This window comes from Mustela nivalis (genome assembly GCF_964662115.1).
Source record: "Mustela nivalis genome assembly, chromosome: 4".
NCBI lineage: Eukaryota > Metazoa > Chordata > Mammalia > Carnivora > Mustelidae > Mustela > Mustela nivalis.
The window spans coordinates 5,208,067-5,352,245 of record NC_139023.1 but is presented as its reverse complement, the minus strand read 5'-3'; the positions used below and the strand labels follow the sequence as shown (position 1 = coordinate 5,352,245).

The 144,179-nt window shown below is 39.0% G+C and overlaps 1 protein-coding gene and 2 long non-coding RNA genes across 4 annotated transcripts in view; 1 reads left to right on the top strand and 2 right to left on the bottom strand.

Annotated features, from left to right (window-relative positions):
- Positions 1-10,825, bottom strand: part of LOC309863012 — an 11,934-nt gene extending 1,109 nt beyond the window's left edge. The window contains exons 1-3 of one of the 2 annotated variants that reach the window (XR_014310848.1): positions 10,643-10,825; positions 7,380-7,454; positions 6,980-7,058 (exon numbers count right to left, since the gene is read on the bottom strand). This is a non-coding gene — a long non-coding RNA (uncharacterized lncRNA). Of the gene's footprint in view, positions 1-6,979; positions 7,059-7,379; positions 7,455-10,642 lie in introns of those variants that run through there. The other variant, XR_014310847.1, reaches the window with a different exon arrangement.
- Positions 10,826-35,219: 24,394 nt separating this feature from the next.
- CXCL13 (C-X-C motif chemokine ligand 13) lies at positions 35,220-42,457 on the top strand. The gene is made up of 4 exons (XM_082726563.1): positions 35,220-35,336; positions 36,917-37,049; positions 41,210-41,287; positions 41,577-42,457. The coding sequence occupies exons 1-4, from the start codon at positions 35,273-35,275 to the stop codon at positions 41,629-41,631; spliced, it is 330 nt and encodes a 109-aa protein (XP_082582689.1). The 5' UTR covers positions 35,220-35,272; the 3' UTR covers positions 41,632-42,457.
- LOC309862567 lies at positions 38,212-143,761 on the bottom strand. Its single transcript, XR_014310585.1, has 4 exons — positions 143,655-143,761; positions 130,485-130,509; positions 104,263-104,293; positions 38,212-38,348 (listed from the first exon to the last, which is right to left on the bottom strand). It is a non-coding gene; the product is annotated as an uncharacterized lncRNA (long non-coding RNA).
- Between the last annotated feature and the right edge of the window lie 418 nt (positions 143,762-144,179).

The window sequence follows — 144,179 nt, the reverse complement described above, 5'->3', positions numbered from 1 at the left end:
ATAGAAAGGAAGAACAAATTAGTGGTTATCAGGAGGTAAGGAAGGAGTGGCATAGAAGAAAGTGTGTGTGGCTACAAAAGGGCAATATATGGGATCCTTCTGGTAAGAAAATATTCTATATATTGACTGTATCTATGTCAATATCCTGGTTATAATATTGCACTATAGTTTGGCAAGACGTTACCATTGAGAGAAACTGAGAACAAGTCTCTATTACCCTTTTTTAAAAATTATGACTGCTTTCACATTTTTTATTGTGTTATGTTGGTCACCATAAAATTACTCTTACAGCTGCATGTAATTTTAAAAATTAATTTGAAATATATATCTCTGAGAATAAAGGGGAATTTGAGTTGGGATCTATTTCAAATTTTTCATAAATGACAAAGGTCCAAGGAGTGTAGACCTTAAATGTATCACTTCTCATTTCCTGCAAAAGTTTCCATACCTACAAAGTAATGGGGTTCAGGTATAAATAGGTTCAAAGGTCCTTTTTTATTTCTATAATTCCATAAGACAGTGAGGTATACCCATTTGTGGAACCTTGTTTTCAGTGTTACCATATTTATCAATGACCATGTGAAAATGTTTATGGGAACAGCACAGCTGCCTTTCTAGCATCACTCCAGAAGTAGACCCTGCCTTTCTACCCTACTAAAAACTGTTTTGCATACTACAGTAAGATTAATGGCGTTTTAGAGGGGGAAACACTGAGCAATGTTTCTGCTGCCTAAAGAGATCTCCCATGCATATTATCTAATGATATCCTCTTTCATAGAAAGAGTGAGGAGCAGGGAGTAAAGGAGTTCTTTGAGACGACACACACACTCTGGTGAAGAAAATACATTTACACAAGAGGAACTGGGGACATTTTAGGAACTCTGTTCTGGATCTAATTATTTATTTTTTTAAGGCCTGGGGGTACTCTGAATATCAGTTGTATGACATAAACTTTTTTCCCACATTTTCATAAATTCTATAATATATTTCTTTCTGTTTTAGGCAAGCCTTTCCAATTGAGCCACACCTCTATAAACTTAGTTCTCAAGCCTCAATCTTGTAACTCACTGTATTTTCCAAAGATGATTCTCCCATCTACATGCTTTTCTTAGTATGATCTTGACATTTCTCCCATCATGTGTTGGCATCTATATTATATCACTTCTCCTTTATCTGGGCAGAGCTTTGTGGCTGTCTTGACCAATAGAGTATGATGAGAGTGGCACTATACAAATCCCAATGCTAAAACTATTTTTTAAAAAGCTATGCATTTCCATCTGTTTTTGGGGGGAGACAATCACTATTGGAACCCAACTATTATACTGTGAAGAAGCCCAGACTCACCCAGGTGTAAAGGTTATATGGAGATGTTTTGGCCAAATGTTCAATTGAGGTCCCAGCCAATAACTAACATCAGTTGCTAGACATGTGAATGAACAGGTTTTTAGGTAATAAACTCCAGGCTGTGATGCCAGCTTTAGCCTTTGGGTCCAAGATAAGACACTAAACATAGGGGGGCAAAAACAAGCCATCCAACCACACTTTGTTTGAATTCCTGACCCACAAAATATGTGAGCCTAATAAAGTGGCTATTTAATACCACTAAATTTGGGGTAGTTTGTTAAGCAGGTATAAATAACTATATAGCTTGTTAGAATACATACCCTGGTTCACCTTCTCCCTAGCCTTCTGTTGGTGCTCCCACTGTTCCAAACCAACTGGAATACAGAGAGTAAGGAGTCCATTGATGCAACCCATGGAAGGAAGCAGGTGGAGTGTAAAATCTGGAGAAATTGGCAGATACCCAGTAGAGCTGGGAATCTCATTTATATTCTGCTTTATTTCAGTGATAATATAAAGTGAACAGGATGAAAGCTAAAATGCCTAAATTTGGTACAAGATAGGACAAATAGTAAACAGGAATAGTTTAACCATTTTTTTTAAATCCATAAAACGAGGGATTTGAAGAGGTTTCTAATTCCCTTTTGGCTCTGGCATTTATCATGAAGAAGTACTAGAGCTTAATCACTAAAAGCATAGATTCTGGTTACATACTATCCAAAACCATCCACAGATTAAGTACAATCCCTACCAAAATTCCAATGACATTTTTTTCATAGAAAAAAAATCCTAAAATTCATATGAAACTACAAAAGACGATTAATAGCAAAAGTAATTCTGAGAAGGAACATAAAGTTGGATGCATCATACTATATTCAACTTATAATAAAAAGCTTTGATAAGCAAAATAGTATTGGCATAAAAATAGACATATAGGCCATTGAAACAGAATTAAGAAGCCAGAAATAAACCCTCACAAAACAATCAACTAACATTTGACAGGGAAGCCAAGAATACTCAGTGGGGAAATACAGTCTCTTCAATAGATAGTGTTGGTAAGCAAGAAAAACACATGCAGAAGGAAGAAAATGTATCCCTGTCTTAACCTAATCACAAAAACTAACTCAAAGTAATTAAAGATGTAATCACAAAACTCCTAGAAACCTCAAAAACTCCTGAAACCACAAAACTCCTAGAAGAAGATGTAGGGGAAAAGTTCAATACCCTAGGTCTTGACAATAATTTTTTTATATGATCAAAAGCATAAGCAACAAAAGCAAATATTAATAAGTAGGACTAGTAGGGCAATTTCTGGGTTGTAGGATAGCTCCATTTTTAAATTCTTGAGATTTACCCCAAGGATACAAATGTAGTGATCTGACGGGGCACCTGTATCTCAATGTTTATAGCAGCAATGTCCACAATAGCCAAACTGTGGAAAGAACCCAGAAGTCAATCTACAGAGATGAATGGATATCTATAAATGAATGAAATTATACACACACACACACACACACACACACCACACAGCTTCTTTATCCATATATATAATGGAATATTACTCACCAATCAAAAAGGATGAAGTCTTACCCTTTACATTAACATGGATGGAACTGGAGGGTATTATGCTGAGTGAAACAAGTCATACAGAAAAGACAATTATCAGATGGTTTCACTTACAAATGGGATATAAGAAGCAGTGCAGAGATTTTGAACAGCTGTGTTTTCATTTTCACTTGTTCCCATGGATTTTTAAAATTCTTCTTTAATTTCCTGACTAACCTATTCATTCTTTAGTAGGATGCTCTTTAGCCTCCATATATTTGAGTTCTTTCCAACTTTCTTCTTGTGACTGAATTCCACTTTCAAAGCACTGTGGTCTGAAAATATGGAGAGAATGATCCCAATCTTTTGATACTGGTTGAGACCTGATTTGTGACCCAGGATTTGGTCTATTCCAGAGAATGTTCCATGTGCCCTAGAGAAGAATGTGTGTTCTATTGCTTTGGGATGGAATGTTCTTCAACAAATAGTATTGGGAAAATTAGACAGCCACATGCAGAAGAATGAAACTGGACCATTTCCTTACACTATGCACAAAAATAGACTCAAAATAGATGAAAGACCTCAATGTGAGAGAGGAATCCATCAAAAATCCTTAAGGAGAACACAGGCAGCAACCTCTTCGACCTCAGCTGCAGCAACTTCTTCCTAGAGACATCACCAAAGGCAAGGGAAGCAAGGGCAAAAATAAACTATTGGGTTTTCATCAAGAACAAAAGCTTTCACACAGCAGAGGAAACAGTCAACAAAACCAAAAGACAACTGACAGACTGAGTGAAGATATTTGCAAACAACATATCAGATAAAGGGCTAGTATCCAAACCTATAAAGAGCTTAGCAAACTCAACAACCAAAGAACAAATAATCCAATCAAGAAATGGGCAGAAGACATGAACAGATATTTCTGCAAAGAAGACATCCAGATGGACACATCCAGTAGACACATGAAAAAGTGCTCCACATCACTTGGCATCAGGGAAATACAAATCAAAACCACAATGAGATACCACCTCACACCACTGAGAGTGGCTAAAATTAATCAGATGTTGGCAAGGATGCAAAGAAAGGGGAACCCTCCTCCCCTGTTGGTGGGAATACAAGCTGATGCAGCCACTCTGGAAAACAACATTGAGATTCCTCAAAAAGTCGAAAATAGAGCTACCCTTCAACCCAGCAATTGCACTCCTGGGTATCTACCCTAAAGATACAAATGTAGTGATCTGAAGGGGCACGTGCACCTGAATGTTTATAGCAGCAATGTCCACAATAGCCAAACTATAGAAAGAACCTAGATGTCCATCAACAGATGAATGGATAAAGAAGATGTGGTACATATATAGTGGAATACTATGCAGCCATCAAAAGAAATGAAATCTTATCATTTGCAACAATGTGGATGGAACTAGAGGGTATTATGCTGAGCGAAGTAAGTCAATCTGTGAAAGACAATTATCATATGATCTCTCTGATATGAGGAATTTGAGAGGCAGAGTGGGGGGTTTGAGGGTAGGGAAGGAAAAAATGAAACAAGATGGGACCAGGATGGAGACGAACCATAAGAGACTCTTAATCTTACAAAACAAACTGAGGATTGTTGGAGGTGGGGGCAGTAAGGATAGGGTGGTTGGGTTTTGGACATTGGGGAAGGTATCTGCTATGAATGCTGTGAAATGTGTAGGTCTCATGATTCACAGACCTGTACCCCTGGGGCAAATAATACATGGTATGTTAATAAAAATAATTTTAAAAAAATTAAAAACAGAGCTACTCTATGACCCTGCAATTGAACTACTGGGTATTTACTCCATAGATACAGATGTAGTGAAAAGAAGGGCCATCTGTACCCCAATGTTCATAGAAGCAATGGCCACAACTGCCAAACCATGGAAAGAGGCAAGATGCCCTTCAACAGACGAATGGATAAGGAAGATGTGGTCCATATACACTATGGAGTATTATGCCTCCATCAGAAAGAATGAATACCCAACTTTTGCATCAACATGGACGGGACTGGAAGAGATTATGCTGAGTGAAGTAAGTCAAGCAGAGAAAGTCACTTATCATGGTTTCACTTACTTGTGGAGCATAAGGAATAACACGGAGGATATTAGGAGAAGGAAAGGAAATGTGAATTGGGGGAAATTGGAGGGGGAGACAAAACATGAGAGACTGTGGACTCTGCAAAACAAACTGAATGTTTTAGAAGGGAGGGTGGGGTATGGGTGAGCCTTTATTTAGGAGGGCACATATTGCATGGAGTACTGGGTGCAGTGCATAAACAATGAATCTTGGAACACTGAAAAATATATAATTAAATTTTAAAAATAAAGGATATATAGATTTGTTCATTTATTTTAGAGGGACAGAGCAAGTGAGAGAACAGGATTGGGAGGAAGAGGGTATGGACAGGGGGAAAGGGAGAATCTTAATCAGACTCCCCACTGAGCACAGAGCTCAACATGGGGCTTGGTCCCTGGGATCATGATCTGAGCTGAAATCAAGAGTCTGGTGCTTAATGAGCTGAGCCACCCAGGTGTCCCTCCTTTCATGAATTTTCTAATCATCACTTCAATTCTTTTTAGATATCCTGAAATCATCATTTTATGTATAAGAAACTAGAGATTTAAGGTGAATAAGGTGAATGGTGTTTCTGAGTCCCACAGCTAGCACTGGTTGAAATATGTATGTGAACCCGGATCTGACTCCACATTTCATAATTTTAATGATTATACTATTAGCCACCTGCTCTTTTACCTCCATTACCCTCAGCTGAGAGTCAGTAAGTACATTGTGTGCCACTGTTACTAACCAAGCCCTATTAATGACAACACATACTCCTAAAAGGTGCCTTTTTTTGTAAAGATTATTTATTTTTCAGAGGGGAGAGGAAAAAAAAAAAAAAAGCACAAGCAGGCAGAGTGGCAGGCAGAGTAGGCAGAGGGAGAAGCAGGCTCCTGCTGAGCAAGGAACCTGATGTGGGACTGTATCCCAGGACCCTGGGATCATGGCTTGAGCTGAAAACAGACGCTTAACCAATTGAGCCACCCAGGCATCCCAGCAGTGCCCTTACTGAGGCATATTTTATAAAACCATTTCTCTAAAGTTATGACTACTTCCCTATGCCCTCCCACAATAGTCAAAGGAAGACTTAACCTTTCTCCTAAAAGCTCACCTGAAATCCTCCCCTTCCAACAGTATTTTCCCCAGATATTCCAGACCAAAATAAACTCCCTGTGCCTGACAAATCTCTCCCACTAAGGAGGATTATTCACATCTTTACTGCTCAGTATCTTCATTTCTGGGTCTATCTGTTCCCCTTGACAAACTAACAGCACATAACTTGCTTTTACGTTTCTGTCCTTCCTAATATATTGCACATAGGAGACATATCAAAGCACATCACATTAATTTTGTATTAGTGCCATGTGTCATGAATTACTTAGAAATGGGTTTTGGGATCTCTTCTTTTTCCTCATTCTCTAGTAATGATGCAATTTTTGCTTTTTCTTAGGTTTCCCACAGTGCCAAAATCCTTATCTATTCTATATAATTTTCATTCTGCCCTTTGTCTCTTGTGTAACTCTGCTCTGGGAACCCCAGGCAGTTAAGTTTATTAGCAGTGATTAACACAGCTGGTTATTTTCCAAATAAAGCTAACGTACAACACTCCTGTGAATGTGTTCAAACTTTTTTTTTTTTAACTATGATTAAACTCAACAGATCCAGAGAAAACGTTTTATGACTTATTGTATATAGTTGTGAAAGAGAAATTTTAGAATGGTTTAAAATCTTGCTGTGTGAAGAATGGTCCATGGGCCAGCAGCATCAATATCACCTGGGAGCTTGTTAGAAATGCAGAACCTCCTTCCATAAGTTATGTGGAGTCAGAGTCTCTTCTTCTAGCAAGATTTTCAAGTGATTGCAATGAATATTTAGTTTTGAGAAATACCGATTAAAAAAAAAAACAATTAAATGGCACTGTATATATAAATGGCAATGTCTGTTGCCTTACAAAATTCTAATAATCCCAACAACACTTAAGGTAGGTAAATGGTGATATTTCTATGTTAACTTACCACAAACCATTCTTCTAATAAGTTGTGCTGATCTCAAGACCTAAACTTGTTTGCTCTGAAGACTCTCTTTCCAACGTTCTATTGCAGATACAACAGACAATATGAGCATCTTCCATCCCTGAGACCATACCATCCCAGAATGCACTGGCTGGATTTAGCCCTGCCCCCTCTCAGCCATTCTCAATCAGTGATTGATGGCTGTTGGTGTCTAAGTTCCCCACCTCCCTGAGCCCCCAGGTGAGATAATTCTGTGGTGTGTGTTTTAATATCTCAGAGTTTCTTTGCAGGATTAATTTCCAATTGACCACTGTGATAGATGGCTTAATAATTCATCATTTGAGGCCAACTTTCCTACTTTCCCTGAACTTCCCAACAAACCACCAATCATTAAATCCTTACTTCAGGTTCCATCTCTGGAAGGAATCAGCACAAAGATAGCAGAAAAGTCAGCTTGGTTTTCCGGAAAGATTCCTCCTACAACAAAAGCAACACTGAGAAGTGAATAACCTCCTTTCATATAGTGAATATAACACCATGAGTTACAGTGAAATTTTTTATAAGACTGGTGACAACTGAAAGATGAGACCCTGTGATCTCTATTAAAATAAAAATATCATTGGGGAATCCAAGAAAAAAAATTAACTCCTTCCCCGGTAGAGAGAGAGAGAGATGTGATTTCCTTCTAAAGGAATCTGTTACGTGAATCTTTAGACAGACTCTCTTGTCTTTTGTTTACAACTATTATCTGTGGGAAGATTAAACAAATGTCTTTGGAACATACTTACTTTCTGTCCCTATAACCTTCACACATAAAAGTAAGGGAAATTTTAACTGAACAAACGTGAGTTCACCCCTTGGTGAGTCAGACACTATGATTAAACGCAACAGATCCAGAGAAAATGTTTTATGACTTATTGTATATAGTTGTGAAAGAGAAATTTTGTGCACCAAGTTGTCACACAAAGAAAACTTTAGATGCAACGAATAAGATCCCAGGAATGCTTTCCAAAGCCATGACTCCTGAGAGAGGGTGAGTGGATGACTTTTGTTTATGATGAGGATGAATATTTTTAAAATTTAAATTCAAGTAGCCAACATATGGTATATCATGAGTTTTTGGTATAATAGTCAATGATTCTGTAGTTGTGTATAACGCTCAGTGCTCATCACATCATGTGCTCTCTTTAATGCCCATCTCCCAGCGACCCCATCCCCCCACACACCTCCCTTTCCACAACCCTCAGTTTTTATTCCCCTAGAGTGAAGGGTCTCTCCTGGTTTGGCTCCTTCTCTGATTTCTTCCCATTCAGTTTCCTCTCCCTTCCCCTCTGATCCTCTCTGCTATTTCTTAGAATGTCTGTGCTTCCCAGAGCAATCTAAACATTCAATGCAATTCCTATCAAAATACCATTGACATGTTTCACAGAGCTAGAACAAATAATCCTAAAATTTGTATGGAACTAGAAAAGACTCCAAATAGCCAGAAGAATGTTGAAAAAGAAAACTGAAGCTGGTGGCATCACAATTCTGGACTCCAAACTATATAACAAAGCTGTGATCATCAAGACAGCATGGTACTGGCACAAAAACATACACAAAAATCAATGGAACAGAAGAGAGAACCCAGAAGTAGACCCTCAACTCTATGGTCAACTAATCTTTGATAAATCAGGAAAGAATATCCAATGGAAAAAGGTCTCTACAATAAATGGTGTTGGGAATATTGGACAGTCACATGCAGAAGAATGAAATTGGACCATTGCCTTATACCATACACAAAAATAGACTCAAAATGGATGAAAGACCTCATTGTGAGAAAGGAATCCATCAAAATCCTAGAGGAGATCATAGACTGTAACCTCTTTAACCTCAGCCACAGCAACTTCTTTTTTTTTTTTTTTAATTTAATTTTATTTTTTTCAGTGTTCCAAAATTCATTGTTTATGCACCACACCCATTGCTCCATGCAATACGTGCCCTCCTTAATACCCGCCACCACGCCAACCTAACCCCCCACTCCTCTCCCCTAACCAAAGAGCCACAGAAGCTTCTTGCTAGACATGTCCCCAAAGGCAAGGGAAACAAAAGCAAAAATGAACTATTGGGACTTCATCAAGATAAAAAGCTTCTGCACATCAAGGGAAACAGTCAACAAAATTAAAAGGCAACCAATGGAATGGGAGAAGATATTTGCAAATGACATAACAGATAAAGGACTGGTATCCAAGATCTATAGGATGAATATTTTAGATAGGGAAGCCTTGTCATCCTATGTAGAGGCAGACATAAGACTGAACATGCACCTTAAGGAAACATGCCTATACATACATAGTATATCATGTAGGAGGCTGAGACGCCTCCTTGGATGGAAATTTAACTATTATAATGAGGTAAAGGCAATGGCCAGTCATGGGGGGTGGGGTCACTCCACAGTCCCTTTGTGCAGGTCTTTGAGAAGAGATGGGGGGTTAGCGCAAAGGATGTGGGCTGTTGCCATGATCCGAGGGATAGCTTCAGGTTTCATTTGCCTGAGTTAAGAGGTAAGCCAGAAAGAAGAGCTTAAGGAAAATATAAGACAAATATTAGTGAGTACAAGCAGCTAAATAGAAAAGTTAGGTCTTGGGGTATAGCAGGTGACAAATATCTCACTGTGTAAATGGAATATCCAATCTTGATTGTGACATAAATAAAGCAAAGGTTTTAAATATGTTTGTGCTCAGGGCCAGTTTCATGATTCTGCACTTATTTTAATGCTTTTCTGTCCCTGCCTTGAAATTCTTAATAATTGTGAACAAGGCACCTACATCTTCATTTTGCAATGGGTCCTGAAAATTATGTAGCCAGTCCTGTTTGTACTCATTTGAAATCATTTGAAATACAGATTTTCAAGTTACAAGAAGGAGAAATCAAACTAAAAGAACTATAGGAGTTGAAAAAAATTGTCTTTGGGAAAACTAAAACCAACACAGTTGAAGTTTCTAGAAACTTCTTGGTGTGGCCCTTATGGTTTTGCTGCACAGAGAAGGAAAGCAATGGCACCCGGAAATGACGTGGTACTTCTCAAACTGACATATGCATATGTGTGATTGCAGAGGACAGATGTTAGATTTGGAGTCAGCAAGGAAAATTCAGATGACCCAGAAAATTACGAGCAAAAGGAGAAAGCTGTTTGAGCTAGCTGTTCTGCATCAGACAAGGGAACGGACTGTTCCTAATGACATCTTGTATTTACCAAACATTACCGTATCTGTCACAGTTTTAAGGGACTTACAGTCATTATCTTGCTTAATCCTTACAGGACCCCTGTGAGGCAGGTGCTATTATTGTCCCTCTGTCACCGGTGAGGAAATTTGGGACAAAATGAGAGTAAGTGAGTGCCTAGGCTCTTGCACCTAGCAAGTCCTGGAGCCTGGCTTTGAACTCTGGCAAACTCTAGAGCCCAAATTCTTAATTACAGACCGCAGAGAGCCCCCATGCCCAGTGAAATGTCTTCGTACTTGCAGAGGTGAATGAAGCAGATACAGTGCTGAAGGGCCCCCAGTGGAGAAGTGAAAGGGGAAAGGCCAAGTCCCAAGTGGTGCAATCCTTAGTGCTGCAAAGTTCCCCATTCCCCCAGGGGTGGGGGATGGGGTGGGGGCCACAGAACATAAACAGCCGCAGACCTTGAGGAGCCTAAGCGGGGTTTTCCTAGATCCATTTTGCTTCACAAGCACATTTTCCATGGATTTTCACCAGGCTTAGTCGGGTTGTCAGTGGTCTTCAAACTGTTCCGCTGAGTTCAGCTGGCAGAATCAAAGGTTTTCTGGGGAGAGAGAGGAGGGGCTTGGGTTCCTGCTGATTAAGACTTGGACAGCTATACTTCCACCTAGTTTAGTCTAAATCACAGGAATGATGAGTAAGAATCTGCAAAACAAAACAAGTTTCTGCAGGTAGAAATTAAAGTTTAAAAACCATTGCTCTGGCTGTTACTTCAAAAGAACTGGGGAGAAAATGGATTAGCTGTAGGTTGACCGCATGTCCCTCCTCCTCCCCAAACACAACTCATGTTCAACCTGGGTCAGCAGACAAAAGATGATATTGGTATTTGGTGTTTGTGGAACCCTGGGCAGAACATATTTGGATCTTCTCTGTACCAAAAGCTCACTGTGTGTTTGTTCCTGGCTTAAGAAAGTTTACTTGAGGGGTACCTGTGTGCCTCAGTCAGTTAAGTGTCTGCCTTCAGCCCAGGTCATGATCTTAGGGTCCTGGGACCAAGCTGGAGTCAGGCTCTCTGCTCAGCAGGGAGTCTACTTCTCCCTCTGCCCCCTCCCCAAGCCATCTCTGTCTCTCTCTCAAATAAATAAAATCTTAAAAAAAAAAAATAGTTTCTCTTAATTGTTTGCACAAGGTCCTTAAAAATATATGTATATATATATTGGGGCGCCTGGGTGGCTCAGTGGGTTAAGCCGCTGCCTTCGGCTCAGGTCATGATCTCAGAGTCCTGGGATCGAGTCCCGCATCGGGCTCTCTGCTCGGCAGAGAGCCTGCTTCCTCCTCTCTCTCTCTGGCTGCCTCTCCGTCTACTTGTGATTTCTCTCTGTCAAATTAATAAATAAAATCTTTAAAAAAATATATATATGTATATATATAAAATAGTCAAATAATTGTTGGATATTGTAGGAAAGGAGAGGAAGGAAGAGTTAGTTCCAGGTGTGGAATGAAAGGAATGTCATTCTAAGTGCTTCTGAGAGGGCCTTATATGGAGATTGATCTCTCTCTCTCTCTCAATCCTCACCTCCACCCTGCCTTCTAAAACAAAACAAAAGAAATGAAATCCACTGAGTGAATATGTCATTAGTTTCCCAAGAGAAGATGAAAATAACTGCTTCATAGAAACAGGAACAAACCCCATGATGTACCTTGAAAAGCCTTCTTTGAGGGCAGGAACTTGGTTTTTAAATATTTTCCGGGAGGTCTCTCATATCCCACACTCTTCAACATCTGGGCCTGTGTCAAACTCTATAGACTTTTGTTTATGATCCCGACAGACTTCTGTGTGATTCAGCTCATGTTTGAGGAGGACCGTGCACCATCCGTACTGATATAATTCTGAAAGAATGTTCTCAATAAGCAGTGTTTGTGGACAGCCCAATGTGTATAGGCCTCGGGATAATCCAAGTACTTACCATAAAATAAATATATTTATAGTCAATAATAGTGTAATAACACGATGACAGATGGTGAGTACACTTATGGTGAGCACGGAGTAATATACACAATTGTTGAATCCCTGTGTCTACCTCTGAAACTAATATAACATTGTATAGTAATTATGCTTCAATAAAAGAGATATACCTGTTACAAAAACAAACCATTGCAGAAAACTTTGACTTTCTATTTGGCATTGTTCCTTCAAATAACAGGGATTAGAGAAGAGACCGAGTGTAGTTTAAGACAGTTAAACTAGTAGTTAAAACTATTGCTACGTTTTTATTCACTGAACCATACCTTTCTTTTCCCCTTTTTAAGAAAATTATTGTTATGATAAAATATAAATACTGGGAAATTTACCATACACCTTGTTTTAAATTACAAAAATAAATTTTTAGAATGTGAAATGTGAAAATCGAGATCTTTGAAGGGTCTTTTTCAATTTATAACTTCTGTTTTTCCTACAAGCACATAAACTACTGAAATATTTCAGAACATCCTGTCCCTCCCTCTCCTAATTTTAGAGCATGTTCCCTTGTCTCCTTTTATACTAAATCAGCATCTTAAATAGCAACGAGTAAAATTTATCAACCAGTCATCTGCGAACTCAAAAACACAACTGTAAGCATGGTTTTAGGTGTTTGACAAGTTGTTACCTCTTGAGTTAGGTTGCAAATTATGATATTAAAGAAAATTCAGGATTCCAGGATAATGTCCCAAATTTTCATATTAAGAATAGTAACCACTCTCCCACAAATACTTCTCGGCATGGTTTATAATCCATTCAGAGCTTTTCACAAGATGGAGGGAAGCTCTTTTCTCCTCTGTATCAGGAACTATCTAACCTCTAAAGCAGCATATAGTTAAGGTGGGCTGCCCCATAAAACACAAGCAGAAGTGTTAGATGGCTGTCTCTGGGCATTCCTTAAAGGACAGTGAGAGGCAGCTTTTGAACTTATTTCATCATCTTTTCTTCCATCTGCTGCCTCCACCGAGAATGTGAGGCCAGAGCGGCAGCACTGCAGGGTCCACACTCTGGGAGACAGTGGGGCAGGAAGGGAATGCACTGAGTGGCAGACCCTGAAGAACGTCTTCACGCGGCATAGGAAGGCCTTCCTCCAAACCCATGCCTAGCAGAAGATGCACATCAGCACTCTTAATCTTGGCTTTCAGATGCCCATCGGATCCTACGTGTACCCTCTCAAAATACTTTTTGTTTGGAAGGCTCTTCATGAATCTCTGCCTGGGTGGGATTTTGGAAAGCTAGAGTGGGGCCGCCTCTGTGATGAGGCTGGTGTTACTGGTGTCACCCCATCACAGATGAGCGTCCTCTGCCCATCCAAGGTCATCGCCGGGTCCAAGTGCATGCTCAAACTGGTGAAATGACCATCTTCAGACCTAATTATATTCTCACTGGAAAGTCATGGTGTGCTGTGCTGCTGGAAGCCCCCAGGAGTCTTGCCATCTTTGTTAGCTGTGTGTCCAACTCGTGCCCCATACTTTAAACGGGCTTCTTTGCTCTTGTGGTTTTCTTGGAAATTCCATAGTCCTGTCCCCTGGTAGGCTGTTGATGATCTTCTTTTCCCCGTGAGTGCTAACCCCTTGAAATTCGACCTGCTAGCTCCCTCAGGAACGGTATACTCAGCTGCCCTGAAAATGCTCTGCTTCTTTGCAGAGAATGACGGTCTTCTTCTTTGAATGATTGTCTTTATTATAATCAGATAACCATAGAGGTCTTGGGTCCAAGCACCCAGGATCCTTGGATTACTCTCTCTCTCTTTCATGCCTATTCTGGCAATGCTAGTAACTAGAATTAAGGATTTACTCAAGGATCACACACCAAAGAACAGCTGTGTAACCCAGCATGACACTTTTATCTTTTAGCAATAGGCAGGCACAGGCACAATCTGGTCAGCCCTCAGCTGTGCAAACTACTGACACAGCCGAGCTTATGCATACCAGCGACCTCTCAGCCCTGGTGCAGACGATCAAAATCAAAGCTTTCCTACAGACTGATCCTTGAGGTGTCCACACATGCAGCTCAGAATACCTTCAGGACTTTGTTCTGGCTTTGTCTTTCCTTCATTTCCAGAGGATGGTTTTCAAATCTTACGTGCTCTTCCCTCCTCACCTTGGTATTGGACTTCCTTTCACTGAGATTAAAGGCCTTCCAAATTCTTCGTATTCCTAATTCTTCCCTTAAAAAATACCACTGCCTAGTGTCCCAACATAACATGCAATTCCGTTTAAATGAAATGTCCAGAATAGGCGAGTCTACAGAGACAGAAAGTAGATCATTGATTGCCTTGGGGTGAGGAAGGAGGCAGATAGAGAGTGATAACTAAAGGGTCCAAGATCTCTTTTTGATGATGAAAATGCGTTAGAGCTCTCTGTGGTAATGGTTGCATGTGTCTGTGAATTTGCTAAAAGCAACTAAAACTTTACTAACGTTTACTAATGTTTTCATTACTCTACTAAAACTCTTTTATTAAAGGTCATTCGTGAATCATGCACTTTAAATGGGCGAGCTGTATTTGTGAATTTTAGCTCAGTAAAACTGTTAAACGCCATGCCAGCAACTATGGTCTGGAGAAACAGGTACTAAAACGGGCTTTCGAATGGTTGCTGCTTGATTAAATATTGGTATTTTTATTTACTTCTGCTTAAGTCAGTCATCAAAACTTTAAAAATAAAGGGATCTCACATAAAAATCCAGCTTCTTGAGATCAGGATCTCCAGTATGAGCAGCTCCATATCCCCGTATGGGGACAAGTGCCTGGCTCTTAGCTGCTCAGGTCCCCTGGGAGGAGACTCCAGTCCTCGGAGGCACCTCATCCCACTGACTTGTTCATTACGTTTTTTACTGAGCACCTATTAGGCATCACGGACCTTTCCTCTCAGGACAGAAGCCTCACAAACCTCTATAATCTCTTTTTACCACCTTCTTTCCCTCCAGCCTAGAGACTTTTCCTGCCATCTATCAGCATAAACGACTTCACGCAGCTGAACAGTCTTCGGTTGATCGTGCGACTTTCTCAAGTCAGCTGTTTTATCTTCCCCTTTATTTTTACCTACAAACTTGTCAGGTCTAAATTATATTCGCTGCCATTTCTTTACCTCCTACACCTTTGCTGACGATTTTGGTTTTCGTTACTCTAACCGAAACTCAGTTATTAAAGGTCATTAGAAAAGAGCAGTAAATCATGGAATCTAATGCTCTTTTCTTAATTCTCACTTTCTTCAATGCTTTGCCATTCTTCTGCCCAGAAAATATAGAAAAATAGAAAAGGAAAGAAATCATCATCTACTCCCCTAACACAGCAATTTTAAAACTCCACGAAAATGAGTTTTCTTTTATTTTCCCCAGGGAGAACTCTTCTGACGTTTCATGGATCTTCCTCAAGGACTACCCCCCTCCCTGTATGTATCGAGCTGCCCCCCTCATTCAACAAACAATTAACTCAAGCAGGCTGTTATGTTCAGAGGAAATTATACTTAGATGCTGAAATTGTCTTTACCAATACTTTATTTAACCCAGGTTCACTGTAGGAATTATAATTTATAATAATAATATTTCATGAACCAATAAGACACAGGATCATGTTTCTTCATAAGCTAAAAAGAAATGAAATGCTCCAAACCAATGATAGACTAAGTACACTGTTCTTCCAGATAAGGGGGAGATAAAAGAAACAAAGTCCAAATTTAGGTGAGGTGTACCTTTCTACAAGCTGGTTCTTGGAAGAGTCACCTTAGCCAACCAAGAGGTGATGTCCTGCAGTCAGCACAAAGCAAAAGTCCCTTATTGCTAGAGCACATTGCTAAGGGAATGAAGTGTCTGGTGTTGGCAGACAAGATGATCTCCTTCATCATGCTGCCTCATGGTTTTCACCACTGACGGCAAAGAGCTTCTTTGCCACAGTAGGAGCTATTGCCTTAAGGTCTCCAGAGAGCTACTGAGATACCCAAACGGGAGCCTGGCCCAGACCAGTCACTCTTGGTAAGTCCCCACAAATTCTCAGTATTTAAAGTTTAAATAATTATTACATCATAGCCACTCTTCCACATGTTCTTACTGATAAGTCACCAGAGGCACTGACAACAGCTACTGAGCGCTCATCAAGAACAGATGACCACAACACCCCGACACAGCTTGTTCAATGTAGACACGTTCACCTCTAGATCAAAACAATTTCACTTAAGTCACAAACAAGTGGATTTGGAATCATAACAACCCAATATATAACATGAGCCCTGGGGCAAAAAAGACACTCTCCTCATAGAATTTATAGTCTGGTGGAGTATTACATGAATGTCTAATTTTCAACTGGGCAGAACTCCAAAAGAAATCACATGGTTCTTAGAAACCACAAAGACAAAGGAAGGTGACATAGGTGGAACGGGTGGTGGGATCAGGGAAGGTGTCCATGGGTAAGTCATGTTTGTCCCGTTAACTTCTATGAATCCTTTGCTTCTCCCCTCATAGCAAATGAGTGGGCGGGGGAGAGGGATGGAGAGAGGGAAGAGGCATTCCAGACAGAAAAACAACCACCACCAGCATATAGGCAGGACAAAGAGAATACAGGGTGAGGCTAGAGAGATTGGACAGGATCTTCTAAGTCATCGTAAGAGTTCTGTTATTTATCCTAAAAGTAATAGTAAGGCATTGAAAGTTACATACAAGGGAGAGGACATAATCACATCAATTTTTCTAAATGGTTCTGTTGCACTTTGTGGAGGATTAGTACAAGAGCCGTAGAAGAGAGAAGTCACAGTTAGTAGACTATTGACAAGGGTAGGTGAGAATTAATGGTCGCCAGAATCCACAGAGAGTTCAATAAACAGAAGAAGAAGGCATGTGGACTTTTGAGATACCTCCAACTTTCAGAAAAATCTCGAGACTTTGTCACCATGCCCTCCAGACTCAAGACAAAAGTATTCATATCTAGGTCATGCTGAGGATACTGTTGCTCATGGTGTTGTCAGGGTTGGAGTTTTTCTTACGTAAGGAACAAAGGCTTAAAACACTTTCTTTCAGTTAAACAGAATAATCTGACTGTGACAGGCTCCCTCCACACTCCTTCCTGAGGTCAGAAGACCATGAAAGACTACAGATAGACTGGGGAGCTTGTTAGAAAAGCTACCTGAAGCCTTGAGCTAGAAGAACAAAAGTTTCTCTTGTGGTTCACTCTTGGTCCATCTGGACCACCTGGCTAGGTTTAGGCCCAAACCTCAGTCCTTTGAGAATTGGAAAGAGCTCAACGCAAATGCAAAATCCCACAGAGACACCTCCATTCTTTACCTGCAGACACATTCTTCTCCTTGCTCCCTTGTTCCTGCCAGCTTTACGGTTTGGCAAATATTATCTCAGTGTGACCACGGCTGAGCCCATTACTACAGACAGCGATGAAAAGATAGGAGAGTAAAGGATGCGGAAATAGTTTTCCCCCATGAACCCCTCAAGCTTTTCAGAATAAACTACTCCTTCCCCTTCGCTTCATTTGCATTTCAATTAGGACTTTCTCTACAGCACTTCTTGTGGGGTACTGAGGGGTCCTTTCCCTGGATCCCAGATGCGCTTGCAGTGAGGATATAAAAAGCTGTAAGGCTTTGTTGTTACTTCACCAGATTAAATTATGATGTTGCACTGACTAGGCCTCTGACTGGCAGAGAAAGCGCTAGATGCTCATCCCCATCAAGGCTCTTCTCAGGCCGTATGGGAAGAACCTGGTGGAAGTAAGGAAGGCCCTGAGGATAACTGTCTGTCTGAAATGTACTCTTCAAAGATGAGGTGGGTTTATTTGGTGTTTGCTGTGACTGTTTATCTGCTCTGTTTTGTTGATTAGTGCAGGTTTTTGTTGCTGTTGTCTTAGATTTCAATAGGCCCACCTGAAGGAGTTTGTGGTTCACCCTCTCCCTTCATTCCCACTTTCCTCCTTTAAAATTAAGTAAGTGGCAGCCATGGTAGGCACTAGAAAAATGAGCCAACGTTGCCACTGAAATTATTCTAGCTAAGGTCCAAAAATGAAGGGGCAAGGGGGTTTCATGACGGAGGTGCATCCCATGTCACTGATTGAAGACACTACATTTGAGCTTAGAGCCAACACACAGGTGAATGGCATTGTTTCAAGGCCTACGGTAGCATTTAAACATCATTCCTCAGAGTAAATGGTGACCAAAATAAATGGGTACCCAGGATTTGTATCCCAGCCACTGGCTAATACTTACCTATCCAGCTCTTTTGACCATTCAATACTTTTCAAATCACCTTGGTCTACTTGTCATTCCACCAACATGCCCTGTCTCGGTAGATGGTGGATGAAACCAGTGTGGGTTCAGAATAAGAAAGAAGGCCATTCCAGACCTTTTGTTATTTTATGTTAACATTGTTCCAACAGGTAGCGAAAAGAGAAAATATTCTTTCTTTGGTTGCTACCTGAAATCAAAATAATCTCAGAATTTGACAGAAAGAAAAGAAGATCTTTCCAGAGCCTTCTAAAAACCTGAATTATCTTTAGAAGATAAAATTTTAACAGTGTTGGAAAATTCCCGGAAGAGAAGTGATGGTTCAGTTGGACTTTCTGAGGCACAAGAATGCCAAGGAATCACCTGAGAGAGAAGGAGAATTATACCAGCCCACAATAACCAGCTCATTGACTAACTGAAGAATTTGTGGAGAGGGTATAATTGCCTGAAAGGAGAAGGACTTCCACCCCTTAGGCAAGTGAGGAGACAAGTAGGATATTCTGATCTACTGGCTTTACTCTAGGTTTTGCTTAATGGCAAGAGTAAAGAGATAGAGCAGACATTGCAATCCGAGCATTTAAAATTCAATTAGATCCCAAAGTTGCTTTAATGACAGCTATAACTTATACCTTTCCAGAACCTACTATATGCTCTAGAGACTCTTCCTTCTCCAAAGACTGCAAAGTGAAGACACAGAGCTGGCTGAGCACACTGTGTCGCAGTATGCCCCAGTCTCCCTGCACGCCCTTCTAGAGGAGTGCTCGGAATCCCTCCTACAAAGTGGCTCACCAGAGCTGCATGTTCGGGACAGGATCTCTGACGGTGGGGCAATCGCTTTTCACTCTTTGCTTAGCAGCCAGATTTTTCTGGTTTCAGGGAAATAATTCTTTTTTCCAAGTATAAATAGAGGACTGAGGCGTTAGCTGCATGGGAGCTTACTGCTGGTCAGGGACACTGTAAGGGATAATGTTAGGGCACAGGGGAAGGTCCTGGGGGGGAGAAAAAGGAGAATCTAGACACCAATTAAAGATGGAAAGAGAATGAAGGATGGTGGTTAGACACCACAGCTCCCACGTACGAACTGCAGACCCCAGGGCAGCAAGTGGGGCTGATATGTGAAGGGGCGGGGGGACTCTGCGTCTCCAACAGGTGACAGATAATGGGAAACCGCACTGGTTCCTAGCAGCTTGAGGTTTCTTCTTCTGAGTCACTGCAATCAGCAGCCTAGTATTGAAAGTCTGAGCAGGCTTCCCTGCCTGGCTCTTTAAAAGTAAATGCAGCCTAGACTTCCTTGATTCTCAAGCTAGTCAACAGTGCACAGAACAAATCCGGTAAATCTGCTGCCTTAACTTGCCGAACCCGTCAAAACAAGAAAAGGATGCTGTGTTGGAACATTCCCCTTTATTAACAAAAATTTCTAGTTTCATTTCCCACTACTTCCATCCCCTGCCCCATTCATTCACTTATGCATTCAGTCCGCAGAGGAACCAGGAGGTCCCATGAGCTTTCATTGAACAGCTTCAAGTCACAGTGTGAGGAATACAAAACCGGAAGGTTTGACCTCCTCCTGCAGGAATTCACAGTCTAGCTAAGAATAATGTATAAAAATTATGTGTAAAAACACATGGTTGCATTCCTTAGGGTTGAATGCAATAATGCAGGGGCACTTCATACGACAGTGGCTCAAAGGAGGGAGAGAGGAATCTGCTTCGTTGGAATCTTCACAAAGGCTGTTATCTGTGCCGGGCACTGGGTTAAATACTTTAACTCCTTCAGCTCATCTATTCTCCAATGACCACCACTTCTTTTTAATTGACATATAATATGTTATTTGCTTCAGGGGTTCAGGTCTGCGAATCACCAGTCTTACAGAATTCACAGCACTCCCCATAGCACCTACACTCCCCCAAGTCCACAACCCAGCCACCCTATCACTAGCCCCAGCCCCCAGCAACTCTCAGTTTGTTTCCTGAGATTGAGAATCTCTTACGGTTTGTCTCCCTCCGCAGTCCCGTCTTGTTTTCCAATGACCATCACTTCAAAGATTAGAAAACTAGAAAAAAAAAAACGTGTTCTAATCTTTAACTTGTTTACAAGAAAACAAGTAGCACACCCAAGGCTACGAATGGAAAAAGGAGCAGAACCAGGATTCCAGTGTCAGGTCTCTCATACTCCTCGGCCAGCTACTGAGTGCAAGGACAGTGAGCACGAAAGGGAGCCAGGAGAGGGCGGGCAGCAGGGCAGACAGGCTGAAGTCAGGGACAGCTTCTGCTCCTGACTGGAGAGGGCACTAGATAGAGGAGCCGGCCCTCCTGACTTGCACAAACTCTTAACAGCATTCGTTACCTCTTTCTTACATCTGTTTCTGCTGCTTTCAAGGATGCTTGTGCCCACCTTCTCAGCCTCCTTACCGTTCCTAGAAGCCTTTGGAACAATTCGGGGCCCTAGCATCCGTGGCCAAGGGGATTTCTGTCGTGCTTCCTTTGTATGATGTTTATTTCCTCTTTTCACCCTCAGTAGATTCAGGAAAGAGAAAAAGTCTCGTTGGTTAAATGTTGCTACTCCTACATTAATTTTCCAAGAGGGCTGCTCCCCTCTATTTCCACCACTGTAGTCTTCATAGAAAAAGCTCCAGTGAACAGGCATATGTTACCATGCATTTGGGTACATACGTCCTTCTGCTGTGTCTTAAACCCACTCCCATCCTCTAAGGGGGGTCTAAGAAAACAATTCAGAATACCGGATCACTACCATTGGGGTGGCTGAAGAAGATTGGTCCCAAACCTCAGGGATTCTGGCCTCAAACCCGCTGCCCACCTCTGAGAATCCCTGTCCCAGCAACTAAGCTTCATGCTCCAGTCAGCTTGGTTCAGCCCGAGAGCCGGTTCAGCTGTATTCATTACCGACACCACGGATGTCTCCTGAGAGAGCGCACCAGGAGGATTATCTAAGATCAGTGATCTCTTATTGTCCTTGGCATGTGTAGACCTCACAAATGGAATTTCTCCCCAAAACTACCTACCTGGATATTCTGTCCTTTAAGTTGTGAGTTCACTCTGGCCCCAAAAGGGATCTAGGTCTCACCTCCGTTCTCTTCCTCTGCCCCCACTGACTCTCTTTCTCCAGGTCTTTTCCTAGGCTCTACTCACCGCCAACCTACCTGTCTCAAACAGAGAGAAGTGAGAGCCAAAATGAGCAGTCCCATAGAAATCACTGCTCACTACCCTTAAAACCACTAAATGAAGTAATGTATGCAAGCTAAACCCAAGGAGATGAGGTTAGAAAGTTCCCTTTTACGACTACCAGAAATGAAACTTATCCCCCATGGTTGAAGCAATTTCCTCTGAGCCACTTCTATTTTCAGTCTGTCTAAGTTTCTATTTAAGGCTCCCGTGGCTGGAAAGGCTACAGATTCTTATGGACCATATACATTTTGTACTTTACAGAAGTGCCCGCAGGGGCCTTGCTTTGATGGCAGGAGGGGTGGAGGAAATTGTCGAAAGTTCTATCAAAGTTCTTCTTCCTGACCCCAGGGCAGAACAGCAAGCCCTTGGCATGGAGGTGACATTGGGCAAATGTTTGAGGAAGATTGTTTGCTTTACTAGAGTCACTGAGAGACTTTGAAAGATGTTCATGTTTTCAGCTGAAACTGTGGAAAGGCTCAGATTCTCTAATTGTTTCCTTTCCATCAATTCAACCTTGGAAGTTTGGAGGAGGTTCATTCAGTACAATAGACAATGCATAACACACTGCGTGTGCCTGTGTCAGAAGGCTGATGCCACTCTGCTTCACCCTTCCGTCCCCCTCAACACCTGCACAGACAGTCCCCACACTCACATCTCCCGTCCACCAAAAGTTCACAGCCCGTGTAAATTTTCTCCATGACCGAAGTACATAGAAGATGGTTTTTACGAACGTGTGATCACAGCTCCTTGGGGGTTGCAGGGAACTTCCAAGTCAGAGACCTTTGCATTGAGTGGCTCCAGGAGATGGTAAGACATATTTTGAATTCAGAAGAAAATAACCTTCAAATTTATATATAGATTGCTATCCCCGTACTATGCATGTCTGAAATGTCCTTTTGAGGATGTGTCTTCTTTGTCTTTAGAATCCAGTTTCCACAGAAGAGAGGAACAGTCAAAGGTAAAACAGAGCCTTTGCCTTCCAGCAGAGCAGTGTGTGGGCCAAGGTCAAAAGTGCTTATTCAAGCCGCCATCCCACTTCAAAGAAGCTGATGGTTGTGGGGGAATCACAGAGGCAATTTACGGGAAGTTTGAACTCTTTACTCATTTCAGCCAATACGAGTGTTATTCCTTTTTCTTAAAAAGATAAAATAGAATAAATGGCTTTAAATAGAATTGTATTTGGCATAATAATTTAATAAGTTAAGCACAGTACCAAAATGTTAATCATGAGCTTACCTCCAAAAGACCTAAAGAATGCACTGTCCATGGTTACAAGTCACATTGTAATTCCTGCCTTTTCTGCTCCTGGATTTAAAACCAAACAGCTAAGATCAGATCTGTTGGCACGGCAGTAGCCCACGAATTATCCCCTCTCCTACAAAGATGTCCCACACTAATTCTGTGGGACAGGATCAGGGGCATTCTAAATTCAGGGGGTTTAGAATGAGTGCAATTCTCTTCTCCAAACTCAAGTGTAGGGCTGGTGCTTTTGTTTTGTGACTATAAAGATCTTGTTGTTTTGTTTTGTTTTTTTAAAGATTTTATTCCTTTGTCAGAGAGAGAGAGCACAAGCAGGGGGAACGGAAGGCAGAGGGAGAAGCAGGCTCCCCGCTGAGCAAGGAGCCTGGTGGGGGATGTGGCCGACTGAGCCACCCAGGCAACCTGAAAAAGCTTGTTAAAAACTTTACATGCCACGTGAATTTTTTCTGTAAGAAAGCCTACACTATTTATGGCTGGTATCACCATACTAGAATGGCTCTCAAACTTTACCAAGACTCAGAAGTCCCTGAGGAGGTTTTTTTTTCAACTGAGATATAATTGACATATAACATTGTATAAGCTTAGAGCATACAATGTGGGGCACCTGGGTGGCTCAGTTAAGTGTCCGCCTTCAGCTCAGCTGGTGATCTTGGCGTCCTGGGATGGAGCCTGCGTGGGGCTGCTTGTTCAGTGGGAAGCCTGCTTCCTCTCTCCTTCTGCCTTTCCCCTTGTCCGTGCTCTCTCTCAAATAAGTAGATAGAATCTTTTTAAAATTTTTTATTATTATTTTTAAAGATTTTTGTTTATTTATTTGACAGAGATCACAAGTAGGCAGAGAGGCAGGCAGAGAGAGAGGAGGAAGCAGGGTCCCTGCTGAGCAGAGAGCCTGATGCGGGGCTTGATCCCAGGACCCCGGGATCATGACCTGAGCTGAAGGCAGAGGCCTTAACCCACTGAGCCATCCAGGTGCCCCCAATAAAATCTTTAAAAAAAAAAATAAAGTGTACAATGTGTTGATTTGATCCACTTATATATTGCAAAATGATTACCATAGCTTTAGGTATACCTCCAACACATCACGTAATAATCGTTTCTTTTTTTTTTTTAGTAATGCGAACATTTTTTTTTTTAAGATCTAGTCTCTTAGCAGCTTTCAAGTATAAACACAATACTGTTAACTATTATTAATATGTTATGCATTATTAGGTCTCCAGAACCGGGGGAGCTTATTAACCATGCAGCTTTTCTAGTCTGATCCCCGTAAATTTGGGTCCAGTAAGTTGGACTCTGGAATCCACAGGGGTATAGGTCCCCCAAATGGTCCTGACTCCCAGAGAACCCAGGCCATACTTCACACAGCCCTGCACCGGCTTTCTACCCATGTCATTTGTCACTCTGTCCTTCATGCCGGCAAAGTGCCTGACAACTTGTGTCCCCCAAGACACACAATAGGATATTTCCCCAAAACAAAAAATTTGTAATGCTGGGCAGCTAAATGTGTATTATGGTATGGTTGGCTCCACTTTAAGTAACCCAGAAAGGTTAATAACTTACAAACAAGTGGGCAAAGTTGTCATTTTAACTCAGGTCTTTCTTCTCTCTAGACCCTCTTTTAGGCACTATTCTTTCATCATTTGCTTGGGTTCGGGTGGTCTCAGGCACTCTTTGTCAAGCCAACAAGATACATTTTTGACCAGAGATTAGCAGAAACTGAAAGCTTGCACCATTTCCCTGATCGTGTTTTGAATCACTTGCTAATAAAACAAAACTAAGTACATCTTAAGCATTTTAAGAGCCAATTAAGCTTGAAAGGGTAGAGAGAATCACCTCCAATTTACAGTAAGAAGGAACAATAACCATTGCCTCACGTCATCTTGTCATGTCCCGTAAGTACCCCCATTGGGAGTCATACCAGAGGTGGAGATCTGTCACTGTGTTGTCATGAGGATAAATGAACATTCCCTTGAGACCTATGTTTCCAAAGCCAAGCTGATAAATTCATGTGGCTTTGAGGAAGTCAATCTCGGGAACTAAAATCAGACGAGATCGGGCGCGTTCAGGGTGGTATGGCCGTAGACTCGGGAACTAAAATCAATGGAAATACATCAATGAAGTGATGAAGTTAGTAAAATACCTTCAATTTCAAAATCATGTTGTAGTCTGTGAAACACTTTCACATACATACATTTCTCTTATCACCCTCATGTAGACAGACTTTATTCCCTTTCTGCAACTGAGAAAATTTGGAACTCAGAGTTTAAGTAGTCAACTCCAGAAAACAATGAGCTTCCAAATCTAGATCTCCTGATCCCAGTGAAAACATTGATTTCCAGTGAAACCATTTGAAGGCAAACGTTGTTCTTGTACAAAGGAACACACGCCACAGTGGTATGGCAGCCAAAAAGCTCTGATTTCACCTAGTAGAGGGGAAAGAACACCAGGGCTGCCCCAGACACGGCAGCAGACATAGGAGCTTACTACCATGAGCCAAAGAAGGAAAGAGAGGTGGACTCTTAGACAACGGGCTTCAGGTCCACGGAGGCCCAGACTCTCCTTCTGCCTAGAAACCCTGATATGCAGAGCTACTCCAATGCCTTAAGCTCAGGGAAAAGGACCTGGTAGTACTACTTCTATGGAGGACAAGATTGTGAAAGCCAGTTTGTCTCCTCCATAAACGGGGTAACAGGCAAAATGTTGAGACAGGGGCCAGCTCAAGGATTCCACCGAGACTTGCACTGATGAGCAAAATCATCCATTTTGTCATTAGAGTAGCGAGCAGTGGCAGAGCTCAGAAACTTCTTTCTGGACATCCACCCATGGAGAGCAGCATAGCTCACCCACGCTTCTGCTCAGATGAGTGTCAAGGCACAAAAGAAACACTCCACGTCATGGATCCCAGGGACAGGGCTTTGGCTCTGTTGACGGGCAGCTGGGCAGGGCCCATGGCGTGCTAAGGCCGGTGAGCTCTGACTGTTCATGAATCGCCAACTCCACATTCTCTGACCTTATATGGGTAGCAAATGCCACAAGTCAGAAATGACTATTTCCCGAAAGCTGGTTTTAAAACATTTACCAGCACATTTTTTTAACCAATAAAACGAAGCCTTTTTGCATATCCCTGGGGCAGATTGGTCTATGGACATGACTCTCAAATTTCTGTTCACCTAATTCAGTCTGGGCAACTGTTCCTTTTGAGTTTTCTACTGAGATCTCTTCCACTTCATAATTAAGATGAAAAATTGTACTAGAACTTTTCAATCACCTTGAGTAAAAGTAATGCTAGTTTGGGGGCACCTTGGTGGCTCAGTTGGTTAAGAACCTGCCTTTAGCTCAGGTCATGATCTCAGAATCCAGGGTTTGAGCCTTGTGTTGTTCTCCCTGCTCAGTGGGGAGTCTGTTTCTCCCTCTCCCTCTGCCTCCTCCCCCATGCCCTGCTTGTATAATCTCTCTCAAATAAATAAATAAAAGCCTTAAAAAAAAATAATGCTAGTTTGTGTTTTTAAACTGTAGGCCAGTACAGGTTGCCCTTAGAAACTCAAGTGCATGCAGTGAAGGTGTTATATTTTGGGGTGACTTTCACACAGCATGGGCCATACCTTTTTTTATTGCACATTGCATAATGCCTGACATATAGTAGACACTCCATCGTTTGTTCATTTGAAGGCATGAACAGAGCAAAGATAGTGATTTAGTTCACACATGGATCCTAAATAAAACTGAACCATAGAAGGAGGTCTAATAAGCTTTCCTTTGTTCATGACTCACAGGAATGCTGCATAAAAGTGTGAAAGCCACAGCTTTTGACTATAAATGTAGCCATGTATGTACTGATATTACACTTCTAAAACTTTGACCTGAAGTCTATGTGCCTTCCACCCACCACCCCCAAGAAGTACCCTAGTGGTTTCTGGGAGATGTATAACAATACTGTCCGTGATTTTTTGTTCTGGCTTTCCTGTCAGGACCCGTCACAGCTGTCCTGCAGAGCCTTCTGAGGATGCTGCTCTGCCAGCCTGAACCTTCAGAGACTCAGAGCTTTACTGCTATCCTCAGCACAGTGAGCAGAAATGGCCTCTACCCAGTTCTATGCCCCACTTCCTAAGACAAAGTCTTCTGGACTCCAAATAAGCATGTTTCTGTCCAGAGATGTTATCACACAGTGTGTGCTCGATTTGGCATTCCAACAATCTATTCATGGTCCCAAATAGTCTTTTAGCTTGGGTGGGGATGGGGAATTGACTATCCCATGCTACTTCTTTATGGATTTTGTCATACTAAAAAAATAAATAAATAAAAAGCCTTCACTGAACTAGAACAGATAATCTTAAAATTTGTATGGAACCACAAAAGATTCTGAAGAGCCAAAGCAATATTGAAAAAAAGAACAAAAATATTCCACTGGGTAGAGAGGTTAGAAATAAACCCATGCTGGGGCGCCTGGGTGGCTCAGTGGGTTAAGCCTCTGCCTTCGGCTCAGGTCATGTTCTCAGGGTCCTGGGATCGAGCCCCACATCGGGCTCTCTGCTCAGCAGGGAGCCTGCTTCCTCCTCTCTCTCTGCCTGCCTCTCTGCCTACATGTAATGTCTATCTTCAAATAAATAAACAAAATCTTTTTAAAAAAAAGAAAGAAAGAAACCCATGCTTATGTGGTCAACTAAGCTACATAAAGGAAGCAAGAATTTACAATGAAGAAAAGAAGTCTCTTCATTAAATAGTCCCGGGGAAACTGAACAGCTACATGCAAAAGAATGAAACTGAACCACTTTCTCTCACCATACACAAAAATAAACTCAAAACAGATTAAAGATCTAATAAGAGGCCTAAAACTATAAAACTCCTAAAAGAAAACCTGGGCTGTAATCTCTTTGACACCAGCCTTAGCAGCGTTTTTCTAGTTCTGTCTCCTGTGGCAAGGGAAACAAAAGCAAAAATAAACTACTGGGATTACACCAAAACAGAAAGCTTTTGCTCAGTGAAGAAAACCATCAGCAAAATGAAAAGGCAACGCACTAAATGGGAGAAGATATTCCAAATGATATATCTGATAAGAGACTAATATCCAAAATATGTAAAGAACTTATAAAACTCAATACCAAGAAACAAATAATCTTATTAAAAATGGAGAGGAGACCTGAATAGACATTTTTCCATACAGATGGGCCACAGACACTTGAAAAGACGCTAAATATCATTAATCATTAGGGAACTGCAAATCAAAACCACAGTGAGATATCATGTCACACCTGTCGGAATGGCTGGGTACCCAAAGGACAAGAAAGGAAGCATCGACAGGGGTGTAGAGAAAAGGGAAAGCGCGAGCTCTGTTGGTGGGAATGCAAACCAGAGCAGCCGCTGTGGAGAACAGTGGGACATTCCTCAAAAAATTAAAAATGTAAATAATATATGATCCAGTAATTCAACTACTAGGAATTTACCCAAAGAAAATGAAACTATGAATCCCCAAAGCTAGACATACCCCTATGTTTCTTGCAGTGTTATTTAAATAGCCAATACACAGAAGCAATCCAAGTGTCCATCCATAGATCGATAAAGAAGGTACACATGCACACACACACACACACACACACACAATGGAATATTACACAGCCATTAAAAAAATGAGATTTTTGCAATTTGCAACAACATGGATGGACCTAGAGGGTATTACGCTAAGTGAAAGATGTCCTAAACGGCAGGAAAACAATCATCAATATAGTAGAGTCAAGGGTATTGGGGAAATTTTTCTTCATTATATACCAAAAGTTGGGAGTCCACAAAAACATGTTCTACTTAGAAGTAGAATTCTAAGTGCCCAATTCTAAGCTTCAAAAATGTCCATGTTCCATTTCTAGTCCATCTGTTTCGATTTATTGAGAATAAATAGAAATAAAGCTATTGGAGTAGAACTAGAGGAAAACATTTAAAACATTCAGATGCTGCCAGTGAGGAAGGGAATATTAATTTAGAACACAAAATTGGAGTCTCTACCGAAGATGTTAAACCTGTGGACTTCAGACCCCTATGGAAGGCAGGGTGATCGCACAGCATCCTCAAATCAACCTGAAAAGTTGAGTGGGGAGCAAGGGAGTAAGAAAAGATAAAACTGAAGTGAAGGCCTTAGCCACATAAGGACGATGAGAAGCTTTGGGAGCAGACCAATGAGATGCTCGGGTTTATGCTCTGAGAAGATGACTGACCGGCTGCAGCGTGAGAACAGATGGAAGCAGCGACGGGAAGCGAGCGGCGGGCAGCTCCCCCTGCCATGGTCCGACCACCGGCGATGGTGGCGTAGCACAGGAGGGAGCCGTGAGAGTGAAGAACAGTGGACAAAGCCAAGGCACTTTAACATACACAAGTGGCAGCTCCTGGAGAACACGATTAAGGGAAATAAAGGAAGGATGACTTACTGGCTTCTGAGCAATGGGGCGGGTGATGAGCTCTTTCACTGAGACTGGGGATGCTGCAGGGGGAGCAGATTTTGGAGAAACTAAGTTCGGTTTTGAATATGATGGGTTGAAGAGACCTAAGAGGCCTCAATGAAGAAATGACCAGTAGGCTGTTGGATAGACACCGATGTGAGTGGACGTCCCTCTAAATCTGAAGCAGGGAAAAGACGTGCTTGCGGAGGGAGAGGGCATCCAATGAGAAGAGGAGCTTAAGGAAGGTCTGGTTGGACAAAGGGAAGACGTCGGCAATGTGAGGCCAAGAGGACTGCGTGGGGGCACCTAAGGTCTGAGGGTCAGAGGTTAAAAAAGAATGGAGTGATATGCCAAAAACTGTCAAAGGTAAACAGGGGTGCTCTTGCTGGAAAATTCGAGCGCTGACTTTTATTGCTAATATGCAGGGCTCCAAGCAGGGATATAACATAAAGATCTGCTCAGTGACAAAAGCAAGTGATGAAATAATATGTATATTACGGAATTCGAGTGGAAGAAACAAGGCGACTGTTTGTTAATGTTCACAGTGCTGTGCTTCGAAAGGCTGGAAAATCGGACTACGCTTCGGCATGGGTATGTGGTAGTCTCACTGCTTTCTGGAAACCTTCTGATGGTAGAAGGTTCACACCCAGCTCTGCGGAGGCCTGATGGGCTTGCCTGCCAGGGAACTGATGCATCTGATTTTGCAACCTTGGGGCCAGGAATTTGGATTTGGCCCAGAATTTGTTAGGTTATTTCAGATTTTTAGGGGTTTTTCTTCCCTCTGATTAACATGTAAGCCTAATCAAAAAATCTCAAAACTCCAAATATATCGTAAAAAACCAATAAACCAAATCAAGGAAATGACTTGAATGTTGAAATGATCATGCGACGCAGCCCTGCTCTGAGCACTGCAGTCTCCACCGGAGGCCAGGTCTCCCCCCGAGGCCAGGTCTCCCCCTTCCTGCAGGCCGTTTCCCTAAATCACGCGGCCACCTAGCAGTCTTCTGGCAAATCGCCGTCCTAATAGGTAGGAAAGGCGTTCTGGGTTGGGGGCGGGGGGCGCTGTTTTTTGTTTTCTTACCAAATAGGAAAGGAGTTTGGGGCACATTTTAGCTTCATCCAGGATTCACTATTTTTGAGTTGAACTTGAACAAAACTTGCAATGTAAATTTAACTACCTTGGAAAAATACTTTTTCTGCAGATATGGGTCTTAAAACCATGCGAACCACAGACTTTTTCAAGCAATTCAGTTGTGATTAAATTGATGGCAAAAGGTAAGACACCCTCTTTGTAACACTTCAGTAAATTTGTAACTAATACAAACCTCCATGGGTATCTCCTTAGGGAAGTTAGATCAACATTTTTGTTGAAAGTGGATAAAAATAAAGCGAGGGTGATCAGTCTCAAAGAGGAACAGCTTTTTGACCAGAGGACCTTTAAACTCAAGGAATCATAAATGTCCAGTGCAAGCCTAAATAACATTTTAACTCATGTCAAGAGCTTGACTTACAAACTAAGCCAAAGTTGCTTCTTTAAAAAGATGAGTAAGATCCAGAGACCCACTGTACAACACTATACTTAGAGTCAAAAATACTGTATAGGGACACGTAAAAATTTGTTAAGAGGGTAGATCTCATGTTGTATTCTTAGCACAATAAAATAAAATTAAATAAAAATTAAATAAAATAGAAAAAATGAAAAACTAATACATTTTTGTGTTTTCACAAAAGTTTAAAAAAAAATCTAATATTTATTGAGTGTTTGCCATTTGCCCAAACACTGGGAGTGCAGAGCACTTTCCTGACACTGGGTTCCCTATAGAACTCTCTAAGAAGGTATTATAGTAATTAATGCTACTAATACATGAGGAGCCGAGCTCTTGAGGACCATAACAGGGCAAATAATTGCTGAAGGGGGATATAATCCTAGATGGTCTGGTTTCAGAACCTGAGCTCTTACCTGCCAGCAATCTATTGGAAGCAAGTAGATACAGATTTTCAGCAGGTTGGAACATTTGTTAATGGAATGCAGTAAGTCTATTTTCTACTTGAGTTGCTTTTTAAATGGCATAACAGAAAATGTTCTCCATTTGGTCAAAGTGACCTTTGTCTTACCTTCTGTTTTATTATGAACTACTTAAAAATATAAGAATCTTATCCTTTGATCATGTTTAACTCTATGATAGGTCCTCCGTTCAATACCTATCGGCTAGCTGGATCGGTAGATACTTTGGCCAGTTGGGCCACCTCTCTGTTTGAGTGACATTTCACTTTTGATATCTTGAGAGAGAACATCTTTCCATTGATGTCCCTCTGCTTCGAGCTGCCAGTGGGCACGTTTCTCTTGTACACGCTAAGGGATCTGTGCATCATACACTATGCAGATGACTTGGGCAAACATTTCTCTGAAGACAATTTTGAATATGCATGTGGTTCATGTTCTGCTACCAGTGGTTCTCAGACTTTAAGGTGCATTTAAATCACCTAGGAATCTTCCTAAAATGACTTGAGATCCTGCGTTTTTCAACAACCTCTCAGATGAAGCTGATGGTGCTAGTCCGTGCACCATGAGTACTGAGGTGCTCAAAAATAGTTTTTCTTGGATGTGGGGAGAAAACCTGGTCTATTTCCAAAGTCACTGGGAAAAACCCTCCCCATAATTTTCTCATTTTTCCTGTTTTTATATATCTGATCCTAAAAATCAGGTTATAAATCAAGTTGTGTGTTTTTATATTTTTTAAAGATTTTATTTATTTATTTGAGAGAAAGAGAACACACATGGTGGGCAGAGGGAGATGGGGGCAGGGAGGGGGGGAGGCAGGCTCCCTGAAGGAGCCCCGCTGCTGGGGGCTCATCCCAGGACCTGGGATCATAACCTGAGCCAAAGGCACACACTAAACCAGCTAAGCCAGCCAGGCACCCCATGTGTTTTTATGTAAACAAAGTTATCTATAAGAGTTATTTTAAAAATAAAATCAGCTTGGGCCCTAAATCCATCCGTTCATTTTTTTTTTTTTCTTGAAATCAGACTCTTTGCAGTTTTTACCCCCGCTATAAAAGAGATCATGGGGAGTCATACTTGACACTTCTAGCTACCAGAGAGCTGCCCAACCTCCAATTCTACCTTGGGGATGGCAGGGTTAAGACTCCTTTCATCAGGATAAGCAAATCCAGAATTCAGGGCATTAAAAGGGCCAAAAGCAAACTTTAGAATTGCTCTGGAATTAGCTCCTTGACTCAGTGGTCCTATGTTTAGCAAGAGCCAATGGATGAATTTCCTATATTTACTCGGAGTCCTCTTTCGGGTACCTCTGCCACTATGCTCTTCCTGTTGTCATCAGCGTCACTCAGTTTTGCTCTAACAAGGAAATATACAGTACATATAGCAGAGGCAAATGTAAAACTGCTACACTTGGTTCCCAAGTTCAAATCGCACACGATGCAATGAATGAAACATAGAAATTGGCCATTTTCAAAAGAAACAAATTTCATTGCTTATGTACTAAATATAATTGACCAGAATAATGTTATCCAATCTAGGAATACATCAATAGAAAAATAGTCCCTAGGACAAAAGAGGTAATGGGCTTCCTCTAGTTGGCATTGGCAAAGCCTTACTTGGGGTACTACGGTGTTTAGATGTGTGTGTGCATGAGTTTGTGTGTATGTATGTGTGAGTCAGCAAAAGTATGGGAGGGCAAAAAGGGAGCAGTCATGACTTAGGAGAAACAATGAAAAAGACCCAACAGATTTCAAAAAGATAAACCATATAATGGTTTATCTTTTTGAAGATAAGTAATGGAAAGAAGTTGAGAGAACTTCAACGTGCATTATAAGTTAAAGGACTTAGAGATATTTACCTTTGAGATGTGTACATGTGGGTTTTAGAGTGGAAATTAATTAAGACCTTGTTGATGATGGATGGACAGATGGATGAGTGGACAAACAGGCAGGTTATCTCTTGAATATATTATATGTGTCAGGCACTCTACCAAGAACTCTACATGTATTGTATGATTTCATTCTCCAAACAATTCTCTAAAGTTAGTGTCATCCCCATGTGAAAACTGGTAAATATAAGGCACAGATAAATTAAGTGACCTGTCCAAAGTCAGTGACTGGGAGACTCCATAGTTCATGCTTTTAACCTCTAACGAGAGAACCACGGAGTTCCACTGCTCAGATCGCCCTTAAAGAAATAACATGCTGGCCAGCCTTGAGAAATATAGTTAGCTGACAGCCTCCAGCTGTTAACGTCCCCGGGATCTGTTTGCACATTCTACCAGACACCATTCTGTTCCAGAGAAGTCGCAATGACTGAGCAGGGCAGGGGTGGTAGGGTCTGGATATTTCTGCCCCATTTGGGGGCTCTTGTAATAGTCTTTTCTCAGGATATCCCCATTAGGTTGTCACAGACTTTGTGGGATCAGCACTGCAGGCTGAGGCTCTCCCTGCTCACCTGTGTTCCTCCCCTATTTTATCTATGACAGGAGTCACTCCGAAAAGAAGTTTCTTTTACTCTAACATCATTTCAGCATCTGCTTCCTGAGGGACCCAACTAGCACTCACTGTGTCTTCAAATATTTGGGGTGCTATCATATGAAAGAGCATTTAGAATTGTTTTCATATGGTGATAAGGGGTTAAAGTAGGAGAAACCGACTGAACTATTAAGGAAGTAGCTTTCACAAATGCATACGGAGAACTTTCTAACTAGATTGGTGTGGTGCAAACATTGGGATAGACTGCCTCAACACTGATGAGTTTTCAGTCACTACAGTCATTGAGGCCAAGAGAACTGCTTATTGTAAGGCTGTGTGACATCACCACAACCCCCACCCCATACACTACAGAGCATCTGAGACGCTAAACATCTACAATGCTAAGTGAGTAGCAAAAATCAAATTGTTTAGGAAGCCACACCAGGAAGCCCAAACTTCTGATTTTTCAGTGGTTCAGTGGGTCTGGTTTCCTAAATCCACACCTGTACACTCCTAGGACATCCCAGTGGTAGTCCAGGCCAGACCCCCATTACCCACGTCCCCTTCTCTCCTTCCTTCCTTCTTTCCTTCCTTCCTTTCCTCCTTCCTTCCTCTTCTTTCTTTCCAATCAGAGAGCTCCTAGCAAAGGAGCTAAGGCTATGGGCTCATTGTCCCCATGGTCTATTTTGCAGGATCAAAACCAAACTGCCCATATGCTTTGTTAAGCAAACTGTGATATTCTCTTTGGCGTCTGATGAAATTTCATGACACCCTCCACTAACACCTGGCTTTCAAGCTCAAGAACCTGTATCCCAGAGACGGAAAGACCCTCTTCCTCCAAGCTGTTGCCCCCTTTCTTCATCAAGACACAGGCACACCAGTGAGGGGACACACACTTGCTCCTTCCCAGATTTCCATAATGGCCGAATTACATACATAATTACAGATTTAAGATAATAAAATAAAAGGTGTGAAATTCTGATAGGAAAACAGTAACCTAGTCAGCATGGGAAGATACTTACTGAGCACCTGCCAAAGGCTAGATAGCCTCTCTTACAGGGCACAAGGGTGTGCTCGACAGGGTCCCTCATTTCCAGGAGCAGTATTCAATGTCATTGAGAAGCCTGCTGACCCTCCACTAAGAGAAGCAATCGAAGCCATGTTCCCAGATAGCGATCCTAAAGACAATGCTGTGGAACCACCAGTCTGATGTCTTTTCCCTTTCTCTCCACCCCAAATTTCTGCAGTATCCCTACCAGTTACAGTCTGCATTTTCAAGAAATATTTCATTATAGTTATAGTGCTCTGAAGCCGATTCGTAAAATTTGCAAGGGGAGTTCAAAAAAAGCAAGCTCAGCAGTATTTGGGGACTTTTAAAAATGATGACACAGCTGACCTATTGGAGACAAAGACAGTGGGAGGGCTCTCACTGGCATAAATAAATAGGAGTCTCTGTGCTCAGAACCCACAGTTCAGACCCAGAGCTGAAGTCTGAACTCCACCTTGAGGCAGAATGAGGTTCACCCTGGGATCTCTGCTGTTCATGCTACTGGTCTGCAGCCTCCCTCCTGTCCATGGTGAGAACTTTCACATAGTTTGTTACTGTGCTTTGTGCAGAAATAGTCTTCAGCTGTTTCTTTCTTTGCAATTAGAATATGGGGAGCGATAGGACTGGTCGGGGGTGGGGGGGACTACTCAACTGCTCCTAAATTTCTAAAAGTAAGGTGCTTATTAGAGATTTAACTCTTAGAGGCTAGAAGCAGGTATGTCGTTAAGATTCTTAACCACAGACGGAGATACTGAAGTCCTGCGTCCATGTGGCTTCTACTTGGTTTGTCTATTCCTGGTCCTTTTCAGACTCAGCTCTAGTAACTAACTCTTCCCATGTACATCTTCTTTGCTCCGCCTTTCAATTCTACCCCTTCTGACTAAACCTTTTATAGGTTTAAAGAGGTTTAAACAGGTTGGTCTCCTACAGGGAATGTTTGGTGTAATTTTATACGGCTAGCTCTGACATGAACAATTGGAAGCACAACACGCGGACTGAAGTACATGTTTTCTGCAAAGAAGCAGATTTCCAAGTCCAAATGGGAAGACTATGTTTGTATAAGTAGATAAATACCTAGTTGAAGTGATAAGTTTTTATACAGCTGAAGAAGGCCGAAGCATGTGCAGAATGATATGCTCTGCCCAGGTGTAAAAAACAAATTTTGTTTTTAAAGTGCAAGGAATTGTTTTCCAGTTGTTATTTTCTTCACGTGCTATTTTTATTCTTCAAGACCTTCACCTCTCTCTTCCTCCATAAAGCTTTCCCATCGCCCTGCCAAGGTCCTCTGTTCTCATCATGCAGTTTGGATCGTGGGTGTGAAATACAACATTCTGTGACATTTTAGTCTTCGTTCATGGGTTTCCTCCACCAAATTGTAAATGCCTTGATAGCCAGATCCCTTTTCTTTCAAATGCTTGTCAAACATGGTGGTAGACACTGGATTTAAAGAAGGTAGAATTCATTAAAATACATGAAATAGATTACTTATAAAAGTATTTAGTACAAATCACTGGTGTTGTTGAATAAAAATAGTCTTCAATTTTAATTATTGGCCTTTGGTGGGTAATGATTTGCAACTGATACAGAGGACCAACATATTACACAAAAACAAAAGCTCTCTTCCATCGTATTTCTTTGGAGAGACAAGGGAGGAGGTGATTTGAGCATGATAAGAACCATCCTGTTACAGCTTATTATTGCTCTGGGGACACTGTAAGGAATTCATATCTTTGGTTTTTATGTGTTTGGAGCGAAGATCAGTTGATTTAACACTGTATTAATTATAACAGAGTTGTAAGTCCCCAGAGTGGTGGTTCTCAAATTTTATTATACAGACAATCACCTGAGCACCAATATAACACTATCGCAAATTTCAATAGGTATTGTGTTTTTAGAAAGCTGATTTTATTTTATTTTTTGTTTAAAGTTTTGGTAGAAAATGTTTGAAAATAAGCCAAGACAAGCAGAAATACACAAACCAAAAGCATCTGGGTGAAAGCGTTGACTTGAAATTTTTAAATCTTCAAATGTACCATATGAAAGATTAGTAATTAAATTCAAGTTATGCATTATATGCCAAGGGATTAAGATAACTGCTTGTGTTTCCAGGTGTTCTGGAGGCCTACAATACAAATTTAAAGTGTAAATGCATCCAAGAGACTTCGGCCTTTGTCCCGGTCAACCACATTGACAAGCTTCAGGTCTTCCCTCCTGGGAATGGGTGCCCAAACAAAGAAGTCATGTAAGTTGCAGGAGAAAAAGTTACCTGATTCTTTTCTCCCCATGAAAATCAGAACAAATGTTGCCATAGAGTATATTTTTAGTATCACTGACGTACAATGTTGCATTACTTTCAGGTATACAGCATAGTATTCTTTTTTTTTTTTTTTTTTTTTACAGCATAGTATTCTTATTCAAGAATCTCAACGTGATTTACTTTAAGAGTTGCTTACAACTCTCAAACTAATAATGAGACTCAGTAATATTTATTAAATGTCTGTTTTGCCTCAGCCCTGAGCTAAGTGCCTTATGCACATTCACTCATCTTATTCGTTTAAGAGCCCTATTAAGTTATGACTACTGTTATCACTCCTCTACGGATGCAGAAACAGAGGCTTAGGAGGCTTAGGAAGGTTCACTGACTGCCCTGAGGCGTACCAGTGGAAAGAGAAAGAACCAGGACTCCACCCAGATGTTTCCCCACCAAACCTCTTTTCTTTTCCACCAAATTCGAAGTGACTGCAAAAGCAGGCACTTTGCTCCCCAGAACTTAAAGAGCAAGAAAATAAGTATTCACAACAGTCCTTGGCCCGAACGTCTGTTTTTATGGAACTGTCCTTTAGCTTTAAGATCAACATAAAGAGTTAGGCTAAGGGGACAGTAGTGGCTGCAAGAAATTCAATAGGTATTTTCTTTTACTGAAGTGTCTTTTCTGTGACCCTTCCTTTTCAGTACATTTAGAGAAATCTGCTCATGCTTCTATCCTAGCATTTTCCAGAGCACATCAAATGAGAATTTACACATTCATGTGAAGCTCATAGTACAGTGTCTGGCACAGTAATAAATACAGTAGATGTTCAGTAAAAGTTAGCTGGGATTCATATACATTGCTATGTTGAAATAATCAGGTTTGTGGTTCTCTCTCTCTCTTTCTTTCACTCCCACCAGAAAATAAGTTTTTTATAGACAGGGATCAGATTTGTTTCTCTACTCCCAAAGCTTTATCCCTTACCTGGCATAGAATAGAGGTACAACCGATGTTGGATTGCTACATTTAATATTTTAAATAGAGCTCATAGATCTTTTGTGTTTAACTACATGGAACTTTGGTTTCTCCTTCTTCCATCTGTCTTTATGAACCAAGCTCCCACAATACCTTGAAGTATTAGGTGCAGCGTCTTGCTCAGGGTATTCCTGACTTCATTTTCATTAGCAGCCCTTCCCTTGGACTTCTTTAGACTTTAGAAATGTTTGTGAGCAGCAACTTTTGTTTGTCGCACTTTGCTGTGTGCTTTGGGTCTCTCGCACTGGCTGGGTTCAACTTGTAAAAAGGAAATATGGGATATTAAAAATACGTATGAAAATCTTTCATTAAAAAGGCATTACACTTTCACTAATGTCTTCACCAATGAAGGTTCTAACTAAACCACAATTATTGTCCTCAAACTCAGAGAAGTCAGTGAGCACTGGGTGGTATATGCAACTGAGGAATTGTTGAACACCACATCCGAAGCTAATGACGTACTATATGTTGGCTTATTGAATTTAAGTAAAAAAACAAAAACAAAAAAACAAACAAAAAAAAAAACCCTTAGAGATGGCAAGTCTAGCCATGACCTACTGGGGAGCAGTTCCTCTGCCTGTGTAGAAAACTGAGACTCTCTCTCTCTCTTTTTAACTTTACTTTTTCAGTGCTCCAAGATTCATTGTTTATGCACCACACCCAGTGCTCCACGTATGCGTGTGCTCCTTAATACTCACCACCAGGCTCACCTAACCCTCCACCTCCCACCCCTCCAAAACCCTCAGTTTCTTTCTCAGAGTCCACAGTCTCTCATGCTTCATCTCCCCTCTGATTTCTCCCAACTCACTTCTCCTCTCCGTCTCCCCATGTCCTCAGTGTTATTCCTTATGCTCCACAAGTAGGTGAAACCATATGATAATGGACTCTCTCTGCTTGACTTATTCCACTCAGCATAATCTCCTCCAGCTTTGTTCATGTTGATATAAAAGTTGTGTATTCATCCCTTCTGATGGAGGCATAATATTCCATTGTATTTATGGACCATATCTTCTTTATCCATTCATCTGTTAAAGAGCAGCATCTTGGCTCTTTCCACAGTTTGGCGACTGTGGTCATTGCTGCTATGAACATTGGGGTACAGATGGCCTTTCTTTTCACTATATCTGTACTTTGGGGTAAATACCCAGTAGTGCAATTGCAGGGTCATAGGGTAGCTCTATTTTTAATGTTTAAAATTTTTATTTATTTTTTAATTTCTTTTCAGTGTTCCAGAATTCATTGTTTATGTACCGCATCCTTTAATTTCTTAAGGAATCTCCACACTGTTTTACAAAGTGGCTGCACCAACTTGCATTCCCACCGACAGTATAAAAGGGTTCCCTTTTCTCCACATCCTCTCCAACACTTCTTGTTTCTCATCTTTTTAATTTTGGCCATTCTAACTGGTGTAAGGTGGTATCTCAATGTGATTTTGATTTGAATCTCCCTGATGGCTGATGATGATGAACATTTTTTCATGTGTCTGTCAGCCATTTGTATGTCTTCTTTGGAGAATTGTCTGTTCATATCTTCTGCCCATTTTTTGACATGATTATCTGTTTTATGTTTGTTGAGTTTGAGCAGTTCTGTATAGATCTTGGATATCAGCCCTTTGTCTGTAGTGTCATTTGCGAATATCTTCTTGCGTTCTATGGGTTGCCTCTTTGTTTTGTTGACTGTTTCCTTTGCTGTGCAGAAGCTTTTGATCTTGATGAAGTCCCGAAAGTTTATTTTCGCTTTTATTTCCTCTGCCTTTGGAGACATGTCTTGAAAGAGGCTGCTGTGGCCAATGGCAAAGAGGTGACTGCCCATGTTCTCTCTTTTTTTAATTACATTTCCTCTACCACGAGTCATCTCTCACCTCTCAACCTGAGGAAGTCTTGCACCCTAATTTCTTCTTTGTCAACTTCAATCATTTTGAAGTGACAAGAATTTGATTTTATATCTTCTCCCCAAATTTCTGTGTTTCTGAATTTTAATCAGATATAGGAATAAAGCTGGAAATTATGAGAAATTCATAGCAATTGGGATAAAAATCCAGATGGTCAGAAATCTGTTTTCCGTCATGAACTCAAAAACCAAATCAGAAGGTTCTGCCCAAGAAGCCACAGTCCTATGACCTCGGACCTCTCTAAGATTCATTTACAAGAGTAGTTTCAAAGCTAGATGGCTGGATCCTTGCTATCTGTTATTTCCTAACTAAGGTAAATGTGAAGAAATTGCTTTGTTCAAAGTCCACCCCAAGAGAGAGCTGAGTGTCCCAGTTTGCTATCACCTGGGAACCTCATGTCTTCCAGCAAATGGAAAACATTTGACACTGCCCAGCATTTGATAACCATTCAGATCCTGCCCATGTAGAGTAGTGGCCATCTGATGGTGGGAAACATTCATTTGGATGCCGCTCTACCATTGCATTTGTTGTATAGTCTTAGAAAAGTTATTTAAACTCCCTAAGCCTCAGGTTCCTCATCTGAATATAAGAACTAATAGTTCTCTAGCACAGGATTTGTGTGAACTTGAGGTAATTCATGCTATCTGCTGAGTATAGTGATTGACACATTACAAGGGCTCAATTGATATTAGCTAGTAAGTTTTATTGCTGCTTTTGCTGTTGTTGAATCTCTTAAAGCAGTGACATCCTCACTAACTAGAGGTTCAACAAAATGCAGACATCACTCTCCCACATTAAATTTCATTGAATTTTTTTACAAATAAAATTTTCTAAGAGAGTGTTTTATGGCGTTTATTTCGTTCTCCCAAGCTCAGTGGACAAATACATTTCAAAGGCATTGTGATATAGATTTCGAAGTGAGCCAACCTTGGGGTCATTTATTTGGTCCACCTCCAACTCATGGAGAGACTGTCAACAGAGCATTAACCCCTGACACTTGAGATTCTATAAACCGTATCTATAGCTCCACTGGCTCATACACGACTTTTCTGCAGATGTTTCCCTCCTTCTTCAGACCTCACACTACAAATCACCTACTTCAGATCCTAAACTGCCCACCTCCAATTTCACTTCACCGAGGAATATTTTTATACCCAGTTCTCCTTAAGCACAGGATTGACTAAAATGTAACACTGCTTTACTTTCATTTTTGTTTCTTTTTCCCCAGAGTTTGGAAGAAGAATAAGTCGGTCGTATGCTTGAACCCTCATTCCAAATGGACACAGAAATTAATAAAAATATTACAGTAAGTGAGGCATAACAAGAGTTTCCAGATTCCAATTTGTACAGAAGGGTTTCCTTTTAATGGGTAGTCAAAATGGAGACCATTTTAAATTTATGAGAAATTCTTAAGACAAATATTCATTCTTCATTATTATTACTTTTCAAATGGGTGAGATTGACTTATTTCAGTAGCTCAATAAACTCAATTGGAAGCCAGTATGTACAATATTCCTTGTTTGACATCTTTAAGGGAAAGCCAATTTCTAGTAAGTCTCTAAACATGACTCTCTTGTTTTTGTTTTTAATTATAGAAGAAATGCTGCTTCAACTCGACCAGCTCCAGTGCTTAGAAAAAGGATGAAGTGATATCAATATCTGTACTAAGGACACCTGTATTCCTTCCTGAACCTGCTCTGGGTTTTAGTCTTGTATTTGGATGAATCTTTCCAAGAAAAAGAACATCCCCACATAAGCAAGCATGAGAGTATATGTAAAAATAACCCTAGAGCAGCTTATGGGGCCAAGTTGGGCTTTTTGAAAAATAAGGTACCCTGTATACTTGAGCTTTGCATTCTCATTCATCACAAAGGAAATTTCTTCGAGGATAGTTACTTAGTAATAAATCACATAGGTTTCTTTTAATAGTGTTATTAAAATAATAGCAATAGCAATAGTACTATTGCTTAGTGCTAAATTTTCCTAGAAAATAAGGTAATATGAGTTTAAATCTCAAGTCTAAACATGTGGCTTGAGTTAGGAAGGAAATGATGGAATTCACTTTAATCATTTTATACCATAAGAAAAGCAGACTTCCATAAAAGACTTGAAACCTGCCTGAGAAACCCACGGAACTTTATGAGACAGAGGGCTCTCATAGTTGATATCTTCCATGTAAAAGCTCTGTATTGACAGAAATGGGTTCCTACTTTTAATAGTTCTTTTATAAGATTTACTGTCATATGCAAAAACTAATAACATTCAATGATCCCCAGACTTAAATTCATAGAATACTCAGGAAAAGCATTTAAAAGCTGGTGTTCAGATGTTCTCTCTTTTATACATTTGCTTTGACAAATACTTTTTACTCACATCTTTTGCAGACTTTTATTTTCTTGCTCTCTGGTACCTGATTCTATAATGTTTCTTATTAATCTAATGCTTTTCAATAAACCTAAGTCAACATTTTACTTAATTATGAGCAACTCATTCTTAACAGAGCATTTGCTCAAATTTAGACATTCTCTGACTCATCACAATGAAAAGTAGGATTTCATCATACTGATTTTTATTTGTATGCTTGCCTTTTACAGATCTAAATTATGTGGCAGTGGGTGAGTGAAGCTGTTCCTAACATTAACACAGTGAGAAAATGCTTGACTATGAGAGTCTCTTTTCCTTGGTGTACTCATCATTATTTCTTCCAGAAATCTTCAAACTCAACAAAAACTATTTTCATAGTCCCATTATATTGATTCTTAAAATCTCCAATGCTTCCTTTGACAAAATTTTGCATGGGTTTGACAAACAGAAGAAGAAGATCCTTAAATCTCCATTCTTTCTTCCCTGGATGCAGCCTGACTCTCCTTGTAGGCTAAGCTCCACTCTCCCACTGTCCCTCAGTCCCCTTGACACATGAGGGGCCCCGTTCCAACACACCCAGGTTTGAAGCTGTATCTGGCTCCCGATTTCATTTTCTCTTTTTATTTTTTATTTATTTTTATTAAATAGATTTCTTGGATGGAAGTAAAGAGAACCTATTCATCCTATATTTTCTGTTGTCTACAATTCAGTGTTTATTTCTTTATTGCACACACAAGGGATTATAAAAAGCCATCAAAATCCTGGATTCCGGGGCGCCTGGGTGGCTCAGTGGGTTAAGCCACTGCCTTCGGCTCAGGTCATGATCTCAGGGTCCTGGGATCGAGTCCTGCACCAGGCTCTCTGCTCAGCAGGGAGCCTGCTTCCTCCTCTCTCTCTCTCTCTCTCTCTCTCTCTGCCTGCCTCACTGCCTACTTGTGATCTCTCTCTGTCAAATAAATAAATAAAATCTTAAAAAAAAAAAAATCCTGGATTCCAGCCTTTTTCAGATTTCTACTTCTAGAGGACAGGAATCATGTCACTCTTTAGTTTTATTTTGGTCTTCTTTGAGAATGCAGCTAGATAAATATTTAAGATCTTCAAATAGGAAATATTACCATTTCACTTAAGAAAGGTACTATTATCTTGATATCCATTAAGAATCCTCATTTTATAGAGGTAGAATTTGTTAGTTACACAGGGGTTAAGTAACTTGCTCAAGGCCATACAGCTACTGACAAGCCAAAATTCAAACCCAGGCAGAGTTCACACTATTTTTTTTTTCAGTGCTCCAAGATGCGTTGTTTATGTACCACAGCCCAGGCTCCATGCAATACCTGCCCTCCTTAATACCCACCACCAAGCTCACCCCTTCCCCAACCCCGTCCCCTCTAAAACCCTCAGTTTGTTTCTCAAAGTCCACAGTCTCTCATGGTTCGTGTCCCCCTCCAGTTTCCCCCAATTCATCTTTCCTTTCCTTCTCCAAAGTTCATAGCAGCAATGTCCACAATTGCCAAACTGTGGAAAGAGCCAAGAGGCCCTTCAACAGACGAAGAGTTCACGCTTCTAATCACCACACACGCTGACTCTATATGAAGTAGACATCACGAGCTGGATTTTACAAAAGCAGAAGCTGAGGCAGTAAGACATTTACATGCCCCAAATAACATAACTAGTGAGATACAAAATCAGAATTCAAACCCAGGGCCTCCTGACTCCTTAGAAAATGGTCTTAATCATGACACTGTATTGCATAAAGTTCACTTGGCCCTAAATGTATTCCTTACCTCAGCCCTTTTGTCTACCCTCCCTTTCAGGGCCAGTCAAAGCTTGAGATGGTTCAAGCTATTCCAGTGTTGAAAGGGCAACATGAAGACAGTCGGCAAATGCAGGATGAGAAGCAAAACAACAGGGCCGGGGGTTCTGAAACTTGGTTTTCTTGCTACACAGGTACCTGCTTCTCAAAGTTACATGGCTTTAGATGTAGTCAGCCTAATTTGGAGCAGGGAATCTTAATCCACGTTTAAATGCAGGATGACTTGTTGAGCCAGTTGATGGAGTGTCTGAGGAAAAGTGATGTTTAACTGATCTGAGTGGGTTTGGGTTCAGAAAGGGAGAAGAGTGGAACAGGAAGATAGACTTTAGGTAATTCATGGCTACATACATACAAATACACACATACAAATTAACTAAAATCCGAAGTAAAATAGAACTGAAGAGAAAACACAAGGTAATGCTGACCAAAGCAGGATGTTCAACTCTGGGAAATGGAATGCAGGACCTAGAAGGTCAAACTAGGTGGGGAGCTCTTAGCAATGGAATGCAGGGAGCCTCCAACAAAGTTGAGCTGAGCCTCAATTGCTCTGCTAACTCCTATCTGACCATAGAGGCCCAAGGAGGAAAGGATTGTTTCTCAAAGGTAATCCTATTCATGAGGGCCTCCCCTTAGAAACCCATCTGATGCTAATTATCCCTCAAAGTTCCCACCTCCTAATACACTGAAGGGCAAACTTTCAACACATGAATTTTGGGGGAGATACAAACATTCAGTTCCCAAGCTCTGTTCTGTTCCTATAATTTTGCCTTTTCTAGAACATCATATAAATGGAATTATACAGTATGCAGCCTTTTTGCCTGGCTACTTTAACTTTGCATAAGATTTTAATAACACAATTCATCGTGTTATTGAATGCATCAATGGTTTATTTTTCATTGTTGCTGACTCCTATTTCATTGTATGGATACACCACAGGTGATTCATTCGCCAGTTGACGGACATTCGAGTTGTTTCCAGTTTCCGACTATTGTGACTCTGTTTTCAACATTCACACACAAGTCTTTGTGGGAACATATGATTTTGTTTCTCTTGAGTAAATACCTAGTGAGATTGCTGGGTCATAAGGCAGATGCATATTTAACTTTATTGGAAGCTGCTAGACTGTTTTCCAAAGTGGCTCCACTACTTTGCTTTCCCACCAGCAATATATGAGAATTTCAGCTCACATCTTTGCCAGCACTTGTTATTATTAGTCTTTTAAACTTTAGATATTTCAGTAAATGTTTACTCTCTTGTGATCTTCATTTGTATGAAATGGCTAACTATAAGCAATTTTTAATGTGTGTATTCTAGATCCATACATTTAGATTAGGTACCTTACATGAAAGTCTTTCCCCATTGAGTTACACTGGCAAAATTATCAAAAAGAAACTGACTATGAATGTAGGTTTCTACTTCCAGACTTCTGTTTCATAATCTATATGTCTACCTTCATTCCAGTACCATATGGTCTTGATTAGTGGAGCTTAATAGTAAGTCTTAAAATTCAGTAGCAGGACTCTTCCTACTTTGTTCTTTTTCAAAATTATTTTGAACCCATATCCTTTGCTGTTCCATATGAATTTTAGAATCACTTTGTCGGGGTGCCTGGGTGCTTAGTTGGTTAAGCAACTGCCTTCTGCTGAAGTCATGATCCCGGAGTCGCTGGACTGAATCCTACATCAGGCTCCCAGCTCCGTGGAGAGTCTGCTTCTCCCTTTGACCTTCTACCCTCTCATGCTCTCTCTCTCTCAAATAAATAAATAAAACCTTAAAAAAAAAAAAAAGAAGAATCACCTTGTCACCTTTCTACCTCCCCCCTCCAAATGATTTTGACTGGGATCGTATTGAGTCTTATAGATCACATTGGAGAGAATTTGCATCTTAATGATACTAAGTCTTCTAGTCATGAACACATTTATATAAAACAAATTTTTCAGCAATGTACTGTAGATGTCCACATTCAGATCCTGTAGTCCCCACAAACCATACCGTGAGCTGTGACCAGTGAAGGACAGTCATATGAAGGAGTAAGACAAACAGATGGGTTCCTTATTTATCATCTGTATCATTTGGGAAGTGGTCAGATGTGACTTGTAGCCTAACTTTAATTGGACAGTATTTCTCCCTCCTTCACAGAAAAGTAGTAAATCACTTAAAGTGATAAGATGGGACACCTTCTGGGGCCCCTAGGTGCCTCAGTCACTAAGCATCTGCCTTTGTTTCAGGTCATGATCCCAGGGTCCTGGGGTCAAGCCCCACATCAGGCTCCCTGCTCAGTGGGAAGCCTGTTTCTCACTTTTCCACGTCCCCTGCTTGGGTTCCCACTCTCACTGTCTCTCTTTCTCTCTGTGTGTCAAGTAAATAAATAAAATCTTTTTTAAAATGCTTAAAAAAAAGATGGGACACCTTCTATATCCTCCACCAGATCCGCAAGTTTACCCAAATCTCCTCCCTTGTCAATTCCCTTCTGCTACATCAGAATAGGCACCACTCCTCCTCATTCCTCCATGGCCAATCCCTCTACTTGTGTTTTAAATCTCAGCCCCTCTTACCATCTCAGGAACACAACTATCCTTTTGTTCTCTATAATCAGCCACTTCCAATTTGTTCCATCCCCACGCCATTAAACATTTTTGTCTCAAAAACAAAAATAAACAAAAAACTCTTCCTAGTCCTCTTCTGACTAGTCCCCCTTTTCTTTACCTCCATCACAGCCAAACATCTTGAGTTGTCTATACTCAACATCTCCATTTTTCCAGGTCTCTGTGTTGTACTTTCCAGATGAGGCTTTCACTCCCTCACCATCCCTAAAACAATGAATCTTGGAACACTGAAAAAGTTAAATTAAATTAAAAGTAAATTTTAAAAATTTAAAAAATAAAATAAAATTTTTATAATGTTTTCAAAGTAAAAAAAAATTCTATTTCTGTAAATATTCCCCTAATCTGTCCACACCCTTCATTTTTACCAGTACCTTATGCCAAAATGCCATCAATTCTCACCTGAACCAATTAAATAACTTAAAGTTGTGTGCATCCTCCACCCCCTTTGATACTTCTCTATAATGTGCTAAGGTGATCCTTACAATATGCATATCAGATGATGTCACTCCTGTTTCATTTCTAAGTTCAAGGGTCACTTCCCAGGAAAGTTTTTCATGTCCCTGCAGCCTTGGTCAGATCTTTTGTGATATGCTCTCATAGCATATCTCTTTTCCTTAAGAACATTTACCTTAGTCACTAATAATACATTGTTAGTGATACATAAATATACATCTCCCCATTAAGCTACAAACTCTACATGATCAAGAACTATGTTTGGTTTGCTCAGATATATATCCTTAGCAACAATTATGGCCTGCAACATAGTAGGAGTTTAAGAAATATTTGTGAGGGGTGCCTGGGTGGCTCAGTGGGCGTCGCCTGGGTGGCTCAGTGGGTTAAAGCCTCTGCCTTCGGCTCAGGTCATGATCCCACGGTCCTGGGATCAATCCCTGAATCGGACTCTCTGCTCAGCAGAGAGCCTGTTTCCCTTCCTCTCTCTCTGCCTGCCTCTCTGCCCACTTGTGATCTCTGTCCGTCAAATAAATAAATAAAAATCTTTATAAAAAAATATTTGTTGAATGAATGAGTAAATGAATGAATACCTTGTAACTGTCTCATTTATTATTATTTATAATACTATAAGAATAACTTTTCACATGTTCATCCTATTTCTCTAACTGGATTATAAATTTCTTGGAGACAGTGAATCCAATTTTTATTTCTTTGCCTCTCAGATAGCATCCCAGATATTAAGTAAGCACCTTTTGTGCAAAACAAAGAGCATCTTTTATAGCACATAATTTGTTTGGAATGTTTAGGAAATAATTTTTTACCATATTACCTAGAACATGACTAGGAAAAAGGAGGATCTAACCACATTTGTAACCACCATTGTGCATCTGAACAGATTTAAAACAATTGGTAATTGTCATTGAAATTAAACATAATTGTGTAATATTAAGATCTTCCAGGAAATTCTTATTAAATTATTAAATTTTGAATAACAAAACTATATCATGATATTAGAGCACCAGTATATTTCTAGGATACCACTGGAAAAAGCAAAATTAATAATGAATACATTCTCACTATAAATTTAAGATGACATATTTATTAAATTCTTTTTTTAATTAAATTTATTTATTTTCAGCATAACAGTATTCATTATTTTTTCACCACACCCAGTGCTCCATGCAATCCGTGCCCTCTCTAATACCCACCACCTGGTTCCCCAACCTCCCAACCCCCCCCTGCCACTTCAAACCCCTCAGATTGTTTTTCAGAGTCCACAGCCTCTCATGGTTCATATTTATTAAATTCTTATTTGCTGTATCATTTAGGATCCCATTAGGAAACCAAAATGCTCAGCTGGAACCTGAAGAGAAGGCAATGAACTATTTCAGCGGTGTAGACAGGATTAAAGGAATCAATAAGGAATGTTGGGGCATCCAGGACCAGGAACCACCCTGTCTTTAACTCCACTCGAAACCAAGAGGTGGGAAGGAGAAGGCAGAAGAAAAGGAAGTGGTATTATAGAAGGCTTTTTGGAGAGCTGCAGCTTGGAAGCTAGATTGCCTGACAAAAACCACAAGCATGAAGGGATCAGTCGCAAGAACTGAGTATAAACAAGAAGTGGAAGAATAAGTTCTTCTACCTCTGATCCTCCCATCTTCCAATCTTCTCTTCATATCACATACCCTCATTGACCAAGCACATCCAGCAGTGGTCAAATGAGGAAACCAAGGTTCAGAGAGAATAAAACGTTAGCCCAGATTCACACAGCTACTAAATATCAGTACTGGTATTTGAATCCTAGCAGGTAGACTCTAAATACCATAATCTCATTTATTATTTTACATGTGAAATGGAGGACTGTCTCAATTACAATTCATTAAAAGAAAATTTACTGAAGCCTATACATATATACCTTCATCATATATTCTGTATTAGAAAATAATTGCTCATTCTTATGTTAGATACCAATTTGACTTACAACCATTCTTTCTTTAATCTGAATGATAGTCTCTTCTTCGAAATATGAAAAATAAATAAATAAATATCTTATATTTTTAAATATAGAGGGCTAGAAGACTTAGCACCCCCTATTAAGTAAGTAATGGACTAACATCCTTCTCCCTCAAAGGTAGGTGCTGAAGAGGGCCACCTCTCCATCATTGCCTCCTTGGCCTCACCCTTTCTGTTTATCTCTGGGCAAGGCTCCCAGCAGAGCCTCCACCTCCATCTCTGAAACAGCCTCTGGTCTGGAGGTCCTTCTGTTTCTTGTCCACTCCTGAACAATTCCCTCCCCACCAATCCAGAATCTAGCCGAGGACACTCTGAGAGTACTTGAGTAACTTTACAGTGTTCTGTAGCTCTTTCAAAGAGATTCTTCAGCATCCCCTGATGGTTATCCCCCAAAATACCATGACCAAATTGAATACAGTTCATGAGAGAGGAGACATTAACTCGGCACAAATTCCATGCTTCATTCTCCATTCAGATTGTGACCCTTAGGAGTATCTCCCAGAAACAACACAGATAGGCATCTGCCAGGGATCACAGACATGGTCCTCCAAAAAGCAACATCAGCATCATTTGAAAGCATGTTAGAAATGCAGAATCTGAATCAGAACCTTCATTTTAACAAGACTCCCAGATGATTTGCATGCAGCTAATGCTGAGAGGCTCTTTTGCATTTCTTCCTTTCTACTCACTGCAGAAAGACAATGTAATCAAATTTGAGGGCTGAACCATAACACCCCCAAGCTAGGTCTGCAACCAGGATAAGAAGAATGAAAAGAGGAAAAGGCAGATGATCTTGGATCAAAATTTGTCCTACTAGTGATTAACTGAAATTAAATTAAATTCTGAATCTCACTAGTCTAACTTTTCAGATAAAAATAATATCTACCCTTTGGGGAACTAAGAATAAAAACATTTTCAGATCAGCTACATGTAACCTGGGATCATTTCTGGGATTCACAAATTCCAAGAAGTTGGGATTATTCTCTCATTTAGAATGCTATCCCACTAGCCTCCTACAAATAATCATGTTCAATGATTTGAGTTTAAGTCTCTGCTGGCATCCAGTGGCAGATGGTGAAATGTGGCAACATCAAACTCCCCAAACATGGGAATTTAGTGTTCTCTAGAACTGATCCAGGAAGATAGGGCTTAATACTAGCATAGGACTCATCATATTACCTCCAAAATAGACACTAAAGGGAGAAATAGAAGGAATGTGCTTACAAGTCCAGTATCAGCAGTGAAATGGTGCATATTTGGACTTACTGATCTGAGCAAGATGATATATAACAGGTCATTAGTTTCCAGGTGCTAAGCTGAAAAATATGTACTCAGTGTTCTAATCTGCAAATTTCAAATTAGATGTAAAATAATTGCTGAGAGTTCAGTGAAGTTGAGACCCAGTAATAAGACTTCATCTAGATTAAAAGCTTCCTCATAGCAAAGGAAACAATCAACAAAACTAAAAGCCAACCTTTGGAGTGGGAGAAGATATTTGCAAATGACATATCTGATAAAGAGTTAGCATACAAAATATATAGAGAACTTATCAAACTCAACACCTAAAAAACAAACAATCCAGTTTAAAAGGGGGCAGAAAGGATGAATAGACATTTTTCTAAAGAAAACATACAGATGACAAACAGACACATGAAAAGATGCTCAACATCACTCATCATCAGGGAAATGCAAATCAAAACTACAATGAGATAGCACCTCACACCAGTCAGAATGGCTAAAATGAGTGACACTTGAAATGATGTTGGCAAGGATGTGGAGAAAGGGAAACCTTCTTATGCTGTTGGTGGGCATGCAAACTGGTACGGCTACTCTGGAAAACAGTACAGGGGTCCCTCAAAAAGTTAAAAATAGAACGACTCTGCAATCCAGCAATTGCACTACTGGGTACTTACCCAAAGGACACAAAAATACTAATTTGAGGGAGGAGAGGCAAGATGGCAGAGGAGTAGGTGACTGAAATGACAGCAGGTTGCAGGAGTTCAGCTAGATAGTTATCAAACCATTCTGACACCTACAAACTCAATAGGAGATCAAAGGGGAAAAGAACAGCAATTATAGGAACAAAAAATCAACCACTTTCTGAAAGGTGAACTTTCAGAGCAGAGAACTGAATCTCAAAGTGATGGGAAGATAGACCATGGGGGGAGAGAGGAGGAGACTGTCCCCAGCAAGTGGCGGAGCAGTGGAGCACAAAATCTGAAATCAGAAGTCTGCTCCATTGAGGGATATTGCTCCAGAGGCTAATCAGGGGTGGAGCCCTCTCAGGGTCAGTGTAGTCTCAGGACCCACAGGGTCACTGAAAGATCAAGGGTGTCTGAGTGTGGCAGAGATTCCAGGTAACAGAACAGGGAAGCCAACTCCAGAGACAGAGCCGAGGAGTGAGCTATTAGCTCGGGGTTATCTTAAACTGTGATCTGCGGCACAGTCAGACCACTACTCTTTGAGCAGGGACCCCATAAGCGGTAGATCCAGGGAGAATCACTGTCCTCCTCTGGAGGCAGGAATCTGCTGTGTTTGGAGACTCCAAATGGACTGTGCACCAGAGACAGAAACAGTCAGTCACAGGTTGGCTGAGCCCAGAGTGAGGCTGGAGACCAGGGAGATGGGAGTGATTGACCCCTTTTCTCTGAGGGTACACTGAGGAGTGGGGCCTTGAGCTCTCAGCTCCACCAGGCTGGAGATTGGGAGGCTGTCATTTTCATTCCTATTCTCCAGAGCACTACAGAAAGTGCCCAGGAAACAAAAACTCCCAAGAGTGAACTCGAGCAGAATTTTTAGCCTGGCCCCTGGCAAGGGTGGTGCAATTCCACCTCGGGCAAAGACATTTGAGAATCACTACAACAGGGCCCTCCCCCAGAAGATCAGCAAGAACATCCAGCCAAGACCAAGCTCACTGATCAAGAACAGTGAAACGCCAGAGCTAGGGGAAAGCAATGCATGGAATTCATGGCTTTCGCCCCATGATACTTCAGTATTGCAAAGTTAAATTAAATTTTTTAATTTTATTTTTTCTTATTGTATTTTTTAAATTTTTCCTCTTTCCTCTTTTAATGTTTAACTAGTTTATCTTAACAATACCTTTCTTTAAAAAAAATCTTTTTAAACCTTCATTATTATAGTCATGTTTTATCCTTCATTGATTTTAACCTTATTTTTGTATACATATAGGGTTTTCTTTTCCTAAAAAATTTTGGAATACAATTTCTTCTAATGGATAAAAACATCTCCTAAATCTAGACTACTATTACTATCTACTATATCTACTATTATTACTACTACTATCCCCTAAATCTTGGACGACTCTCCAGCATAAGCACATTCTCTCCCCCCTCCTTTTTTTGTTTCTTCCTTATTTTTCCAACCAACTTATCTTATCAATTCCTTTTTTAGAATTCTTTTTTAAATTTTCATCTTTACAGTCATATAACATCCCTCCATCATATTTACCATTACTGATCTATATATATGTTTTTCTTTCTTTAAAATTTTGGGAGGTAGTTTCTTCTAAGAGACCAAAGTACACCCAAAGTCAAGTGGGTGGCTCTGTTCTATTCACCAGTCTAATAATATACATATACACACATACATACATACATACATATATATATTTAATTTCTTCTTACGCCCTATATTCTACCCCCAATTTGAGGTCTCTTCTGATTTGGTTAGCATGCATTTTTGGAGGGTCTTTGATACCCTTTTAGTATTTTATTCTCTCATTCATATACTCTTATCTGGACAAAATTACAAGGCAGAAAAACTCACCACAAAAAAAAAAAAAAAAAAAAAAAGAAAAGAAAAGGGAGTAGCACTTACAGCTAGAGACCTAATCAATACAGACATTGGTAATGTGTCAAATCTAGAGTTCAGAATGATGATTCTCAAGGTGCAAGCTGGGCTCAAAAAACACATGGAGGATATTAGAGAAATCCTGTTTGGAGAAATAAAATCCCTTTCTGGAGTAATAAAAGAACTAAAATCTAACCAAGCTAAAATTTAAAAAGGTATTAATGAGGTGCAATCAAGAATGGAGGATCTTACTGCTAGGACAGATGAGGCAGAAGAGAGAATTAGTGATAAAGAAGACCAAATGATGGAGACTAAAGAAGCTGAGAAAAAGAGAGACAAACAACTACTGGATCAAGAGGGGAGAATTCAAGACATAAATGAAACCATAAGATGAAACAACATTAGAATAATTGGGATTCCAAAAGAAGAAGAAAGAGAGAGGGGCAGAAGGTATATTGAAGAAAATTATAATAGAGGATTTCTCTAATATGGCAAAGGGAACAAGCATCATAATCTAGAAGGCACAGAGAACATGCATCAAAGTCAATAAAAATAGGTCCACACCCCATCATCTAATTGTAAAACTTACAAGTCTTAGTAACAAAGAGAAAATCCTGTAAGCAGTTCAAGACAAGAAGTCTACAACATAAAATGGCAGAAGTGTTCGATTGGCAGCAGACTTAAACACAGAGACCTGGCAGGCCAGAAAGAACTAGCATGATATATTCAGAGCACTAAACAAGAAAAATAAGCAGCCAAGAATACTATATCCAGCTAGGCTATCATTGAAAATAGAAGGAGAGATAAAAAGCTTCCAGGACAAACAAAAATTAAAAGAATTTGCAAACACCAAACCAGCCCTACAGGAAATATTGAAAGGGGTCCTCTAAACAAAGGGAGAGCCTAAAAGTAGTAGACCAGAAAGGAACAGAGACAATATACAGTAACAATAATCTTACAGGAAATAAAATAGTACTAAATTCATATCTTTCAATAGTTACCCTGAATGTAAATGGGCTAAATGCCCCAATCAAAAGACACAGGGTAGCAGAATGGATTAAAAAAAATAGAGAGAGAGAGACCCATCGATATGCTGTCTGCACGAAACTTATTTTAGACCCAAAGTCTCCTCCAGATTTAAAGTGAGGGAGTGTTAAACCATTTACCATGCTAATGGACAGCAAAAGAAAGCTGGAGTGGCAATCCATATATCAGATCAATTAGATTTTAAGCCAAAGACTATAATAAGAGATGAGGAACAATATTATATCATACTTAAAGGGTCTGTCCAACAAGATCTAACAATTTTAAATATCTATGCCGCTAACATGGGAGCAAACAGCCAATTATATAAACCAATAAATAACAAAATCAAAGAAACACATTGACAATAATAGTCATAGACGAGGACTTTAACACCCCCCCTCACTGAAATGGACAGATAATCCAAGCAAAAGATCAACAAGGAAATAAAGGCCTTAAATGACACACTGGACCAGATGGACATCACAGATATATTCAGAACATTCCATCCCAAAGCAGCACAATACACATTCTTCCCCAGTGCACATGAAACATTCTCCAGAATGTTTCATCCTGGGTCACAAATCAGGTCTCAACTGGTACCAAAAGACTGGGATCATTCCCTGCATATTTTCAGACCATAATGCTCTGAAGCTAGAACTCAATCACAAGAGGAAAGTTGGTATGAACTCAAATACATGGAGGCTAATGATCATCCTACTAAAGAATGAATGGGACAACCAGGAAGTTAAAGAAGAATTGAAAAAAATTCATGGAAACAAATGATAATGAAAACACAACAGTTCAAAATCTGTGGTACAAAACAAAGATTGTCTTGAGAGGAAGGTGTATAGCCATATAAGCCTTTCTCAAGAAACAAGAAAGGTCTTGAGTACACAACCTAACCCTAGAACTAAAGGAGCTGGAGAAAGAACAGCAGAGAAAGCCTAAAGCCAGCAGAAGAAGAGAAATAATAAAGTTCAGAGAAAAAATCAATGAACTAGATACCAAAAGAACAGTAGAAGAAATCAACAAAACTAGGAGCTGGTTCTTTGAAAAACTTAATAAGATGGATAAAGTCCTGGCCAGCCCTATCAAAAAGAAAAGAGAAAGGACCCAAATAAATAAAATCATGAATGAAAGAGGAGTGATCACAACCAACAACAGAAATACAAGAAATATAAACAATTATAAGAACATATTATGAGCAACTCTACTCCAGCAAATTTGACAATCCAGAAGAAATGGATGCATTTCTAGAGACATAAAAACTACTAAAACTGAATCAGGAAGAAATAGAAAACCTGAATAGACTCATAACCAGTAAGGAGATTGAAGTAGTCATCAAAAATCTCCCAACAAACAAGAGCCCAAGGCAAGATGGCTTCCCAGAGTTTACAAATTCTACCAAACATTTAAAGAAGAAATAATTCCTATCCTCCTGAAACTGTTCCAATAAGTATAAATGGAAGGAAAACTTCCGAACTCATTTTATGAGGCCAGCATTACCTTGATCCCCAAACCAGACAAAGATCCCATCAAGAAAGAGAATTACAGACCAATATTCTTTATAAACACAGATGCGAAAATTCTCACCAAAATACTAGCTAATAGGATCCAACAGTACATTAAAAGGATTATTCACCATGACCTATTGGGATTTATTCCTTGGCTGCAAGGTTGGTTTATCATCTGCAAATCAATCAATGTGATACAATACGTTAATAAAAGAAGGAACAAGAACCATATTATACTCTCAGTAGATACTGAAAAAACATTTGACAAAGTACAGCCTCCTTTCTTGATTAAGACTCTTCACAGTGTAGGGATAGAGGGTACACACCTCAATATAATAAAAAGCCATCTATGAAAAACCCACAGTGAATATCATTCTCAATGGGTAAAAACAGAGCTTTTCCACTAAGGTCAGGAATGCAGCAGGGATGTCCAATATCACTGCTATTCAACATAGTACTAGAAATCCTAGCCTCAGCAATAAGACTACAAAAAGAAATTAAAGGCATCCAAATCAGTAAAGAAGAAGTCAAACTATCACTATTTGCAGATGATATGATACTTTCTATGGGAAACCCAAAAGATTCTACTCCAAATCTGCTAGAACTTGTACAGGAATTGAGTAAAGTGTCAGGATATAATATCAATGCACAGAAATCAGTTGCACTTCTATACACCAAAAACAAGACAGAACAAAGAGAGATTAAGGAGTCAATCCCATTTACAATTGTACCCAAAACCATAAGATACCTAGGAATAAATCTAACCAAAGAGGCAAAGAATCTGTACTCAGAAAGCTATAGAATACTCAAGAAAGAAATTGAGGAAGACACAAAGAAATGGAAAAATGTTCCATGCTCATGGATTAGAAGAACAAATATTGTGAAAATATTGTGCTACCTAAAGCAATCCACACATTTAATGCAATCCCTATCAAAATACCATCCATTTTTTTCAAAGAAATGGAACAAATAATTATAAAATTTATATGGAACCAGAAAAGACCCCCAATAGCCAGAGGGATGTTGAAAAAGAAAGCCAAAGTTGGTGGCATCACAATTCCAGACTTCAAGCTCTAGTACAAAGCTGTCATCATAAAGACAGTATGGTACTGGCACAAAAACAGACACATAGATCAATGGAACAGAATAAAGAGCCCAGAAATGGATCCTCAACTCTATGGCCAACTAATCTCCCACAAAGCAGGAAAGAATGTCCAATGGAAAAAAGACAGTCTCTTCAACAAATGGTGTTGGGAAAATTGGACAGCCACATACAGAAAAATGAAAGTCGACCCATTTCCTTATACCACACACAAAAATAGACTCAAAATGGATGAAAGACCTCACTGTCAAACAAGAATCCATCAAAATCCTTGAGAACACAGGCAGCAACCTCTTCAACCTCAGCCACAGAAACTTCTCCCTAGAAACACCGCCAAAGGCAAGGGAAGCATGAGCAAAAATAAACTATTGGCATTTCATCAAGATCAAAAACTTTTGCACAGCAAAGGAAACAGTCAACAAAACCAAAAGACAACTTACAGAATGGGAAAAGATATTTGCAAACGACATATCAGATAAAGAGCTAGTATCCAAAATCTATAAAGAACTTAGCAAACTCAAAACCCAAAGAACAAATAATCCAACCAAGAAATGGGCAGAGGACAAAAAGACATTTCTGCAAAGAAGACATCCAGAAGGCCAACAAACATGTGAAAAAGTGCTCCATATCACTCGGCATCAGGGAAATACAAATCAAAACCACAATGAGATACCACCTCACACCAGTCAGAATGGCTAAAATTAACAAGTCAGGAAATGACAGGTGTTGGAGAGGATGCAGAGAAAGGGGGACCCTCCTACACTGTTGGAGGGAATATAAGATGGTGCTGCCACTCTGAAAAACAGCATGGAGGTTCCTCAAAAAGTTGAAAATAGAGCTACCCTATGATCCAGAAATCACACTACTGGGTATTTACCCTAAAGATACACATGTAGTGATCCAAACGGGCATGTGCACCCAAATGTTTATAGCAGCAATGTCCACAATAGTCAAGCTATGGAAAGAACCTAAATGTCCATCAACAGATGAATGGATAAAGAATATGTGGTATATATATACAATGGAGTACTATGTAGCCATCAAAAGAAATGAAATCTTGCCATTTGCAATGACATGGATGGAACTAGAGGGTATTATGCTGAGCGAAGTGAGCCAATCAGAGAAAGACAATTATCAAATGATCTCCCTGATATGAGGAATTTGAGAGGTAAGTGGGGAGCTTGGGGGATAGGAAAGGAAAAATGAAACAAGACCAGATCCGGAAGGAGACAAAGCATAAGAGACTCTTAGTCTCACAAAAAAAAACTGAGGGTTGCTGGGGGGAAGGGGATATGGAGAGGGTTATGGACACTGAGGAAGGTACATTATATGGTGAGTGCTTTAAAGTGTGTAAGCCTGATGATTCAAAGACCTGTATCCCAGGGGCAAATAATAGATTATATGTTAATACAAATAATTAATAAAAATATTAAAAAGAAAAAAATACTGATTTGAAGAGATATATGTGCCCTGATGTTTACAGCAGCATTATCAACAATACTCAAATTATGGAAATAGCCCAAATGTCCATCAACTGATGAATGGATAAAGAAGGGGTGGTATATTATATTACTCAGGTATAAAAGGGAATGAAATATTGCCATTTGCAATGATGCAGATGGAGCTAGAGAGTATTATGCTGGGCAAAATAAGTCAATCAGAGAAAGACAAACACCATATGATTTCACTCATGTGTGGAATTTAAGAAACCTAACAGATGAACATGGGGTGAAAAAGGGAAACAAACCAAGAAAAAGTCTCTTAACCATAGAGAACACACTGAGGGTTACTAGAAGAGAACTGGGTTGTTGTGGGGATGGCTTAAATGGGTGATGGGTATTAAGGAGGGTGTATGTTGTAATGAACACTGGGTATTGTATGTAAGTAATGAATCACTAAATCCTACACCTGAAACAATATTACACATACTTTGTAAGAAACAGCAGGTTAGTTCACTCAATTGCCTTACCTAAATCATGCTTTATGTCTATTTGTTTTACTTACATGTTCTGCCCTTTCTGTCTCCAACCTCATGAAAGTAAAAAATGAGGAAAATAAAAAAAAAAAAAAGACACACTGATTCTTTCTTATGATAAAGGAGATATTACATTTATTAAATATCCAATATCTATGTATGGCCATAGATATTCCATTTGTATCATGGTGTCCCTGATATATTATCATGATGTCCACAAAGCCAGAAAACATTTTCTCAAAGTTTTTCCTGACATCTAGTTTTGAAGGTTGTAGTGTGCTTTATTGATAATTATAATGTATAGACTTCATGCCTAGGAGCAACTTCAAAGAATTCCTTTTTGGAAATAGCAGCATTTCATTTTTAAGAATCAAAGCATATTCCCATTTTCTTATGTAAGATAACATCATATGAAGATATACTTTTCATACTTTTCACTAAAGTCAATGAGAATCTGAAAATCTCAGTTGCAACGAGGGGCATATATAGGGGTTTGTTTAATAGGACTCACTATGCCACAATCATTCCAATTTGGATTCTAGTCTTTGGAGGAAATTTCCTATTTGTTAAAAGTAAAAAAAAAAAAAAAAAAAATTAAACCTTTTTTCATGCTCCCTTTTATTATCCAACTACCCTTAGATGATTAATGAAAGTGAGCTTTTTTCCCTAAGTACTTCTTAGAGAGACTCTTGACTGTCTGGCCTCAATAGGCCACTCTTGAAGAAGCCCACCTGGTGCCTGGGTGAAGAAAGTAGTTGTGTCCACCACCAACTGTGGTGCTGCTGTGCAAAAGACAGGTAGGGTGGTTCCACATTTCTGGAAATGTTGGCCAGTTCCAAACTCTACTGACTGGAAGGGGCCTTGAAGTTCCTTCTAGGTCTCCTGTCACAATGAGAAGAACCAGGAAGACTTTTTTCCTAACAAAAGCTAAAATTCCAAGGAAGATTAAAATTGAGGAAGTCTTCTCTTTTTTGGCCTCCTCAATTGTCCATGTGCTCAGGCTCTGAATTCTTGAGTCCTCAGAACAGAAAGGGAACCTCAGTGTTAGTCTCTGACTAATACGATCATCCAGCCAATTCAAAGTGAAAAATTTATGTAACTTTGGGAAAACCTTGGCCAAAATCCGAGATTGGTTTTTGACAATACTAAAGCCAACATACATAAACAGCACAAATGCTTCTTTGTGTTCTGCAACCTTGCGACAAGCCATAGATTTTGACATCTAGCATTTACCTTCATATCCAGCCTGTGGAGTTGGTGGCAGAGTGTGGTGTCTTACCAAAGGCAAAATGACAACTTGCTTGTACAAGTTGTTTTTTTTTTAAAGTTTTTTTTAAGTCCTTATTTTGTATCATCTCAAAATGTGAGTGAAATCTTTGAAGCAACTTTTCTACTATCTGCTTTATTTGTCCATAATCCAGTACTTAAAAGACAAAGAAAAATTTCTTCAGGATTGTACTTCATCTTGTCCATTTTTGAGACAGATATACTAAAATGAGAAACATATGTGTCACTCTCTAGCTGTGCATTGAAAAAGCTTTCTTTTTTGGAAAAGGTTTATTATTGAAAATGAAATCACTTGGGACTTCCAAGGAAGATGGCAGAATAGGAGGATCCTGGCTCACCTCATTCCACAGACACAACTAGATAACACACATGTCAGTGTAAATAACCCTGAAGACAACCTGAAGACTAGCAGAACATACTCTCCAGAGCTAAATGTAATGAAGCAGTCATATAAAGGAGGGTAAAGAGGGTGGGTATGTGCTCAGAAATGAAATGGACCCATGGGACTGCCCATGGGAGGGAGAGATGCTGTGCATGTGGAGAAGGGAGAGGAACAGACCCTCTACCAGCCATTCCAGTCATAGTGGACCTGAACTAGGAAGATGAATCTTTATAATATTTGACTTTGAAAACTAGAGGGGCCTGGCTTTTGTGTTCTCACACTCAGTGGGGTTTAGCACCTGGAGCTTAAAAAAAAAAAAAAAAGCAGACTTGGATCTGAGAGAAGCATGAGGGTGAGAGGAAACTGAGTCCGTGCCTTTAATAAAGAGATAGCACAACAAAGAGCCCTGTAGATATACAGCACAGAAGCAGCAGTTTGAAAAATTCCTGGGATATATAGGAAGGAGATTCACATACAATTTTCAGAGTGTGTGCTAGAGAGGCATGGATCTTTGGGAAACTTCTCCAAGTGCAAAGGAGCTGGTGGGAACCATTTCCCTCCCCAAGTCCCCAGCCTAGATACACAGACATCTGTGGGAATGAGCACAAACTCATTCTACTTAGTTTGCTAGCAATTCTCCCATCCCCATGTTTTCCTGTGGATCTGCCCCCTCCAATCCAGCCATCATCAGCAAGAGTTTTCCCAGGCAGCTGCATTTCCCTGCCCAAAGTGGACATGTGCAGAACTCACTGGCACCACATGCTCTGCCCCCACCCACCATTCAACTCAGCCTTGGCAGGAGTCCATCTAAAGTGGTGCCACAAGCCTGGCAGTGTACAAGCAACCCCAACAGGGGCCAGCACTGCTCCAAAGTGACTCCTGTACTGAGGAGAGAAGATAACCACTGAGACTGGTCTAATTTTGGCACCAGCAAAGGGCTGTGGGCAGACATCTGCTCTGACCACAAACACAACCCAAACTCCAGGTGGCCCTAGACAGGACATCTAAAGCACAGGACCCAAACCCTGCCTAAAAGAGGCAAAGAGAGCCATTAACTGGACTAAAGGCAAAAGTGGCTCACAGTGGGGCATATGCAATAGTGGGGCATATGCAACACACAAAGGAGACACCCCTGAAGTGCCAGTTTCTGGTGAACAGGGAAATTGCACTGCAGGGCACTACAGGACCCACTGCTCTCAAGAGAAGGAGATGTAGCAGATTTTTCTAACAGAAAAAGAAACATCCACAAAGAGTTAGACAAAATAATACAGAGGAATATGTCCCAAATAAAAGAACAAGACAAAATCACAGAAACTGACCTAAGTGAAACAAACATAAGTAATATGTCTGATAGAGAATTTAAAGTAATGGGACAGAATTTTCTCAGTGGACATGAGAAAAGTGTGGGACATTGCAGTGAGATCTTTTACAAAGATAGAGAAAACATAAAAAAATCCCATCAGGGATGAAGAGCTCAGTAACAAATTAAAAGTACACCAGATGGAATAAATAGTAGACTAGAGGAAGCAGAAGAATTGATCATTGACTTGAAGAACAGAGTAATGGAAGGCAGTAGAGCTGGAGAAGAGAGCAAAAAGCCAATAATAAAAGTGAAAGTAGATTAAGGGAACTCACTGACACCATCAGGCATAATAACATTTGGTTATGGGGATCCCAGAAGAGAAGGTAGAAAATTTATTTGAAGAAATAGTAGCTGAAAACTCCCCCTAATATAGGAAAGGAAACAGAAATCTAGATCCAGAAGTTACAGAGAGACCCCAAAAAATCAAATCAAGGAGGTCCAAACCAGGACATACAGTAATTAAAATGGCAAAAAAAAAGTACTTATAATGAGAGAACTTAAAGCAGCAAGAAATCAACTTTGTTTTTGTTTCTCTTGCCTTAAGAGACATATCTAGTAAGAAGATGCTATGGCCAATGTCAAAGAGGTTACTGCCTGTGTTCTCCTCAATGATTTGATGGTTTATTGTCTCAAATTTTGTTCTTTAATCTATTTTGAATTTATTTTTGTGTATGGTATTTAAAAAAGTGGTCTAGTTTCATTATTTTGCATATTGTTATTCAGTTTTCTATGGGGACGTCATCAAAATAGAAGGTTTCTTCACAGTGAAGGAAACAGTCAACAAAACTAAAAGGCAACCTTTGGAGTGGGAGAAGATATTTGCAAATGACATATCTGATAAAGAGTTAATATACAAAATATATAGAGAACTTATCAAACTCAACACCCAAAAAACCAAACAATCCAGTTTAAAAAGGGGCAGAAACACGAGTAGACATTTTTCTAAAGAAGACATACAGATGACAGACACATGAAAAGATGCTCAACATCACTCATCATCAGGGAAATGCAAATCAAAACTACAATGAGATAGCACCCCATACCAGTCGGAATGGCTAAAATGAGTGACACTTGAAATGATGTTGGCAAGGATGTGGAGAAAGGGGAACCTTCTTATGCTGTTGGTGGGCATGCAAACTGGTGCAGCTACTCTGGAAAACAGTACAGAGGTCCCTCAAAAAGTTAAAAATAGAACGACTCTGCAATCCAGCAATTGCACTACTGGGTACTTACTCAAAGGTTACAAAAATACTAATTTGAAGGGATGTATGTGCCTTCGTGTTTATAGCATCATTATCAACAATACCCAAATTATGGAAACAGCCCAAATGTCCATCAACTGATGAATGGATAAAGAAGAGGTGGTATATTATATTACTCAGGGATAAAAAGAAATGAAATCTTGCCTTTTACAATGATGCAGATAGAGCTAGAGTATTATGCTAGGCAAAATAAGTCAATCAGAGAAAGACAAACACCATATGATTTCACTAATATATAGAATTTAAGAAACAAAATAAATGAAAATACAGGGCTTGGGGGAAAGGAGGCAAAACAAGAAACAAATTCTTAACTATGGAGAAGAAATGGAGAGTTGTTGGAAGGGAGGTAGGTGAGAGATGGGTTAAGTAGGTGATGGGGATTAAGGACTGCATTTGTTATGATGAGCACCACGTGTTTTATGTAAGTGATGAATCACTAAATACTACACCTGAAACTTATATTGTACTGTATGCTAATTAGTTAAAATTTAAATAAAACTTGGGGAAAAAGTAAAAGCAGAAAAAGAAAAGAAAATAGCTCTATACAAGAGAAACCCCGAAAGGCTATCAGCCAATTTTTCCATCACCAGCAACTTGGCAGGCCAAAAGAAAGTTGCATGATATAGTTAAAATGCTAAAAGAAAAAAACCAGCAACCAAGAACATTCTATCCACCAAGGCTATCATTCAGAATAAAATAAAAGAGAAATAATTTTTAGACCAACAAATGTTAAAGGAATTCATCACCAGTAAAGCAGCCCTACAAGAAATATTAAAGGGAACTTTGTGAATGAAAAGAAAAGATCATAAGCAGGAGTAAGAAAAGTAGGAAGCACAAAAGCAGTAATGCTAAGTGTATGTATAAAACATAGTCAAGGAATTTACACAATAAAAGGATGTAAAGTATGACACTGTATACCTTAAACAGTTGCGGGGGGAGGAGGAAGTAAAAATTTTGTGTTTTCAGAATGGGCTGCACTTAAGTGACTATCAATTTAGACTGCTGTATGCATAAGATGTTATATATAAACCTAATGGTAGTGACAAACCAAAAACCAGTAATAGAGGGGCACCTGGGTGTCTCACTTGGTTAATCATGTGCCTTTGGTTCAGGTTATGATCTCAGAGTCCTGGGATTGAGCCTGAGTAGTGCTTCTTACTCAGGGGGGAATCTACTTCTCCTTCACCCTCTGCCCCATCCCCCACTTGTGTGCGCTCTCTCTCTCTCTCTCTCTCTTTCTCAAGTAAATAAATATTTTTTTAAAATAACTAGTAATAGAAATAAAGAAAAAGGGAGCAAGTAAGATGGTAGAGTAGTAAGGGGGACCCTGAGCTTGCCTCATACAGCTAGATTAACATCAAATCTTTTTTGAACAACTAGGAAATCAATTTGAGGATTGAGAAAACAATCTGCACAATTGGATAGAGAAAGAACATGGCAGATGAAGTTTCAGGACCAGGAACTGGGGGAGAGAAAAGCTGTGGTGCTGGAAAAGGGAGGGAGCTCTTTTGTGGAGTGAAATCAGAGAGAGGGAGACAGCCAAGAAAGAGTGCACATAGGGTTGTCACAACACACTATGGTGAGGGGATCCCCTGGGTCGCACTGGAAGAGATTATTCCCCTTCCTAGAGTACATTTGGGAGATAGCATTTTGCCTCATCCAGGACAAAGGGTTTGTAGGGAGCCACTGAATGACTGTTCAGCAGCAGAACACAGAGGTGTGTGCAAAGGTCAGATAACCTAGTTGCAGCTTGTTCTCATGCATCATGATAGACTCCAGCCACCAAGTGCTTTTCTGTGACTGCTTTTCTGGAACAAAATGGTGCTGGACACACCTTGAGTCTCTCCTCTGGGGGAGGGGAGCAGATCTGTGCATTCTCAGGTCCTTTAAGATTTGGAGTTTTGAATTTCAGGCACCAGCCAGAGATAAAACACAAGAGAACTGTAACCCTGGGTGTGCCAATGGCACAGACAGGGTGAGGGCAGTGACCTGATGAAAGTCTGGGACACAGGAGAGGAGATTTTTTGCTTTTCTGAGAGGACCTCCTGAACTGTGGCAGCCATGAATCACTCTTGCCAAGGAAGATAAGGTCCAGTGATGATGAGGTCATCTTCCATGCTCCCCACTCCCACCCCTCCACCAGCATGGTCAGACCTGGGTGAGACACACAGTGCCTCCAAAGCAACTTGGTGGTTTGGTGGTTTCTTACACAAAAACTTCCCCTGAGCCTGGCAAGGGCATCTTTGCAAGGGCAGGTCTGACTGTAGGCCAGTACAATGGGCCTCTCTCTCTCAGAAAACCAGCATAGGCTCCCCTCAACTCCACCAGATTCCTGTACCAGGACTTCTGATCACAAGAGTGCTCCAAAGCATCAGCTTCAGTTTTAGTGGAAATGGAATGAAACTTTATTTTATTTTTTCTTCTTTTTTTTTTTTGTTTTCCTTTTTTTATCCTTTTTTCCTTTTATTTTATCATTTTTTCCTCCCTTTTTTTTTTCCTTTGGTATCAGGCTTATAGTTTCTTGTTCATTTGTTGGTCTGTTTGTTTGTTTCCTTTCCTTGTTTTTTGGATCAGCCTTTTTTTTCCCCCTTTTCTTTTTTCTTTCTATATTTCTTATTCCTTGGAATCAGGCTAATATTATTTTGTCTGTTTGCTTCTCTGTTGCTTTTCCTTTTCTCTTTTCTTGGATAAAGCATTTTTAAAAAATCAGTTTTATCTTAACAAACAAATCAAGTGCATCTATTTAAAGATTCAAACACTCCCACTGCAAGCAAGGAGGAACTCTGTAGAGAACTGATCTGTGGGAAAGAGCAGCCAAAACACAACAGCAGAATGCACACAGCATACATCAGAAACACTTCTTGAAGAGCCAGGCCCTGGACAGTATAGGACCTCTTCTTAATATAGCCATTACACTTGGGAGCAGGAAGCATAACAAATGTCCATAATACACAAAAGATAGAAACCTAGACATAATGACAAGATGGAGAAATTCTCCCAGAAAGAATGATCAAGAAGAAATCACAGCCAGGGATTTGCTCAAAGCAGATATAAGCAATATATCTGAACAAGAATTTAAAACAGTCACAGGAATATTAGTTGGGCTTGACATAAACATAGAAGACACCAGAAAAACCCTGGCTACAGAGATAAAAGACCTAAAAACTAGTGAAGCTGAAATTTTAAAAATGTTATAGCTGAGATGCAAAACCAAGTGGACATAATCACAGCAAGGATAGAAGCAGCAGAGGATCGAATAGTTGATACAGAAGATAAAATAATGGAAATAATAAAACTGAAAAGAGGGAAAGAAAACTATTAGACAATGAATATAGACTTTGGGGATTCAGCAATTCCACAAAGTGCAATATATGTATCATAGGAGTCTCAGAAGAAGAATGGGCAAAAGCTGAGAACTTCCTAATCTGGGGAAGGAAACCAGCATTCAAGTCCAGAAGGGACAGAGAACTCCTCTCAGAATCAACAAAAACTGGTCAATACAAAGACATATCAGAGGCAAATGAGCAAAAAGAAAGATAAGAGGATTCTGAAAGGAGCTAAAAACAAAAAGTCCTTAACCTACAAGGGTAGACACATAAGGTTAGCAGTAGACCTGTCCACAGAAATTTGGCAGGCTAGAAAAAAGTGACATGATATAGTCAACATACTAAATTGGAAAAATATACAGCCAAGAATACTTTATCCAGCAAGGCTGTCATTCAGAATAGAATGAGAGATAAAGAGCTTCCAAGACAAGCAAAAACTAAAGGAATTTGTGAACACTAACCCAGTTTTGCAAGAAATATTAAAGGGGACCCTTTGAGGGGGAGAGAGATACCAAAAACAACAAAGACCATGAAGGAGGACAGACTATCTATAGGAACAGTGACTTTACATGTAATGCAATGGCACTGAATTCATAACTATCAATAATTACTCTGAATGTAAATGGACTCAATGCTTCAATAAAAAGATATAGGTTATCAGAATGGATTTTAAAAATCCATTGATATACTGCTTACAGTATATCATGTTAAAACCAAACACACCTATGCTGAGAAGCTTTTGATCTTGATGAAGTCCCCAAAGTTTATTTTTGCTTTTATTTCCTTTGCCTTGGAGACATATCTTGAAAGAAGTTGTGTGGCCAATCTTGAAGGGGTTACTGCCTATGTTCCCCTCTAGGCTTTTGATAGATTCCTGCCTTCTTTTATCCATTTTGATTTTAGATTTGTTTATGGTGTAAAAGAATGGTGGAGTTTCGTTCTTCTGTACATAGCTGTCTAATTTTCCCAGCACCATTTATTGAAGAGACTGGCTTTTTTCCACTGTATATTTTTTCCTGCTTTGTTGAAGATTATTTGACCATAGAGTTGAGGGTCAATATCTGGACTCTCTACTCTGTTCCACTGGTCTCTGTGTCTGTTTTTGTGCCAGCACCATGCTGTCTTGGTGATCACAGCTGTGTAGTAAAGCTTAAAACCAGGCAACGTGATGTCCCCAGGTTTGTTTTCCTTTTTCAACATTTCCATAGCAACTTGGGGGTCTCTTATGGTCCATACAAATTTTAGGATTGTTGGTTCCAGCTCTTTGAAAAATGCCAGTGGAATTTTGATCAGGATGGCATGGAAAGTATAGATTGCTCTAGGCAGTATAGACATTTTAACAATGTTTATTCTTCCAATCCATGAGCATGAAATGGTCTTCCATCTTTTTGTGTCTTTTTCAATTTCTTTCAAGGGTGTTCTGTAGTTCCTTGAGTATAGATCCTTTACCTCTTTGGTTGATTTATTCCCAGGTACCTTAAAGTTTTTGGTGCTATAGTAAATGGAATCAATTCTCTCATTTCCCTTTCTGTATTTGCATTGTTAATGCAACTGATTTCTGTGCATTGATTTTGTATCCTGCTACATTACTGAATTGCTGTATGAGTTCCAGTAGTTTGGGGGTGGAGTCTTTTGGATTTACCATATAAAGTATCATGTTGGGGAGGAGTCAAGATGGCGGAGAAGTAGCAGGCTAAGGCTACATCAGGTAGCAGGAGATCAGCTAGATAGCTTATCTAAACATCCCAAACACCTACAAATCCAACAGGAGATGGAAGAGAAGAAGAACAGCAATTCTAGAAACAGAAAATCAAACACTTTCTGAAAGATCGGACTGGTGGAGGAGTGAATCCAAAGCGACAGGAAGATAGACTGTGGGAAGAGGGGCCGGCTCCTGGCAAGCGGTGGAGCAAGGGAACACAAAATTGGGACTTTTAAAAGTCTGTTCCACTGAGGAACATCATTCCAGAGGCTAAAACAGGGTGAAGCCCACACGGGGTCAGCGTGGACCCAGGTCCCACAGGGTCAAAGAAGGAATGGGGGTGTCTGAGTGACACAGAGCTCACAGGTATTAGAACGGGGAAGCTGGCTACAGAGACAGAGCAGAGGAGTGAGCTCTCAGCTCGGGGTTATGTTGAACCAGTCACAAGCTGGGTGAACTCAGAGCGCAGGCAGAGGCCAGGGAGATGGGAGTAATTGGGTGCTATTCTCTGAGGGCACACTGAGGAGTGGGGCCCTGAGCTCTTGGCTCCCCTTGGCCGGAGACTGGGAGGCCGCCATTTTCATTCCCATCCTCTGGAACTCTACAGAAAGCGTTCAGGGAACAAAACCTCCCAAAAGTGAACCCGAGTGGATTACTCAGCCCGGCCCCTGGTAAGGGTGGTCCAATTCCACTTGGGGCAATGACACTTGAGAATCACTACAACAGGCCCCTCCCCAGAAGATCAACAAGAAATCCAGCCAGCACCAAGTACACCTACCAAGGAGTGCAGGTTCAATACCAAGAGAGCAGCAGAATTCCAGAGGAGGAGAAAGCAAAGCAGTGAACTCATGGATTTCTCCCCATGATTCATTAGTCTTGCAGTTAATTTAATTTGGGTTTTTTTTTCAATTATTTTCAATTATTTTTCTTCTGCTGCTAAATTTTTTAACTTTTACTCTTTTCTTTCTTAATGTTTTTAACTAGTTTATCTAATATATATATATATATATATATATATATATATATATATATATATCTTTTTTATATTTTTTCTTTATTCCTTTTCTTTTTTTAATTTTTTTTCCTGAACCTCTTTTTATCCCCTTTCTCCCCACCACGATTTGAGATCTCTTCTGATTTGATTAAAGTGTATTTTCCTGGGGTCATTGCCACCCTTTTAGTATTTTAATTGCTCCTTCATATACTCTTATCTGGACAAAATGACAAGGCGCAAAAATTCACAACAACAACAACAAAAAAAAAGAACAAGAGGCAGTACCGAAGGCTAGGGACCAAATCAATACAGACATTGGTAATATGTCAGATATAGAGTTCAGAATGGCGATTCTCAAGGTTCTAGCCAGGCTCGAAAGAGGCATGGAAGATATTAGAGAAACACTCTCAGGAGATATAAAAGCCCTTTCTGGAGAAATAAAAGAACTAAAAGCTAACCAAGTTGAAATAAAAAAATATATTAATGAGGTGCAATCAAAAATGGAGGCTCTCACTGCTAGGATAAATGAGGCAGAAGAAAGAATTAGTGATATAGAAGGCCAAATGACAGAGAATAAAGAAGCTGAGCAAAAGAGGGACAAACAGCTACTGGACCACGAGGGGAGAATTTGAGAGATAAGTGACACCATAAGATAAAAAAACAGAATAATTGGGATTCCAGAAGAAGAAGAAAGAGAGAGGGGAGAAGAAGGTATATTGAAGAGAGTTATTGAAGAGAATTTCCCTAATATGGCAAAGGGAACAAGCATCAAAATCCAGGATGTGCAGAGAACCCCCCTCAAAATCAACAAGAATAGGTCCACACCCCATCATCTAATAGTAAAATTCACAAGTCTTAGTGACAAAGAGAAAATCCTGAAAGCAGCCCGGAAAAGAAGTCTGTAACATACAAAATGGTAGAAATATTAGATTGGTAGCAGACTTATCCACAGAGACCTGGCAGGCCCGAAAGAACTGGCATGATATATTCAGAGCACTAAATGAGAAAAACATGCAGCCAAGAATACTATATCCAGCTAGGCTATCACTGAAAATAGAAGGAGAGATAAAAAGCTTCCAGGACAAACAAAAACTGAAAGAATTTGAAAACACCAAACCAGCTCTACAGGAAATATTGAAAGGGGTCCTCTAAGCAAAGAGAGAGCCTACAAGTGGTAGATCAGTAAGGAACAGAGACAATATACAGTAACAGTCACCTTACAGGCAATACAATGGCACTAAATTCATATCTCTCAAGAGTTACCCTGAATGTTAATGGGCTAAATGCCGCAATCAAAAGACACAGGGTATAAGAATGGATAAAAAAAACAAAACCCATCTATATGTTGCCTACAAGAAACTCATTTTAAACGCGAAGACACTCCCAGATTTAAAGTGTGGGGGTGGAAAACAATTTACCATGCTAATGGACATCAGAAGAAAGCGGGGGTGGCAATCCTTATATCAGATCAATTAGATTTTAAGCCAAAGACTATAATAAGAGATGAGGAAGGACACTCTATCATACTCAAAGGGTCTGTACAACAAGAAGTTCTGACAATTTTAAATATCTATGCTCCTAACATGGGAGCAGCCAACTATAAAAACCAAATAATAACAAAATCAAAGAAACACATCAGCAATAACACAATAATAGTAGGGGACTTTAACACTCCCCTCACTGAAATGGACATATCATCCAAGCAAAAGATCAACAAGGAAATAAAGGCCTTAAATGACACACTGGATCAATGGACATCATTGGTCCAATGGACATCCAATGGACATCAGAACATTTCATCCCAAAGCAACAGAATACACATTTTTTTTCCAGTGCACATGGAACATTCTTTAGAATAGATCTCATCCTGGGTCCTAAATCAGGTCTCAACTGGTATCAAAAGATTACGATCATTCCCTGCATATTTTCAGACCACAATCCTCTGAAGCTAGAACTCAATCACAAGAGGAAATTTGGAAAGAACACAAATACATGGAGACTAAACAGCATGCTTTTAAAGAAAGAATGGGTCAACCAAGAAATTAAAGAAAAATTGAAAAAATTCATGGAAACAAATGAAAACACAACGGTTCAAAATCTGTGGGACACAGCCAAGGCAGTCCTGAGAAGAAAATATATAGCGGTACAAGCCTTTCTCAAGAAACAAGAAAGGTCTCAAGTACACAACCTAACCCTACACCTAAAGGAGCTGGAGAAAGAACAACAAAAAAGCCTAAATCCAGCAGGCGAAGAGAAATAATAAAGATCAGAGCAGAAATCAATGAAATAGAAACCAAAAAAACAATAGAACAAATCAAGGAAACTAGGAGCTGGTTCTTTCAAAGAATTAATAAGATTGATAAACCCCTGGCCAGCCTTATCAAAAAGAAAAGAGAAAGGACCCAAATAAATAAAATCGTGAATGAAAGAGGAGAGATCACAACTAACACCAAAGAAATACAAACAATTATAGGAACATACTATGAGCAACTCTACACAAACAAATTTGACAATGTGGAAGAAATGGATGCATTTCTAGAGACATATAAACTACCACAACTGAGCCAGGAAGAAATAGAAAACATGAACAGACCCATAACCAGTAAGGAGATTGAAACAGTCATCAAAAACCTCCAAACAAACAAAAGCCCAGGGCCAGATGGCTTCCCAGGGAAATGCTACCACATGTTTAAAGAAGAACTAATTCCTATTCTCCTGAAACGGTTCCAAAAAATAAAAATGGAAATTTCCTTCCAAACTCATTTTATGAGGCCAGCATCACCTTAACTCCCAACCAGACAAGGATCCCATCAAAAAAGAGAACTACAGATCAATATCCTTGATGAATACATATGCGAAAATTCTCACCAAAATACTAGCCAATAGGATTCAACAGTACATTAAAAGGATTATTCACTACGACAAAGTGGGATTTATTCCTGGGCTGCAAGGTTGGTTCAACATCCTCAAATCAATCAATGTGATACAATACATTAATAAAAGAAAAAACAAGAACCATATGATATTCTCAATAGATGCTGAAAAAACATTTGACAAAGCACAGCATCCCTTCCTGATCAAAACTCTTCAAAGTGTAGGGATAGATGGGACATACCTCAATATCATCAAAGCCATCTATGAAAAAGCGACCGCAAATATCATTCTCAATGGAGAAAAACTGAAAGCTTTTCTGCTAAGGTCCGGAACACGGCAGGGATGTCCATTATCACCACTGCTATTCAACATAGTACTAGAGGTCCTAGCCTCAGCAATCAGACAACAAAAGGAAATTAAAGGCATCCAAATCGGCAAAGAAAAAGTCAAATTATCACTCTTTGCAGATGATATGATACTATATGTGGAAAACCCAAAAAACTCCACTCCAAAACTGCTAGAAATTGTACAGGAATTCAGTAAAGTGTCAGGATATAAAATCAATGCACAGAAATCAGTTGCATTTCTCTACACCCACAACAATGCTGAAGAAAGAGAAATTAAGGAGTCAATCCCATTTACAATTGCACCTCAAGCCATTAGATACCTAGGAATAAACACAACCAAAGAGGCTAAGAATCTATACTCATAAAACTATAAGGTACTCATGAAAGAAATTGAGGAAGACACAAAGAAATGGAAAAATGTTCCATGCTCCTGGATTGGAAGAATAAATATTATGAAAATGCCTATGCTACCTAATGCAATCCACACATTTAATGCAATTCCTATCAAAGTACGATCCATTTTTTTTTTCAAAGAAATGGAACAAGTAACCCTAACATTTATATGGAACCAGAAAAGACCTTGAATAGCCAAAGAAATATTGAAAAAGAAAGCCAAAGTTGGTGGCATCACAATTCCGGACTTCAAGCTCTATTACAAAGCTGTCATAATCAAGACAGCATGGTACTGGCACAAAAAGAGACAAATAGATCAATGGAACAGAATAGAGAGCCCAGAAATAGGCCCTCAACTCTATGGTCAACTAATCTTCATCAAAGCAGGAAAGAATGTCCAATAGAAAAAAGAAAGCCTCTTCAACAAATAGTGTTGGGAAAATTGGACAGCCACATGCAGAAAAATGAAAGTCGACCATTTCCTTACACCACACACAAAAATAGACTCAAAATGGATAAAGGACCTCAATATGAGAAAGGAATCCATCAAAATCCTTGAGGAGAACACAGGCAGCAACCTCTTCGACCTCAGCCGCAGCAACATCTTCCTACAATATCGACAAAGGCAAGGGAAGCAAGGACAAAAATGAACTATTGGGATTTCATCAAGATCAAAAGCTTTTGTACAGCAAAGGAAACAGTTAACAATACCAAAAGACAACTGACAGAATGGGAGAAGATATTTGCAAATGACATATCAGATAAAGGGCTAGTGTCCAAAATCTATAAAGAATTTTGCAAACTCAACACCCAAAGAACAAATAATCCAATCAAGAAATGGGCAGAGGACATAAACAGACATTTCTGCAAAGAAGACATCCAGATGGCCAACAGACACATGAAAAAGTGCTCCACATCACTCGGCATCAGGGAAATACAAATCAAAACCACAATGAGATATCACCTCACACAAGTCAGAATGGCTAAAATTAACAAGTCAGGAAATGACAGATGCTGGCGAGAATGTGGAGAAAGGGGAACCCTCCTACACTGTTGGTGGTAATGCAAGATGGTGCAACCACTCTGGAAAACAGCTTGGAGGTTCCTCAAAATGTTGAAAATAGAACTACCCCACGACCCAGCAATTGCACTACTGGGTATTTACCCTAACGATATAAACGTAGTGATCTGAAGGGGTATGTGCACCCCAATGTTTATAGCAGCAATGTCCACAATAGCCAAACTAAGGAAAGAACCTAGATGTCCATCAACAGATAAATGGATAAAGAAGATGTGGTATATATACACAATGGAATACTATGAAGCCTCAAAAGAAATGAAATCTTGCCATTTGCAATGACGTGGATGGAACTAGAGGGTATCATGTTTAGCGAAATAAGTCAATTGGAGAAAGATCACTATCATACGATCTCCCTAATATGAGGAAGTGGAGATGCAACATGGGGAGTTAAGGGGGTAGGAGAAGAATGAATGAAACAAAATGGGATTAGGAGGGAGACAAACCATAAGTGACTCTTAATCTCACCAAACAAACTGAGGGTTGCTGGGGGAAGGAGGTGTGGGAGATGGGGGTGGGGTTATGGACTTTGGGGAGGATATGTGCTATGGTGAGTGCTGTGAAGTGTGTAACCTGGCAATTCACAGACCTGTACCCCTGTAGATAAAAATACATTATATGTTTATAAAAAATAAAAATAAATTTAAATTTAAAAAATTAAAATTAAAAAAATTTAAAAATAAATAAAAAATAAAGTATCATGTCATCTGCAAAGAGAGAGAGTTTGACTTTTTCATTGCCAATTTGAATACCTTTTATTTCTCTTTGTTGTCTGATTGCTGTTACTAGGACTTCTAGTACTATGTTGAACAAGAGTGGTGAGAGTAGGCGTCCTTGTAGTGTTCCTGATCTCAAAGAGAAGGTGTCAGCTTTCCCGATTGAGGATGATATTTGTTATATGTTTTTCAAAGATAGCTTTCATGAACTTGAGGAATGCGCCCTCTATCACTATACATTGAATCATTCTGCATAGTGAAGGAAACAGTCAACAAAACAAAGAAGTAACCCACAGAATGGGAGAAGATATTTTCAAATGACAGTACAGACAAACGGCTGATATCCAAGATCAATAAAGTACTCCTCAAGCTCAACAAACACAAAACAGATAATCACATCCAAAAAAATGGGCAGAAGACATGAACAGACAATTCTCCAAAGAAGACATACAAATGACTAACAGACACATGAAAAAATGTTCATCATCATTAGCCATCAGGGTGATTCAAATCAAAACCACATTGAGATACCACCTTACACCAGTTAGAATGGCCAAAATTAACAAGACAGGAAACAACATGTGTTGGAGAGGATGTGGAGAAAGGGGAACCCTCTTACACTGTTGGTGGGAATACAAGTTGGTGCAGACCCTTTGGAAAACAGTGTAGACATTCCTTAAGAAATTAAAAATAGAGCTTCCCATGGGGCGCCTGGGTGGCTCAGTGGGTTAAAGCCTCTGCCTTCGGCTCAGGTCATGATCCCAGGGTCCTGGGATTGAGCCCCGCATCGGGCTCTCTGCTCAGCGGGGAGCCTGCTTCTTCCTCTCTCTCTCTCTGCCTGCCTCTCAGCCTACTTGTAATCTCTGTCTGTCAAATAAATAAATAAAATCTTCTAAAAAAAATAGAGCTTCCCTATGACCCCACATTTGCACTACTGGGTAATTTACCCCAAAGATACAGATGTAGTGAAAGTAAAAGTGAAGGGCCATCTGTACCCCAATGTTCATAGCAGCAATGGCCACAGTCACCAAACTGTAGAAAGAATCAAGATGCCCTTCAACAGATGAATGGATAAAGATATGGTCCATATATACTATGGAGTATTATGCCTCCATCAGAAAGGATGAATACCCAACTTTTGTATCAATGTGGATAGGACTGGAAGAGATTATGCTAAGTGAAATAAGTCAAGCAGAGAGTGTCAATTATCATATGGCTTTACTTACTTATGGAGCATAAGGAATAACATGGAGGACATTCAGAGAAGGAAAGGAAAAGTGAATTGGGGGAAATTGGAAGGGGAGACGAATCATGAGAGACTGTGGACTCTGAGATACAAACTGAGGGTTTGGGAGAGGAGAGGGGTGGGGATGAGGTGAGCCTGGTGGTAGGTATTATGAAGGGCATGTATTGCATGGAGCACTGGATGTGGTACATAAATAATGAATTCTGAAACACTGAAATTTTTTTAAAAAGGAAAAAAAAACCACCCACCACCAGATTGAAAGTGAAAAGGGAGAGAACCATCTATCATTCTAACGGACATCAAAAGAAGGCTGGAGTAGCCATTCTTATATCAGACAATCTAGAATTTAAAATAAGACTAATAAGAAATAAAGAAGGACATAATATCATAATAAAGGCATCTAGCCAACAAAAAGATCTAACAATTATAAACACTTATGCCCTGAACTTGGGAGCAGTCAAATATATAAATCAATTAATAACAAAATAAAGAAACTCATTGATAATAACATAATAGTCATAGAGGACTTTAAAACCTCACTGACAGCAATGGACAGATCATCTAAACAGAATATTAACAAAGAAACAATGGCTTTGAATGACATACTGGGCCAGATGGACTTAATAGACATAGTCAGAGCATTTTATCCTAAAACAAAGAATACACATTCTTTTTAAGCACACATAGATCTCCAGAATAGATCACACACTGGGCCACAAATCAGCCCTCAACATGTACAAAAATATCAAGATAATACTAGGCATATTTCAGACCCAATATTATGAAACTTGAAGTCAACTACAGAAAAAATTTGGAAAGACCACAAAAACATGGAAGAACGTCCTACTAAAGAATGAATGGGACAGAGAGGGACAATTATATAATCTTACCGATTTGAGGAATTTGAGAAACAAGACAGAGGATCATAGGAAAAGGGAGGGATAAATGAAACAAGATGAAACCAGAGAAGGAGATAGACCTTGAGAGACTCTTGGTCTCAGGAAAGAAACTGTGAGTTACTGGAGGGGAGGGGGGTGAGAGGGATGGGGTGGTAGGGTGATAGACACTGGGGAGGGTATGTGCTATGGTGAATGTTGTGAATTATGTAAAACTGATGAATCACAGACATGTACCCCTGAAATAAATAATACATTATATGTTAATTTTAAAAAGGGAAGAAAAAAATGAATGAGTCAACCAGGATATTAAAGGAGAATTTTTATTAAAAAGCACACACCCACACAAAAGCAAATGAAAACAAAAACCCAACCTTCCAAAACCTCTGGGATGCACCAAAGGCAGTCATAAGAGAGAAGTGTATAGAAATAACCCTTCCTCAAGAAGCAAGAAAAGCTTCCAATACAAAACACAACCTTACACCTAAAGGAGCAGAGAAAAAGAACAACAAATAAAGCCCAAAATCAGCAGAAGGGAAAAATTTAAGATTAAAGCAGAAATAAGTGATATAGAATTTAAAAAAAAATTAGAACAGATCAGTGAAACAAGGAGCTGGTTCTTTGAAAGAATTAACAAAATTGATAAATCCCTAGTCAGACTTACCAAAAAGAAAAGATGAAGGACCCAAATATATAAAATCACAAGGAGATATCATAACCAACACCACAAAAATACAAACAATTATTAGAGAATATTATGAGCAATTTTATGCCAACAAATTATGCAATCTTGAAAAAAATGGATAAATTCCTAGAAACATTTAAACTACCAAAATTGAAACAAGAAGACAGAAAACCTGAAAAGACCCATAACCAGCAAAGAAACTGAATCAGTAATCAAAAATCCCTCAACACACAAGAATCCAGGGCCAGATGGCTTCCCAGAGGGATTTTACCAGACATTTAAAGAATTAATACCTATTCTTCTGAAGCCACTCCTCAAAATAGATATGGAAGGAAAACTTCCAAACTCATTCTATGAGACCAGGATTACCTTGATTCCATAATCAAACAAAGGCCCCACTAAAAAGGAGAATTACAGAAAAATATCTTTGATGAACATGGATGCAAAATTCTCAACAAGATATTAGATCATCAAATCCAACAGTACATTTAAAGGATTATTCACCATGACCAAGTGGGATTTATTCCTGGGCTAAAGGGGTGGTTTAATATCCACAAATCAATCAATGTGATACACCACATTAATAAAAGAAAGGATAAGAACCATATGATCCTCTCAATAGACACAGGAAAGGTACTTGACAAAGTACAGCATCCTTTCTTGATAAAAACCCTCAAGAAAATAGGGAAAGAAGGAATGTACCTCAATATCACAAAGACCATATACAAAAGACCTACAGCTAATATCATCCTCAATGGGGAAAAATTGAGGGCTTTTCCCCTAAGGTCTGGAACATGACAGGGATGTCTGTCCTCACCACTGTTGTTCAACATAGTGCTGGAAATCCTAGCCTCAAACCTCAAAAAGCAATAAATGGCGTCCAAATCAGGAAGGAAGAGGTCAAAATGTCATTATTTGCAGACAACATAATACCTCGTGTAGAAAATGCAAAAGATTAAGCCAAAAATTGCTATAACTGATTAATGAATTCAGCAAAGTTGCAGGATATAAAAATATATGTATAGAAATAGGTTGCATTGCTATAAACCAATAATAAAACAGCAGAAAGAGAAATCAAGAAATTGATCTCATTTACAGTTGCACCAGAAACCATAAAATACCTAGAACCAAACCTAACCAAAGAGGTAAAGGATCTGTACTCTGAAAACAATAGAACACTTATGAAAGAAATTGAGGAAGACACAAAAAAATGGAAAAACTTTCTATGCTCATAGACTGGAAGAACAAATATTGTAAAAATGTCTATACTACGCAAAGTGATCTACACATTCAATGCAATCACTGTCAAAATACCGCCATCATTTTTCACAGAGCTAGAACAAACAATCCGAAAGTTTGTGTGGAACTAGAAAAGATTCCAAACAGCTAAAGCAATCCTGAAAAAGAAAAGCAAAGCAGGGGTTACCATAATTCCAGACTTCAAACTATATTTCAAAGCTGTATTCCTCAGGACAGTATGGTATTGGCACAAAAACAGACCCCTAGGTCAATGGAACAGAATAGAGAACCCAAAAAGGGACCCACAATGTGCAGTCCACCAATCTTCAAGAAAGCAAGAACTAATATCCAATGGAAAAAAGATAGCATCTTCCACAAATTGTGTTCTGATAATGGAGAGTCACATGCAGAAGAATGAAAGTGGACCACTTTCTTACATTAAAACAAAAATAAATACAAAATGGATAAAAGACCTAAATGTAAGAAAGGAAACCATCAAAATCTTAGAGGAGAAAGCATGTGGCAACCTCTTTGACCATAAGCACAGCAAATTCTTCCTAGACATATCTCCAGAGGTAAGGAAAACAAGAGCAAAAATGAACTATGAGATCTCACCAAGTTAAAAAGCTTCTGCCCAGTGGAAAAAACAATCAACAAAACCAAAAGGCAACCTTTGGAATGGGAGAAGACATTTGCAAAAGACATATCTAATAAAGGGTTAGTATCCAAAATCTATAAAGAACTTATCGAACTCAACATCCAAAACCAAAACAGTTAAGAAATGGGCAGAAGATTTGAATAAACACTTTTCCAAAGACATGCTGATGACTAACAGAATATGCAAAGATACTCAACATCACTCCTCATTAGGGAAATACAAATCAAAACCACAATGAGATACCATCTCACACCTGTCAGGGTGACTAAAATTAACAATTCAGGAAACAACAGGTGTTGGTGAGGATATGAAGAAAGGGGAACCCTTTTGTACTGTTGGGAATGCAAACTGGTGCAACCACTTTGGAAAACAGTATGGAGTTTCCTCAGAAAGTTAAAAATAGAACTACCCTACAACCCTGAGGCAGCTGAGTGGCTTAGTCAGTTAAGCATCAGACTCTTGTTGCTTTTGGTTCAGGTCATGATCTCAGGGTCATGAGATTGAGCCCCACATTGGGCTCCATGCCCAACAGGGAGTATGCTTGAGATTTTCTCTCTCTCTCTCTCTCTCTCTGTCCATCCACCCCTTCTCTCTCAAATTTATCTCAAATAAATCAATAAATTTTATTTAATTTTTAATTTAATTTAATTTTTAAAATTTAATTTCTTTTCAGTGTTCCAGAATTCATTGTTTATGCACCACACCCAGTGCTCCATGCAATATGTGCCCTCCATCATACCCATCACTGGGCTCACCCAACCTCCAACTGTCCTCCCCTCTAGAACCAAAAAAAAAAAAAAATTACCCTATAACCCAGCAATTGCACTACTAAGTATTTATCCAAAGGAGTAAAAAATGATGATTCAAAGGGGCACACCCCCCCAATGTTTATAGCAGCATTATCAACAATAGCCAAATTTTGGAAAGAGCCCAAATGCCCATTGACTGATAAATGGATAAAGAAGATGTGGTATATATAATACAATGCACTATTATTCCAAGATCAAAAAAAATAAAAAGAAATCTTGCCATTTGCAACAATGTAGATTGAATAAGAGTGTATTACACTGACCAAAGCCAGTCAAAGAAAGACAAATATCATGTGCTTTCATTCATATGTGAAATTTAAGACACAAAACAGATGAACATGGGGAAGGGAAAGAAAAATAAGATAAAAAGAGAGAGGGAGGCAAACTTTAAAAGACTCTTAAATATAGAGAACAAACTGAGGGTTGCTGGAGAGCAGGTGGGTGGGGGGAAAGGGCTAAATGGGGGCGGGCATTAAGGAGGGCACTTGAGATGAGCACTGAGTACTGAGTACTGTATGTGGGTTATGAATCACTGGATTCTGCTCCTGGAACTAGCGCTGCACTGTATGTTAACTAACTTGAATTTAAGTAAAAAAAAAAAAATAGCTATAATAAAGAGAAAGGAATACTGTTAAGAAAGCCAACAAACCATGAGGAAAGAAAACAATAGAAGAAAGGAACAGAGAACTACAAAAACAAGCATAAAACAAGTAATAAAATGGCAATAAGTACAATACCTATCAATAATTACTTTGAATGTAAATGGACCATACACTCCAATCAAAAGATGTAGGGTGATGGAATGGATAAAAAAAATGCAAGACCCGTCTATACACTTCCTACATGTAACTCATTTCAGACCTAAAGACACACACAGATTGAGAGTGAAGAGATAGAAAAACATTTATCATGGAAATGGAAGTGAAAAGAAAGCTGGAGTAGCAATATTTATATCAGACAAAATAGAATTTAAAACAGTCTGTACATATGGTTTCACTTACTTGTGGTGCCTAAGGAATAAAATGGAGGACATCAGGAGAAGGAAAGGAAAAGTGAATTGGGGGAAATCGGAGGGGGAGACAAACCATGAGAGACTGTGGACCCTGAGAAAGAAACTGAGGGTTTTGGAGAGGAGCGGGGAGGTGGGATAGGTGAGCCTGCTGGTAGGTATCAAGAAGGGTGTATATTGCATGGGGCACTGGGTGTGGCGCATAAACAATGAATCTTGGGACACTTAAAATAAAAGAGAAAATAAAATCTAAAAAAACAGTCTGTAAAAGAGACAAAGAAGGACACCACATAATCATAACGGGAATAACCCAACAAGAAGAAGTAACAGCTGCAAATAATTATGTACCCAACACAGAAGCATCCACATACATAAAGCACCTAGTAACAAACATAGAGGAATGAAACAATATCAATATAGTATTAGTAGGGGACATTAACACCCCACTTGGGTACATCATCCAAATAAAATCAACAACAAAACAGTGGCTATGAATGATACATTAGACCAGGTGGATTTATCAGACATATTCAAAATATTTCCATCCTAAACAGCTGAATACACATTCTTCTCAAGTGCACATGGAATATTCTCCAGAATAGAATATTCTCCATTTCAAGACCTGCAGAATCACAGGCTAGGACATAAAATAAAAGTCTCAAGAATTTCAAAAAGATTGAAGCCATACTATGTACCTTTTTTGACTATAACACTATGAAACTAGAACTCAACCACAAGAAAAAATCTGGACAAGGTCTCCCTACTCAGTGGGGAGCCCACTTCTCCCTTTACCCTTGCTCCTCCTCCCAGCTCATGCTCTCCCTCTCTTTCTGTCAAGTAAATAAAATATGTTTTAAAAACCTGAGCAGAACACAAATACAGGGGAGTTAAATAACATGCTACTAAACAAGGAAAGGGTCAACCAAGAAATAAAAGAGAAAATCAAACACAGGGAGCCAAATGAAAATGAAAACACAATGGGTCCAAAATCTTTAGGAGAAAGCTGTTTTAAGATGAAAGTTTGCAGCAGTACAGGCCTACCTCAAGAAGAAGAAGAAGAAAAAAAAAACTTAAATAAACAACATAACCCAAAAGGAGCTAGAAAAAGAGCAAACAAAATCAAAAAGCAATAGAAGGAAGGATTAGAGTATAAATAAATAAAATAGAAACTAAAAAACAATAGAATAGATCAATGAAACCAGGAAGTGGTTCTTTGAAGAATCATCAAAATTGATAAACCTTTAGCCAGACTGGTCAAAAAGAGACAGAGAGGGAACTCAAATAAATAAAATCAGAAAAGCAATAGGAGAAATCTCAATTGACACAACAGAAATGAAAAAAATATATAAGAATATTATGAAAAACTATATGCAACAATTGAACAACCTAGAAGAAATGGATAAATTCCTAGAAACATCATTCGACAAATCATCTGACAAAGTACAACATCCATTCATGATTAAAATCCTCAACAAAGTAGGTTTAGAAGGAACATACCTCAACATAATAAAAATTACATATATATATATATGTATATATATATATCAATATAGTATTAGTAGGGGACATTAACACCCCACTTGGGTACATCATCCAAATAAAATCAACAACAAAACAGTGGCTATGAATGATACATTAGACCAGGTGGATTTATCAGACATATTCAAAATATTTCCATCCTAAACAGCTGAATACACATTCTTCTCAAGTGCACATGGAATATTCTCCAGAATAGAATATTCTCCATTCCATTTTAGTAGTAAAAAACTACTAAAACTGATAACTGAATTCAGCAAGGTCGCAAGATACATAATCAATGTACATAAACCTGTTGTGTTTCTAGACACTAATAATGAAGAGAAAGTAAGAAAGCAATCTCATTTAGAATTGAACCAAAATAATAAAATACTTAGAAATAAACTTAACCAAGGAGATGAAAGACCTGTACTCTGAAAACTGTAAGACATTAATAAAAGAATTGAAGACAAGAACAAACAAATGGAAAAATATTCCATGCTCATAGATTGGGAGAATAAATATTAAAATGTCCATTCTACCCAAAGCAATCTACAGACTTAATGCAATCCTTATCAAAATACCAATAGCATTTTTCACAGCACTAGAACAAATAAAATTTTTATGGAACCACAAAAGATCTCAAATAGCTAAAACAATTTTGAAAAAGAAGAACAAAATGGGATATGATCCAGATTTCAAGATATACTACAAAGCCATAGTAATCACAAAAGTATGGTACTGGCATAAAAAGAGACACATAAATCAATGGAACAGAGCAGAAAACCCAGAAATAAACCCATAATTATCAATAATATTCAACAAATGAAGCAGGAACATGCAATGGGAAAATGACAGTCTCTTCAACAAATGGTCTTGGGAAAACTGGACAGCTATATGCAAAAAATTAAACCGGACCACTTTCTTACCCCATACACAAAAATAAACTCAAAATGGATTAAGGGTCTAAATGTGGCACCTAAAAGCATAAAAAATCTGAGAAGAGAGCACAGGCAGTAATTTCTCTGACATTAGCCATAGCAACATCTTTCTAGAAATGTCTCCTGAGGCAAGGGAAACAAAAGCAAAAATAAACTACTGGAACTATATGAAAATAAAAATCCTCTGCAGGCAAAGGAAACCATCAATAAAACTAAAAGACAACCTATAGAATGGGAAAAAGATATTTGCAAGTGACATGTCTGATAAAGGGTTATTATCCAAAATACATAAAGAACTTATACAACACAACACACACACACACACACACACACACACACACACACACACACACACACATACACACCTTAAAAAAATGGGCAGAGGACCTAAATAGACATTTTTCCAAAGACCTACAGATGGCCAACAGACACCTGAAAAAGATGCCCAACATCTCTTATCATGGGGAAAATGCAAATCAAAACCAAAATGGGGGGGGCCACAATGAGATATCACCTCACACCTGTGAGAATGGCTAACATCAAAAACACAAGAAACAAGTATTGGGGAGGATGTGAAGAAGAACGAAGCTCTGTGCACTGTTGGTGCATTGGTGCAGCCACTATAGAAAATAATATGGAGGGTCCTCAGAAATTTTAAAGTAGAAATACCATTTGATCTACTAATTCCACAATTATATTGAATATTTGAATATTAACCCAAATATATTTGAATATTTACCCAAAAATACAAAACACAGTGGTTCAAAAAGATATATGCACCCCTATATTTATAGGAGCATTATTCACCATAGCCAAATTATGGAAGCAACCTAAGTGTTCTTTGATAGATGAGTGGATAAAGATGTGGTACAGTCACATGCACACACAGACACACACACACACACACACGCGCGCTGAAATATTACTCAGCCATTAGAAAAAAAAAGAAATCTCGCAATTTGCAAAAAGGATAAAGCTGGAGAGCATAATGCTAATTGAAATATGTCAATCAGAGAAAGGCAAATCCTACATTTCATTCAAACATGCAATTTAAGAAACAAAGGGTGGGGAAGAGAGAGACAAACAAAAAAATAGACTCAACTATAGAGGACAAACTGATGGTTACAGAGGGGCGATGGGTCAGGGGATGGGAGAACACGTGGAGGGGGTTGAGAGTACACATGTAGTGGAAAGAAGGGCCATCTGTACCCCAATGTTCATAGCAGCAATGGCCACGGTCGCCAAACTGTGGAAAGAACCAAGATGCCCTTCAACGGACGAATGGATAAGGAAGATGTGGTCCATATACACTATGGAGTATGATGCCTCCATCAGAAAGGATGAATACCCAACTTTTGTAGCAACATGGACAGGACTGGAGGAGATTATGCTGAGTGAAATAAGTCAAGCAGAGAGAGTCAATTATCATATGGTTTCACTTATGTGGAGCATAACAAATAGCATGGAGGACATGGGGAGATAGAGAGGAGAAGGGAGTTGGGGGAAATTGGAAGGGGAGGTAAACCATGAGAGACTATGGACTCTGAAAATCAATCTGAGGGGTTTGAAGGGGTGGGGGTGTGGGAGGTTGGGGGAACCAGGTGGTGGGTATTATAGAGGGCATGGATTGCATGGAGCACTGGGTGTGGTGCAAAAACAATGAATACTGTTATTTTGAAAAGAAATTAAACAAACCTAAAAGAGTACACTTATGGGATGAGCAATGGATAATGTATAAAGTTGTTGAATCACTATATTGTACATCTAAAACTAATATAACACTGTATGTTAACTATATGGAATTAAATTTTTTTATATAGAAAATGAAACCTTGATTTCTGAATCTGTTTCCTCACCTGTAAATTAGAAAAGTGACTTGGAAAACTGCCAAAGCATCTGTCAGTCCTAAAATTCATACTGCTACCCCTCCCACTTCCTTTCCTCCTCTGATCCTTCCTATCTCAGTAAATTTTGGCACCACTATCCACTAAAATTAAACTTAAGTGTCAGCTTTGACCTCTCTCTCTCCTAACTTTCCTCTTTAAACCATTCATCAAGAGCTGATCGTCCCTACCTCCTTACCGTCACTGGGATCCATCCATTTTATTTCTACCACTGTATTTGGCTATGTGAATGAGTTCTCCCTATTTGCAGAAGTGATTTTACAAGCCAGGAAGGTTTAGTATTACATTTTTAAAGATGAGAGAATAAATCAAACTCACATATTTATAAAGTAAAAGAATCTGGCCTGTAAGGAAACATGACTTCAATTTTAACTGTATAACTAATTTAAGTCTGTGACTTTACACTGAAAAGTTTATTTAATACCAATTTTAATCATATTAGGGTACATTAAAAAATTCAATATGCAAAAATTTATAATTCTATTTATTTGATTAACAAGATATTCTTAAATAGTCAGGAAGACTTGTTAAGGTTGTGATTTTTGCCTTGCCAAGCATTTTAAATACCTGGGAAAAAAATAGAACATGTTGCATTATGATGTTTAATGTAAAATTTTTAAAGAAGTGTATTCAACTAAGTTTATAAATAAGACTGATTTAACATAAGTTTTTTTGTTGGACTGGAGTTAAGCTTTAATTAAACATTAATTAAAAGTGATTAGTATTTATGTAAATATTAGATTTATAGACAAACTTTATAAAAATATAAATTTGAAAACAACATTAATTTTAAATCTAAGCAACTACTAACAGTCCTTTCTGTATTCAAATTCTCCTCCAGACATTAACTTTACTGACTATGGTAAAATGAGTTCCCTTTTATCATGGAACTGTAACATGATATAGGGATTTCATCTGGAACACCTTATTTTTTGTCTCACCTCTTAATTAAATACTTGAGTGAAAAGTCAAACCAAGTTCTAGAGCATAGAGAAATTTAAATACTTTGATTCCAGTGTAACTTTTTGTAATTAGTGAAGAGAAAAGCCACACATTATCTGTTAGGGTCCTACTGAAATGCTGCATTCCAAATATATTTCAAAAACAGAGAAAATGTCTTAGCAACTTGAATTTCTCCAAACTATGGCACAGTCTTTACTAAAATTTTGTCATTTTTTTCTACGTAACTAGAGCAGCATCTTGCGTCTTCTTTCCCTGGCTTGGATTTGTTATTAGTTGGGTGATATTCTTTAAAAATAGCTATTATGTATTGATAAAATCTATAAATACAAACTAAGCTACCCTATAAGAAGGAAGTTCACCAAGTCTCTGGCATAATAAAGAGGCTTCTTTGTATCCACTTTGCTAAGATCCTCACCCTTGCCATCAATGTTTACTGTCCTTCCAATTAATATGCTATGTCAAACTCAAGCAGTAAGAACTGAATAAAGGGCTCTTCTACTTTACAGATCATCTTGTCATTTGCCTGAAGACATTTTGGAATAAATCCAACTTGCTGCCTTCTGACCCATAGCTGTGCATAACCTTACAGAGTGGGAAAAGTTTGTGGGGAGGTTTCTAGAGCCAAGTCTTCACAGTGTCCTCTAACTATACGCTGACCTGAATGTGAATAAACTAAGCATGAGTCTACATATGTAGAAATACATAAGGTGGACCATCATCATTGATACTTTCTTCTCCCGACCCCCATAACCTCCCTAACAGCTGATTATATGTACCTACAATGTTTTTCCTTTACAGGAGGTAGGAAGTGAAGACACACATGGATTATCCTCCCGTGAAGCACTGTTAGCACTTTTATTCCTGGCATGAGTCCCGGCTGCACATTAGGAGATGTTTCTCATCGCTAGCCCCAAGCCACAAAATACCACTAATCATTGGAAATTTGTGGAAGCATATTTGTCACCAACATCCCACCTGTTAGTCACCTCTAACTGTGCCCCCAAGAACTACTAGATATCAGTAGACCAAAGAAGACTTTCTACTACTGTTTCCAACCCCTTTAACTGTGGGGGGTGCTTTGCCATATCTCTGCTTTAACAGAATAAGTGGCCTCATAAACAAATGAAACCTCAAAGCCAGTCTTCACAGACTTTTTTTTTAAAGATTTTATTTATTGATTTGACTGAGAGAGAGAGAGAACCCACATGTGTGCACAAGCAGGGGGAGCAGCTGAGGGAGAGAGAGAAGCAGGCTCCCTGTTCAGCAGAGAACCCAATGTGGGGTTCAATCTTAGGACCTTGGATCATGACCTGAGCCAAAGGCAGATGCTTAACCAACTGAGCCACCCAGGTGCCCCTGCAGACATTTTCTACCCCATCTTTCTGCCATTTGGCACAGAGCCCCGGCAGCCATGACAAGCAGGAGTTTATGCTGTGATATCAGCTTGAGCAGAAAAGGAGATGGTAGAACATTCGAGTTGGAAGGTACCATGATAATCACCTGGCCAAACACCCTCACTTTAGAGATGAATAATGTGGGATTATGAATCATTACCTGTAAAATATATTTCAAATATTAGCTATTACTACAATAATTGATAATTTTTATATTTACTACTGTCATGTGTGTCTTAAAATTGCTTAGTCTCATAAGAGGCCACTTTAGCTCATGTGTTCACCAGAAACTGGCCCTGATCCAAAGATTTGGGTGAAAGTACTTTATCCTAGCAGGGACCCAGACAGTGTGGTGAGGACTGGGAAAGTGATATGGTGTGGAGGCTGCACTGAGCCACAAGATCTACCTTCAGAACTGAAGTATTTATTCCCCCAGCTGCTAGGCATGTAGTGGGCAATCTCTGGGGATCGCCTTTAGTTACAGTCATGCTGTCTTTGTGGGAGCAGTCTGTATCCAGGGACTGGATAATGCAAGGGAGTTTATGTGACACCCCCACATTCCTAACTCCCAACAAATTTAATACTTTATATCTTTGGTTAGGTTTATTCCAAGGTATCTTATGCTTTCTGGTGCTATTGTAAATGGAATCAATTCTCTAATTTCCCTTTCTATAGTTTAATTGTTAATGTATAGGAAAGCAACTGATTTCTGGGCATTGATTTTGTATCCTGCCACATTACTGAATTGCTGTATGAGTTCCAGTAATTTGGGGGTAGACACTTTTGGGTTCCACATAAAGTATCATGTCATCTGTGAAGAGAGAGTTTGACCTTTTTCTTCTTGAACTTGAATACCTTTTATTTCTTTTTGTTGTTTGATTGCTGTTGCTAGGACTTGTAGTACTATGTTGAACAAGAGTGGTGAGAGTAGGCGTCCTTGTAGTGTTCCTGATCTCAATTGGAAGGTTCTCAGCTTTTCCCCATTGAGAATATATTCACTGGGGGGTTTTCATAAATGGATTTTTTGAAGTTGAGGAATGTTCCCTCTATCCCTATACTCTGAAAAGTTTTAATCAGGAATGGATGCTATATTTTGTCAAATGCTTTTTCTGCTTCAATTGAGAGGACCATTTGGTTCTCTCTTCTCCTATTGATTTGTTATATCATGTTGATTGGTTTGCAAATGTTGAACCACCCTTACATCCCAAGGATAAATCTCACCCAATATTTATAGCAGCAAGATCCACAATAGCCAAACGTGGAAAGAGCTGAGATGCCCTTCAACAGATGAATGGAGAAAGAAGATGTGGTCCATATATACAATGAAATATTACTCAGCCATCAGAAAGGATGAATACCCAACTTTTGCATCAACATGGGTGGGACTGGAAGAGATTATGCTGAGTGAAATAAGCAGAAAAGTCAATTATCAAATGGTTTCACTTACTTGTGGAACATAAGGAATAACACAGAGAACATTAGGAGAACGAAAGGAAAAGTGAAGGGGGGAGAATTGGAGGGGAAATGAACTCCAAGAGACTGTGGACTCCAAGAAACAAACTGAGGGTTTTAGAGGGAAGGGGGGGAGGGATGGGTGAGCCTTGTAATTACATAGAGCACTGGGTGTTATACATAAACAATGAATCTTGGAACACTACATCAAAAACTAATAATGTATTGTATGGCAACTAACATAACACAATAAAAAATAAATTAAAAAAATAAAATCACACACACATAAAAGACTTTGTGAGAGCACACGTGAAAGTAAACTCTAAGAGCGCCAAGTCAAGGGGCTGGTGGAACATGAAGTGGGATAAGGCAGAGTTTACGAATATTTCTTGGGGTAAAAGATTTAATCCCAAGGCAGGCATATTCCTGGATAGTTCTTAGTCTGGGCTGTCACTTTCTCAAGCTCCTAAATGAAGTAGCACTGCTAAATTTGCTGCAGTAGACAGTGTGAGAAGGGATTAAATGTTTCAGAAAAGTGGGCATGCTGACGTGGAAACACTGTTTCATACAGGAAACCCCATCACACAATTGTGTCTGGTAGGAGGGCTGGAAGATACTCAGTTAACCAAAACAGTAAGGAATGGTGCTGAGAAGACCTCTAGCCTCCCTGAGATGCTCTGCTCTGTAGACAAGGGCACTTGTAGCAGAAGCCATGACAGAACTGGGCTCCTTGATCTAAAAGGGGGGGGGGGGAGGTGACATCTTCTGGAAATAAGAGAAGTGGCAGCACCTAAGCACCAGAAACAAGAAGGACACAGTTAAATGTGCAGCAAGGACAGTATTGGACCCTCAGGACTAATTATAGGAGATGGTTAATAGAACACGTCATTCATATGGGCAAGATAGATGGGCTGTGAACAAAGATATTGTTCAATCTATATTACAAAAAAGCAAAAATCAATATAGATGGGGTCAGATGTGACAATAAAGAGTTATGATCACTTGCCCAGGTTTTAGACGAGGCCATGCTTTGGTTCTATAAATAGTTGATGGCAGAAGACCAATTCCCCAGGAGAAAAGATTCGGCAACATCATAAGATATGCACATGGAAATGATCCCCCCAAGATGACTCCAAACAGACCACTTCCTAGGAAAACTATATACAGAAGGAAGAACAATACCCACATATTTGGAGAACTCTTAGACACCAGGAGTAAGCTGATACTGATACCATCATGGCCCAGATCCAGTTCACAGTGAGTTCACCGAGTTTACAGACCTACCCAGTAGTTATTTTCCCAATCACTAACTGTATAATTGAAATAGTCATACTTGGAAGTTGGCAAAATCCCTACGTTATTTCCCTGGCCTGTGGTATAGGAGCTAGTACAGCATGAAAGATCAAGTGGAAACTCCCACCATCACCCCCACCTGATACAATCCAGCAATACAGTAAATCAAAAAATACAGCATCATGGGGAAAATGGCAGATTAGTACCACTCTTAAAGACCTAAAGGATGCAGGAGTGATAATCTCCATCATATCTTCATTTCATTCACTGGTCTAATCTATACAAAAACCAGTTGTATCCTAAAAATAGCCTTCTCCAAACTTACTCAAATATTTACACTAATTGTACACTGGGCCAGGTGCGGTATCTCTGACAGTAGGCTAACAAGTCCTCAACCACATGGTATACAGACATTAATCTGGTGAACATTTCTTTTCCATTCCCATCAGAAAGGAGATTCAGAAAGTTTTCATTCACTTGGAACAAATTACAATATACTATAAATACTATATAGTTTAGCCTCGGGACTAGGTTTACTTTCCCATCCTCTATCATAATATAATATAATAATATTCCCCTAGAATTTCACCCTGGCCCACTATATAATGACATCATGCTGATCAGGCTAGATGAGCAAGTGGCAAGTAGGTTTAAAAAAACCTTGCTAAGACACATGTGCTCCAGAGAGGGTAAGACAAAACATGGAGGCTTAGGAGTTTAAACTTACCAATGAAATGTTTAGGGATCCAGTGGTTTTGTAATGCAAGTACCTGATTTAACTTTTGATTGTCAGGCATCCACTTTAGAGAGGTATCTTCTAAAAGCATGGTTATCTCCAATAAACACACTGCCACATGATTAGATAAAGACAAGTCTGCCTCTCCTTTGTTTTAGAAATCCTGGTTGATTACCATAACTGACTATTCAAGGCACTTGCTTTTTGTCTTCCCAGGCTTTAAATTCCTACTCTAATGTTTAAAATTCACCATAGGAATGAGCCCAAGAAACCCTAGGTCCTCTATCCTCAACCCAATAAAAGCAGAACCCCAATCCCCTGCAACACTCACACATACAAGCCCACTCTGTCTTCTCTCTACCCACAACCTCACGTTGTAGCCCCAAGTGTGCTGTGTAATTTCCAGCTGCTGTAATAAATCTTTATTTTTTCAATTTATTAAAGATTATTGCTGAAGATTATCTTGCAATCCTAACAATAACTACAAGGATTGGCACAACCACAATATTGGTTATCAATAGGCTGAGACTGGCACACAATATCATGAGGGTGGGGACGTCTTGATGGATGAATGCCCTTATAAAAAGAGGAAGAAACACAAGATCTTCCTCTATACATGCATGCATCAAGAAAGACCATGTTACAAGAAGACAGACATCTGCAAACCAGGCAGAGGGCCTTCATACACCAAATCTGCTGGCATCTTGATCTTGAACTTCCCGAGCTCCAGAACTATGAGAAATAAATGTTTGTTGTTTAAGCCACCCAGTGTAAGGTATTTTGTTATAGCAGCCTGAACTATGGCATGGACTCATGATGACAGGTTTAGCAGTTGGTCAGAGTCCCGAAAGGAGAAAAGTAGAAAAAAGGAAACATGAAGCTCTGGATTTGGAGCATATGGATCCATAGGAGTGGGCACAGAGTGAAGACCTTTGAACTACATGTTAATATTCATCAAAGCATATCCACTACAGAAAAGGCACTAAACAACCAAGTGTATAAAATGATTTACTCAGATGACCTCATCAGTCTTCTGTCAATGGCGACCTGAGTGTTGGCACAGTGAGTACATGAAGAAACTGGCATAATCTCCATGGGATCTATGGCATGGCCTCCCATTCAACAATGCTGATCGAGATACTGTTGCTACCAAATGACCATCCCAACAGCATCAAAAACCAATCCTGAACTCCTGATTCAACACCTTGTGGTGTGGAGGAGTACACAGTGCCAAAGTAACTACCTTTGACTCATTTTATTCAAGAAGGGGCAGAAACTCATTTTGACTGGAAAAAACACATATTTTTGGTGAAGTTTTTCCTTTCTTGCCCATGGGGCCTTAGCCAGTACCACTAACAAGGAATTACAAAGTGTTTGATCCACATTACACTGCATCAGAACAAAGAACCCTCTTTACAGAAAAGAATACGTGGCATCTAATGCATAACCTCTGGATCTACTGGTATTATCCTTACATCATGCAACCTAGATGCTGCTAGTCTAATACACTGATAGAAAGCCTTTAGGGGCACAACTGAAGTGCCACTTAGAGACAAACTGAGAATGAGGCATACTCAAGGATTCAGTAGACAGTCCAAATTAATGATCACTATATAGTGCTGTGTCTACAACATGAAGAATATACGGTTCTAGAAACAAAAGTGTAGGAATAGTTGGGAAGCTATTTATCATTATTCCCAGTGACCTTCTTTGGGATTTTCGGTTCCCATCCTTGCATCTCTATTTCTCATGACTTAGGTATACAAGTTCCCCAAAAGAAAAATGTTTCTGCTTGGGGATAAAGCAGGAATGCATTAGATTTAAGCTATAGCAACCTCTGGCAACTTTGGACTACTCATTTCCAAAGGACAAACAATCAAGAAGAGTCATTATCCTAGGGAGGTGGGGGTGAGGGGAGTCAGGGAAGTCAGTCTCCTTTATTAATGTAAAGAGGCATATTCGGAATATATCTGACATCCAAGCAATTCACTTAGGCATCTCTGGATATTCCTTGCCCAGTTTGGCCTACAAATTAATAACTTAAATATCCACAGCTTGAGAAGGGAATGGCAACCAGGTTAAGAGTCCTCAAGAATGAGATAAACTGGGGCACTTGGGTGGCTTAGTCATTAAGCATCTGCCTACAGCTCAGGTAATGATCTGGGAATACTGGGATCAAGCCCCATGTCAGGCTCCCTGCTCAGCAGGGATTCTGCTTCTCCCTCTCTGCACCTCCCCCCCCCCATTTCTCTGCTCCTTTCTCTCTTTCTTGCTCTCAAGGGAAAAAAAGAAAAAGAAAGAAAGAAGAAAGAAAGAAAGAAAGGAGAGTAAAAGAGGGAGATAATGTGTATCATTCATAGCCTTGATGTCAGCACTATAGAGGCACTATAGAGTTCATCCCTCCAACTTTCATCTTATAGGTTTACCCCAGGAAAAGAGACCCATCACAATTCTAGAAGAGCTGCTCTAAAACCTAGATGAAGTGAATCTTAGTGGAACAAACCATTATCCTATAAGGGGACTGTCATCCCTAGGGTAGCTTTAGTGAATGATGTGATGCACACTGCTCAGGTACCTCTTCATGGCTGAAAGAACTGCTAGAAGTGAATTGTCTGTTTCTGTCTTCTGCTCATTTTTTGATGTAATTAACTGTTTTGAGGGTGTTGAGTTTGAGGAGTTCTTTATAGATTTTGGCTATCAGTCATCTGAGAATATCTTCTCCCATTCTGTGGCTTCCCTCTTAGTTTTGTTGACTGTTTCTTTTGTTGTGCATAAGCTTTTGATCTTGATGAAGTCCCAAAAGTTCATTTTTGCTTTTGTTTCCTTTGCCTTGGAGACATGTCTTAAAAGAAGTTGCTGTGGCTGATGTCGAAGAGGTTACTGCCTATGTTCCCCTCTACGATTTTGATAGATTCCTGTCTCACAGTGAGGTCTTTTATCCATTTTGAGTTTATCTTTGTGTACGGTATAAGAGAATGGTCGAGTTTCATTCTTCTATACATAGCTGTCCAATTTTCCCAGCACCATTTATTGAAGAGACTATCTTTTTTCCACTACATATTTTCTCCTGATTTTCCTTACGTACAAAGGAAAGACCATCAGAATAATGTTAGACCTGTCCACAGAAACCCGGAAAGCAAGAAAGGGCTGGCAAGACATATTAAGGGCAATAAATGAGAACAATATGCAGCCGAAAATACTTTATCCATCAAGGCTGACATTCAAAATGGAGGGAGACATAAAGAGCTTCCAAGACCAGCAAGGTTTAAAGAGTATGTGACCACCAAGTCAGCACTACAAGAAATATTAAGGGGAGTTCTTATAAAAGAAGACAAAGGGTGGAAGAGTCAAGATGGCAGAGGATTAGTAGACTGAGATCACACCAGATAGCAGGAGATCAGCTAGATAGTTTATCAAACCATTCCAAGCACCTACAAATCCAACAGGGGATCAAAGAAAAGAAGAGAAGCAATTCTAGAAACAGAAAATCAACCACTTTCTGAAAGGTAGGATCTGCAGAGAAGTGAATCCAAAGTGACAGGAAGATAGACCATGGGGAGGGAGGGCTGACTCCTGGCAAGCAGTGGAGCAACAGAGCACAAAATCTGAACTTTTAAAAGTCTGCTCCACTGAGGGACATCACTCCAGAGGCTAAGTGGGGGTGGGGCCCTCTTGGGGACTACATGGTCTCAGGTACTGCTGGGTCACAGAAGGATTGGAGGTGTCTGAGTTTTACAGAATTTTCAGATATTAAAGTGGAAAGCCAGCTACAGAGACAGAGCTGGGGAGTGAGCTCTCAGCTTCGGGTTACCTTAAACTGTAATCCCATAGCACAGGCCACTGCTCTTTGAGCATGGACCCCAGAAGTGGCAGATCTGGGGAGACCTCCCTGGAAGAGTGGCAGTGATCTGCTTGGTTTGGAGACTCCAAGTGGGGCTGTGTGCCAGAGACAGAGAGGCTCAGTCATAGGCTGGGTGAGCTCAGCATGCAGCCAGAGGCCAGGGATACAGGAGTGATTGAACGCTTTTCTCTGAGAGAGCACTGAGGAGTGGGGCCCAGAGCTCTCTGCTCCTCCAGGCTGGAGATTGGGAGACCAGTATTTTTATTCCCATCCTCCAGAATTCTACGGAAAGCAGTCAAAAACAAAAGCTCCCAAGAGCAAACCAGAGCAGATTACTTAGCCTGGCTCCTGGCAAGGCCAGTGCAATTCCATCTTGGGCAGACACTTGATAATCACTACAACAGGCCCCTCCCCCAGAAGATCAGAAGAAATCCAGCCAAAACCAAGTTCACTTATCAAGAAAAGTGGAAATCCAGAGGAGAAAACAGCAAAGCACGGAATTCATGGCTTTCTCCCCATGATTCTTCAGTCTTGCAAAGTTCATTAATTTTTTAATTTTATTTTTTCTTATTCTAATTTTTAAACTGTACTCTTTCATCCTTTAGCATTTTTTAACTAGTTTATCTTAACAATACCTTTCTCTTTTTTTCTAATTTTTTTTATTTTCAGCATAACAGTATTCCTTGTTTTTGCACCACACCCAGTGCTCCATGCAATCCATGCCCTCTTTAATACCCACCACTTGGTTCTCCCAACCTCCCACCCCCTGCCACTTCAAACCCCTCAGATTGTTTTTCAGAGTCCATAGTCTCTCATGGTTCACCTCTCCTTCCAATTTCCCCCAACTCCCTTCTCCTCTCCATCTCGCCTTGTCCTCCATGCTATTTGTTATGCTCCACATAAGTGAAACCATATGATAATTGACTCTCTCTGTTTGACTTATTTCACTCAGCATAATCTCCTCCAGTCCCATCTATGTTGCTACAAAAGTTGGGTATTCATCCTTTCTGATGGAGGCATAATACTCCATAGTGTGTATATGGACCACATCTTCCTTATCCATTCGTCCGTTGAAGGGCATCTTGGTTCTTTCCACAGTTTGGTGACCGTGGCCATTGCTGCTATAAACATTGGGGTACAGATGGCCCTTCTTTTCACTACATCTGTATCTTTGGGGTAAATACCCAGGAGTGCAATTGCAGGGTCATAGGGAAGTTCTATTTTTAATTTCTTGAGGAATCTCCACACTCTTCTCCAAAGTGACTGTACCAACTTGCATTCCCACCAACAGTGCAAGAGGGTTCCCCTTTCTCCACATCCCCTCCAACACATGTTGTTTCCTGTTTTGCTAATTTTGGCCATTCTAATTGGTGTAAGTTGATATCTCAATGTGGTTTTAATAATACCTTTCATTTAAAAAAAACTTTTTGAAACTTCATTATTATAGTCATAGTTTAGTGTGTAAACCTGGTGATTCACAGACCTGTACCCCTGGGGATAAAAATATATGTTTATAAAAAATAAAAAATTAAATAGTCATACTTTATCCTTCATCGTATCTACCTTTATTTTTTGTATATACATAGGGTTTTTTTCTTCTAAAAAATTTTGGGATACAACTTCTTCTAATAGATCAAAATACACCCTAAATCTAGCACAGGGTTTTGTTCTAGTCTCCAGCTTAAGCAAATTCTCTCCACTTTCTTTTTCTCTCTTTTCCCAACCAACTTATCTTATCAACTCTTTTTTTAGAATTTTTTTAAAAATGTTCATCTTTTCTTTGTCTTCTCATTGTCCTTGTGGCATATGTTCTTTCTCAGACTTTCATTCCCAGTATGCTATTTATTCTGGAGGGGAGGAGCAAAGTTGTGAAAAACAAAATGGAAAAAAAAAAGACTCCCCTAAAATTTTTCACCTTTACAATCATATTCCATCCCTCATCATGTTTACCCTTATTTGTGTGTGTGTGTGTGTGTGTGTGTGTGTGTGTGTGTGTATTATTTTCTTTCTTCAAAATTTTGGGAGGTAGTTTCTTCTAAGAGACCAAAGTACTCCCAATATAAAGTGCATGGATCTGTTCTATTCACCAGCTTAATATCTATATTTTCTTTTTCTTTTACTTTTTTAAACTTCTTTTTACACCCTTTCTTCCCCCCATGATTTGGGGTCTCTTCTGATTTGGTTAACACACATTTCTCTGGGGTCTTTGTCACCTTTTTAGTATTTTATTCTCTCCTTCATATATTCTTATCTGGATAAAATGACAAGGTGGAAAGATCACCACACAAAAAAAGAACAAGAGGCAGTACTGAAGGCTAGGGACATAATCAATACAAACATTGGTAATATGTTAGATCTAGAGTTCAGAATGATGATTCTCAAGGTGCAAGCTGGGCTTGAAAAATGCATGGAGAATATTAGAGAAACCCTGTCTGGAGAAATAAAATCCCTTTCTGCAGAAATAAAAGAACTAAAATCTAGTGAAGCTGAAATCAAAAAAGCTGTTAATGAAGTGCAATAAAAAATGGAGGCTCTTGCTGCTGGATAAATGAGGCAGAAGAGAGAATGAGTGATATAAAAGACCAAATGACAGAGAATAAAGAAGCTGAGAAGAAGAGAGACAAACTACTACTGGACCAGAAGGGGAGAATTTGAGAAATAAGCGATACCATAAGACAAAACAACATTAGAATAATTGAGACTCCAGAAGAAGAAGAAAGAGAGAGGTAAGCAGAAGGTATATTGGAGATAATTACTGTGGAGGATGTCCCTAATATGGCAAAGGGAACAAGCATCAAAATCCAGGATGTGCAGAGAATCCCCCTCAAAATCAATAAGAATAGGTCCACACCCCGTCATCTAATAATAACACTTACAAGTCTTAGTGACAAAGAGAAAATCCTAAAGCAGCCTGGAAAAGAAGTCTGTAACATACAATGGTAGAAATATTAGATTGGCAGCGGACTTATCTATAGAGACCTGGCAGGCCAGAAAGAACTGGCATGATATATTCAGAGCACTAAATGAGAAAAACATGCAGCCAAGAATACTATGTCCAGCTAGGTTATCACTGAAAATAGAAGGAAAGATAAAGAGCTTCCAGGATAAACAAAAACTGAAAGAATTTGAAAACACCAAACCAGCTCTACAGGAAATATTGAAAGGGGTCCTCTAAGCAAAGAGAAAGCCTAAAAGTAGTAGATCAGAAAGGAACAGAGACAATATACAGTAACAGTCACCTTACAGGCAATACAATGGCACTAAGTTCATTCTCTCAAGAGTTACCCTGAATGCAAATGTGCTAAATGCCCCCAATCAAAAGACACAGGGTATCAGAATGGAAAAAACAAAAAACAAAAAACAAAAACCATTAATATGCTGTCTACAAGAAACTCATTTCAGACCCAAAGACACCGGATTGAAAGTGAGGAGGTATAAAGCCATTTGCCATACTAATGGACATCCAAAGAAATCTGGGGTGGCCATCCTTATATCAGATCAATCAGACTTTAAGCCAAAGACTATAATAAGAGATGAGGAAGGACACTATATCATATTCAAAGGGTCTGTCCAATAGGAAGATCTAACAATTTTAAATATCTATGCCCCTAACATGGGAGCAGCCAACTATATAAACCAATTAATAACAAAATCAAAGAAACACACTAACAATAACACAATAATAGTAGGGGATTTTAACACTCCCCTCACTGAAATGGACAGATCATCCAAGCAAAAGATCAACAAGGAAATAAAGGCCTTAAATGACACACTGCACCAGATGGACATCACAGATATATTCAGAACATTCCATCCCAAAGCAACAGAACACACATTCTTCTCTAGTGCACATGGAACATTCTCCAGAATAGATCACATCCTGGGTCACAAATCAGGTCTCAACCACTATCAGAAGACTGGGATCCTTCCCTACATATTTTCAGACCACAATACTCTGAATACTCTGAAGCTAGAACTCAATCACAAGAGGAAATTTGGAAAGAACTCAAATACATGGAGGCTAAAGAGCATCTTACTAAAGAATGAATGGGTCAACCAGGAAATTAAAGAATTAAAAAAAATTCATGGAAGCAAATGTAATGAAAACACAACTTTTCAAAATTTGTGGAACACAGCAAAGGTATGCCTTAGAGGAAAATACATAGTGATACAAGCCTTTCTCAAGAAACAAGAAAGGGGGGCACCTGGGTGGCTCAGTGGGTTAAATCCTCTGCCCTCCTCTCAAGTCATGATCCCAGGGTCCTGGGATCGAGCCCTGCATTGAGCTCTCTGCTCAGTGGGGAGCCTGCTTCCTCCTCTCTCTGCCTGCTGCTCTGTCTACTTGTGATCTGTCTGTCAAATAAATAAATAAAAATCTTTTAAAAAAAGGAAAAGAAAAATAATAAAGATCAGAGCAGAAATAAATGAAATGGAAACCAAAAAAACAATAGAACAAATCAATGAAACTAGGAGCTAGGTCTTTGAATGAATTAATAAGAAGGATAAAGTCCTGGCCAGCCTTATCAAAAAGAAAAGAGAAAGGACTCAAATAAATAAAATCATGAATTAAAGAGGAGAGGTCACAACCAACACCAAAGAAATACAAACAATTATAAGAACATATCATGAGCAACTCTACCCCAGCAAATTTGACAATCTGGAAGAAATGAATGCATTCCTAGAGACATATAAACTACCAAACTGAACCAGGAAGAAATAGAAAACCTGAACAGACCCATAACCAGTAAGGAGATTGAAACAGCCATCAATAATCTCCAAACAAACAAGAGCCCAGGGCCAGAAGGCTTCCCAAGGGAATTCTACCAAACATTTAAAGAAGAATTAATTCCTATTCTCCTGAAACTATTCCAAAAAATAAAAATGGAAGGAAAACTTTCAAGCTCATTTTATGAGGTCAGTATCACCTTGATCCCAAAACCAGACAAGGATCCCATCAAAAAAGAGAATCACAGGGACACCTGGGTGGCTCAGTGGGTTGGGTCTCTTCCTTCAGCTCAGGTCATGATCTCTGGGTACTGGGATCAAGCCCCACATTGGACTCTCTGCTCAGAGGGGATCCTGCTTCCCCCACCTCTGTCTGCCTCTCTGCCTACTTGTGATCTCTGTCTGTCAAATGAATAAAATTTTTTATAAAAGAATTACAGACCAATATCCTTGATGAACACAGATGCGAAAATCCTCACCAAAATAATAGCCAATAGGATCCAACAGTACATTAAAATGATTATTCACCATGAACAAGTGGGATTTATTCCAGAGCTGCAAGGTTGGTTCAACATCCACAAATCAATCAATGTGATACAATACATCAATAAAAGAAAGAACAAGAACCATACAATATTCTCAATAGATGCTAAAAAAGCATTTGACAAAGCACAACATCTTTTCTTGATTAAAACTCTTCAAAGTGTAGGGATAGAGGGTACATACCTCAATATCGTCAAAGCCATCTATGAAAAACCCACAGTGAGGGACGCCTGGGTGGCTCAGTTGGTTAAGCAGCTGCCTTCGGCTCAGGTCATGATCCCAGCATCCTTGGATCGAGTCCCACATCCGGCTCCTTGCTCGGCAGGGAGTCTGCTTCTCCCTCTGCCTCTGCCTGCCATTCTGTCTGCCTGTGTTCACGCTCTCTCTCTCTCTGACAAATAAATTTAAATAAATAAATAAATAAAAAGCCTTTAAAAAAAAAAAAAGAAAGAAAAACCCACAGTGAATATCATTCTCAATGGAGAAAAACTGAGAGCTTTTCCGCTAAGTTCAGGAACATGGAAGGGATGTCCATTATCACCACTGCTATTCAACATAGTACTAGAAGTCCTAGCCTTAGCAACCAGACAACAAAAAGAAATTAAAGGCTTCCAAATCAGGTAAGAAGAAGTCAAACTATCACCCTTTGCAGATGATATGATACTTTATGTGGGAAACCCAAAAGACTCTACTCCAAATCTGCTAGAACTTGTACAGGAATTCAGTAAAGTGTCAGGATATAAAATCAATGCACAGAAATCAGCTGCATTCCTATAAACCAACAAGAAGACAGAAGAAAGAGAAATTAAGGAGTCAATCCCATTTACAGTTGCATCCCAAACCATAAGATACCTAGGAATAAACCTAACCAAAGAGGCAAAGAATCTGTACTCAGAACACTATAAAGTACTCATGAAAGAAATTGAGGAAGACACAAAGAAATGGAAAAAAGTTCCATGCTCAAGGATTGGAAGAACAAATATTGTGAAAATGTCTATGCTACCCAAAACAATCTAGACATTTAATAAAATTCCTATCAAAATATGTCCCATTTTTTTTTCAAAGAAATGGAACAAAGAACCCTAAAATTTATGTGAAACCAGGAAAGACCTGGAATGGCCAGAGGAATGTTTAAAAAGAAAGCCAATGTTGGTGGCATCACAATTCCAGACTTCAAGCTCTATTACAAAGCTGTCATCATGAAGACAGTATGGCACAAAAACAGACACATAGATCAATGGAACAGAATAGAAAGCCCAGAAATAGATCCTCAACTCTATGGTCAACTAATCTTCAACAAAGCAGGAAAGAATGTCCAATTGAAAAGACAGTCTCTTCAACAAATGGTGGTGGGAAAATTAGACAGCCACATGCAGAAAAATGAACTGGACCATTTCCTTATACCACACACAAATAGACTCAAAATGTATTAAAGATCTCATTGTGAGATAGAAATCCATCAAAATCCTTGAGGAGAACACAAGCAGCAACCTCTTCAACTTGAGCTGCAGCAACTTCTCTCTAGGAACGTCGCCAAAGGCAAGAAAAGGGCAAAGGCAAAAATGAACTACTGGAACTTGAAGGGCAAAAATAAACTATTGGGACTTCATCAAGATCAAAAGCTTTTGTACAGCAAAGGAAACAGTTAACAAAAACCAAAAGACAACTAGCAGGATGGGAGAAGATATTTGCAAATGACATATCAGATAAAGGACTAGTATCCAAAATCTATAAAAGGCTCAGCAAACTCAACACCCAAAGTACAAATAATCCAATCAAGGAATGGGCAGAGGACATAAACAGACATTTCTGCAAAGAAGACATCCAGATAGCCAACGGACACATGAAAAAGTGCTCAACATCACTCAGCATCAGGGAAATACAAATCAGAACCACAGTGAGATATCACCTCATGCCAGTCAGAATGATAAAATTAACAAGTCAGGGAACACTAGATGCTGGCGAGGATATGGAGAAAGGGGAACCCTCCTACACTGTTGGTGGGAATGCAAGCTGGTGCAACCACTCTGAAAAACAGCATGGGGGTTCCTCAAAAAGTTGAAAATAGAGTTACCCTACAACCCAGCAATTGTACTACTGGGTATTTACCCTAAAGGTACAAATGCAGTGATCTGAAGGAGCACGTGCACCTGAATGTTTATAACAGCAATGTCCACAATAGCCACAATACGGAAAGAACCTAGAACCTGTCCATCAACAGATGAATGGATAAAGAAGATGTGGTATACACACACACACACACACACAATGGAATACTATGCAGCCATCAAACGAAATGAAATCTTGCCATTTGCGATGATGTGGATGGAACTAGAGGGTATTATGCTTAGCGAAATGAGTCAATCAGAGAATAACAATTATCATATGATCTCTCTGATATGAGGAAGCTGAGAGGCAACGTGGGGGGTTTGGGGGTGGAAAAGAATAAGTGGGTCAAGATGGGATCAGGAGGGAGAAAAACCATAAAAGACTCTTAATCTCACAAAACAAACTGAGAGTTGCTGGGGGGAGAGGGGTAGGGAAAAGTCTCTTTACACCAGAGCTGTTTTTTTTTTTTTTAAACAATTTTTTTTAAATGTGTTATATCCTGAGTGGGAAAGTAAAAAAAATAGTACTTAATCCCACTAATTCTTCCTCTTCTGAGTATAATTCATCTTCCCAATCATTCCTCATTCATTTTACTGACTCCCTGAAATGCGAATTTGCAAAGAATAAAATAGTTTACTCAAGGCTACTGGGGGGGGGGGAGAGTTTCAGGATAAGTTTTGGGGACTTTCATTCATCTTGCTGAAACTTCAGATCCTTGCAGTTGTCAACTATAACCCAAATTCCTGAATCTGCCATCATCAGATTTTTTAGAGAAATTGTAGAATGGCCTTATGCTTTATTGGATTGAAAAAAGGTCTCAGCTGAAGGAAACCTTGAGAAAGTTACACACACACCAAAGGAAACAGAAATAGTCAGTTCATGCAAGGCTGCTGAAAGCAGAGGAGGACAAAGCAAGTAAAGGTTATTTACGTTGAGTAATACAGGGGCTGGGAATAGGGCTTTGTAATATGCTAATCACTATTTCAAATTAATTCTCAGTCTGCAGTGGCTCAAAACGATCTCAATTTATTTGTAGTTGGCAACCAGTAGTAATTAATTAATAATACTCAGTATTAATACTTCATACTCAGTGTTAATACTTCATAATACTCAGTATTAATTTACATTAACACCCAGCATCAATATTTAGTATTAATACTTCATAATATTAATGCATTTGTATTAGTACTCAGTATTAATACTTCATAATATTAATATATTTATATTAGTGCTCAGTAAAGCACTTTGTATTAAGTGTATACTTACTGCATATTAGGTAAAATGTTATGTGTCTATCCATGTATTAAGTAATTTATAAGTATTATTTCTACTAACCCTCACTCCTGCCCAGTGAATGGGATCTTTTATTATATCCATATTACAATGGATGAGAAAAGTGAGGCTTAAAAGGGTTTACATAAATCAAAGTTTGGGGAGGAAAAAAAATAATCTCCTTCAAGCATTTGTATAAAGTGTTTAATGAAAAATCCCTTTGGCCTCCTTTAGATTATTGTGAGTGGAGCTAAAAGGAACAATAGGGAATCAGCAAAAGCTGGAGTTGTGGAAGGTCCACTGTCAAAGTCATGACCCTGCAGTAAAGGCCTGGGGACTAACTCCCTGACCTCAGATCTCCTGCCAGTTTCTCCCACTGGGTAAACTATTCAGATATCAAAGGGAAAGGTAACCTAGTTTCTGTATTTGGTGAAGGCAAGCAGTGCAGGGAAAGATGGAGAATGGATCTGGAATGGAAAAAGTGAATGATCTCTGTTACAAGTCTGCATGGCTTGCTCATGGTCACTCAGTAAGAATGACTTGAAAGCTCATATTATGTAAGATATGATAGGCACAAGGGACCTTCTTTATTATTGCGCCTGAGATGGGTCCTAGAAATGAAATAGAATATCTTACCAATCGAAAGCCTACCTTTGGCAAGTTCAGCCTTCAACCTGTGAGCCTGAAAAGAAGAAACCAGAGATGAGTAGAACTAGCTGACTCCCAGAGCTCTCTTAGATTAATAGTGGTAAGTGAGCAGGGCTGGCCTTATTCAGGGATTATGATCTTAGGGGCTGAAGAAAATTACACAAAGCAAAAGTGCTTGCCTCCCTGCTTTCTCCCAAGGCAGTGATATACCTCAGTTTCAATAGAAAAGACAAAGTCATTATATTAGTTTCACCACCATCCTCATTTAAACTTTGATCCCCCCCTTGCACCCAGAGATCCAATATAATATGGTAGCAGATCCTTTATACTTGGAAAGTATATTTTTATAATAATAATAATAATAATAATAATAATACAGTACAACCAAGCAAAGCATCATATAGCTTTTTAGTATATTAATTTATATTTAAATGATTTAACTCATTGTTTCTTGTCCTTTTGGCTAAGATCAAGTGTAAATTATTTAACTCAAGGAAGTTTTCAAGAAGTCCAGTGAAGTAAGCAAGATAGATATTGTGAGCCCCATATATAGATGGCCCTTAAGTGACAGAGATGGGATAAAACCTATAAAAAAAATTGAGTGTAGTTAACACACAATGTTTCATTAGTTTTAGGTTTTCAACTTAGCGATTTGGTAAGTTTATACATTATACTATGTTCATGACAAGTATAGTTACCATCATCCCATTACAATGCTATTACAATATCATTGACTGTATTACTTGTGCTCTGCATTTTATTCCCATGGCTTATTCATACCATACCTGAAAGCCTGTATCTCCCTCTCTCCTTCACCTATTTTGCTCAACCTCCTACCACCCTGTCCTCTGTCAAACATTAGTTTGTTTTCTGTATTTGTATTTCTGATTCTGCTTTTTGTTTATTCATTTTTTTACATTCCATTTATGAGTGGAATCCTATGGTATTTGTCTTTCTCAGTCTGACTTATTTCACTTAGCATAATACCCTCTAGGTCCATCCATGTTGTCTCAAATGGCATGATGTCATCCTTTCTCATGGCAGTGTAATATTTTCAGTGTCTATGTTCCTGTGTGTGCGCACACACACACATGCGTTATCTTTATCCATTCATCTATTGATGGGCACCTAGGTTGCTTCCATGGTTTGGCTATTGTAAATAATGCTGAAGTAAACATAAAAGTTCATATATCTTTTTAAGTTAGTGGTTTTGAGAGGGAAAAAGATAACAGAGGAGAAGGGGACCCTGTTTCAATCAGTCCCCTGAATTGAGCTGGATATCTACCAGACCATTCTGAAGACCCACAAAATCAACCTGAGATGTAAGAAAATATATCTGGATCACTACAAGCAGAATATCTCCAGTGGCTGGTCTCAAGTTATAAGCAGGGATCCATGATTTTACAGGCTGATATCAGAAGTTAAATAGAATGGGAGGGAGCCTTCAGGATCCTGTGCTCCTGGAATGCAAAAGCCTCCCCATGCTGGGGACCCAGCAGAGATTCACAGACCTGTAACAGTGGGGAAAGGATTTTAGGGCAGCCCCCAGGACTGAAACCTATAGCTTCAGGGGCATGTGTGTGAACTGAGGGCAGCTTGCAGTTTTAGAAGTACAAATTGGAGAGATGTGCCCAGCCCTGGAAGCAACAGCTGGGTATGCTGCTGTGGGGCACACAACCCAGGATGCTGCAGATTTTAGTAGCATAGACAGAAATGGAGACAGTGTGGCCTGGAGAGCACAGTGAAGAGCAGACTGTGATCTCTGTGTTCTGAGACAGAGGTTTTGATATGGTCACTTCTGCTCTGACTCTCTGAAAAGATGCATAAAGCCACCAGAAAACATAGGCCCCAAAAAACTGGTTTTCACTAAGCCCATTCCCTCAAAACTGGGGGCAGGGCAAAGCTGCCCAAACATGTTTGCCTGAGTAACAGTGCAGTGCCCCACCCCCCTGCCAAGATATATTGGAAGAACAAGAGGCCAACATCCCTAAGGTCCCTATTAAACAGGTGCATCTTGCTTGGGTTGTGGTCAATATTTCAGTCTCTGTACATTCCATCAACCATCCCTCAACAGAATGACAAAGAGGAGGAACCCCCAACAAAGAAAAGAATCAGTGACTGGGTTCTGCCACAGAAATTATAGATATGAATATAACCAAGATGTCAGAAATAGACTTCAGAGTAACAATTATGAAGGTGATATCTAGGCTTAAGATATAGAATCTTAATTAATGACAATTTAGAATTTCTAAGGGCAGAAATGAGATCTAATTGGGCCAAACTTAAAAATGCTATAAATAAAATGCAGTCTGAACTGGATACTGTGACTGCCAGGGTAAACGAGGCAGAAGAATTAATTAGGGAGTTGGAGGATAAGATGACAGAAAAGAAGAAACTGAGATGGCATGGGAAAAACAAATTAAAACCCAAGCAATCAAACTGAGAAAGATTAGTAACTCAATGAAATGTTCCAATATCAGAATTGGAAACCCTGATGGGGTAGAGAGAGAGAAGTCTAGAAGATATAATTGGGAAAATCGTAGCTGAGAACTTCCCTAATCTGGGGAAGGAAACAAGCATTCATGTCCAGGAGGCAAAGAGGAGCCCTCCCAAGATCAGTAAGAACAGACTGATATCACGACATATAATAGTACAACTTGCAAATCTTAGAACCAAGGAAACAATCTTGAAAGTGGTGAGGGAGAAGAGACTTCTTATGTGCAGAGGGAGGAACGTCAGAATAATGTCAGACCTGTCAGAGACAGGTATAGCAATCCAGAAAGGGCTGGCAAGACATATTCAGGGTACTAAATGAGGAGAACATGCAGCTAAGGGCACTTTATTCAGCAAGGCTCTAATTCAGAATGGATGGAAAAATAAGGAGCTTCCAAGACTGGCAAGAATTGAAGAATATGTGACCACCAAGCTGGCCCCACAAGAAATAGTAAGGAGAAAGACCCCAAGAGTGATATAGAACAAAAATATACAGAGACAATCTATAGAAACAAAGACTTCATAGGCAACCTGGTGACAATAAAATTATTATCTTTCAGTAATCATTCTCAACATGAACAGCCTAAAGCCTCCCATGAAATGGCACAGGGTTGCAGATTGGATAAAAAGACTGGTTCCACCATATGCTGTCCAGAAGAGACTCATTTTGTACCTAGAGACAGATTCAGACTGAAAGTGAAGGAATGGAGAACAATTTTTTCATGCCAACAGACACCAAAAGAAAGCTGGGGTAGCAATTCTCATATCAGACAAATTGGACTTTAAGCTAAAGACTGAAGTCAGAGATACAGAAGAACACTACATCATTCATAATGAGACTATCAAATAAGATAGACAATATTTAAATCTAACAATTATAAATAGCTATGACCCCAACATGGGAGCAGAAAATATTCATAAGCCAAATGTTAACCAAAATAAAGAGACATATTGATAAAAATACGATAATTGTAGGGGACCTTAACACTCCATTCTCAGGAACAGACAAATCATCTAAGCAGAAAATCAACAAAGAAACAAGAGCTCTGAATGATACACTGGACCAGATAGACCTCATAGATATATCTAGAACATTCCACCTTAAAATACCAAAATAGTTATTCTTCTCAAGTGCACATGGAACTTTCCCCAGAATAGACCACATATTGGGTCACAAATCAGGTCTCAACTGATACCAAAATATTGAGATTATTCCCTGCATATTCTTAAACCACAATGCTTTGAAACTGGAACTCAATCACAAGAAAACATTTGAAAGAAATTCAAACACTTGGAAGCTTAATGACCATCCTGCTTAAGAATGTTTAGGTCAACCATGAAATCAAAGAAGAACTTAAGGAATTCAAAGAAACCAATGAGAACGAAAACACGTTTGTCCAAAAACTATGGGACACTGCAAAGGCAGACTTAATGGGGAAATATCTAGCCACCCAAACCTCACTCAAAAAAAAAGAAAAAATAATAAAGAAAGAAAGAAAGAAAAGAAAAGAAAAAGAAGAAAAAAATCCCTAATATACAAATTAACTCTACACCTTAAAGAACTGAAGAAAGAACAAATAAGCCTAAACCACACAAGAAGTGAAACAATTAAGATTAGAGCAGATATCAATATTTATAAACCAGAAATATAGTAGAGCAGATCAATGAAACTAGAAGCTGGTTCTTTGAATGACTTAATAAGATTGATAATTTGGGGTGCCTGGGTGGTTCAGTGGGTTAAGCCTCTGCCTTCAGCTCAGGTCATGATCCCAGGGTCCTGGGATCAAGCCCCACATCTGGCTCTCTGCTTAGCAGGAAGCCTGCTTCCTCCTCTCTCTCTCTACCTTCCTCTCTGCCTACTTATGATCTCTATCTGTCAAATAAATAAATAAAATCTTTAAAAAAAATAAAATAAGATTGATAAACCACTGGCCAGATTTACCCAAAAGAATAGAGAAAGGACCCAAATTAATAAAAAATATGAATGAAAGCGGAGAGATCATGACTAACAGCAATAGAATATTGGTTTCTAAAGAAAAACAATATTTGTTTCTAACACAATATTGTTTCTAATAGAAACAAAAATTAGAAATTACTATCAACAACTATTTGCCCATAAATTGAGCAACTTGGAAGAAATGGATGCCTTCCTGGAAATGTATAAACTACCAAGACTGAAACAGGAAGAATTTGAAAACCTGAATAACCAATAACCAGTAACAAAACTGAAAAAAATGATCAAAAACCTCCCAAAAAACAAGAGTCCAGGGCTTGATGAATTCCCTGGGGAATTCTACCAAACATTCAAAGAAGAAATAAAAATGCTGGTGTAATTTTTTTTAAAGATTTTATTTATTCGATAGACAGATCACAAGTAGGCAGAGAGGCAGGCAGAGAGAGAGGGGGAAGCAGGCTCCCTGCTGAGCAGAGAACCCGATGTGGGGCTCGATCCCAGGACCCTGAGATCATGACCTGAGCCGAAGGCAGTGGCTTAACCCATTGAGCCACCCAGGCGCCCCATGCTGGTGTAATTTTGATCAGGATGGCATTGAAAGTGTAGATTGCTCTAGGCAGTATAGACATTTTAACAATGTTTATTCTTCCAGTACATGAGCATGGAATGTTCTTCCATCTTTTTCTGTCTTTCAATTTCTTTCATGAGTGTTCTGTAGTTCCTTGAGTACAGATCCTTTACCTCTTCAGTTAGGTTTATTCCCAGGCATCTTATAGTTTTTTTTGTGCTATAGTAAATGGAATCAATTCCCTCATTTCCCTATTTTTTCATTGTTAGCATATAAGAAAGCAACTGATTTTGGTACATTGATTTTGTATCCTGCCACATTACTTAATTGTTGTATGAGTTCTAGTAGTTGTGGGGTGGAGTCTTTTGGGTTTTCCATATAAAGTATCATGTCATCTCTGAAGAGAGAGAGTTTGACTTCTTCATTGCCAATTTGAACACCTTTTATTTCTCTTTCTTGTCTGAGTGCTGTTACTAGGACTTCTAGTACTATGTTGAATGAGTGGTAAGAGTGGGCATCCTTGTAATGTTCCTAATCTCAAAGGGAAGGCTGCAAGCTTTTTCCCATTGAGGATGATATTTGCTGTGGGTTTTTCATAGAGAGATTTTATGAAGTTGAGGAATGTTCCCTCTATCCTTATACTTTGAATTGTTTTAATCAGGAACAGATGCTGAATCTTGTCAAATGCTTTTTTTGCATCAATTGAGAGGACCATGTGTTTCTTCTCTCTATTGATTTGTTCTATCACATTGATTGATTTGTGGATGTTGAACCACCCTTTCATCCCATGGATAAATCCCACCTGGTCATGGTGAATAATTTTTTCACCAATGTACCGTTGGATCCTATTAGCTAGGATATTGAGAATCTTAGCATCCATATTTCAGGGACATTGGTCTGAAATTCTCCTTTTTGGTAGTGTCTTTGCCTGGTTTGGGGATCAATGCTGGCTTCATAAAAAGAGTCTGGGAGTTTTCCTTCTGTTTCCATTTTTTGAAACAGCTTCAGGAGAATAGGTATTATTTCTTCTTTGAATGTTTGGTAGAATTCTCCAGGGAATCTATCAGGTCCTGGGCTCTTGTTTTTGGGGATGTTTTTGATCACTGCTTCAAACTCATTACTAGATATTGGTCTATTCAGGTTGTCAATTTCTTCCTGATTCATTTTTGGAAGTTTGTATATTTCCAGGAATTCATCCATTTCATCTAGGTTGCTTAACTTATTGGCATATAACTATTGGTATTAATTTCTGATTATTGTTTCTATTTCCTTGGTGTTAGTCATAATCTCTCCCTTTTCATTCTTAATTTTATTAATTTGGGTCCTCTCTCTTTTCTTTTGGATTAGTTTGGCCAATGGTTTATTGATCTTCCTGATTCTTTCAAAAAAAAAAAAAAACCAGCTTCTAGTTTTGTTGATGTGTTCTATTGTATCTTTAATTTCTATCCCATTGATCTCTGATCTAGTCTTGATTATTTCCCTTCTTGTGTGTGGGGTTGGCTTAATTTTTTGTTGATTCTCTAGTTCCTTAAGGTATAAATAGAGATGATGTATTCTGGATTTTTCAATTTTTTTGAGGGAGGCTTGGATGGCTATATATTTCTTCCTTAGAACTGCCTTTGTTGTATTCCATAAGTTTTGGACTGAAGTGTCTTCATTCTCGTTGGTTTCCATGAATTGTTTAAGTTCTTCTTTGATTTCCTGGTTGATCCAAACATTCTTAAGCAAAGCTGTCTTTAGCTTCCAAGGTTTCAATTCCTTTCAAACTTTTTCTTATGGTTGAGTTCCATTTTCAAATCATTGTGGTCTGAGAGGGCACATATTGCATGGAGCACTGGGTGTAATGCATAAACAATGAATTCTGGAACACTGAAAAGAAATTAAATGAAATAAAATTAAATTAAATTAAAAAAAGAAAGAATACCTATTCCTTTGAAGATATTTCAAAAAATAGAAACAGAAGGAAAACTTCCAAACTCATTCTATGATCAGCATTACCTTGAATCCAAAACCAGGCAAAGACCCCCACCAAAAAGGAGAATTTCAGACCAATATCCCTGATGAATATGAAAACCAAAATTCTCAACAAATCCTAGCTAGTAAGATCCAACAGTACATTAAAAGGATTATCCAGGGGCGCCTGGGTGGCTCAGTGGGTTAAGCCGCTGCCTTCGGCTCAGGTCATGATCTCAGGGTCCTGGGATCGAGTCCCACATCGGGCTCTCTGCTCAGCAGGGAGCCTGCTTCCTCCTCTCTCCCTGTCTGCCTCTCTGCCTACTTGTGATTTTTCTCTGTCAAATAAATAAAAATAAAATCTTTAAAAAAAAAAAAAAAGGATTATCCAGGAGGAGGAGCAAGATGGCAGAGGAGTAGGAGAACTAAATTTTGTCTGGTCCCAGGAATTCAGGTAGGTAGTTATCAAACCATTCTGAACACCTACAAACTCAACAGGAGATTGAAGAAAAGAATAGCAGCAATTCTATAAATATAGAAGTGACCACTTTCTCAGAAGGTAGGACATGCAGAGAAGTAAATCTGAGGCAATATATGGTAATATAGACCGTGGGGGACAGGAGTCTCTGTCAGCCAGCTACTAGCAAGTGATAGAGCATCGGAGCACAAAATCCGAACTTTTAGTTAAAGGTCTGCTCTGGTGAGGGATGTTGCTCATGTGACCAAGTAGGGGGTGGAACCCTCACTGGGAGAGTGTGCTCTCAGGATCCTCAGGGTCACAGAAAAACCAGAGTGCTGGAGTATGGCAGAGCTCCCAAGTATCAGAGCAGGGAGGCCAGCTGCAAAGATGGAGCTGAGGAGGGGACTCCCAACTTGGGGTTGCCATAAACCATGACCTGAGGCACAGTTGGGTGACTACTCTTCAAGCAGGGACCCAACAAGTGGCAGATCCAGGGAGACCCCCCACCCTTCCTCCACCAGGAGGAGCAGCACAGGATCATGCCTCAGGAATCTGCTGGGTTTGGAGACTCCAAGCAGGGCCATGTGCCAGAGATAGAAATGCTTGATCACAGGATGGGTGAGAACAGAGTACAGCCAGAGACCACAGAGACAGGAGTGATGTTCTTGGGGTGCTCACAGAGGAGCGGGGCCCTGAGCTCTTGGCTCCACCAGGGTTAGAGATTGGGAACCCCCATTTTCATTCTCATCCTCCAAAGCTGTATGGAAAGCTTTCAGGAAACAAAAGCTACCAAGAGCAAACTCAAGCACATTGCTTAGCCTGACCCCTGGCAAGGGCAGTGAAATCCCACCTTGGACAGACATTTGAGAATCATAGCACAGGTTCCTCCCCCAGGAGATCAGCAAGAATATCCAGCAAAGATAAAATTTACAGATAAAATAGAAGGACAAAACCCCAGCACTAGAGGAGTACAGCACATAGAATTCATCACTTTTTTCCCTATAATTTTATTTATCTATTTTTAATTTTTTTATTAACATATAATGTGTTATTAGCCCAAGGGGTACAGGTCTGTGAATTCCCAGGTTTACACACTTCACAGCACTCATGATAGCACATACCTTCCCCAATGTCCATAACCCCACTACCCTCTCCCTCACCCCTCCCCCAGCAGCCCTCCGTTTGTTTTGTGAGATTAAGAGTCTCTTATGGTTTGTCTCCCTCCCAATTCCATCTTGTTTCATTTATTCTTTTCCTACACCCCAAACCCCCCACGATGCATCTCCACTTCCTCATATCAGGGAGATCATATGATAGTTGTCTTTCTCTGATTGACTTATTTTGCTAAGCATAATACCCTCTAGTTCCAACGCAAATGGCAAGATTTCATTTTGTTTGGTGGCTGCATAGTATTCCATTGCATATATATACCACATCTTCTTTATCCATTTATCTGTTGATGGACATCTAGGTTCTTTCCATAGTTTGGTATTGTGGACATTGCTGCTATAAACAGAATTCATCACTTTTTCCTGTAATTCATTATATTTTGAAGTTACTTTTTTGTTTTTTTTCTATATTCTGAATTTTTCATCTTTCCAATATTAACCAACATCTTATCTTATTGATTCCTTTTTAAAATTTTTTTCATCTTTACAGTCATATTCTATCACTTTATTGTATTTAATCTCATTTTTGTGTATATATGTTTTTCTTTCCTTAAAATCTTGAGATACAGTTCCTTCTAACAGACCAAAATATACCCTAAATCTAGTATATGGCTTTATACTAGTCTCCTGCCTGATCACATTCTCCCTTTAAAAAAAAAAAAAATGTTTTCTTCTTTTTTTTCAAACAACTTCTTATTAATTCCTTTTTTAAAACATTATTAATTTTCATCTTTACATTCATATTCTATCATTTCATTGTACTTACCCTTATTTTTGTAGATATATAAGTTTTTCTCTCTTTAAAATTTTGGGAAGCATTTTCTTCTAAAGACAAAAATATACCCAAAATCTATTGTTTTGCTCTATTCTATAAACCAACTTGATTATGTTCTTTTTTTTTTCATTTTTTCCCCTTTCTTTTATGCCTGGTTGTGGGTCTTTTCTGATTTGCTTAGTGTATATTTTTCTGGGGTCATTGTTACCCCTTAAGCATTCTGTTCTCCTATTAATCTTTTCTTCTCTGGACAAAATGACAAAATGGAAAAACTCAGCTCAAAGTGCACGCGCACACACACACACACACACAAAACAGTACCAACTGCCAAGGACTTAAATAATATGGACATTAGTAAGATGCCAGAATGAGAGTTCAGAAAGACAATTACAAGGATAATAGATGGTCCTTAAAAAGCATAAAAGATACTAGATAATCCCTTTCTGGAAAATAAAAAAACTAAAATCCAACCAAGTCAAAATAAAAAAAGTTTATTAATAAGATGGAATCAAAAATGGAGGCTCAAACATCTAGGATAAATGTGGCAGAAGAGAGAATTAGTGATACAGAAGACCACATGATAGAGAATAAAGAAGCTGAGAAAAAGAGAGATAAACAGCTACTGGACCATGAGGGGAGAATTGGAGAGATAAGTGATACCATAAGACAAAACAATATTAGAATAATTGGGATTACAGAAGAAGAAGAAAGAAAGAGGGAGGCAAAAGGTATATTGGAGATATTACAGCAGAGAATTTTCCTAATTTGGTGATGGAAACAAGCATCGAAATCCAGGAGGCACAGAAAACCCCCCTCAAAATCAATAAAAATAGGTCCATACCCCATCATCTAAAGTAAAATTTATAAATCTCAGTAACAAAGAGAAAATCCTGAAAACAGCTTTGGACAAAAATACTGTAACATACAATGGTAGAAATATTACTGGCAGCAGACCTATCCATTGATACATAGCAGGCCAGAAAAAAAATGGCATGATATATTCAGAGCACTAAATGAGAAAAATATGTAGCCAAGAATATTAAATCCAGCTAGGCTGTCATTGAAAATAGGAGAGATAAAGGGGCACCTGGGTGGCTCAGTGGGTTAAACCTCTGCCTTCAGCTCAGGTCATGATCTCAGGGTCCTGGGATTGAGCCCTGCATCAGGCTCCCTGCTCAGTGGGGAGCCTGCTTCCCCCCTCTCTCTCTGCCTGCCTCTGCCTTCTTGTGGTCTCTGTCAAATAAATAAATAAAATATTTTTAAAAAAAGGAGAGATAAAAACCTTCCAGGACAAACAAAAACTAAAAGAATTTGCAAACTCCAAACCAGCCCTACAGGAAATGTTGAAAGGGGTTCTATAAGCAAAGAGAGACCCTAAAAGTAACAGACCAGAAAGGAATAGAGACAATATACAGTAACAGTAATCTTACAGGCAATACAATGGCACTAAAATCATATCTTTCAGTAGCTACCCTGAATGTATATGGGTTAGATGCCCCGATCAAAAGACACAGGGTAACAGAATGGATTAAAAAAAAAAACTATTAATATGCTGTCTTCAAGAAACTCATTTTAGACCCAAAGACACCTCCAGATTGAAAGTGAGGGGGTGGAAAACAATTTACCATGCTAACGGACATCAAAAGAGAGCTGGAGTGGCAATCCTTATATCAGATAAATTAGACTGTAAGCCAAGGACTATAATAAGAGATGAGGAAGAACATTATATCATACGTAAAGGGTCTGTCCAATAAGAAGACCTAACAATTTTAAACATCTATGCCCCTAACATGGGAGCAGTCAATTATATAAATCAATTAATAACAAAATCAAAGAAATACATTGACAATAATACAGGAAGAGTGGGGGACTTTAAAAACCCCCTTACTGGGACGCCTGGGTGGCTCAGTTGGTTAAGCAGCTGCCTTCAGCTCAGGTCATGATCCCAGCGTCCTGGGATCGAGTCCCACATTGGGCTCCTTGCTCCGTAGGGAGCCTGCTTCTCCCTCTGACTCTGCCTTCCACTCTGTCTGCCTGTGCTCGCTTTCGCTTGCGCTCTCTCTCTGACAAATAAATAAATAAAATCTTAAAAAAAAAAAAAAACCTCTTACTGAAATGCATAGATCATCTAAGCAAAAGATCAACAAGAAAATAAAGGTTTTAAATGATGCACTGGACCAGACGGACATCACAGATGTATTCAGAACATTCCATCCCAAAGCAACAGAATACACATTCTTTTCTAGTGCACATGAAACATTATCCAGACTAGATCACATCCTGGGTCACAAATCACGTCTCAACCAGTGCCAAAGGATTGGGATCATTCCCTGTATATTTGCAGACCACAATGCTTTGAAACTAGAGGAAAGAGGAAGAGGAAAGTTGGAAAAAACTCAAATACATGGAGGCAAAAGAGAATCCTACTAAAGAATGAATGGGACAACCAGGAAATTAAAGAAGAATTTAAAAAATTCATGGAAACAAATAAAAATAAAAACACAATTGTTCAAAATCTTTGGGACACAGCAAAGCTAGTCCTGAGAGGAAAGTATATAGCCATACAACCCTTTCTCATGAAACAAGAAAGATTTCAAGTACACATACTATACCACAACTAAAGGAGCTGGAAAAAGAACATCAAAGAAAGCCTAAACCCAGCAGGAGAAGAGAAATAATAAAGATCAGAGCACAAATCAATGAAATAGACACCAAAGAACAGTCAAACAGGTCAATGAAACTAGGAGTTGGTTCTTTGAAAGAATTAATAAGATGGATAAATTCCTGTCCAGATGTATCAAAAAGAAAGGATCCAAATAAATAAAATCATGAATGAAAGAGGAGAGATCAAAGAATTACAAACAATTATAAGAACATATAATGAGAAACTGTACACCAGCAGATTTGACAATCTGGAGGAAATTGATACATTCCTAAAGAATATAAACTACCAAAATTGAACCAGGAAGAAATAGAAAACCTGAACAGACCCATAGCCAGTAAGAAGATTGAAGCAGTCATCAAAAATCTCCCAACAAACAAGAGCCCAGGGCCAGACAGCTTCCCAAGGGAATTCTACCAAACATTTAAAGAATTAATATCTATCCTCCTGAAACTGTTCCAAGAAGTAGAAATGGAAGAAAAACTTCCAAATTCATTTTATGAAGCCAGAAGTACCTTGATCCCAAAACCAAAGATCTCATCAAAAAAGAGAATTACAGACCAATATCCTTGATGAACACAAATGCAAAAATTCTCACCAAAATACTAGACAATAGGATCAAACAGTACATTAAATGGATTATTCACCATGACCAAGTGGGATTTATTCCTGGGCTACCAAGCTGGTTCAGCATCTGCAAATCAATCAATGTGATACAATATATTAATAAAAGAAAGAACAAGAACTATATGATACTCTCAGTAGATACTGAAAAAGCTTTTGACAAAGTACAGCCTCCATTCTTGATTAAGTCTCTTCACAGTATAGGGATAAGAGGGTACACACCTCAATATAATAAAAAGCCATCTATGAAAAACCCATAGTGAATATCATTCTCAATGGGGAAAAACAGAGCTTTTCCTCTAAGGGCAGGAACATGGCAGGGATGTCCACTGTCACCACTGCTATTCAGCATAGTATTAGAAGTCTTAGCCTCAACTATCAGACAATAAAAAGAAATAAGATGCATCTGAATCACCAAAAAGTCAAACTCTCACTCTGCAGATGATATGATACTTTATGTGGAAAACCCAAAAGACTCCACCCCAAAACTGCTAGAACTCATACAGGAATTCAGTAAAGTGTCAAAATATAAAATCAATGCACAGAAATCAATTACATTTCTAGACACCAAAAGCAAGACAGAAAAAGAGAAATTAAAGAGTTGATCCCATTTACAACTTCACCCAAACCATAACATATATAGAAATAAATATAACCAAAAGGCAAATAATCTGTACTCAAAAAACTATAGAATACTCAAGAAAGAAATTGAGGAAGACGCAAAGAAATGGAAAAATGTTCCATGCTCATGGATTGGAAGAACAAATATTGTGAAAATGTCTGTGCTACCTAAAGCAGTCTACACATTTAATGCAATCCCTAACAAAATACCATCAATTTTTCAAAGATATGGAACAAATAATCGTAAAATTTATATGTAACTAGAAAAGACCCCCAATAACCAGAGGAATGTTGAAAAAGAAAGCCAAAGTTGGTGGCATCACAACTCCAGATTTTAAACTCTGTTACAAAGCTGTAATTATTAAGACACTATGGTGCTAGCACAAAAACACATAGATCAATGAAACAGAATAGAGAGCCCAGAAATGGACCCTCATCTCTATGGTCAACTAATCTCTGATAAAGGAGGAAAATAATGTCCAATGGCAAAAAGACAGTCTCTTCAACAAATTGTGTTGGGAAAATTGGACACCCCCACATAGAAAAATCAAACTGGACCATTTCCTTGCACCACACACAAAAATAGACGCAAAATGAATAAAAGACCTCACCAAGAGACAGAAATCCATCGAAGTCCTTGAGAACACAGGCATAAACCTCTTCGACCTCAGCTGCAGCAACTTCTTCCTAGAAACATTGTCGAAGGAAAGGGAAGCAAGGGCAATAATAAACTATTGGGACTTCAGCAAGATCAAAAGCTTTTGCACAAAAAAGAAAACCATCAACAAAACCAAAAGACAACTGATGGAATGGGAAAAGATATTTGCAAACTACATATAAGATAAAGGGCTAGTATCCAAAATCTATAAAGAACTTACCAAATTCAACACCCAAGAGACGAATAATCAAAAAAAGAAATGGGAAGAAGACATGAACAAACATTTCTGCAAAGAAGACATCCTAATGGCCAACAGACACGTGAAAAAGTGCTCAAAATCACTTGACATCCAGGAAATACAATTCAAAACTTCAATGAGATACCTTACACCAGTCAGAATGGCTAAAATTTCTTTCATGAGTGTTCTGTAGTTCCTCAAGTACAGATCCTTTACCTCCTTGGTTAGGCTTATTCCCAGGTATCTTATGGTTCTTGGTGTTATAGTAAATGGAATTGATTCTCTAATTTCCCTTTCTGTATTTTCATTATTAGTGTATAAGAAAGCCACTGATTTCTGTACATTGACTTTGTATCCTGCCACGTTGCTGAATTGTTGTATGAGTTCTAGTAGTTTGGGGGTGGAGTCTTTTGGGTTTTCCATATAAAGAATCATGTCTTCTGCAAAGAGAGAGAGTTTGACTTCTTCATTACCAATTTGGATACCTTTTCTTTCTCTTTGTTGTCTGATTGCTGTTGCAAGGACTTCTAACACTATGTTGAACAAGAGTGGTGAGAGTGGCCATCCTTGTCATGTTCCTGATCTCAACGGGAAGGCTGCAAGCTTTTTCCCATTGAGGATGATATTTGCTATGGGTCTTTTATAGATATATTTGATGAAGTTCAGGAATGTTCCCTCTATCCCTATACTTTGAAGCATTTTAATCAGGAACAGATGCTGGATTTTGTCAAATGCTTTTTCTGCATCAATTGAGAGAACCATGTGGTTCTTCTCTCTTCTCTTATTAATTTGAGCAAAAAATCCTAAAATTTGTATGGAATCAGAAGAGACCCCGAGTCGCTAAGGAAATGTTGAAAAACAAAAATAAAATGGGGGGCATCACGTTACCTGATTTCAAGCTTTACTACAAAGCTGTGATCACCAAGACAGCATGGTACTGGCATAAAAACGGACACATAGACCAGTGGAACAGAGTAGAGAGCCCAGATATGGATCCTCAACTCTATGGTCAAATAATCTTTAACAAAACAGGAAAAAATATACAGTGGAAAAAAGACAGTCTCTTCAATAAATGGTGCTGGGAAAACTTGACAGCTATATGTAGAAGAATGAAACTCGACCATTCTCTTACACCGTACACAAACATAAACTCAAAATGGATAAAAGACCTCAACGTGAGACAGGAACCCATCAGAATCCTAGAGGAGAACATAGGCAGTAATCTCTTAGATATCAGTCACAGCAACTTCTTTCAAGATATATCTCCAAAGGCAAAGGAAACAAAAGCGAAAATAAACTTTTGGGACTTCATCAAAATCAAAAGCTTCTGCACAGCAAAGGAAACAGTCAACAAAACAAAGAGGCAACCCACGGAATGGGAGAAGATATTTTCAAATGACAGTACAGACAAAAGGTTGATATCCAGGATCTATAATAAACTCCTCAAACTCAACACACACAAAACAGACAATCATATCAAAAAATGGGCAGAAGATATGGACAGACACTTCTCCAATGAAGACATACAAATGGTTATCAGACACATGAAAAAATTTTCATCATCACTAGCCATCAGGGAGATTCAAATTAAAACCACATTGAGATATCACCTTACACCAGTTAGAATGGCCAAAATTAGCAAGACAGGAAACAACATGTGTTGGAGGGGATGCGGAGAAAGGGAAACTCTCTTACACTGTTGGTGGGAATGCAATTTGGTGCAGCCTCTTTTCCTCAAGAAATTAAAAATAGAGCTTCCCTATGACCCTGCCATTGCACTACTGGGTATTTCCCCCAAAGATACAGATGGAGTAAAAAGAAGGGCCATCTGTACCCCAATGTTTATAGCAGCAATGGCCACGGTCGCCAAACTGTGGAAAGAACCAAGATGCCCTTCAACGGACGAATGGATAAGGAAGATGTGGTCCATATACACTATGGAGTATTATGCCTCCATCAGAAAGGATGAATACCCAACTTTTGTAGCAACATGGACAGGACTGGAAGAGATGATGCTGAGTGAAATAAGTCAAGCAGAGAGAGTCAATTATCATATGGTTTCAGTTATTTGTGGAGCATAATAAATAGCATGTAGGACATGGGGAGTTAGAGAGGAGAGGGGAGTTGGGGGAAATTGGAAGGGGAGGTGAACCATGAGAGATTATGGACTCTGAAAAACAATCTGGGGTTTTAAGCAGTGGGGGGTGGGAGGTTGGGGGAACCAGGTGGTGGGTATTATAGAGGGCACGGATTGCATGGAGCACTGGGTGTGGTGCAAAAATAATGAAAACTGTTATGCTTAAAAAGAAAGAAAGAAAGAAAGAAAGAAAGAAAGGCTAAAATTAACAAGTCAGGAAATGACAGGTGTTGGTGAGAATACAGAGAAAAGGGAACACTCCTACACTGTTGGTGGGAATGCAAGCTGGTACAACCACTCTGGAAAACAGTATGGAGGTTCCTCAAAAAGTTGAAAGTAGAGCTACCCTATGACCCAGCAATTGCACTACTGGGTATTTACGTAAAGATACAAACGTAGTGATCCAAAGGGGCACGTGCACCTGAATGTTTATAGCAGCAATGTCCACAATAGCCAAACTAATCACATTGTTTTTAAAATTACTATTGTTGAAATAAAGCTCTCTCTCTCCCTTTTTCTCATATATATATATATATATATATATATATATATATGCACACATATATATGAAACCTATTTATGTATATAATCTTTAGGGACTCACATAGTTGTGTGTGTGTGTATGTTGTTTGAATGTATGTTGTATGTTGTGTGTATATATGTTCAGTATATATGTGTAGTGTATAACATATGAGGATTAGACTATGTCCTCTCAAATGCATAAGATGCAGGTACCTTTTATAACAATCAACGCCAGATTACAACTACACAAGTCAGGGAAGAATTTTTGTGCACCAACCCTGGAGGAGGCAGAGAAGGTATTGTAAGTAGAAGACAAGTTTCAGAAGATAGACACTACAAAAGCTGCCCATGCTCCCTCTTCACTACATATTTTCCACTTACAACAAACCTGAGCTAGAAAGAAGTTTTAATTTGGATTGGGGAAAAAGAAATTCCAGTCCCAGCTAATATAAATATTTTAATCTCCTAAAAAAATTAAATTCTTTTTTAATCCTTGAGAATAACCAGAAAAACTATGGTATTTGCCTAGTATTTTGTCAAATTCCTTAGAGAAAAATGATAAGAAAGAAGAAAGTTGCTCTCTTCTCACCTCTAAATATCCTGACACTGAGGTCAAAGGTACCATGACAGGGGCATGGTCTGGTGTCAGGGCTTGATGGACTAGACTGAGGAATGAGAGGGGTTGTAGAAATGTGGATAGTAAGGGTAAGGGTTTTTTTCTTAAGAAAATCCCTTGGTGGCTCAGTTAAGTGTCTGCCTTCAGCTCAGCTCATGATCCTAGAGATGAACCCTGGGATGGGATGGAACCCTGGGATGGAAGCTGCATTGCACTCCCTGCTGAGTGAGGAGCCTGTTTCTCCCTCTCCCTCAGACTGCCACTATGCCCAGTTCTGCTCTTTCTATCTCTCTGTCAGATACATAAATAAAATCTTTTTAAAAATGAAGAAAAAGAAAGGAAGGAAGGAAGGAAGGAATTCCCTTTTAAGAAGTTTGGTTGTGAAGGTAAGAGGAGATTGGAGGTGTACTAAAGATGATTATGAAATCAATGGAGAAGTTTCTTTTTTTAAAGAGAGAAAAATGGAAATAGGTTTAAATGCTGTGGAGATGACCTAATGGAGAGGCAAAGGTTGAAGACAGAAGAGACAAGACATGGAACACAGGTACAGAAAGGAGTTAAAAGGGGAGGACCTAGGCACATCGGGAGGCATTGGCCTTGAATGGAGATGGAGGGCACTTACTCTATTCAAGATAAAGGAGGAAAGAATGGGTAAAAACAGGATCTGGTTTTGTGGATCTGGGAATAGGAAAGTAAGAATTTTTTTCTAGAACAGTTGCAATTTTCCTTAAAAAATCAGAAATCATATAATAGCAGAAATTTTTATATAAAATTGATCCATCACCAAACATTTAAAGAAGAACTAATTCCTATTCTCCTGAAACTGTTCCAAAAAATAGAAATGGAAAGAAAACTTCCAAACTCATTTTATTAGGCCAGCATCACCTTGATCCCAAAACCAGACAAGGATCCCATCAAAAAAGAGAGCTATAGACCAATATCCTTGATGAACACAGATGCGAAAATACTCAACAAAATACTAGCCAATAGGATTCTACAGTACATTAAAAGGATTATTCACCACCACCAAGTGGGATTTATTCCAGGGTTGCAAGGTTGGTTCAACATCCGCAAATCAGTCAATGTGATACAACACATAAGTAAAAGAAAGAACAAGAACCATATGATACTCTCAATAGATGCTGAAAAAGCATTTGACAAACTACAGCATCCCTTCCTGATCAAAACTCTTCAAAGTGTAGGGATAGATGGGACATACCTCAATATCATCAAAGCCATCTATGAAAAAGCAACCGCAAATATCATTCTCAATGGAGAAAAACTGAAAGCTTTTCTGCTAAGGTCCGGAACATGGCAGGGATGTCCATTATCACCACTGCTATTCAACATAGTACTAGAGGTCCTAGCCTCAGCAATCAGACAACAAAAGGAAATTAAAGGCATCCAAATCGGCAAAGAAAAAGTCAAATTATCACTCTTCGCAGATGATATGATACTATATGTGGAAAACCCAAAAGACTCCACTCCAAAACTGCTAGAACTTATACAGGAATTCAGTAAAGTGTCAGGATATAAAATCAATGCACAGAAATCAGTTGCATTTCTCTACACCAACAGCAAGGCAGAAGAAAGAGAAATTAAGGAGTCAATCCCATTTACAATTGCACCCTAAAACATAAGATACCTAGGAATAAACCTAACCAAAGAGGCACAGAATCTATACTCAGAAAACTATAAAGTACTCATGAAAGAAATTGAGGAAGACACAAAGAAATGGAAAAATGTTCCATGCTCCTGGATTGGAAGAATAAATATTATGAAAATGTCTATGCTACCTAAAGCAATCTACACATTTAATGCAATTCCTATCAAAGTACCATCCATCTTTTTCAAAGAAATGGAACAAATAATTCTAAAATTTATATGGAACCAGAAAAGACCTCGAATAGTCAATGGGATATTGAAAAAGAAAGCCAACGTTGGTGGCATCACAATTCCGGACTTCAAGCTCTATTACAAAGCTGTCATCATCAAGTAGCATGCTGTCTACTGGCACAAAAACAGACACATAGATCAATGGAACAGAATAGAGAGCCCAGAAATAGACCCTCAACTCTACAGTCAACTAATCTTCGACAAAGCAGGAAAGAATGTCCAATGGAAAAAAGAGACTCTTCAATAAATGGTGTGGGGAAAATTGGACAGCAACATGCAGAAAAATAAAATTGGACCATTTCCTTACACCACACACAAAAATAGACTCAAAATGGATGAAGGACCTCAATGTGCGAAAGGAATCCATCAAAATCCTTAAGGAGAACACAGGCAGCAACCTCTTCGACCTCAGCCGCAGCAACATCTTCGTAGGAACAACGCCAAAGGCAAGGGAAGCAAGGGCAAAGATGAACTATTGGGATTTCATCAAGATCAAAAGCTTTTGCACAGCAAAGGAAACAGTTAACAAAATCAAAAGACAACTGACAGAATGGGAGAAGATATTTGCCAACGACATATCAGATAAAGGACTAGTGTCCAGAATCTATAAAGAACTTAGCCAACTCAACACCCAAAGAACAAATAATCCAATCAAGAAATGGGCAGAGGACATGAACAGACATTTCTGCAAAGAAGACATCCAGATGGCCAACAGACACATGAAAAAGTGCTCCATATCACTCGGCATCAGGGAAATACAAATCAAAACCACAATGAGATATCACCTCACACCAGTCAGAGTGGCTAAAATCAACAAGTCACGAAATGACAGATGCTGGCGAGGATGCGGAGAAAGGGGAACCCTCCTACACTGTTGGTGGGAATGCAAGCTGGTGCAGCCACTCTGGAAAACAGCATGGAGGTTCCTCAAAATGTTGAAAATAGAACTGCCCTATGACCCAGCAATTGCACTATTGGGTATTTACCCTAAAGATACAAACGTAGTGATCCAAAGGGGCACATGCACCCGAATGTTTATAGCAGCAATGTCCACAATAGCCAAACTATGGAAAGAACCTAGATGTCCATCAACAGATGAATGGATCAAGAAGATGTGGTATATATACACAATAGAATACTATGCAGCCATCAAAAGAAATGAAATCTTGCCATTTGTGACAACATGGATGGAACTAGAGCGTATCATGCTTAGTGAAATAAGTCAAGCAGAGAAAGACAACTATCATATGATCTCCCTGATATGAGGAAGTGGTGATGCAACATGGGGGCTTAAGTGGGTAGGAGAAGAATCAATGAATCAAGAGGGGATTGGGAGGGAGATAAACCATAAGTGACTCTTAATTTCACAAAACAAACTGAGGGTTTCTGGGGGGAGGTGGTTTGGGAGAAGGGGGTGGGATTATGGACATTGGGGAGGGTATGTGCTTTGGTGAGTGCTGTGAAGTGTGTAAGCCTGTTGATTCATGGACCTGTACCCCTGGGGATAAAAATATATGTTTATAAAAAATAAAGAATTTAAAAAAAAATTGATCCATCTTCTTATTGATTCTGTCTTGCATACTAGTTGCCAATTGGTATTTGAGATCCAATAAATGGATAAACGTCTATATTTTTTGTGTTTTTATACTGGTTGCGAATGCTTTTAGTAACATTGCTGAAAAGGTTTTTAAAATTCAAAAAGATCACTTCCAGTCAGCTTTTTGGACCACCTATAATTAAATCATCCCACAGCTGCCAAAATGGAGGTCTGGAAGTCCCCTACTCAAATGTAAACAGAACACTCTCTCTAATTCAGTTTTCTCTTTCTTTTTCACTTTTTTAAAAATTAATTTATTTATTTTCAGCTAACAGTATTCATTATTTTTGCACCACACTCAGTGCTCCATGCAAACTGTGCCCTCTATAATACCCACCACCTGGTTCCCCTAACCTCCCACCCCCCCACCCCTTCAAAACCCTCAGATTGTTTTTCAGAGTCCATAGTCTCTCATGGTTCACCTCCCCTTCCAATTTCCCCCAACTCCCTTCTCCTCTCTAACTCCCCATGTCCTCCATGCTATTTGTTATGCTCCACAAATAAGTGAAACCATATGATAATTGACTCTCTCTGCTTGATTTATTTCACTCAGCATCATCTCTTCCAGTCCCGTCCATGTTGCTACAAATTTGGGTATTCATCCTTTCTGATGGAGGCATAATACTCCATAGTGTATATGGACCACATCTTCCTTATCCATTCGTCCATTGAAGGGCATCTTGGTTCTTTCCACAGTTTGGCGACCGTGGCCATTGCTGCTATAAATATTGGGGTACAGATGACCCTTCTTTTTACTCCATCTGTATATTTGGGGTAAATACCCAGAAGTGCAATGGCAGGGTCATAGGGAAGTTCTCTTTTTAATTTCTTGAGGAATCTCCACACTATTCTCCAAAGAGGCTGCACCAACTTGCATTCCCACCAACAGTGCAAGAGGGTACCCCTTTCTCCACATTTCCTCCAACACGTGCCCAGATATGGACCCTCAACTCTGTGGTCAAATAATCTTCGACAAAACAGGAAAAAATATACAGTGGAATAAAGACAGTCTCTTCAATAAATGGTGCTGGGAAAACTTGACAGCTATATGTAGAAGAATGAAACTCCACCATTCTCTTATACCTTACACAAAGATAAACTCAAAATGGATAAAAGACCTCAATGTGAGACAGGAATCCATCAGAATCCTAGAGAACATAGGCAGTAATCTCTTTGATATCAGCCACAGCAACTTCTTTCAAGATATATCTCCAAAGGCAAAGGAAACAAAAGCGAAAATAAACTTTTGGGACTTCATCAAAATCAAAAGCTTCTGCACAGCAAAGGAAACAGTCAACAAAACAAAGAGGCAACCCATGGAATGGGAGAAGATATTTGCAAATGACAGCACAGACAAAAGGTTGATATCCAGGATCTATAATGAACTCCTCAAACTCAACACACACACACAGACAATCATATCAAAAAATGGGCAGAAGATATGGACAGACACTTCTCCAATGAAGACATACAAATGGCTATCAGACACATGAAAAAATGTTCATCATCACTAGCCCTCAGGGAGATTCAAATTAAAACCACATTGAGATAACACCTTATACCAGTTAGAATGGCCAAAATTGGCAAGACAGGAAACATGTGTTGGAGGCGATGTGGAGAAAGGGGTACCCTCTTCACTTTTTTTTTTTTAAACTTCAATCAGCAGGACCCAAAACTTCCTTCAGTGTGAAAATTAGAGGAATAGTAGCTGTCTATAATCGCTGTGGACACACATTATTTTGCAGTTATAGTCTCTGATCTTTACTGAACCCATAGTACTGCTCACAGTTTTTTTGCTTTTTTGAAGTAAAAAAAATAAAGTTGATATAAAGGGTAGAGATGAAAATAATAAACTCCCATGTACCTGCCACCAGAAGCAACAAATCTGAATATATTTAATTCAGTTTTTTTTTCTTTTTACTAAAAGGAATAAAACATACTGATAAAGCTGAAGTGTCCTTGAATGCAGAAGAGCCAACAGAGAGAGAATGAGAAAGAGAGAGAGATTGAGGACACAGCAGAGTGAGGGTATACTCAATTGACCAAGATCCCTAGATGACAATTGACAGTTCATTGCAATTCTGAGGAGAACATAGGCAAAGATATTATCCTCCAACATTAGGGGGCCTCCTCTTGTCTCTTGCGGGAAGAAAGGAGCAAAAGTGTCAATTCAGAGCTGGCAGCAAGAAGTCGGGAAAGTTTTTGTCTTACAGTTTCTATTTTTTCTGTGAGATGGAAGCCCATTCATTTCTTCAGAGTGAAGGGGATGTTGGTATGCTCAGGAGCTTGGAGAAAATAGAGATTTGAAACAACCCTTGGTGCAGGAGGCAAAAAGAGACATGATGGGGCTGTACCTCAACAGGTTGATTTGTGCAGGGCTTAAGTCTCCTCAGTCCCTTCTGCTACAATTTTTTCTGTAAAATAATAGAATTCAAATAAATGGTTTATAAGGTCTTTTCAGGTTGCGAATCATAAGGCCTACCCTCAAGCTGCCCCAAGTCATTGGAAAGGCTTCCAAAGACTTTTAATACAATTTTCAGATTAGGAGTGCTCCAAGGCTTTATTTGCCTTTATCCTCAGATGGTAGTTTGACTGGCATCATTCCCACCTCAAATCACCCAACTGTAAGTTCCCTATCCTCTCCTCATTGCACCCGTTCTGACCTTGAAGGTGGCATAACCAATTTTTCATGTGGGTAGTTAACATTATTACTTGAAGGACTAAGAGATTTTTAAATTAACATCCAGGGCAATTAAATTCCACAGCCTTTGTTTATGCCATTGGTGAAAAGTTGTCTCTTCCCTGAGAACTGGTTCTTAAAAACAAGAACAAATTGGTCTTAGATGAGACTTGTCTGGAAAAAACGTATTTCTAATTTGTATGTTCATTCTTTGAGAAACAAAACAAAATAAGCTACTCTGTGAATCTTAAGATTTGACCACCACGTATTTGGTCCATGTTCAGCAGTAATTATTATTTCACTCCTGTTTGCCAGTAAATATTGATTCCAGTTCCCCCATGAAGAACAAAAGAAACCCCAAAGTCCTCTCTTTGCCATGAAGGACCTTGCATGACAATATACTGTTGTTCTGGATCATTGAGACAATGGCAAAGTAGCTCTCTAATCAGAACTTTCCCCTTTAAGTTTCAACATGAGCTCTATGAACATTGTTTGTTCTAGATAGGGATTTTTTCCACTGGAGCCCTTCCTTGTATGGGGGAGAAAAATGAAAGTAAACATACTACAGTGTGCTCAGGAATATGTGACTTCAAACAAGCTATTACTTTTTCATCTTGGGCTCACCCTATCCTGAGAAATGTTTTCTTCCCCTCATTAAACTTTCTCTTTAGAGACTGAAGTATGTCCAATCTTAAATGTGGTAAAGAAAAGATGATGGTGGGGCACTGGGGCGGCTCAATGGGTTAAGCCTCTGCCTTCAGCTCAGGTCATAGTCTCAGGGTCCCAGGATAAAGCCCCACATTGGGCTCTCTGCTCAGCAGGGAGCCTGCTTCCCCCTCTCTCTCTGCCTGCCTCTCTGCCTACTTGTGATCTTTCTCTCTCTGTCAAATAAATAAATAAGATCTTAGAAAGAAAGAAAGAAAGAAAGAAAGAAAGAAAGAAAGAAAGAAAGAAAGAAAAGAAAAGAAAAGATGACCAAACCACAGATTCAAAACCACTCTGTTCTCAGAGTCAGAACAAATAGCAGGAGTCATCTAACCAAATTAATCTCCCTCTCCATATAAAGAAAGAGTAAAATCCAAGCTGGGTAATAGCCTTGCCAAGGCCATATCCTAATAGATGTCAGAGGAAAGACAAGGCCAAAAATGATTTATGGTGTCTTCATAATTCAGTGTTCTTTCTGTCATCTGAACCTAATGTTGGAATAGAAAACAAAGAGGAAGACACACAACCCTAATTAATTAATTGATTATGTTTAAGGACCTAGTCCTTGAAGTGTCTCCATCATTCCCACTTTGCCCACTGTTTTGCCTACAGATTACAAAATAGTGAGAGAGAAGTTCCAAGAAATCTTAATTCAAAAAATAAATATTGGAGACAATGCAGAATGAATTACATACTTCATGCACCACAGTAAATGCACCAGAGAAAACACAAAATTTTGTTTTCATCCCATTTCACATATTAGAACTAAGGCCTAAAAAAGCTAAGCCCCACAAAATATCCTTGGTACAGCCAAAAGGGAGACTCCAGCCCTCTGACTACTTCCCAACTTACCATCTTAAGCAAGCAACCTCTCCGTATCTCGGTTTCCTAGCCCACAAAATCAGTGCAATGATAGCACTATCCTCATAAGGTTGTTATGAGGATCAAAAGAATGAATATATGTTTTATAATAATATAATTATTAACATATTATTATATTATATGTACTCACGAACAGTTGTTGCACACAGTGAAACTTTATAGGTGTTTGCTATTCCACTTCTTGTTAGTGTATCTAAACGGTCTTATGCAACATAACTAACTTGGGGGAATAAAAGCATGAAAAGGAAGTCTGAGTTAGTATTTGTCAAATGGACTCAAGAAAAATTTTCCCATAGGTACAGAACTGCACAATTGGGTAACCTGAGAGTAGAAGAGGTTAATGGGAGAAAGATTGCAATGTGGTAGGAGAGCACAAACGCTCTTCTAAGATCAATCACCCTGAGCACTAATATTTCTAAGAGATAACACCACCCTCTGCCACAATGCTGACCAAATTTGATGGAAACACTTGGGGTGAATTTTCCTAAGGGGTAAGCTAGCATACAGAACGAAAGGTAATCTGAGGTTTCTTTCTGTTCTGAATTCTATGACTTTAAGGGACTGACCTAAGACGACATAGCCAATTAGTGGCAGGACCAGAGTTAAAAGTCATGTTTCCTGACTTCACTACACTTTCACTTCTCCATTCTTGTTCCCATTACACATTTATTTTGTGTGTTTTTTTTTGTGTGTGTAGCCCTGCTCTTTGCTCCTTATAAAGTTGAATTTTATTAAGTTAGATAATGGCTTTATTCTAACTTTTAAAAAACCCAATGCATTCAATTTCAGCCATTATATTATCAGTAATTGAGAAGCAACAAGCTATGTGGAAATAATAATCACATATTGCATGGAGCACCGGGTGTGGTGCATAAACAATGAATTCTAGAACACTGAAAAGAATTAAAAAATAAATAAAAAGTTTTAAAATATAATAAGTTAAGAATTAGGTGGACCTAGTTGAAATTCTGGTTCTATTATTTAAGAGCCACATGACCTTGGCCCAGCTACTTACCTTTGCTGATTCTTAGTTTCTCCATCTAGAAAATAGAATGAATAATATCAACTTCTCAGATTTGGATGAGGATTACAATAACATGTTTAATGGAGCTGACATTCTACATCTTCTCCCTTGTTTTAGCCAGTACTCTCAATTATAATTGATAAAACTATTTTAGCTACTTAGGAAAAGGAAATTTATTTGTGCTACGGAACTCAAGGATGAAAGGCAAGAAGTGTGTGTTGTAAGCAGAAAAGTGGGGCACTGTCAAATTGCTCCCATGTGAAGTCAGTTGGAATCCACACAGAACCAGAACCAGAGACAGCGGAGGTCACAGGACTGAAGAGGTGATAAAGGTGTGTGAGCAAGATGGCTCCCCAGAAAGAAAGGTGCTGTGCAAACAACACATATCTGCTATTCCTCAGTATGGATATGCATTGTGAGCACTGGGATCTGATTTATATCACAGGCAGCATGTTGTTAATGGATGCATAGGCCAGATGTGCAAGATCAAAACTAATCCTAGCTCACTAAGGTAATATGTATTTCCAATATTGTCTTACACTACATTGACATTATCATCCTAGACTTCAACTTGATGAGCCATACAGGCTGTTTTGCAATTCCCATTTCCAAGGTAAACTTCTTCAGCATTTTCTCTGTGTCCTCAGCTAAATGGATTTCCATTTTGGTGATAAAATCTATCGCTGCTGCCTTTAAAATTTCATTGACCTAGAAAAAAATAGTCTTCACGTTTTCACACCTAGTGCAGCTACCTTCACACATATAAACCTTTGAGTAAGTAGATAAATCCCCAAAACACATCCAATCATTTGATTATAGCACATGAAATTAGTTATAAAAATTGCATTGTTTCTGAGCTTGCTTGATTAACTTAAACTTCAGAGCAGGAGACACATGTTTAATTTTGTCTGTGCCAAAAATTCCAAGTGTAAATTTCTAAAGATTCAATAAACAAGTACATTTGCATAGAAGCCAAACCTCGGGCAATGTATCTGATCCTGGCTTCATTTTCTCTCTGCTTCTGATTCCACTTACTGTGACTTTTGAGTTAGTACAATTATAAAAAGTTCTCCACTTGTTCTGCAATGGGAAGCTCTGTCTACACTTGAGACTTTCATAAATCTTTGTTTCTTCCTTTTTTTAATTTCTTTTCAATGCTCCAAAATTCATTGTTTATGCATCACACTGAGTGCTCCATACAATATGTGCCCTCCATAATACCCACCACCAGGCTCACTCAACCCCTCACACACCTCCCCTCCAAAACCCTCAGTTTCTTTCTCAGAGTCCACAGTCTCTCGTGCTTCATCTCCCCCTCCAATTTCCCTGAACTCACTTCTCCTCTCCATCTCCCTATGTCCTCCATGTTATTCCTTATGCTTCACATGTAAGCAAAACCATATGATAATTGACTCTCTCTGCTTGACTTATTTCACTCAGCACAATCTCTTCCAGTCCCATCCATATTGATACAAAAGTTGGGTATTCATCCTTTCTGATGGAATCATAATACTCCATTGTATATATGGACCAACCTCCATTAAAGCTACAACTCAACTTCTGATAAGAATTATCCTTGTTTTATTTTCAAAATTTAAAAAATGTACTTGGTTTAGAAGAGTGAAACAGTTCTACAAGACTTATATAAGTTTCTCGCTCCTGACTCTTAATGCCCAGAAACAACCAAATTTTATTCTTTAAATATGTCTTCTATTATTTGGCTCCATATTTCTAAATTACATGCTTATATTATTCTTAAATTTTTTCAGGTTTGATATTATTAATTATTTATTGATATCCAACTGTGTATGTTAAGGATTTAGCTATATAACATATATACATGATTTCCAGTACCTTGATTCCGCTAGTTATAATGTATGTTTAGCTCAACATTTAGTGTTAATATTATTCTGACTTTAAATATTCATCACAGAAGGTCCATGTAGATACTTTGTGTGTGTGTGTGTTTTAATTTATTTTTTATTTATTTTCAGCATAACAGTATTCATTATTTTTGCACCACACCCAGTGCTCCATGAAATCTGCACCCTCTATAATACCCACCATCTGGTACCCCGACCTCCCACTCCCCACCCCTCAAAACCCTCATATTGTTTTTCAGAGTCCATAGTCTCTTGTGACTCACCTCCCCTTCCAATTTCACCCAACTCCCTTTTCCTCTCTCTCCCCATGTTCTCCATGCTATTTGTTATGCTCCACAAATAAGTGAAACCATATGATAATAGACTCTCTCTGCTTGACTTATTTCACTCAGCATAATCTCTTCCAATCCCGTCCATGTTGCTACAAAAGTTGGGTATTCGTCCTTTCTGATGGAGGCATAATGCTCCATAGTGTATATGGACCACATCTGCCTTATCCATTCATCCGTTGAAGGACATCTTGGTTCTTTCCACAGTTTGGTGACCATGGCCATTGCTGCTATAAACCTTCTTTTCACTCCATCTGTATCTTTGGGGAAAATACCCAGTAGTGCAATTGCAGGGTCATAGGGAAGTTCTATTTTTAATTTCTTGAGGAATCTCCACACTGTTCTCCAAAGAGGCTGCACCAACTTGCATTCCTACCAACAGTGCCAGAGGGTTACCCTTTCTCCACATCCCCTCCAACACATGTTGTTTCCTCTCTTGCTAATTTTGGCCATTCTAACTGGTGTAAGGTGATATCTCAATGTGGTTTTAATTTGAATCTCCCTGATGGCTAGATAAGCTAAGCAACCTAGATGAAATGGATGCATTCCTGGAAAACTATAAACTCCCAAAATTGAACCAGGAAGAAATTGACAACCTGAATAGACCAATATTTAGTAACGAGATTGAAGCAGTGATCAAAAACCTCCCAAAAAACAAGAGCCCAGGGCCTGATGGATTCCCTGGGGAATTCTACCAAACTTTCAAAGAAGAAATAACACCTATTTTCCTGAAGCTGTTTCAAAAAATTGAAGCAGAAGGAAAACTTCCAGACCCTTTCTAAGAAGCCAGCATTACCTTGATCCCCAAACCAGGCAAAGACCCTACCAAAAAGGAGAATATCAGACCAATATCCCTGATGAATATGGATGCTAAGATTCTCAACAAGATCCTAGCAAACAGGATCCAACAGCACATTAAAAAGATTATCCACCATGACCAGGTGGGATTCATCCCTGGGCTTCAAGGATGGTTCAACATTCGCAAAACAATCAATGTGATAGAACAAATTAATACGAGAAGAGAGAAGAACCACATGGTCCTCTCAATTGATGCAGAAAAAGCATTTGACAAAATCCAGCATCCGTTCCTGATTAAAACGCTTCCAAGTATAGGGATAGAGGGAACATTCCTGAACTTCATCAAATCTACCTATGAAAAACCCACAACAAATATCATCCTCAATGGGAAAAAGCTTGCAGCCTTCCCGTTGAGATCAGGGACACGATAAGGATGCCCACTCTCAGCATCTTGTTCTCTCTTGTTCAACATAGTATTAGAAGTCCTAGCAACAGCAATCAGACAACAAAGAGAAAGAAAAGGTATCCAAATTGGTAATGAAGAAGTCAAACTCTCTCTCTTTGCAGAAGACATGATTCTTTATATGGAAAACACAAAAGACTCCACCCCCAAACTACTAGAACTCATACAACAATTCAGCAACGTGGCAGGATACAAAGTCAATGTACAGAAATCAGTGGCTTTCTTATACACTAATAATGAAAATACAGAAAGGGAAATTAGAGAATAGATTCCATTTACTATAGCACCAAGAACCATAAGATACCTGGGAATAAACCTAATCAAGGAGGTAAAGGATCTGTACTTGAGGAAGTACAGTACACTCATCAAAGAAATTGAAGAAGACACAAAAAGATAAAAGACAATTCCATGCTCTTGGATCGGAAGAATAAACATTGTTAAAATGTCTATACTGCCTAGAGCAATCTATACTTTTAATGCTATTCCGATCAAAATTCCACCAGTATTCTTCAAAGAGCTGGAGCAAATAATCCAAAAATTTGTATGGAATCAGAAGAGACCCTGAATCGCTCAGGAAATGTTGAAAAACAAAAATAAAACTGGGGGCATCACGTTACCTGATTTCAAGCTTTACCTCAAAGCTGTGATCACCAAGACAGCATGGTACTGGCATAAAAACAGACACATAGACCAGTGGAACAGAGTAGAAAGCCCAGATATGGACCCTCAACTCTATGGTCAAATAATCTTTGACATGTAGATACTTTTATGACAGAGTCTGTCATGTTTATTTTCCCCAAATTTAATAATTGTCTTATTTTTAATTTATTTGTTTTCTCTGTACTTACCATTTATTAATCTCCAAAATCCCTAAAAAAAGAATTTCTCTCCAATAACTTCAAATGTGTCTGATAATCAGTCAGCTTCATCTTTTTCTTTGATATACCCGTCCTGATCTTTTCATTCCTGTTCCAATCTAGGCTGGTTGGTGCAGTTGTCATCCTAAGATCTTCCTTAGATCTCTTCCCATGTTGGATCTACTGGCTAATCCTTTCTTTTGTTGGAGCATATCCTACAATAGCTTTCTAAAAAGAAAGGGAAACTTTTTGAGACATTGATATCTAAAAATTGCTTAATTATACCTTTCTTTGTGTCTGTATCAAAATATAGGTTGGAATTATTTTCCTCAGAAGTTTACAGACATTGCTCTTTCAACTTCTAGGCTTCAGCATTGGTATGAACAAATTTGATATGATTCTAATTACTGATCAATTGTATATAATATCTGCTCTTTTTCTTTTCAATCTCTGAGAGGTTTAAATATCTCCTATTTGATGCAAGGTTCAGAAATATCCTTGATGTGAATACTCTTTCATGTCTATTATGTGAAGTTTTATGGAATGAGTTATTCCTCTTCAGAGTTTCCTTTACTTTCAAAGAGGATTCTACTTACTCTGGTCCACTAAGTTAATTACTACTTGCCCATTTGTTATATAGCTATATATATGTCCTTTTTCTCTTGGTATCTTTGCTCCCAGATTTTTCCCTTTTAAAAAATTCTTTAATGTCATTTCAGTGGGATTTTCAGATTTCCAGTCTCTGTTAGAGGGTAGGTCCCACCACAATAGAGTAAGGCCAGGTTTGGACCCAGAACAGGCCTGGGCTGCTCCCTTCCCCTTCTTCAACCAGGCTGCTTTTTCCTGTGATTTTCCATGTGGCCTGAGGCCTATGCCATGTAGGACCCTTTATGTTTCAGGCTGGGAATCAGCCAGGATGCTTGATCTAAAATCAAGTGTTGACAGTTCTTCAGACATTTCTACTGCAATATTGGAATTGAACACACTGGAAAAATAAAGTTGAGATTGTTTAAAATGGGGGGAAAAGAAAGACCTCTTCAGTCTTGAAACCTTTAAGTTCATCAGCCAGAGTGCTGAGAATCCTTCCTCCCCAGAGAAGTAAGGTAGTTACTGTTTTTCTTCCTCTTAGTCAGTAGTTCCAAATATTTTAGTTTTAATTGCTCCCTTTTGTTGTATATATGTCCTCTTGATCCTTGCAAGAGGAAGCAAAAACCCATCCCTGTTTGTATTTTTTTAATGAAATTCCTCATTTTCGTTTAACTACTCCCAAGCAACACACAAAATCAAATGAACAAACAAACAAAACCCAGTATGTTCATTACAGTTTTCTTAAGTCAAATCAAGCAATATCAGGGTAAAGAGCCAAAATATTCAATGAAAATTATATAAAGACACCCTAAAAGTACCATTAGTGAAAAGCCATTTGTGATTCATATTCTTAATAAAAACAAAACTGGGGGCGCCTGGGTGGCTCAGTGGGTTGAAGCCTCTGCCTTCGGCTCAGATCATGATCCCAGTGTCCTGGGATCAAGCTCAGCAGGGAGCCTGCTCCACCACCCCACCCCCCACCCCCCGCCGCCTCTCCCTGCCTCTCTGCCTACTTGTGATCTCTGTCTGTGAAATAAATAAATAAAATCTTTAAAAAAAAGAAAAGCAAAACTGGTGAGACTTAATGATCAACATTTCATCCACCTTCAGCGTCCTCACAATCATACTAAAGATGGAATTATTGGAAGTTGGCTAATGATCATAGGTTGTGATAATGTGTTAGATCTTTTGAAATGGCATATTCATCAGTTTCCCTGTGGTGGTTGATTCTCCTTGGAATCGTTCTCCCTTCCAGGAGAAATGTGTCACCTGTTCATACAGAGAGAACCCAGCTGTCTCCTGTCAACATCAAAGTGGTGTTAATAGAGATGGACAAACTAACCCATTTAGGGCTCTGGACTATTTCACTCAATGTTTGCTTCAGGGTCTGCACAGGAAATATCTCAGACTCCTGAGCTAGTAACTTATACAATAACAGATAAAAACAGAAACAATTAACTCATCCTAAGAAAAAAGTCCAAGTGTGGATAAACATATTTATGCTCAGTTTATTATATTCAACTGGAAGTCCTCTGCTTATAACACTCCTCACCTTCCTATAAGGTTGTACCATAATTACCAATAATCAATCATTTCTGAACTATAAGAATGGAAATTTCATACAGTTCAACCCAAATCACTTCTAGTTGTCCTTTAGTACTTGGATCAACTATCGCCTCACCAGAACTTTCCTTATTTGGATGCTAGAGCTCTGCTCCCATTGCATGCTGGGCTTATCACGATGTGGTACTCATTTCACTATGATAGTATTTTGGGTTTACCTCTCTGTCTTTCCCACCAAACTTAAAGTAAGGAACCATGTTTTATTTAACTTTTAATACCCTGAATGTAACTCAGAGACTTGTAAACAGTAAGCATTCAATAAGTGACTAAGTAAATGAGAATATAAATGAGAATAACTGACTGGGCAGTGTGTATTGGTATCAAAATCCATAATCTTCTCATCTAAATAAGATCCAGGTATGGATGAGGCTCTTGGATATATCTCCTAAACACATCTTTTGAGTAAAGTTCCTCTCAGTTTGTAGATCTGTAGCTCTAAAGCTATGGTTATCTGTTTCATATACACCCAAAACACAATGATAGTGCAGGCATAGGGTAATCGCTATAAATACTCCTGCTCCAGGAGGGAGGAAAATAAGATACACAAAGGAGTCACTGCCCATAGCAATTCTGAAATCCAATAAGGAAAATGTTGGAGGTTTCTTCATTAGTTTTTAAGGCCCAAGAATAATTCTCTATGGCTCTTGGCTCTACTCTCTGGGCTACTGTTCCACCCTTTGAGTCATCCTTCCTTTTTTCATGGAAAAAATGTAACTGAATAATTTTCTCAGCCTGCTTCCACCCGTAGAATTTTGGAGGCCTAATTGCCACTTTTCATTATGTCCTGTCCCTGTCCCTTTCAGTCCAAGCCAGTGGTGTAGTGTATCTGTGGATACAATTTTCTCAAAAACTTTCTAGGACTTCTGTGAAATATATTGGTGTTCACACTGTTAAACAAATGCTGCACCCATAAATCTCTTCTAGATAAGCTCTTCTTTACACTGCACTCCTGCTGAGAAGGCTAATCCTTCCTGGGCCAGCTGTAGAAGGCCTATGAGGTGCATGATTATTCTCTTTATGTGGCCTTTCATGAACTGAATAATGACCTGGTCCTTCGATCCTTCTGAAGTCTGAACACATTACAGGTACTTCCTTTGCTTTATCTCTAGATCATTTTTCTAACAGTAAACAGATGCCACTTTTTAATTTTAACATTTTTTGTTCTCTGGGGAAGAGGAAAACTTTCTTTTCTTTCTTTTTTCTTTTGTTATTATGTTCAATTAGCCAGCATATAGTACATAGTTAGTTTTTGAAGGAGAATTTTCAAAACCATTCATTTCATTTCTGTCTCTTTTCCAATTAACTGCTCTGCCCTCTTGCATTTCCCTACTTACATAAGCAGCAAGAATAAACTAGCACCTTCAATACCCTTCTTGGAAATCTCATCTATGTTACCAAGTTCATAGGTATTTTTCTGCTTCCCACATAAATGCAGATGACCGTTTTTCTGCCGATACGTAACAAGAATTCCGGCAGTTCCCCCTCTTATACTGTTGGTGGGAATGCAAGTTAGTGCAGCCACTTCGGAAAACAGTGTGGAGATTCCTTAAGAAATTAAAAACAGAGCTACCCTATGACCCCACAATTGCACTACGGGGTATTTACCCCAAAGATACAGATGTAGTGAAGAGAAGGGCCATCTGTACCCCAATGTTCGTAACAGCCGCCAAACTGTGGAAAGAACCAGACGAATGGAAAAAGAAGATATGGTCCATATATACAATGGGATATTATGCCTCTATTGGAAATGATGAATATCCAAATTTTATATCAACATGGATGGGACTGGAAGAGATTAAGCTGAGTGAAATAAGTCAAGCAGAGACAATCACTTGTCATATGGTTTCATTTACTTGTGGAGCATAAGGAATAACATGGAGGACATTAAAAGGAGAGGAAAAGTGAATTGGTGGCAATTGGAAGGGGAGAAGAAGCATGAGAGACTGTGGACTCTGAGAAACAAACTGAGGGGTTTGGTGGGGAGCGGGGTAGGGGGATGGGTGAGCCTGATGGTGGGTATTAAGGAGGGCACATATTGCATGGACCACTGGATGTGGCCACAAACAATGAATCTTGGAACACTGAAAAAATAAAATTAAATTTAAAAAAAAATTCTTGCAGTTCCCAATAGCATGTTTCTCACTTCCCTTTTATCCCTCCCAAGCAGCATCCCCAAAGTCCAGATGTCTTTCTTTTTTTTTTTTTTAAAGATTTTATTTATTTATTTGACAGAGAGAGATCACAAGTAGGCAGAGAGAGAGAGAGAGGAGGAAGCAGGCTCCCCACTGAGCAGGGAGCCTGATGTGGGGCTCGATCCCAGGACCCTGAAATCATGACCCAAGCCAAAGGCAGAGGCTTTAACCCACTGAGCCCCCCAGGTGCCCCAAGGTCCAGATTTCTACTGCCAGTTTGTTCAAAGCAACTTGGGTTTCCTTTATTGTGTTCCTCAAAATCTTTCCAGCCTCCTCCTGCTGCCTGGTCCCAGTGCAGCTCTGAAATTTTTAAGTAGTTGTTACTAAGGCACATCACCTCTAGTACCAAGTATGTATTATTTGGGGATAACAAATTATTCCGAACTTAGTGAATTAAAATAGCAAACATTATGTCATGATTTCTACAGGTCAGGAATCTAGGTGCAGCTTAGTGGAGTCCTCTGGCTCAGTGTCTGTCACAAGTTTCCAAGACTGAATAGGGAAGAGCCCTCTGCCCAGCTCACTTGCATGGCTGTTTGCAGGATTCCGTTCCTGGCAGGTTCTCGGACTAAGGGCCTCAGTTACTCACCGGCTATTGGAAGTTCAGCATATGGCTGTTTTCTTGATCAAAGTGAGCAAGCGAAAAGAGCCAGAGAGACAGAGTACAAGCAAGACAGAAATCACCATCTTTTATAATCCCATCTCAGAAGTGACATCCCTTCACTTTTCCCGTATTCAGTTAGTTATTAACAAGCCTCTCTAGCCCACACTAAAGGGAAGAGGATTATACCCGAGTATGAGTTAAAAAAGGGTAGGGATCCCATTTTAGAAGCTGCTGAACAACAACTTCCTAAATATGCATGATTGGGCAGTTCTCATTTTTGAAGTTAATATTTATTCAAAGATTTCATGCATGGCTCTATTATTTTAAGGGTTTTGTGGATATTCATTTGATTCTCATAACAGTCTTATGAGGAAAGTATGACTATCTCCCCTACTTTACATTTAAGTAATCTCAGAATTTAAGCTTAAGAATTTAAGTGTAAGGGTTTAAACAGTTTACCAAGGATTCTCAATAAGTAAGCAGTTAAACCAATACTTATTTTGGGGGGATTTATTTATTTGAAAGAAAGGGAGGGAGCAGGAGGAGGGGCAAAGGGAGAGAGAAAGACTCCTCAAGTGGACTCCCAGCTGAGTGAGAGGCCGAAGATGGGGTTTGATCCCAGGACCCTAAAATCATGACCTAAGCTGAAAGCAAGAGTCAGTCACTTACGTGACTGACGCCCCTAGGTACCCCAAGGCAATATTTGGCTCTAAAGCAAATGTCTTTAGTATGGTTCTAAAGACCCTTAACTACTACTATACACGCCATCTTATAAAAAATGGGAAGAATGGATTTGTAGTTGAATCTGGACATTGTGGACTATCCAATAAATAAAAACTTTGAAATAAATTTTCTCTCTCTTGAAATTTTCAAGGTTGTAAAAGAGACAGGATGATAAATATCTCTATATTAACTTTGAGTTTTCCTTAACATTATTTTCATGGGAAAAAATTATGATTAGAAAGATTTGAGTGACTTGCCCTAAAACACTGGACTGTACGCTACTTTTATCATATTACAAATATTTTCCCATATCATTAATCATTCTTGAAAAATATGACAGTGTCTGCACTTCTTGAGCTTTAATTCAATATTCATATCACACTGATTTACTGATTTATTTTTTATTTTTTGAGGTCAGAAGGCCACAGAGCCATTCTGAGCATACTTGACACATTTGGATTAAATCCTTTAAAGTTACAGTGTGTTCCTATGTGGAATTAGAAATTCTGAAGGAAAAATAATGTTTAAAGCACTGGGTGTTATATATAAACAATGAATCCTGGAACACTACATCAAAAACTAATGGCATACTGTATGGTGACTAACATAACATAATAAAAAATAAAAGCACATTACTAGAACACAATAGTGTCAGACAATATGGAACCTGGACCCTCTTCTCTCCCATGCCCTTTGAAATTCCCATTTAAATAAAGGAACCATTATAAAATTAGGGGAAAATAGCAACAACTCTTGAACTACTGTCCACATATAAGATGCTTCATGGTATTTCTCTTTGATAAAATGGATTTTTACAGCACTGATTTCCTTTTTTATTTTTTAATTTTATTTTTTTCAGTATTCCAAGATTCATTGTTTATGCACCACGCCCAGTGCTCCATGCAATACGTGCCCTCAATACCCACCACCAGGCTCACCTATACACACATGCGTGCGTGCACACACACACACACACACACACACACACCACGAAAACTAAAACAAGCGAAAAAACAGAGAACGCTATTTCCAAATACAGCCAACATATGACTTCAATTTTTGGAGGACACAATTCAACCATAGCACTACCTATAAAAGATGCACTTTAAAATGTAAAGATACAAATAGATTAAAATTAAAAGGATGGAAAAATAAGGGCACCTGGGTGGCTTAGTTTGTTAAGCACCTGCCTTGGGGTACTATGATCAATCCCCATGTTGGGCTCCCTGTCCAACAAGAAGTCTGTTTGTCCTTCTGCCTCTGACCCTCCTCCCCCAACTTGCGCTCTCTCTCTCTCTCTCTTTCTCTCTCAAATAAATAAAATTCTCTAAAAAATAAAAGGATGGAAAAACATAACATGCAAACAGCAAGCAAAAAGAACCTGATGGGACTATATCAATATCAGATAAAATACAATCCAAGAAGAAGGGTGGTACTAGTAATAAAGAGAAATACCTCATCATGATAAAAGGAGCCATTTATTAAGACATAACAACCCTAAATATTTATACACCTGAAAAGAGAGCTTTAGAAAATGTAAAACTAAACTGAGAAAACTAAAGGGAGAAAGAAAAATTGCAGTCATAGTTGGCTATTTGAATGCCCCTTTCTCAGAGCAACTTTATTTTATTCTTACTGAATAAAAATTTTATTTATATTTTTTCCTGAATTTTATCAAAGGCAGATAAAATTCAGTAATATAGAAGATCTGGAAAACACTACCAACTTGATTCAGTTGATATTTACAGAATATTATAACCCAATAACAGCACAATACGCATTCTTTTTTTTTTTTTTTACACATTCTTTTCAAGGATACATAGCATACTCACCAAGATATACCAAATGCTGGTATGTAAAATATTCACAATACAAAGGACTTGTATCTAAAATACATAAAGTACTCTTACAACTCAATAATATGAAAACACACAACCCAATTTAAAATTGGGCAAACAACTTTAACAGACACTTCATAGAGAAAGTTTTATTCACTCAGTGTAACGTTTTTGGTATTCATCCACTTTGTTCCCTGTATCTGTATTTGTTCCTTTTTATTGCTAACTAGCATCCCATTTTATGCATATAGCACAATTAGTTCAGCCATTCACTAGCTACTGTTTGTTTCCAAATAGCCAGTTTGGGGCTATTATTAATAAGACCGCTAGAATATTCTTATACAAGTCTAATTGTGAACACCTGGTTTTGTTTTTCTTAGGTAAATACTAAATTTTTGTATCTTTTCACACTCATACCGAAAAAATGTACAAGAGTTTTGGTTGTTCCACATTCTTGCCCAATCTTAAAATTGTCAGTGTTGTTAATTTTACCCATTTTAGTGTTTAGGATTGGTACAGGATTGTAGTTTTAATTTTCATTCTTGTGATGACTAATATCAAATAGTTTTTATACGCTTAATGGTTGTTCATTATTTTCCTTTGTGAAGTATCTATACAAATCTTTGTTCATTTTTTAAATTTCTTTTTATTATTGAACTGCAAGAGTGACTTATATATCCTGAATACAATTCCTTTGTGGGATATATGTTTTACAAATTTTTTTTCTAACTCTGTAACTTGCCTATTCATCCTTTTATAGTGATGACTGTTGATAAGCCTAAGTTTTAAATTTTTGATAACATAATTTGAACCAACTTTTCTTTTTACAGTTACTATTTTCTTTGTCCTAAGAAAAGTCTGCCTGCTCTCAAGTCACAAAGATATTCTCCTCTGTTTTCTTTTAAAACCCAATAGCAAGCTTTCACATTTAGGTCTTTAACTCACCTCAAATTGAATTTTGTCTCAGATGTCAGGTAGAAGTCGAGATTCATTTTCTTTAAATGGATTTCATTAACTTACTTTTTAAAAGCTGAATATATCTTTCTGCCATGCACTTTCCTTAAATAAACACAAAAACTGCTCTAAGGAAATTCTGTATTTTTTGGATTAAACATAGAAAATAATCTTAATATTTGTATCAGTCATGATTAGCTTTGCCTGTGTATAAGAAAGATTAGAAAACATGACTCAAAAGAGTGAGATAGTTCTTTCTCTTTCGCATAAAACTAGATCAGAATAGACAGTCCCAAGCTGACACAGTACCTGAATAGTCCTCAGAGACTCAGGCGCCTCTTAGCTTCTTTGCCATTCTTAAGCAGTTGCTCTCATTCTCATTATCCAAGGTGGGGATGGATATTTAAGCAATATGCCCATGTTCCCTATAACAAGACAGGGGGAGGGAAAAAAGCACTTAAGCACCTTTCAGGTTACTTACCAGAAATTTTATTTATATATCATAGGTCAGATTTTATTCATTCATCACATCTGACTACAAAAGAGTATTTTAGCAAAGTAACTAAGTGATAAACTAAAAGTTAGGATTCTATGAGAGGAAGAGCAGAGTTAACACAAGAAGTACTTAGTACTCTCCTTAATGGTGTGTATTACCTTGACACTTAAGAAAAAATGTGCAACCATTCAACTTTAAACAAAAAAAAGACAGCTTGTAAGATTTTCTTCTGGGACAAAATCCCTCACATGGCTTTTTTTTTTTAATTTTCAATTAATCTCTTAAGTGTCTTAATAAATCTTTTCCACAGTGTAATGCCAATTAGAAGAAAAGGTCAT

Coding starts and splice junctions, on each gene's coding strand:
- CXCL13 (XM_082726563.1), top strand. CDS start 35,273: ATGAGGTTCACCCTGGGATCTCTGCTGTTCATGCTACTGGTCTGCAGC. Junction 35,337..36,916: donor CAGCCTCCCTCCTGTCCATG/GTGAGAACTTTC, acceptor TTGTGTTTCCAG/GTGTTCTGGAGGCCTACAAT. Junction 41,288..41,576: donor AAATTAATAAAAATATTACA/GTAAGTGAGGCA, acceptor TTTTAATTATAG/AAGAAATGCTGCTTCAACTC.